This window comes from Anoplolepis gracilipes, chromosome 8, assembly GCF_047496725.1.
Source record: "Anoplolepis gracilipes chromosome 8, ASM4749672v1, whole genome shotgun sequence".
Lineage (NCBI taxonomy): Eukaryota > Metazoa > Arthropoda > Insecta > Hymenoptera > Formicidae > Anoplolepis > Anoplolepis gracilipes.
The window spans coordinates 5,060,926-5,176,159 of NC_132977.1; the positions used below are offsets into that span (position 1 = coordinate 5,060,926).

The 115,234-nt window shown below is 30.5% G+C and overlaps 13 protein-coding genes and 1 long non-coding RNA gene across 25 annotated transcripts; 12 read left to right on the forward strand and 2 right to left on the reverse strand.

Moving 5' to 3' along the window:
* Positions 1–621: 621 nt before the first annotated feature.
* LOC140668294 (uncharacterized) lies at positions 622–47,026 on the reverse strand. Of its 3 annotated transcripts, XM_072897184.1 has the most exons (6): positions 46,867–47,026; positions 46,011–46,158; positions 44,909–44,968; positions 19,901–20,130; positions 10,161–10,358; positions 7,611–9,614 (listed from the first exon to the last, which is right to left on the reverse strand). In XM_072897184.1, exons 2-6 carry the CDS (start codon positions 46,026–46,028, stop codon positions 9,428–9,430), a joined length of 693 nt encoding a protein of 230 aa, XP_072753285.1. In that variant the 5' UTR covers positions 46,029–46,158; positions 46,867–47,026; the 3' UTR covers positions 7,611–9,427. The 3 variants fall into 3 exon arrangements, with proteins under 3 accessions (XP_072753287.1, XP_072753286.1, XP_072753285.1); XM_072897186.1 differs by lacking the exons at positions 7,611–9,614; positions 44,909–44,968; positions 46,011–46,158; positions 46,867–47,026 and adding exons at positions 622–1,140; positions 27,635–27,916; positions 33,001–33,208 and having other exon boundaries at positions 19,856–20,130; XM_072897185.1 differs by lacking the exons at positions 7,611–9,614; positions 44,909–44,968; positions 46,011–46,158; positions 46,867–47,026 and adding exons at positions 622–1,155; positions 27,635–27,916; positions 33,001–33,208 and having other exon boundaries at positions 19,856–20,130.
* LOC140668289 (odorant receptor Or1-like) lies at positions 46,832–49,119 on the forward strand. Its single transcript, XM_072897178.1, has 5 exons — positions 46,832–47,193; positions 47,522–47,857; positions 48,017–48,218; positions 48,526–48,681; positions 48,991–49,119. Exons 1-5 carry the CDS (start codon positions 46,832–46,834, stop codon positions 49,036–49,038), a joined length of 1,104 nt encoding a protein of 367 aa, XP_072753279.1. The 3' UTR covers positions 49,039–49,119.
* Positions 49,120–50,147: 1,028 nt separating this feature from the next.
* LOC140668811 (uncharacterized) lies at positions 50,148–55,802 on the forward strand. Its single transcript, XM_072898126.1, has 10 exons — positions 50,148–50,767; positions 50,960–51,295; positions 51,558–51,753; positions 52,027–52,182; positions 52,346–52,409; positions 53,380–53,749; positions 54,112–54,450; positions 54,724–54,919; positions 55,233–55,388; positions 55,552–55,802. The coding sequence occupies exons 1-10, from the start codon at positions 50,406–50,408 to the stop codon at positions 55,612–55,614; spliced, it is 2,238 nt and encodes a 745-aa protein (XP_072754227.1). The 5' UTR covers positions 50,148–50,405; the 3' UTR covers positions 55,615–55,802.
* Positions 55,803–58,724: 2,922 nt separating this feature from the next.
* LOC140668281 (odorant receptor Or1-like) lies at positions 58,725–61,209 on the forward strand. 3 transcript variants are annotated; one of them, XM_072897159.1, is made up of 6 exons: positions 58,725–58,931; positions 59,015–59,449; positions 59,671–60,006; positions 60,258–60,462; positions 60,544–60,714; positions 61,055–61,209. In XM_072897159.1, exons 1-6 carry the CDS (start codon positions 58,924–58,926, stop codon positions 61,109–61,111), a joined length of 1,212 nt encoding a protein of 403 aa, XP_072753260.1. In that variant the 5' UTR covers positions 58,725–58,923; the 3' UTR covers positions 61,112–61,209. The 3 variants fall into 3 exon arrangements, with proteins under 3 accessions (XP_072753260.1, XP_072753262.1, XP_072753261.1); XM_072897161.1 differs by having other exon boundaries at positions 60,559–60,714; XM_072897160.1 differs by having other exon boundaries at positions 60,544–60,708; positions 61,055–61,195.
* Positions 61,210–62,153: 944 nt separating this feature from the next.
* Positions 62,154–64,154, forward strand: LOC140668291 (putative odorant receptor 85d). Its single transcript, XM_072897180.1, has 5 exons — positions 62,154–62,523; positions 62,691–63,026; positions 63,288–63,486; positions 63,677–63,832; positions 64,107–64,154. Exons 1-5 carry the CDS (start codon positions 62,162–62,164, stop codon positions 64,152–64,154), a joined length of 1,101 nt encoding a protein of 366 aa, XP_072753281.1. The 5' UTR covers positions 62,154–62,161.
* A 1,029-nt stretch (positions 64,155–65,183) lies between these two features.
* LOC140668290 (odorant receptor Or1-like) lies at positions 65,184–67,846 on the forward strand. Its single transcript, XM_072897179.1, has 5 exons — positions 65,184–65,638; positions 65,921–66,253; positions 66,862–67,063; positions 67,257–67,412; positions 67,759–67,846. The coding sequence occupies exons 1-5, from the start codon at positions 65,277–65,279 to the stop codon at positions 67,807–67,809; spliced, it is 1,104 nt and encodes a 367-aa protein (XP_072753280.1). The 5' UTR covers positions 65,184–65,276; the 3' UTR covers positions 67,810–67,846.
* Positions 67,847–69,015: 1,169 nt separating this feature from the next.
* LOC140668287 (odorant receptor 46a-like) lies at positions 69,016–71,961 on the forward strand. 3 transcript variants are annotated; one of them, XM_072897176.1, is made up of 7 exons: positions 69,016–69,197; positions 69,299–69,394; positions 69,494–69,674; positions 69,930–70,262; positions 70,615–70,816; positions 71,182–71,337; positions 71,693–71,961. In XM_072897176.1, the coding sequence occupies exons 2-7, from the start codon at positions 69,313–69,315 to the stop codon at positions 71,744–71,746; spliced, it is 1,008 nt and encodes a 335-aa protein (XP_072753277.1). In that variant the 5' UTR covers positions 69,016–69,197; positions 69,299–69,312; the 3' UTR covers positions 71,747–71,961. The 3 variants fall into 3 exon arrangements, with proteins under 3 accessions (XP_072753277.1, XP_072753278.1, XP_072753276.1); XM_072897177.1 differs by having other exon boundaries at positions 69,299–69,384; XM_072897175.1 differs by having other exon boundaries at positions 69,299–69,674.
* Positions 71,962–74,043: 2,082 nt separating this feature from the next.
* Positions 74,044–90,909, forward strand: LOC140668814 (uncharacterized). Its single transcript, XM_072898136.1, has 16 exons — positions 74,044–74,732; positions 75,122–75,457; positions 75,634–75,835; positions 76,236–76,391; positions 76,725–76,774; positions 81,911–82,294; positions 82,446–82,778; positions 82,984–83,185; positions 83,365–83,520; positions 83,828–83,872; positions 88,595–88,959; positions 89,107–89,442; positions 89,651–89,852; positions 90,044–90,199; positions 90,590–90,667; positions 90,820–90,909. Exons 1-16 carry the CDS (start codon positions 74,371–74,373, stop codon positions 90,823–90,825), a joined length of 3,369 nt encoding a protein of 1,122 aa, XP_072754237.1. The 5' UTR covers positions 74,044–74,370; the 3' UTR covers positions 90,826–90,909.
* LOC140668286 (odorant receptor 46a-like) lies at positions 77,455–79,997 on the forward strand. 4 transcript variants are annotated; one of them, XM_072897173.1, is made up of 6 exons: positions 77,455–77,639; positions 78,158–78,335; positions 78,653–78,991; positions 79,226–79,430; positions 79,587–79,742; positions 79,905–79,997. In XM_072897173.1, the coding sequence occupies exons 2-6, from the start codon at positions 78,211–78,213 to the stop codon at positions 79,950–79,952; spliced, it is 873 nt and encodes a 290-aa protein (XP_072753274.1). In that variant the 5' UTR covers positions 77,455–77,639; positions 78,158–78,210; the 3' UTR covers positions 79,953–79,997. The 4 variants fall into 4 exon arrangements, with proteins under 4 accessions (XP_072753274.1, XP_072753271.1, XP_072753272.1 ...); XM_072897170.1 differs by lacking the exon at positions 77,455–77,639 and having other exon boundaries at positions 77,974–78,335; XM_072897171.1 differs by lacking the exon at positions 77,455–77,639 and having other exon boundaries at positions 77,974–78,335; positions 79,226–79,280.
* A 734-nt stretch (positions 90,910–91,643) lies between the features above and the next one.
* On the forward strand, positions 91,644–94,825 carry LOC140668282 (odorant receptor Or1-like). 3 transcript variants are annotated; one of them, XM_072897162.1, is made up of 6 exons: positions 91,644–91,742; positions 92,071–92,477; positions 93,111–93,446; positions 93,891–94,092; positions 94,356–94,511; positions 94,595–94,825. In XM_072897162.1, exons 1-6 carry the CDS (start codon positions 91,695–91,697, stop codon positions 94,640–94,642), a joined length of 1,197 nt encoding a protein of 398 aa, XP_072753263.1. In that variant the 5' UTR covers positions 91,644–91,694; the 3' UTR covers positions 94,643–94,825. The 3 variants fall into 3 exon arrangements, with proteins under 3 accessions (XP_072753263.1, XP_072753264.1, XP_072753265.1); XM_072897163.1 differs by having other exon boundaries at positions 91,660–91,742; positions 92,092–92,477; XM_072897164.1 differs by having other exon boundaries at positions 91,664–91,738; positions 92,092–92,477.
* On the reverse strand, positions 94,043–97,745 carry LOC140668295 (uncharacterized). Its single transcript, XR_012047156.1, has 4 exons — positions 97,630–97,745; positions 95,325–95,505; positions 94,852–94,881; positions 94,043–94,400 (listed from the first exon to the last, which is right to left on the reverse strand). It is a non-coding gene; the product is annotated as an uncharacterized lncRNA (long non-coding RNA).
* On the forward strand, positions 96,003–98,157 carry LOC140668292 (odorant receptor 46a-like). Its single transcript, XM_072897181.1, has 5 exons — positions 96,003–96,313; positions 96,541–96,876; positions 97,274–97,475; positions 97,649–97,804; positions 98,029–98,157. The coding sequence occupies exons 1-5, from the start codon at positions 96,102–96,104 to the stop codon at positions 98,074–98,076; spliced, it is 954 nt and encodes a 317-aa protein (XP_072753282.1). The 5' UTR covers positions 96,003–96,101; the 3' UTR covers positions 98,077–98,157.
* A 420-nt stretch (positions 98,158–98,577) lies between these two features.
* LOC140668790 (uncharacterized) lies at positions 98,578–105,179 on the forward strand. The gene is made up of 11 exons (XM_072898107.1): positions 98,578–99,346; positions 100,154–100,489; positions 100,787–100,988; positions 101,103–101,258; positions 101,552–101,607; positions 101,672–101,693; positions 102,701–103,110; positions 103,471–103,806; positions 104,282–104,483; positions 104,542–104,697; positions 104,948–105,179. The coding sequence occupies exons 1-11, from the start codon at positions 98,985–98,987 to the stop codon at positions 104,993–104,995; spliced, it is 2,286 nt and encodes a 761-aa protein (XP_072754208.1). The 5' UTR covers positions 98,578–98,984; the 3' UTR covers positions 104,996–105,179.
* Positions 105,180–105,956: 777 nt separating this feature from the next.
* On the forward strand, positions 105,957–114,034 carry LOC140668791 (uncharacterized). The gene is made up of 10 exons (XM_072898108.1): positions 105,957–106,410; positions 106,771–107,106; positions 107,562–107,763; positions 107,822–107,977; positions 108,220–108,256; positions 109,693–110,095; positions 110,479–110,814; positions 111,243–111,444; positions 113,697–113,852; positions 113,945–114,034. The coding sequence occupies exons 1-10, from the start codon at positions 106,049–106,051 to the stop codon at positions 113,999–114,001; spliced, it is 2,247 nt and encodes a 748-aa protein (XP_072754209.1). The 5' UTR covers positions 105,957–106,048; the 3' UTR covers positions 114,002–114,034.
* The last annotated feature ends 1,200 nt before the right edge of the window (positions 114,035–115,234 follow it).

Sequence of the window (115,234 nt, forward strand, 5' to 3'; positions counted from 1 at the left end):
GTAATCAAAATACAGGTCTTAATTAATTATATGTTTTATATTACTTTATTTTAAATTTTATAAAATATTTTTAGACGAAAAAAATTCAGGTTAACTCCGTTTGAAACTGCCAACGTTCGTAATTATGAAAATAGAATGCACAGTTATAGCGCTCTTTTAAAGGAGTCGATGTTTCCGCACCAATTTTCTTGGAAAGAAGTTCCCGGAAAAATTGAGAGAAATCCTCGATCTTCCAGCTTCATGCAGAAAACTTCACGGGCTACTCAACGGGACGGAAAAAAGTAGTAATTTAGACCTAATATTTAACAATTTGCGCAAATATATGTATTTTACTGTCGCTGCTAATACAATAAGGTCATCGTCTCTTTTTGTTCTTAATGCTGCTACGTAACATTCAGTTGATAGAAGGAAAGAACGAAATTGGAAATAGTGATCTTTGACATTTCGTTTTTCGTATAAAAATATTTTCATTTCTTGCAATTATTTCCAATTAGAAGGTTTGCATTTTACATTAAAAGAAATAATTTAGTCACTTTTAAAATGGTTTATAATATTTAAATCAGAAAGCATTGATTAAAAAAAAAAACATTGTCAATATTTTCGGACAATATGAACGACCTTATTAGATTATAACAAATATTTCTTTTTGAAAAATTAAGAAAAATTGATACCAAGTTTCTATCTTGAAATATCCGACGGTTTTGACACATCTTCTTGGAAAGCTCAGTATGCACAATAAACGCTAACAATAAACTAAATACGAATCTGCTTTCGCAGCAAAACGTCGCGGATTAATCTACCGTTCTCCGTGACGTCCCATCGTCAGAATGATAAGCAAACAGCCACCGTGCGCGGATGTTGCCGTATCCTGGATATCAGCACCGCCGATGGCAGGAAGAAAGATCTCCGGAGCGTAGGCAATCGAATGATTAAAGGCTGCTTCGCCTCGGTTGCTCCGGTTCGATAGGGCAAAACTCCCGACGGAAATCAGAGTCGCCGGCCATCTCTGAGCGGATTTTCTCTTTCTAGATACCGCGAGATCGTTTTTTTCCCTCTCTTTCTTCGACTTAGGCCTCAACCCCAAGCTTCTTCTAAAATTCTCCGCATCCCTTTTGGCAAATAACGGGGCTGCTCTAAGCACTGGAACAGAAAATTCTGGGAAGATACGTATAATATATATATATATGCATATATGTAATATGTATATACATATATATATACATATATATATATAAAATCTTTACATATATGTGCTAAAAAACGAGCGCGTTACATGTGGATGTGCGATCGATTTATATATAAAAACTCGCTGGCAAATATGCAGATCGATATACAAACGTCATATTCGCCATTTGCATGATGCACGCGATGGAGATAATGATGATAATCAATAAGAATTATGTTACCAATGACACGTGACACACTTAATATAAAGGTTCTCTATTTTGTGACATATATAAGGATAGATTAAAGATATTATACGGTTGAAAAATAATTTGCTCGATTATATATAAGGCAATGAAAGTAACAAAGGATAAAATGTATTTTTGGAAAATTAATTACCGCGATCATTATCAGCAGAATTTTAAGTGTCATTTATATGTATATAAAATTACATATATGCTTTTCACATGTATGTGTGCGTGTTTTCGTGAACTTTGTCACTTATAATAGATGCATCAAACTTCAACGAGCTTCGGTTTTTATCTTTATTATTTGTTAAGAGTCGGCTGATTATGTTCGGTTATTGTAAATATTCTTGTGATAAGTACGCCGATAGCAAGAATGGTACGTCGATCTGTCCTCGTTTACGATCTACTTCGTACCGAGCAGCCACCCGATGGCTTTTCTGAAAAAGAGATTATGACGCACATCAGCGAGAAATATAACATCACGGCCGGCAAAACTCTTCAGAGAGACATCGCCGTCGCTCTGCGTCGTGGTCTGGACTTCGGTATACTCGCTAAGAAGAGAAATAAATTCAGGTACCTTTTTTACGCGAAAGTTCTACGGGCAAATAATTTGAGGGAAAAATTCACAAGAAGTTTATATAATTCCGTCTGCGAAAGTAACGGCTCTCCAATAAATTCTGTCACGTTGTAAATTCTTTACATTTATTTAAAGTATAAACTAAATTCGAATAATATGACTATATAAAAATTATGTCAATATATAACCTGAAAATGATTAGAGATCGTACGAAATAATTTTCACGGAGACAATAAATTATAAATTATTACTTTAATTGTAAAATTAAAATTGATTTCTAAAAAAAGTTTCAGTATATAAATTATTATAGAAATAGGCGTTATCTTACGTACGCGACAGATAATTTATTGCAATATTTAAATCTCAAAAGTTAAATCTCAAGTATTTAAATGATTCAATATCACTCTTTTTTTTTTAGCATTTCATATAAATGTATATATATTATTATTATTATTTGGATAGATTTGATCCTGATTTTCATCAGACCACAAACTTGAAACATAATATTGCTAGCAGAAACACGAGAACAAAGAAGAAAAAGAATAGTAAGAAAAAGACACCTAACAGGTCCACCGAAACTAAAGGACGACGACGACGACGAAAACGATCTTCGACCCGTGACAGAGATCGCAAACAATCAGATCCGGTACCGCGACCTAAATTACCCAAACCGACTTCGTGGTCGCCAAACAGGCGGTTTCTTGCCGACGAACCCATACCGAAAGTCATTAAGCATTCCTAAATTAGAAATATGAGAAGATTTCCTCGCCCCTTCACCCCACTCCATTTATATAATTCTTATTAAATTATTCAATATTTGTTTGCACAGCATATGATTTCAACAAACACTGAAATAAAATATAAACGAATGATGATATTACTTAAATCGACAAAAACGTTTTTATACGCTACTTTCATTTGTGATGTTTTGTATTTGTGAGTACATTTATTGCTGATATAAATTATAATACAAAATATGTTTGCGTATAATTTTTCTTCTATTTATTCTGGTCAGTTTTCATTCATCGTAAGGACACTCTGTCGGAATTAATGTCGCATGATATCGCTTTTAATCTTGAATTGTTCTTTATATTGTCACTCGAAAAAAAGGAAAGAAGAGTGAAGATGAACGAAGAAAGTAGAACCGAGACGCATAATTATAAAGCTGCGATAAAAACATCTGGTTTAAAAAATAATTCTTACTCCCACGCGATTAGTCACGCCAACTTCTTCTTCACGGTGAATCCAGTGCAACGTAATAGGTTGCGAAAGTGACCGGATAAAAGGCGAGTCGGTGCGAACAACCTCGGAAATCTTGCCCGGGGCTAGTTCACCAAAGTCTTTTAAAACCGAACCGATGCACCGGCCGTAGCTAATCGACGGACAAATCGGTCCGCGCGATACATACCTACCAACAAAGATTCTCGCAATACGCGGGTGCGGTTCCTCTCTGGATCATCCCCCACGAGATTACGAGATCCAGGATCGTGGATTTAGTCGCATCGTTTGAAGCAGTCTCGCCTTAACAGGATCGCGATCTCGGCCGGCCGGAAGGTTAATTTCATGGGAACAGATTTGTCGATCTCGAAAGTATCGGAATCGATGATTTCCCGTTAATTGTATCTAACGTTTTGATTTTATTCGCAGGTGGAGCGGAAGATTGGGATTTTACGCCGACATTCGGTCGTCGTTATAATTTTGATTGCAGAAATAAAAAATTTACAGTTTACAGATAGATTATTTTTGTTAAATTATAATTATCTTTTAACTAATATGCTTATGTTAATATCGCGTAATTATAGCTTTACAAATCAGTAATATTTATCTGATATATCTAATATTTTTATGTACTTTGGAAAAGTTCACATCATCGATCTTTAATCATTCTTTCGCTTGGTTCTTTAATTAATAATTACTCGCACTTTAATTTCTATTTATATACGGCTCGTGTTACGGGGTCCGATTCGTCAGTAAGTAATCAGCCACTGTAATTTCTCACGTTCGCCTAACACCGTCGGCTCATAGAATAGCAATCCCATTGGCGATGAATATTTCACCTAGCGTATACCCGGGCACTATACGGCAAGAGCCGAGCATTGTTGTCGCACAACAATGAGCTGGTATATCGTAAGCAGCGGCACAACAACGTATTCTTTTGTCCGTAAATTACACGTTACGTAATACAAAACGGTAGACGCGGTGAAGAAGAGGGGAGGTTTCTCTCGTTCGGACCCTGTACGGATTAAGGGCGGCGAAACGAGCTCGTATATAGAATCGTAAAGATGACCAACATATGTTCGACGACTATCCCAACTAATCAATTAGCGACAGGATAATCACCCGTTGCGTCTGACGTGCGTGAATCGTTTTCGACCGAACATATCGACGGGAAGGAAACGTATTCCCGTCGTAGTTGGCTAGCCTTGCGTGTGGTTTCGATCTTTTCAGGGATTAATTTCGTAATCTTTCATGAGGATTACGACTCCCCGAGAATTAAATTGGAATCCTGCAAAAGCTATTAACTACTTTGCCTTGGTAGAGAAAGGAATATCGTGGTGAACAGCTCGTCTTCGATTTTCCAACGAGAAAATAATTTCACGCGAGGGATACAAATTTTTAAAATTAATAATAATTAAGTTGGATTAACATGTTTACGATTAAAAGTTATCTATATATTGGATGGACAATTAATATGTGGAAATAAATAAAATTCAATAAGAGAGGCGCGTGTAATGAATAAATGAGGCTTGACACGACACCAAGTTCACCGGGGTTAACAACCCCGCACTTTATAATCTCGCGATCGACGCGAGAAAAGGTGTCCGCACACGGTGAAGCACAAAGGACGCGTGGATGTACGTCTCTGCCTTGCATTATCTCATCGTCGGCCTGTTATAAATATTTCAATGAACAAGTGGATCTCATGAATGGGACCGAACTCGAGACGACGAAAGAATGCGGCGCGTATTGTTCGCCAATCAGGCGCCATTTATTAAGGCCCACTTTACACCCTTCTTTCGTGAGGCTCTTTCGTCATCTGACCTCCTGCGTGCGTTCGGAATAATCATTCTTCTCCTTCGTCTCGATGCATTCCTGACGTCATCGCAACTGGGAAGAGAGGGTACAAGGTGAGAGGGGAGGGGCGATGCACGCATAGATGCGTCGCGTTGCGTTTTGAATGTCCGGGCGCGTGCCGCAGGTGTTTTCGATTCATATCAAGATGCTCGCGATCGTTCTTCATCGCCACGTTCGTGTGGGTCGATTCTTGACACGTGTCACGAGGCAACGATCACTTCCGGTGTGAGCGATAACGAGTGGTCGTCGTGAGATCTGTTTTTTATTTATTATTACACTCAACATTACGCTTTTACGTAAAACGGTCCTATGGGATAGAGAAATGTATAAAAGCAGAAGGAGAAAAGTATTTTTTTATTCGTTAATATTTAGTAAACTTAATTTGCGAAAATGATAGTTGATTCTAGAGAGACTGTACTGAATGATAGCGGAATAAATATTTATATAAAAAATGATTACATAACATAAGAATTTTGTAAAATCGCGTAGAGTTCTGCTAATTTAAAATTCACGATGAATGTCAAAGTTACCTTGTGGTGCTCCCGAAATTCCTCCATATTTTAATGTCCTGTTGAGAGCTTAACGAAACAACGGTGGTCGATCGTAAAGGCGGATAATTGTCACGCTAAAGTCATCGTATACGACACGTCGCAGTAGGTCAGTTGAAAACCGAACCGTTAAGGGTCGCACAACAAAGAGCAGGCCCACATCTCGAACCAATTAGGAGATGCATTGTTACGTATAGGAACCTATTGGTGTCGACATATGATATATATCGCAAGATATATAGCCGCGCTTCCTCCTTTTGGGACTTACCTGCGCGCACGTCGAATTCCGTGGAAGTTACATCTCGCCGCGTTTAACGGCCTCGTTAACGTGAATAAACGCTACGCGAGCTCTACGCAAACCCACGCAAACCTATCGGCATCGTTAGCATCCACGACGGGTAAATATCGAAGCGCCAGCCTGAAATCGGAATCAGAATGTGCGAATCGCCATCCGCGAGTTAAGAGCATCGGTGCGCGTCACGCATTCTGATGCATCAACGAATATATCGGCCGGTTGCTCGATGAACGATCATCGAGTTCATCCCTTAATTTTTCATATAACGGAGAGAATTGAAAATATAATAGGAAGCAATATAAATGATAATTCAGTAAGCGGTAAAAATGTAGAAATTTATAGTGTATTATATAATTTTATAGACTTAAGAGAAAAGAGAGAGAATTTATTCTAAAAATTCTGTTTTTATAGTAGTCAGCTAAAAAAATATTTTAACGGAAAATTGTATGTAAAGGCAGGTAATAAATCGCCTGAGATTATGTTTAGAAAGTAATAGGAAAAAAATGATTTAATAGGCAGGTAACAAACTGTCTGAGATTATTTTTTTTTGTCGAAATAATGACAGAGCTTAAGCTGTGACAAGTACAATATAATCTTGTTGGTCGATGGTCAGCGTGAATTCGGACAACATATTTCTCATAACTAGTCATGTCCGGACTAACGTTATCTCTTTGCGTTATCATACGGCTTCAAGATTAGACTTTGTAGTCACGTGTTTATTCTGTACCGTGATACTTTTTTCTGTCTAACCTTTGCGTCTCTCTCTCTCTCTCTTTCTTTCTTTGAGACCGTATCTTCTTTTCAAGAACTTTTACAACCTCTCAGAACCGCAAATAGCTTTTCACACATGCGAGTCAGCCTTCTTAGCAATCCTTTATTTTCTATATTATATTGATTTGATTGGCTTGATTGTTTTGATTTGTGATAATTTAAATTATTAATCAATCCTCTCTATTGTTCGTTTTAATTAAAGTTTAAAGATGTTTCGGTTGTTTAGGAAACGCGTTAAGTAATATAAGCACCGCTTATATTAGTAAAATATATCTCATTGTCAGATTAGGCTAACAGATTAGATAAACTTGATAGATCGTTTTGTTTGAAATATCTATTGTTATATCATTGAAAACATTGTTAAACGTTCATTCGAGTGTGAAGTAAGCCTAATGAAAGAAAGATACCGCAACATGCATAGTCACAACTGAAACCAAGGTTGAGGAAGACTATCTAGAAGATTTCTCGGCGTTGAGAAGGCGATAACGCGCGCCTAAATAAATAGTAACGCCTTTACTTACCTTAAGTTCTGGAATAACACCAATTAATGTTGAGTATGTATCTCTGGAATATTAGCTATGTGTTAGCAATATTAACCGCTTTAATATATCATGTATTCAACCGGTTATAAACGGTGGCGAGCATTATATATAACGTAGCATCCAACGATAAATATTATTACAGGTATTGTATAATCATTGTAATTATAATATATCGTATACAGTGAAAGATATCTTAATAAAGAAGCAAGTATTATAAGTTTTACTTGAGAGAAATTAGTAATTGATTAGTAAATAAATAAATAACAATGTTTTATCTATGTCGTCTTTTTAGATAAATATTCAAGACATAAATTTTAGACTTTTGTTTGAGATAAACTTTTAATTTGTTTCTTCTTCATTATTTCATTTTTATTCTCAAGAGTTAATTAAGCTATCGTTAATATAACATTATCGAAAAATCTTCAATTTCTTATCTGAACATGACTAATTATCCATATATACGCATTAATGAAGGGGTGTTTTTTTCCGTAAATATAAATTTATGAAATGTCCGAGGTAAAGTCACGAAAAATATTTGGTCGACGTCTCATTCTCAGATTATATTGGCGAGAACGATTGGCGGTGAAAGAGAGGGTGAAGTGCGCGGGGCCCGATGCGAGAATGAGAGAGAGAGAATGTACGCGTGGCCAGAAGAGCGAGATGACAAGGAGGTGTAGAGGAAGAGAAAGAGCGACACGGATCAAGGATAGTCTTTGCCAAATACCAATATTTGCGACCGCCCTGTTGGTACCTCTGCTCGACTCGACCTAACTCAACCGACTTAACTCAACCGATCCGGCCGCAACTCACCCCTCTCCTACCACCCCCTTTTCTTCCCTCTCCTCCCCCTTCTCTACCACGCCTCTTCACAAACTGTCCGCGGATTCGGAAACCGTGGTTGACACTCGACCTTCAAAAATTGCGCAGTCCTAATTCATTAGAAGGGAGAACTGAAGCAGAGTACAAGCTCACAATCGCAAAACGTAATCTTTATAAGTTACCTTTAATATTTCTATCCTTAAATCTCAGTCATTCTTTCTCCTTTAGCTCAATCTCAAAGCTTTTAGGTAGAAGCAAGAAAGAGAGAAAGAGAAAAGGAAAAATATGCAGAGTTTAAAAAAAAAAAAAAAGTTCAAATTATTGTTAGAAATGTCAAGTTATCATATCGAGGAAACTGATATTTCTTTTTGTTTTTCAATTATATAAATATTGAGATTTTTTTAGTCGAGTCAGTTGAAGAGAATGCTAGAAGAGTGGGTAACCAGATAGATGTAAATGATCGCGCAGACTTTGCAATCAGCTCTCTCTCTCTCTCCTAAACACCACGTAGCAAACGTGGAGCTGCGAAATTGTCCGCTCGTTCGTTGACAACCCAGATTGATTTCGGGCGTGTGCCGGATCGCGTACCCTGGCCCCGATTGGCTTTTCGCCCGAGGGCAACCAGGCGGAGAGTAGTGCCGGTCATATTACGTGGTGTGTCGCAACGGTCGGCATTGCGGCGTGGGCATCGGGGGTGGGGGGAGCAGGGGGGAGGCGGGCAGAGGGCAAAGGGGGAGAATGAGTCGCGGGTCCGATGCAATAAATAATAATTAGGCGCTAATTAGCGGCGGCCATGTTGGCCGCCGGCAGTTGTCGACGAGTGAGCGCGCGCCGCCGGGGAGAATAGGAGGAGGAGGACGAGGAGGTTGGTGGCCAGAGAGGGTGGTAGAGAGGAACCGGGGGACGGGGGGAGGGTGGTTGATGCGGCGAGAGCGGGCGAGGGTGGTTGCTCCCTGCGAGCGGAGGGTAGGAAGGACGAGGAAGGCGGGAGGGGGGTTGGGGGGAGGAGGAGGTAGAAACGGGCGGTTTAATCACGTCACACACCGACGCGGTACATTGCCGGGGCGATAGTGCTCTTGCGTACCCCGAAGCATACGCTATCACACACAATCATACGCGCCTTCGTGTCCGCGTGTACGTCGGCGGGGTGTGTATGTGTGTGGGATTGCGCTTGCTTGTTCCGGACATGTTGACGATGTAGGGGCTAGCCTGTGCGGCCGTACGATAATACAACGAGCACGAGGGTGGATAGTGGAATCGCAGGGAGGAACGGCGGCAGGAGGGAGCGGCGGGGAGGGAATCTCGCAGGACGGTGGTATGCGGAGGAAGAGGATGGAACGGGGCGATGAGGAGGGAGCGGGTGGAGGAGTAGTGCGAGGTGGTCGATTTCACGCGGTCGATTGCTGGACCTGCAGCTCCACCCCCGTGAAGGCCGCTTTTGGCCATTCGCCGGCATACGCTCCCAGCGTCGTCTTGCCGTTTCGCCAAGATTTCCGGATGGCCCGACTATATGCGCGCGCGCGCGCGCGCGTCCGCGCGATCGTGATATTGCGCATTTGTGGGATAAGCACGTGTCTGCGTAATAAAAAAAAGATTCATTAATTCTTACGGATTCTTCAGCAAATTTTAGTTTTTCATGAAACTGAAAAAAATTGCAATTTCCAAACGCTAATTGTAAAAAAGATTTGTAAATTAAAAAAAAAAAAAAAAAAAAAATGCGAGACACGTCTAAAAATAAGTACATATATTATATATATATATATATATATATATATATATATATATATATATAAAATATATAAAATATATGATGCTTATAATTTTTAAGCAAGAGCGTAATCGAGCGAGGAAATGTCAAACGAGAAGTGGAAGTGTTAAGAGAAACGTTATTCTCTCTCATCTTATGCGAAAGACAACTTTAAACAATTGACAAACTCTCTTCAACAGAATTTGTTTGAGTTTCATTATTTTCTATTCGCATTTGCAAGTAAGATATTGCACCAACAAGATGATCGAATATTAGGCATTATCTGCATACACATGTCACTTGCTACGCGTGGGGCCTATTCTCGCGGCGCGTTGAAGAAATCGTTAAATCAACGCGGACGTTTCTGCTTTTACCTGTAAATCGTGTGAAACTTTCGTCGCCAGAGTTTCTGTAAATATTGGAATTGGCCGTGATGCCCGATGCGTGCTGCATTTTTCTCGCAGGAAATGTTCGAGGTCTCACATACGAAGACGAGATGACGCCATTTGCGCGAATCCCTGTCCTCGCTTTTGCGTCGTTGTCGTGAAATGTCGATGCGACAACCCAAGGAACTATACAAAAATCAAACACTGTTTACGTACGTTTGTTTTGCTTATGCAAAATTATATGATATTACAAAGAGATTGACACGTGCGATTAAAAGATTAAATATTCGAGCTATTAAATATATATATATTTGAGCCATTTAAAAATTAAATTTAGTACAGAGCATTTGTAGTACAGAGAAATATTTTAATCAACTTAAAAAGTCATTCGCATTTGAAAGTAAATATCATGTAGAATTTCAATATCGTCATATTTTCAACATCAATATAAATACAAATATCATAATATTAACTTTATATCAAGACAATCGTCACGTTATTAGCAGTACAACTAGTTAACATGTTAATGAATTCCCAGTGTAAAAACATTATCGCCTTCTCATTATCGCTATCTCTTTTTTACACTTGTTGTAAATTTAGCTTTGAATAATTCAGCTCATCAGGAATTTAAAATCCATCGCACGCTCCAAAAGTCAACGGGTGCACATTTTTACGAGCGAAAAATGTTTATTAACGCGTCGGTGATGACAATACGATGAGAAGGGAGGGGGAAGCGGAGAGGTCGTGGATGAGTCGATGGACTAGGAGGGCTTCGAGGGCGAAGGGGGGAAGGGGAGGGACAACTACCGGCCGCGTATCGTAATTCTGTCGCATTACCATTTAGATTAGTTAGATTTGCAGGTAAACAGGACGCGAGCGGCGATCGCGAAGCACAAACAAGAGCGAGCTCGTCGTCCCCGTTGACATTTTAATTTCATCGCGATAATTACTTTCAAACGGATGGCTTTTTAAGTAGATTAAAATATTCCCGTACCACGCGCACGTCCACATTCGTATAATTAATGCACTTTCGGGTAGCGGGCGGGGTGCGGATCGGGCGACGGAGGGTGAGGGATGCGGGGAGGGGGACATATGAGAGTTCGGGTCAAACCAGGATCGGGGCGATATATCGTCATTCGTTGGACGAGTTTTAACGAACGCGCGAGTGATTTTAACTCGATTTTAATTCGGTGTCATATAGCCGGTCGCGCGAATTTCATTATCGTTTTTGTAGTCGCGAGATAAAATCCGAAACATACGCGCGCGCCACTGAACATTTCTGACATTTCTTCATATATAGTCACTAACAAATCTAGTTTCCAAAGGCTCAAAAGTGATTTTTTATATGCTAAATATAGATTGATATATTACTAGATTGGGATATATATATATATATATATATATATATATATTTATTAAATTTATATATATATTACCCATCCATACTTTAGGACGATTTAATATAACTATCACTCATCGATTACTAATTAACAATTTAAAGCTAAAATTATTATAAAACTCACTATTGGTTATCATAAATGTAAACATGTAGCAGAAAATTAAATATGTTTTAAGTATATTTTGGTATATTACATTCTTCAAAGAGAAGCATCATGAGGAATTCTTTGAAAAATTTAATCGACCGTTAAAGGACATTGTGTTTTCAGCGTGGAACATCCGATTGAGATAATGCTCGCAGCGAATATTAGACACTGAATCATGCGTGGCTCGGCTGCTAGGAAATATCAGACAATTATTGCGTTTACCGGTAAACAGTTTTGTTTATTCAATCGCTGCTGTTTCCGCACTCCAACGATCTCCATGCTCATCCACTGGGATTTGTATCTATTTTTTCACTGCCTTTTTTTGCTTTGATAACTATGCAATGAAATGGACTATTGCGAGAGAGAGAGAGAGAGAGAGAGAGAGAGAGAGAGAGAGAGAGAGAGAGAGAGAGAGAGAGAGAGAGAGAGAGAGAGAGAGAGAAAGAGAAAGAGAAAGAAAGAGAGATGGTTGATAAATATACACTTTTTATCATGCGATTCTGTTAATGAAGATTGTTCAGTCACCAGCAGAAATATTGCAGATTATACAGGGTATTATATATAAAAAAATATTGTTTCTACATATATTGTTTTCAACACTTTGATCACTAAGCTGTTTGAAAAAATAGTTATCAAAATATTTATTAATATTATAACGATAAATGATAATAATACGATCTGCCTGCTTTTCGTGAAAGACACTCGCACGCAAACTCGACAACTCGGCAATATCGTGGGCGATCAATTCGTCGCTAGCTATGATTCAAATCCGACAAATTGATGTCGTCGGTCGTGTGTCGGCGGCCGTTCAACAGGGGTGGTTTAAAGCCAGCTCCCTTTCCCACCTTCTTCCCCCTACGTTCTTCTCAACCCCAAGGGATATGGCGGAGGATGGTCGGAAGAGGTTTCGCGACAGACGGGCTGCAGCTCGTGTAAACAATGGTACCACCTCCTTCAGGGAAGCTAAGCGTAGGTGGACGAGCACGCGTGTGCACGCGCGCGCGTGTATGCGTGAGGTGCTTATTGGGTCCGTTCTGGGGGTGGGGTGCGCAGAAACAACCCTCTGGCCAAACATCGCAACATCAATCAGCACCAGTCACTCAAGCGCGGACCATTGGCGCCAACATTGCGATATTGCCTGCATTTACATTCAACATTTACGGGGAAAAAGATAATGACAGGGCCGATGATATTGCGTTGGCTGGCATCGGGGGATTCAAAGTTACGCTGGAAGCTGGAAACGGTCAGGCCCCGCCAATGGAACCTGATTACATATCGCGATTATATACGCGTGCACGCGCATGCGTATAAAAATGCGTGCGAGAAAAATGTCATTGAAGAAGAACCTAACTAACCCTGGTTTCGTCATTCGCGATCAGATTATATGGAAATTGCGAAACGAGACAAGCAGCTTGCGTGCGAGAATGTAATTTTCCGTTCGCTTGTTCGCTTAATGGAGGAATAATGTAATCGACGTATGATGTGCGGCTATGAAGAATGTAAATAATGTGTATTTACCAAATGCAGCGAAAATGATACAACAACTAATTACGGATCGCGCAGCATAAAGGACGTTATATGTAACGGTAACAAATTGATATTACGCGACACGCCTCCGTGTCGAGTTGACATTTACGACTCGAGACATAGTAACCGCGCCCCAGTTACGCCACTGGCATTTCAAATAGCCTAAGGACATCCTCTGGGTGCCGTACAGATATTCTCCGAGGAATATCCCCGAAACATTAAAAGAGCGAACAATAGCGTGTACTCCTCTGTGCGTTCAAGTGAAATAGATGAGATATCCTGAAATTGCCCGTAATATCCTGGAATATTCTCGCAGGGAAGATATATCGCACTTGAGAGAAAATATATGAAAAGTCGTTATAAGAGAGAGAAAGAGAGAGAGAGAGAGAGAGAGTACTTTAATATAACGGTTTATATAACGAAGGAAACCAGAAATTCTATTCTATATTTCTTTTGTTTTGTTTTTTTTTTTATTTTTATAACAGATGCAATTAGATTATTTCTTAAAAATCGAGGGATCCGCCGAAAGTTTGCATCGGGTGAAGAGAAACCGTGCGAAGGCTCTGTTTTGCATAGCATTAGCCCATATTATTGTAAGCCGACACACTTAATTCTCACCCTAACACGCGCCCTAACGATTTAAGCCCCTGCACACCCCTGCTTTGAGGATTCGACTGACACGCTACTCTACATGACACATCCTCGTAGGATTTTCGGAGAATCTTCCAAGAAATTTAAACAATGCCAAAGCATTGCTGTACATGTTTTTTTATATAAATTAAAAAATATTCTTTTGATAAAAATATTAAATAATAATCACCGCGATATATTTGGTAGTTAAGTTTTTTTCTCTTTTCTTTCCTTATTACATGCTTATGTCAGTTGATATACATTTCTTTGTCTCGCACGTGACAACAAATAACCAGCTGTTTTTTCTTTACGAACGATACCAGGCAATCAGCTGAGTTCAACCCCGCTGTTCATCGTTATGACGTAGATGAAGATAGTGGTAGTGATCTGTATCCACTGTTGTCGCAGTGAGTCAGTATTTGGACAAGAACCCCGTGCTCCTTGCCAATGTGCGATTCAACTTTCACCAGCTTACACCCCAGGACATCATCCTTTGCAACTGGCGTGCGCCAGATACGAGACGGTATCCGCCGCATAGATCAGTTGTGCTCAACTGAAAATGTCGGAATTCCCTGCAGAAATCTTCATAATATTGACTACATAATAAACCTCTTGAGATTATGCAATCATAATCAAAAGCTCAGAAGAGATGTATTAAAGAATAAATTGTCGAAGAGCTATCGAAGAGAGTTTGATACATTTGCAATCTGTTTGTATTGTTAACTTTGACGAAATGTTTTGTAATAAGACTTGTATATTCAAAAAGGGAGAAGTATTTTGAAGAAACATAAATTGAATTGCAGCATTTTAATCTGAAGAATTAATGCTCCGTCCATCCAGTATACTATGTCGAAGTCGATCGACAAGCGGCCGAATTAATATGTGCAACTACTTCCTTGCAAGCTTGCATCCATCGTCCTGATTCTCTCTTTCTCCCTCTGTCTTTCTCTCTCTTCATCATTGGATATCCTTCCTCATCCTTCCTCAGTGCTCCGATCAAAGACCCTCGGGCCACAGTATAGATGTTGCAGACCGGATCGCAAGCTAGAACGCGCGCGCGCGCGCAATCGCGCACAGTGTCGCACGTACGCACATATACGCGTACAGAAAATACACACATACGCATGCGCAATACACCTACCATCATCTCTCGCGTACCTGCTAGGAATAGATTAGCCGTGTGTTGGCGCATTGTCGTAGGGACACATGTAGGCTCTAAGTAGGTTGCGTGTGTTAGTTGCGCAAACATGTCTGCAGCGTTGTCAGGCGGGCAGGAAATTACGTCCGCCTTTAGCCGCTCTCTATATTACGCCACCCCCTGAGTACACCCGCTCATCCGCACACACGTAACCCTTGCCTGTCGTCATGCTATCGAGGTTTATGTATACGTCCACGTGTGTATGTGCGTGTATGCGCGCGCGTATGCACTACTACACCATCCGGTCTGAGGACGAGGCGGCCTCGTACGTAGGTACCTATCTCTACCCTACCTACCTACCTACCTGAGCCGGAGATACGTGTGTACACAAGCGGCATGTGTACCGCGCGGTATGGCAGAGATACCTCGGGCTAACAATAATGCGACTAGTTGCAAATGGGACGGATACCCGTATACCTGCCGACGTGACGACGTGTAAGATGACAGCGGCTGTGTGTGACGTCCGCCGCCTCGAGATCCCGCGAGATCGGACGCGTGGGCGTGAAGCGCCATTAGCGTTAGATATCATTCCGCGATAAGCGACTCGCTGTCATGACATCGAACGTTTCGCGAAACGTTTATAATCGTGTGGAAGGCGACTATGGCGCGAGATGCCGATAGCAAAATTAAACGACATCGTGACGATTAGATATGTCGACGTTAAACGAGAAATTAACGGAGAAATGGAGAACAAATGGAGAACGCGTTTTACAGTCTTCAAATAATGTAAAAATGCTAAAGAAATGTAAAGAATTGCGGTTTTTTTTCTTTTTTTTTTTTTTTTTTTTTGTATTTGTTCAGTTCAATATCGCGAATTATCTTCTTTATTTTATTCAAATTATATCACGGATGTTACGTCTACGAAGGGATATTAGACATGCATATGCGAATATTAGACAAATTATAAATATCATAAATATAAAAAATTATATAAATAATTTTAAATGTAAATATATCCGAAAAAGAATTTCAGACGTCAATGTTAACTCTTACTCCGTATTGTTATTTTTGGCACCTTCTAACTGTACAGGTGGGTCAGCATTAATATGTAAAAGTGTTTTAAAAAATCTGAAAAAATGTATATACCTTCTTTGAACATTCTAAATAAAGACTAAAATAATAAATTTTAAAAATAATTTACTTAAATATATTATTTTATGATTATTTGTTTTCGAGAAATTGACGTTGTTAGAAAAATCACAGACAAAAATGATCCATGAGTACGGAATAAGGGTTAATTTGCTATAATCCTCAAAAATGGCAATTTTTATTAACATTTTACGCCGTATTTTCAGTCTCATCGTGATATCACACACACGTAATTCAAACACACATATATTCTTTTTTAAGATTAATCAATGGAAGCCGATCAGAATAAGGTCGATTTAAATATTATTTCTCGCGACTGCAAATCACAGCGAATTTCCGCAGGTGCTTGAAAAAAATGGGCATTCTCTCTCTCTTTCCGTGGTTTCTTTATCCGCACCGCCGGTGCCACCATTGAATCATTGGACACTTATGCGAACGCGCACGGGCCCGTCCAAACATTTCGGACAGCCTAAGGAAACACATTTGCCTGCGGGCAAACACGCCGCGGCGAGTCGCGTCTTGTCGCAGCAGCCTCCGGTACCAAAGTGAAACGCGGAATGTGTCTGGGACTGTGTTTGCACTGCAGGACAATATTCCGCATCTTCCAAAGGGCACAAGAAGAGTGCGGTATTATTGCGTCTCACGATTGTGCGCGCGCGCGCGCGCAACTCTTTTTTCTTCCTTTCGCGGTGTTGCCTCTGCTTTATTTCTATCTCTGCGAATTTAAGCGCGTTAGATCCTCGTCTAGAATTAATGTGCACGCGGATTTTTTAGGCTCTACTTTGCAAGTAATGTTAGTGTGTAATTTATTAAAAGTGAAATACAAATTATTATTATTTCAAAGAATTCTCTCTCTTTCGATTCGACGAAATAATTTTCATCGTTTTCTCTTTCAGATATATGTATATTAAAAAACTGCTTGTTTGATTTTCCACTATATCATCAAATTCAATTGTATGAATACAAAGGCTCCAAAATTTTATAAATAAATTTTATAAATGACTGCGATTTCACCGAGAGCAGTGTTTTCATTTCCCACTACTACCTAATTTATTCTTGCTCACGTGTGACACCATGTACCACTTCGTTGGCAAGCGTACGAATCGCAACGAGCAGGAGAGGCGTATATGCAAAATTAAAGAGAAGGCGCGAGAAGGCGAGGGGAAAGGATGCAGTTTTAACCGACGGCGAGCTTTAACCGGTGACCTCTCTCTTTTCCTCGTGAATAATTCCCTTCTCGCCCTGCCCCCTCCCCTCTCTCTCTCTCTCTCTCTCTCTCCCTCTCTCCCTCTTTCCCCTTTATCCACCGACTACAACGAAATTCAGCGTGTGGCGGGAAGTCGTTAGGCGTTTTCCGACACGAGATAAAATTCTGGGAAGCACGTCGAAACGACTCTCCGCGCGCGCGAGCTACGGGTATTGTTTTAACGTGTTTGAGTCAAATATTGACGCAAGTTGGGCTCGCGAGGCGGCCCGGAACGAAACGCTCGCGGAACAAGATGAGACGGAACGACCCACATAGTGTCCACGTCTCGGAGAATCGAGAAAACGGAGAACGCGTCGTGTCATCTTCTTCGTGGTAACGAAGGAGGAAAGACGGAGAGACGTAACGAGGGAAAGAAAAATAGTCCCTCTTCATCCTTTTCCCTCTCCTTTTTTGGCTCTCTCTCTCTCTCTCTCTCTCTCTCTCTCTCTCTCTCTCTCTCTCTCTCTCTCTCTTTCGCTTTCTCTCGACGTTTTCTACTCTTCGTCATCGTGCGAAGTTACCGCCGTCGAGTGTCGTAATGCACACGTTTTCTCGATATCGCTTACGATCGTGTTTGACTTTCTGTAAGAGGTAGGGCTAAAGCTGAAGACTCTCTCGTGAGAGGAGCGATTTTTAATCTCTTATCGTTGTGACTTTCGTCTCGGCTTTGTCGAACCGTATTCGATTATCGGTTCTATGAAGAATCTTGGGATCAGTCAATTATTTCACATCCTTTTCCTTGCTCATATCCTGTCAAACAATTGCGACCCTCTTTCTCTCGCTCTCTCTCTCTCTCTCTCTCTCTCTCTCTCTCTCTCTCTCTCTCTCTCTCTCTGTTTCTATATCAAGAATACACTATGAACGGGAAATTACCACACCTAGACCGTCAAATCCCACGAATACATTGCACGTGTAGGTCTTTGGAAATTCCATGTGCAAATTTGTATGAGTGAGATCATCTTCGATTTTCAAGATTTTCCTTGAGTCACACATTTATGCAAGTTAATTTAGATTAATTAGAATTTCTTAGTAAATCAAGTTTTATAAACTTTAAAAAAGAAAAGCTTGGAATAGAAAATATATTTATATATATATATATATATAATAATTAGATAATTTTTTATTATTTTACATTATTTTATACTTCTCATTTTTCTATTACATTTTTTTGTGTTATATTTCTGCACAAATGTGTTTCAATGTTTTGATAATAAAATACGTGGCTTTAAATCGCTTTTAAATTTATTTTTTATGAAATATCGTTGTTATTCATACGTTCCTTTTCGAATAAACTTCTCAATCGTGTCGATATTATTAATTCTTCAAGTACTCTTGCAACAATCATTACAGTTGGGAGATGAAAAGAAAAGCAGATCGTAGGAGATTCAGCGCGCAGTAAACCGCTTTGGTTCTCATAAAATCTCATAACCCCGGGGCCTCGAGAGCAATGTGTGTAGCTTTAGATTCGAAATAGAAAAAGGGTCGATAGATACGATGAGGCATCCCCGGGAAGAAAGCCGGAGATGTAGGAGAGACCTCGCTCTCTATGGCGACGAAAGGGCAGTAGCGTCGACGTTGTTGTAGCCTGCGGTGAAACTTCAATGGTGCACCCCGTAAGGCCCTTCCGAGGGGGATATTTGTTTGGATTTTGGATCGTACTTTTTTGCCAGGATCTCGGGATTCCGTCGCGTGTACGCACGCGTGGAAATGCGTGTTTTCAGTGTTCCTGAACAAAAACGTACTACATGAATAAAGCTAAAAAAAATTAGATGAAAAAGGTACAATATTTTGCTTAAAATTACTTTGACTTTTAATATTTCACCAGATTTGGAAGAGATTAAAAACCACATTGGCTTTTCTAACTAAATCTAAAAATAGGAAAAAAATATTTTTCTATCAGATAATTTTAAATTATAGAAATATCGTATGTCAATATCATTATAAGGCAAGATAAATCGCGTGTGAAGAGGCAACATTTATGTTTTACTTTAACATTTTTTGTCCATTGTGATTAATTCTATAATCGTGACGCGGCGCGTCAATGAATATTATATCCCCGTCAAATGAGTAACAGTTTTTATGATGTTTGTTCGACGAGTGGCGCGACGGACAACCTTTGTGAATGAGATTCGGCTGTTGTGAGCATGGGATTCGGGCGCCAATGAAATCCCCGGTCCATTGAGCAATGAGTGTGACACTAGTCGGCGGTCATTCTCCTCGGCTATTTCTTGACCATTGCATGGCATTTAGGCACCGTTTACCAGCCCGGGCGTTTCCCGGCCTCTGAATGCCCGTGTAACGCATTGCAAACATTTTGCCGTTGGCAACGTGCAGTCGAGGAGAAGGAGAGGGGAAGGAGAACGTACAAGGGGAAAAGAGGGAAGGGGAAGGGGAAGGGAACCGGGGGTGAGTTTTCGATGCAATTCTAAACCGGTAAAGGACATTGTACCTAATGTTTGGACATGTGTTCCGCCCCGGTCACGCCTTTTGTTACCATTTTCCATGCACGTTTGTCCGTTTAAAATGTTGTTTTAGCGCTCGCGAGACGACGCAGTCATCGGGGTGGCTCGCAACACGAGCTTGACACGAGCCGTCAATGTGAGAGCCACCGTCTTGTCGTTGACGCAAGGAATCTCTCTTATCTGACTTTAATCTTCTTTCGTAGATTCGTTCTGGCAGTTCATGCTCTATTTCCCCGACGTGACTTGGCAAAAATTCAGTTTGCTGAAAAGAAAAACGTCTAAATCATCACCAAATATTATTATTATATCATATAAGTATTGCGTCAAAATTTTGAAATATATAGTAAAAAATTAAATTATTAAATGTATATTAAATACATATAATATACTTTTTTTTTTAAATATAGACAAGAGCTAGAATTACATTTTTGTTACTCTTTAATTTTACTTTTCTCTCTTTGAATTGCCTAAAACCTTAAAAAATTTGTGTTGAATAGATTACGTGTATATATATTTATATACAGAGTATCCAAAAAAACTACCGTACATCCTTTTAAGTACAGATTCTCTGACCGATTTGGAGGCGATTCTTTTCTTGGTAAAAAAGTTGAGGCATCAATAATTTTTGAGTTAAAAGCGATTGAAAAAGAAAGATTTTTCGTAAACTAAACTTTGTGAAGTCAAAAAGATTAACACAATTTTGAATTCTTAACTTGAAGTAGAGTTTATTTTAATAAAATTTTAATTTAAGGTTTAGTTACAAAAATATATAATAGCAAAAATTGAAAGTTTGCAAAAAATGACTTGTCTTGATATTTTCATTGCAGAAAAATCGTTTCCAAATTTATCAGAGAATCCGCCCTTGAAAGGATGTACCATGGTTTTAAGATTCTGTGTGTACAAGAGAATCTCTTCTATTTTTCGAGAGAAAATTTAATTATATGTGCTATATATAAAAAAATTAACGCATTTTATATGAAGCTGTGATAATATAATTACTTGCATAAATATTTTGCACACAGTTTGAGTTAATTATGTATGTGTGAAATATCTATTTATCTATCTGTCTAAATATTTTGCAAGTCGTTTAGGTCGAAAAAAACATTAAAAGAAAGTTAAATTAAAGTTGTACTCTCTATACGCGACATATAGCTTTTAAGAGAATTAAAAGCTTGCTCGGCAATGATCGAAAGTGCCGGACGGAATTCTCATAGGTTTGCTCATTTTCTGCGTACTATTGCAACTCGACATCGATATATCATTCCGTAACGTACACATCCTTTCAAGCACCACGCCCCAACGATATACGATCGACATTAGTCTCGTAAGAGCGCTGGCGACGAAATTGCACGATCAGGGGCTGGTAGAGGCGTTATGCTTTGAATACTGACATTTCCTGGGGGGCGATTTGGGCGGCGTAAGGGTATTCACCGAATAGCAGACGGCACCGACAAATTGGCTGGGAAAGACTTTATAGATCGATTTTCCGTAACAACGATTTCCCATCGCAATTTCTCATCGAACAAGCTGACAATCAAACCATATCGAGGATTTCTATAATTTGTGCCGAAACATTTTTATAATCGCCTATATATGTATGCAACGTGGTATGTATTATTTAATTATTATTTAATTATCTTTAATTATTATTATAATTTATGTATTATTTAATTATTTTATTCATGTCACAATAATGTTGATAAATTTTAGAACGTATATCTTTGTAATGATTAATTGTAGTTAAATATTATTTATTATAATTAATATTTTTTTTTACATTAATTGTAAGGTATATACATAATATTTTTTGAAGTAAACACATTAATACTTGTGAAATTTGATTTGTGATTTTTAATAGTCAAGACATAATTCAATCTTCCGGGAAAAATATAAGTATATATTCTTTATTCTTATGTAACGTTCTCTTTCATCACAAAGTTGTTAATTGCCGATCAAATTTGTTCAAGGAATCTTTTCCAAGTCTCAGGCTCCTTAGATGGAACGTGGTATTCTTCGTCGAGAATAAATATTTTCTGCACAGGTACGATCACGTGGTTTCTCACAATCGATCACCGATTTCATACAAATCTCATACAAGATTTACTCCCTCTTTAAAGGTCACCTTCTCCCTCGTTTATCTCGCGAAGAAGGTCCGAGTCCGAGGAGACGCGCCCAGCCACATTTATTGAAAGAAAATATGTCAAAGGAATTTACGAAAAAGGCACAACATGTATTTCATTCGGCGTTTCAATCGCACACAATACGGTCCTGTATCCGGACGTTTGACTTTTGTCCGAGTTTCGACTATTAAGGTTTCCGCCGCTCTTTTCGCCCCGTGCGTCTTACGTTCAGGACGTTCACATCGCTGGACGATATTCACGATCCTGATCTCGAAGATGCTTCCTATTTGCCATTCATGGTGGAAAGTCGACCGGAAAATTCAACGTGTCCCAGAAGAGCTTTACATCGACAACGGAAATTGTCAAGTGGATTACGAAGGATAGTAAGTCTTAAAGCATTATTATTTCAACGTTTACGTTTTTATATAATTTAATTTGGGATAAAAAATTTGCACTTTTTAATTATGATAATTAGTTATTATATTGAAAGTGACACAACATTTCACAGTTTCTCTTTGAAACAGTAGAATAATTTTTTATAAAATTTTTAAAAAATTTACTTTGTTAATTTATTGATTTATAAATTTTATTTAATTTTTGACTTATTATTATTTATCTACATCTCTTGAATTTTTTCAAGACATATATTATTGTTATATATTGCGTTAGAAATGTAGACTCTGCAACATGTATATATAAACGCATATTATCTTATCGTTTTCATATATAAATTTCAAATATAAATATAAAGTATAATCTCAAGTATATTTCTGCAAAAATTTATTTCGCGGGGCATCTCCGACGAATCGCGAGGTCGGGATCAACGGATGTGAGCTTGATCGATAAATCTCGACCTAGTGGCTGCACAAGAATCTCGGTTTCTAATCCTATCGTTAAATGTATCTCGTAACCTTAGTTGGTTTGCGCGTGTATGTTCGTGTATCGGGATGTATGAAGGTTTCACCCTAAAGTTTTCGGCTCCGCAGAAAGGGCAGAAAAGGGGCCGCCTGCCTCAGAGTGCGGATTGGATTGGATCAGCTTAACGTTGATTTAAGCCAATCAGCAAACAGCCAGTCACCAGTGCCCGAGACTCAGCATTGATCTCGTTAGCTCTTACAACTTCAATGTTGCGTTCCACGCACCGGTAGACATCGCCATTCAATTCGCAACGCTGCGCGCACCGTTCCTCCTTTGGCCCTTCCTGCCTTCGTCTGCCGTTTCCTCGGGGCAACTACACTTCACCTTAATTGCAAAACCTCGGAGCTACCAACCCTTTGTAGCTTTCAGTTACTTTTCTAAGATTGGAAAGCGCGAGATTATAGTAGTCGAGCGAAACTTTTTGCTCTCTTAATGAAAAATTATGAGAATAATTATAAATTGTTATGAAATTTAAGATGATTATAAACTAAGAGATGAGCATATCATTTTTTAATAATTAGAAAATGTGATCACACGGTAAGATTTTATCTGTACAATTAAATAATATTGGCTCTATCTGTAATTACGATGTCCAAAATATAAAGAGCATACTCTATATTTTTTGTTTTAATAAAACAAACAGATTTATGTATATATCGGTTTACTTATCAGTAAATTGCTGTTGAGTTTTCTTAAGCAAAGATGTAAACAAAAATGAGTACACGACTTACTTAAGTGGTTGCGGGGGCGGTCGTATAATTCGGACGAGTATTTCCACACTAGAGCGACGTAAGGATACGCACTCTTATAAAGTCGCACATATCGCGCGGATAATTCACACAGTGACGGAGGAGGCGAGATGGATGTTAGTATTTTAAGCCTATTTAAGTGTGTTTGTCGTATAATATTGACATCGTACACACAAGCAAAGAGAGCACGCGTACACCCTTGTTCGCGCGAGCGCCATTTCGCTCCCTCTTTCTCACTCTATCTGCCTCTATTTATTCCTCTCTCGCTTCTTCCTCATGCTCGTGACACTACGACCCGTATTACTCACATACATATAGACGTATATGCATAGCGCGCGCACGCGCGCGCATACATACACACACAACATTCATATATATATATATATATATATATATATATATATATATATGTACACACACACACACACACACATACACACACACAAATACTCGTGCGAAAATGGGAAGAAGCCGAGGGAGCGAGTGAATCAAATCGCGTTGTATGCTTGGCAAACGACGCTCGGCGTCGCGACGCTTTTCTTCCAGAAACGAAGAATGAACGCAAAAGTTTCTTACTGTAGAAGTTCGTGAACTCGTCGACTCGCTGACTGGCTCGTCGCGATCGCGAATTTGCATGCAGAACTGTTTTGCCCATTAGACACAGTGCTTAGTACGAAAGTTTTTGACATCCGACAGAAAGATTCAAGAATACGTAATGCACTTTTTTTTTTCCTCTTAGATTTTTGAAAATATAAAATTTGATTTTATCAATTTATGTTTTATACATAAAAAAAAGTTTTCAATCGTAAGACAGTGCTAATAATTAATCTCTAAACATATTAGAGCAACGAATTTCTTGTGTATAAATTATCCGTTACTATACAATTTTTAAAATTATTTTAATATTTTTGTAGCAGAAATTGTCACATATTTTCCAGCATGTTATTAATTTTGAAGTAAACTTTAAATTTTATTAATTACACATTTTAAAACTAAAATGTTAATTGCACATATATTCTTAACAAAAAAAATTATTATCAAAATATCTGATTTTTAGAAAAAGAATTATATGATTATATAATTAGCCGAAACCCAATATAATATGTAATAAGTGCGCATCTAAAGTAATTACTCGGAATGAAACACTGTCAGAATAGCGTGATGATTTTAAACTATTTTAATCTATTTTAAACATTTTAAATATTTCAAATCTATCACGTTTGTTAAACTCGGTAATTAAACGTCAAAACGTCACCCATATTCCACCGTCTTTGCAATAAGTCAAGTTTCGGCTCTTCGTCGGCCCGCTATCCGCAGTGAGAGATGATCAGCGTGACATCCCTTTAATGTGTCGCAAGATTACGGACTTATTTGAAAGGGAGGAGTAGCAGCCGCGCTTGTAAACGGTAGCCAAAAGGCTGTCAACGACACCGATAATCTCCGGATAGTCATGACAAATTATGGACAAAGTTATGGGCCCGGCACGATCCTGCGCTAGGACCAGCCGGGATAAATGGGCGACCTGGTGCCAGGTGGGGCGTGCCCGTCTCATGCTGTGAGATGAACAATTACATAACACCATGAAACGCACCACGAACACAGCGGGGATTCCCTTGAAAGAGAGTCTTGGGTCGATTCACACCGGAAGATATCTGTGCAGTTGGTAAATTACAATCATTTTGTACACATAAGTATATCAAAAATTGTATGAGAACTAGAATAAAGACATTTAAAAAAGACAAATATTTGAATTTAGATATTATTCTATTGTATTATTTACAAGATAATTTTATATCGCGTTATTAATATTTTCCAGTAGCCAAGAGAGATTAGAAGAGTAAAAACTAATAATCCGACGCAATAACATTTTTATTAAAGTACGATAATATTTATATAATATGTATCCTACGTATAATGACAATAATAAAATCGGAATTGAAGTTTAGTTTTATTCGGCCGAGTGACGTACACACGCACTTGGCGTAATGTTTTAAATAAATCTCTGAGTGAAAATTTCTGGACCATGCTGATGCGATTTGATACGTCGAGCTTGCTTTTTGTTTGACACAAATATTTGCGCGCTGCAAAATCGCATGGCAAAAATCGCCATCCGATTTCTCCGGTCCGGATCGAATCGGATCGGAAATCATGCTCGTTCGTTTGTACCCGGGGTCTGAAACTGCGCGTCGCGCGGCGGGTCGCAAACTACCGTCGCCCGTCACCGATGTTTAGGTAAGATATTCGTCCTCGCAAATATTTGGAGATTGTCTACAGCCTCTAACCACCGCGCACCACTCTATCGGCTCTTACATTTAATTAATGACGTGCACTAACGTCCGGGGCGTTAATGCGCCTTAACGCAAACGTCACTTTAGCCGCGCTGTTTACGCTCCGCGGGCATCGCTGACTTTATTACGATTATTCTTCCGATAAACCGCGAGGTAAAACGTCAATTTGCCCCTGTGTAAATTGCGCATTTCAATATTGTGACGATTTGTGGTTTGCATTATAATAAATCACTATTAAAGTGTCGATAACGTATAATAAATATATCCTATAAAATACAGATATTACAACTTGACTAGTATACTTTTCTGCTAAATGTGAGTTATATTAACGGAGAAAAAAATAATGCAACTGTAACATTTACATAAATGATAAATGCAAGAAAATTAATACGTTAAATTAATACGTTATTTGAAAAATCAATTTATAATGAATATTTTTCCATTTAAACAAATATTTTTAATTTTCGTAAAGGATTAAGAAAAGTGATTTTTTTTCAATGAATTATATTAAATATCGAGAATTGAATTATTTTAACCAACAAGACACAAAGGCGATTTTAGTTGTCGGGTTAACCATGCATGATCGTAAACCGCAATCCTTTCGGGTAGGTAGAGGCTTCATAAAAAGCCGCAAGTCCTTTCGTGGTTAACCATTAACCGGTTGTTAGGACTCTATCGAGAGCTATTATATGTATATTTCTACGTCGATTGTCAATGTATAATTTAATCATGTAATAGCATACAATACGTAATTACAATAGCAATTATATATTTATTTTATTATTAAATATATCTGAGACAAAATCATCATAGAAAATCAATAATTAAAAAAAAAAGAGAGAACTAGGAGAAGTCAATACACGTATACTGATTTCTTCTTTAATCCATATCGGTTATTTTGTTTTATCCTTTCAATTTATTCCACAATCAATTTCTTTATTTTTTCATTTATAAAATGGTGTTTATCCGTGTCCATATACGTATACTTTAGATTTTTATCGCACAATGTTGCGTTGATCGATCACATAGCTCTTTGAGACATATATATGAGAATACGCGAGATCATGATTAATCCAAATTCACGCGCGGTCGCACAGCATGTCGCGAAACGTCAATCCAAACCAGTACGACCAGGTAGATATATAGGGTTTTCCATTTCAGCGTGACTGATCACGGTTTTTGCTGAAAACGTTGGTTGGATGGAGATTGTCGACGAAAGTAAACGGACGCATGGTAGATGAACATGCGAGCATGAAGGATAAGCGTATCAATTACATTAACCCTCTGATGCATTAGTTGTGGAAAGCAATGTATAAATATAAACGCAGAAATTTTTGATACCTCTATACAAAGAATACATAATTGAAATTTTTGTTTCCGAAAAGAAGAGAGATGAAAAGTGAAAATATCGGTTTTAAAAGCTGAAATGCACATATAAATTATATTAACCCCCTAATATATTAGTTGTGGAGAGAAAGCTAAAGAGAGTGAGAATGTCAGATGTGAAATTTGAAATGCATCTGGAATGTACATTTAAAATATCATGCATGTAATTCGTGGGAGAAGAAATCGTTGATTAAAACGATCGGATTTATTGGAGCTTATTCCCCAAGTTTACTGCGGAGGGTCGTTATTGGAATCGAGCGAGGAGGTAACGGCAGAAATAAATAGTTGATTAGCGCGTTACGTACGTGGTGGCCGCGACGCGGGCCGACGCACCCCGGTATCCGGCAGCTTATAATGTATCGCCCAGTCAGGTTTGGCGTGGTCCAGTAGGGGGTTCGGTTGACAAATCATTAACTATGCATCGAGCAGGCCTGCAAATACTCGTTACTAGTGCTTCTCCGTACTGGCCTGATCCCTCGCGCCCCTTTCCACGATACACCGTCGTCCTATTCCTGCCCGTCGAGCCCTTGCTACCGCCCCCTCTCCCTGATCGTTTCGCCACCGTGAGTGACCTCCGGGTGATATCCCTAATTAATAACAGTATTGTGTAGAAGGTTATAACAAAAATGTGATCTTTACTTTTACAAGAATTTATTACGTGATAAAATGTTAACTTTAATTTGAGCAATGACAATTTTTATAATCGCGGCGATGTCAGAGTGGCCTCTTCTTCTATTCCTCCTTTTCGCCCTTTTCCACAGATTTTTAATGAAAACAAACGAAAAAAATTTGGGTTTTTCTAAGCCAGTATTATCAAGTTACGGATTTGCGAAAAAAAGAAACTCTCTTTATAGCTCTAACTTATTTATTTTTTAGTAAAATGCAAATTGACATATTAAAATTGATCAATATGAGTCTGAAACAGAATGTTTACAGATCCATCAATAATTCGTAAATAATGTTGATGGTATTTCTGATCATGGAAGTGATTTTGTATACATTTTATAAATTTTATTGACTTTATATATATATATATATATATATATTATATAGACTTTATAAATATTATTTTGCGATACTAAGATAGAGTTCACTTTAGATGATTTATATAAATTTATATAAAAATTTGTGACGCAATTTTGTTTAGGATTAAAATATTTAAAAAATTAATTTATAATATATATGTATACATATGTATATACATACATAAAATTATAATATTAAAATATATATTCAAAAGCGCAGCATATAAAATAATAAAAAGAATATCATCTTTTGTCGTGAAAAAATCGTTTAAAGTGATTTTAAATCTTTCTTTCTTTTTTCTAAATAAAAAAGAAACTTTAGTAAATTGGTCCTTCGTTCTAAAGCTGCTTTGTGTGTAAAGCTTCCTCTCTTCCATTTTTTTTTAATCAAGTCCCAATATATACGAGAAATCAGCGTCGCGACGAATCGACGCAGTCACGATTAATGGGGATGCATCGCGGGCTTTCATCTCGCTAATGACGCGCTGCAATTTGTCGGCCAAAAGCACAATCGTGGTCAGGTCTCACGAAAAAAAAAAAAAAAAAAAAAGCGTTAAAAGCGTACCGCGTTTGACTGCGATCGGTACAGGTCGATTAGCGCGGCGGTGAGAGATTAACGGGAATAAACAGGGATAAAATAGAATCCGCGGGGGATGCAGCGGGGTAGGACGCGAAGCCGTGGGGCTCGCACGAGGACGACTGATGATGCGGTTTGAAGCCACGTGTATACGGGAATTTGTTGTACGGTTATGCGGCCCTTCCAGGTATCGGGCGGCCCCGGGGTGGCAGGGGGAGGGGGAGCGGGAGGGGGAGGGAGAGGGAGACGAAGGGACAGAGCGGTGGAAGGAAGAATCGGTGGAGGACGAGACCGGGCCGGGGGTTTAGAGTCGGCAGCAGGGTTGCTCCGCGCGCTCGGATACCGGAGGGAGCGCCGCGGGAACGAGGGTGGCGAAACCCCCCTCGGCGAGGGTGAGAGCGAATTCGTGGCATTAAACATGGTGGACTCGCGCATTGGTTGCGCAGTAGCTGGGCGTTACGGGCCGCACCATCGACCAGCAGGGCGCACTATACCGGTCCGCTGTATACCAACCATCCCACGGTATGTTTATCCCCTCTCGTTCCAGAGAGAAAGAGAGATAGAGAGAAAGAGAGAAAGAGAGAGAGAGAGGGAGAGAGAAATAGATAGAGTCGATTCTTCGTCTCCTTCGTAGCTCTTAAGGTGAATTTGCGCGGTGCGCTTTTGGCGATCAATCCCCGATACATCTCTTGGCAGATGCAGGGGTAGGGCGAGACAAGTGTAGTAATTTTACACATTTATACTTGTAAGAATAGTCTTACAACTGTAATAAAAATAAATTATACATTAAAGGAAAGAAAATTAAAATTGCAAAGAGATAAATTACTGTAAATTATAAAAATAAATTGAAGAGCACATTTCAACGAGAGAGAGAGAGAGAGAGAGAGAGAGAGAGAGAGAGAGAGAGAGAGAGAGAGAGAGAGAGAGAGAGAGAGAGAGAGAGAGAGAATGTTTAGATAGTAAAATATAAAATGTATTAAAAAATGTGGGATTTTCTCTACTTTCTTAAACAGTTTGTTTCTTATAAAATAAAATTAACATAAATAACATAAATATTGTACGTAAAAAATATCGTGGTATTGTATTGTACAACAAATATCATAATATGGATACTGTACATATATTGTTGGAGGAGAAGGCATCTCCTCATCTTAAATTCCTTTAATGAATGTTTAAAGAGAAATGCATTTAAATATAGTATTTGTTTTACTTCTGATATGAAATTTAAATGACTTTTCAAGTGACGTTAAGGATACACAGTGGAAATTCGCTTTTGCCTCGCGCAAATGATGCCTTTACTGCATTTGTGCACAAGATAAACGAGAATATGTATAAATCTCCTTCAAGATGTATCCTTTATTCCAGAATTGGTGCTAATAAAATTTTGAGAAATTTTATTAACTCCAATTATTCAAGCCAGTTTGGCTGGCTTGAATTTGAAGCACCGCAATAAACTTAACCCGGTTCGATAATACTCGAAATCGATCGTAATCGGTTTTGGAGGGCATCTAATTGTGCGATACATATTAATAGGATCGCGTGCCTCGAATAAGACGGTTATTGGCCACTTAAGAAATACTGCTCGTTAAGAAATTAATGTCAGGCATTAAATTGTGAATAATGTATGCATATGCGTGGCTGTAATTTTCTTTTGTCATTAGTTTTTACAAAGGAAATGTAAACTATAAATGAAGCTTATGTCTCACACACACACACACATACACATACACACACACACAAAATTACATACTGAAATTGGGATTTACATGTGTGCACGCGTATTTTCTCACCGAAGGTACGTCGTAGGCAACGGGGCGAGCAGCAGTATATTTTAAACGTAATTCAAACAATATTTCGCGTACAATTGATATAGCTAAGCGCGATATTCAATAAAGCGTGTAACTGGAAATATTTACTTTAGAAAGAGCTAGGAAATCGAATAAATGGCCAAAAATTAACTTGCAAATTTGCTTTGCAGTCTAGATACCTGTGCTATACAATGGTTAACATATAATAAATTAAAGACATTATCACAGAACATGTATAACATTGAAAAAGATGTGTTTTGTGAGAAAACCTGATTGTTTAATATTGGGATAATCAAATTTGAAGTTGTTAGTTTATGACACAGTAAGACTGAATTAATTTTTTTAACGCGTTATTTATTAAAGATATATTTTTTTTGTGTCCATAGAGAGAGATGTATAAAATTCATATTATATTTTACATTAAAAGTTGGCTTATTTTCTTAGCAAAAAAAAAAAAAGTTTACTACAAGATTTACAAAATTGTTTAAAAATTCATTTATTTAAAAATTCACAAAATATCTATAATTGCCTATAAATAACCTTATGAAAAATTTTAAAATTTTCTGGAATAAATGAGAACTTGATAACAAAAGGGTTGATATGAGAAATGTTTCAGTTCCGTTTACATAAGATACAGTCTTTGCGGAAGAGCGGCGTAAAAGTTATAATGAGAACAGAAAGATGATAAAATGTGCATGGAAAAATTTTCGACCGACAAGAGAGAGAACGAGTGAGATTTAAAGGCGACTCAAAAGGGTTCGATAGTCCGATCGAAGTGAACGAAGGCTCGGAGGAGAGAGAAGAGATGCGCAGGTATAATAAAGGGTAAACACATTCACCGGAGCAGCGGAGGGTCCTTCGCGATTTCGTGAGATTTTCAGTTAATTTTCTGGTTCCTCTCTCTCTCTCTCTTTCTCTCTCTCTGTCTCACGGACCACTCCATCAAGCGCCTCCCCCTTCCAGACTTCCTGGGCTATCTCCCGTCCACCATTCGGATCCTCGGCCCGCCGAGCCCTACCCTTCCGTAAGAGTTTCCAACCCTTCCAGCGAGGTAGCCTGGTATAATATTCAATTACATAGCTGCAAGTAAAGTCAAACAAGCCCACGGGGCCTGCAAATCTTTCTCTCTCCCTCTCTCTCTCTCTCTCTCTCTCTTTCTCTTCTTGTCTTCCTCTCTTGCCTCTTTCTGGGTTGAACGAGAGCCCGCGGGGAGTAGGAGGATGTATACATCCACCCGGTGTATATACGCCGCGTTATTCCACGTTACTTTATCGCAGCGTTCGCGCAGTTTGCAGAGACGCCTGGTCGACGTAACGAAGAGAGTGCAAATTCTTGTTTGGAAAAGGAGGGACTACAGGCTACTCTCGTCCTCGTTCGTTTCATCCCGTCGCGACGCGGAGGAGAAACGCAATCCTCGGTCTCGTGCTGTTCGCGAGAGCCGCATCGTCTCGAACGTTAATTATAAGGCGGCATCCCTTTTCCCAAGTGCGTGCTAATGCGACTGAACGATTGCAAAGTTGAAGAAGAAAAAATATTAAGTTTTTCTGATTTATCTAATATTATGTGATTGCGTGTTTGTGTGAATGCCAAGGTACATCTACAATTCTACTCGCTCATCTTTTATTCGTTAAAATAAATATATAATCCTATTATAATTGTTCCTATAGAATTATATACATGTATCGTGTATTGATTAAGTCTTTATTAGCTACAAATTCGATTTTTAGTGTCTTTTGGAATGAACAAATTCTCGTAATATCTCTGGATTTTTTAAGAGAGATAGTTGAATTTCTTTAATTGATTAAAAAAAAATTGGATAAAATTATAATATCATTTCAGCAAATAATGTATAAAATTAAAAAGTTTCTTTATTTAAAATAATTATTAAAAAAATTTTTTTACGTATTAATTTGATGAAAATGTGTTTACTTTTTTCAGGGAGAGAAAAACTTGTGTCATAAAAAATCGATAATTATATTCAATATTAAATGGATTAAATAGCGATATGGCAATACGTTTAAATATGAGGGAAGATTTAGAAGATCAATACTACAATCTACTTGAACAAGTAAAACACGTAAGTCTCGCGTTATACTAATTCGCAAACGAGAAGGGTGGTTTACCTCGCTTCTGCCCTTCAATTATCGACAATGATGCGACAACAATGGAGCGAAGTCGCCCGGAAACGTGGTATAATATCTCACGTTTAACCGTGGCAAACCCCTACGCGATCGACGCCCGTAACTACCCCCTTGACGTACCGAGTGAATAAAATATGAATAGGCAGAACCGCCGACCGAGCGATTCTCATGGCTCGTCTGACCGATGAGACAAATGGTCATTTAATGGCGCTCGTATGAGGTAATTGCAAGAGAATCATCGTGCTCGTCTGCGTGATGCGTTTTACGACGCACCTGTAATTCGATCCTGTAATGAGATGGATAAAACAATCATTCGACGTAATATAAAAAGACATAAGTACAATGTATGCAATATGCAAAGTTCGATTAAAAATTCATATTGATATTAATATAGTATATTTTCAAATAACAATAATAACTATATATATGTAATTATCTATTATTTATAATAATAACTAGTTATCTATTTTGTTGATAATTAATTGTTAGGAATCAGACTAGTAATGATACGACACTTCTTCATTCAAGGTGTGCGAATGGAATTATTTCGATGATAAGATGCATATGTTAATAATCATCTCTTATGCTGTTTCGATCAAAAGAAATTATTTAAAAAAAATCACAATTATATCTCGAATATCGAGACGATCGATCAGTCGGAGATTATCGAGAAATAAAGGTTGTCTCGATTTCTTGTTTTCGCGTCTCTTCTCTTTCTCTTTTCGCCTTGATGAGAAATTCTCGCTAGCATTCACGAACCAGCCGCCGCTTAATTCCAGCTAATTAATAAACTTTTATCATCTCCGTGTTTGTGCCCACCCCCGCGCGCACACTTGCCCACTTTCCCTCTTCCCTCTTTCCGTATACTCTTCTGTAAAGAGAGAGAGAGAGAGAGAACGGGGGGGGGGGGGGAGGAAGGAAGATAGAGAGAAAGGGAGAGAGCGAAAGCGTTCGAATTCATCTACTAACCAGTCCCTTCAAAGGGTGGCTTTACTGTTCGTTCGCTCGGCCCTTTCTATCACAGTACCACCATCCTTTTCCTTTTCCTCCTCCTCCTCCTCGTCTCTTTCTCTTTTACTCCTCTTCTCTCTCAACTTCACCCTTTCGAGAGCGAATTCAATCCGCTTCAAAGACACCGTATAATCATCCGCCTTCTGGTATCCGACATTCAACCTCGAGATTTTCCACTCCTTCCCCGGGCCCTTCGCGTCTCGCCATGAAAGAACCGGCTATTGTAGCCGCAACGTCTCCAATTCGTTCGTCGAGTGTTTTCAACTATGTATCATAGAGATGATCCTCGCACACACATACACATACATGCCGCACGTAATTGTTTCCGGAGATGTAAAATAGTTGTGGAATTATGGAAAGTAATATCAATAAAAACAAACGAAAATATATCTAAATATATGTATATATAAATTGCTATTTTAATCTTCTTTAATCTTTAGCATTTTGCGTTAGCATAACGTTGATGATTATATTCATATAGGTGTAGACAAGTGTGTTTATAATATTATAGATTTTATATTTTATTTATACTTTTATATTTATTTATACTTAAAAGAATGTAATTTTGTATTTTTTTTATTTATTATTCATTTATTTTTTGTTATAATAAATAAAAATTAATTATTATAAATTATTATACGGAGATTTCTGAGAAATCTTAGTCTGGAGTTAGGCAATACAAGCGCAAAGAATTAATATAAAAACTATATCCATCGTATAAATTGTTATATATAAATTGAATCAATTTTTTAACTAAAATTTATATATATATATATATATATATACATAACTTACATATAGATTATATATCTCAATAATAATATAATTATTTAAGATTAAAACGCGGTGAAAAGAATGGCAGTTAGTTATTTTCGTTAATGGAAAAGTTAAGCAATTGAATGTAAGACAAGCAAAAGTGGAATATATTACTTAGTAACTGATGTAAGCTCTGTGCCTTTCATCCACACTCGCGATATCATTAGGCGAGCAAGAGCGGAGGACGGATCCTGCGGTATAAACGTGCTTTATCTGCCGACCAAGCACAACGAAGGTTCCTCGGAGAGGCCTTTATTGGGGCATAATTTCTCTCGACACACAGCGTGACAGTTATTGCAGGGCGGCATAGGCGAGACTTTCGGGAGGAGGGAAGAGGGTAGGAGAATCTTTAAGTCGCCGTTTCTGCCATGTGCCCTGGTTCCTTCGCTCATCTCGCGCCCCTTCCTTCTTCTACTCCCGTCTTTCGTACATCGTCCTATTGTAGGATAAACATTGCCAGTGCGCTGGATCGCTAATAAACCCGGCTTTGGGCGACGTGATTTACACCATCGTCGCTGTGAGAGAAGGAGAAAGAGAGGGAGAGAGATTGTACTCACACGGTGCAAATTACATGCGTTTACGATCCGCTCAGACTGCCGCTGTGTATGCACGTGCGTACGTATGTGTGTACTCTGTTATACTGAGAGCGGTGCGAAAAAGTATTGCGCAGCCGCTATTTGTTTTTCGGTTCAATCGAGCCGCCGGTTATGATTATCGGCGCAATGTAATTATCCGCGTGTTAGCTTAGAGTTTGTTTACGAATACGGTATACCTTAGCAAGGTCTGTGGTCGCAATGTTTCTTGATTCTCGATGCTCGAAATGCACTCGCACGTGATCTTGATTGGCCGTAAGAATAAGGGAGATATAATTATCGTAATTTTCGAATTTTTAATTAGAATGAATAGAGGTGCAATTTTAACTCAGATAAAAATTGGACAGATTTTAATCCTTAATGTTTATTCGTTATAAACAGGGTAAACTCATAAATCGCCGTCCTCTCTCGTCCATTTCCCCTTTCACCTCGTTCACTTGGTGCCTTACACGTGACTGCGATGTCCTCGATGTTCGTCGTTTCGCTTCCGGTCACGTGGCCACCGCGGGAAAAAAGAGGGTCAAATGAGTGAAGGACCACCCTCATTAGGCGCCGTATATCAGGACATTGGCGCGTGGCGGCGACGCGTAATTACGCGCCTCACCTGAAGCTACCCAGGCAGACCCTGGTACATGGCATTCGTGTCACTCGTGTGTTATAGGCGTTACTTGGTCGGCCGACGTGGACGACGGACGACGGACGTGTCGTTCGCGAGCATTAATTGCGCGGGACCGGGCCGCTTAATTTATTTGCCTCTTCGTGTCTCCCCCTCCCTCACCGACGTGTGTAAACCGCTCGCGACGGAATCTTTTGAGTTCCCACGCGACACGGTCCTGCTTCATTTGCCCAGCGCAAATATTTTGCTCGACCGGCATCTCCCAGGTTACGCCGCGACGCCACCCTTACGTGAACGACGTAAAAAAAAAAAAAAAAAAAAAAAAAAAAGTACAGAGCAGTACAGCAAAGCGTCTCTATACGAGATTGTTGGGGGATATACCCTTCCACTCGAGGCAATAAATGACGGTTGATCGAATTATAAAATTGTAAATTATATAATGTTAATGTAAACTTGATAAATGAAATTATTATATTAATATATATTTCATAATAATTTGTATATATGAGCAAAGCGTCGACCGGTACTTAATATTGAATGAGAGTATATTCCGCTAATGTCATGGTGTAGTAATAATTACAAACTCTACATTAACATATAAACAATCAGATAATTATAATGTAAAGTTATTTTCACACATTTTCTTTAAAATATATTTTGTATTATACGATGATTACGCACAGTTGTGATCTATATAGATCTACAAATATATAATGAAGATAATCGATAATTCTAATGATAAATTTTATTAATACAATTAATAAATTATTGCAATAATAAAAAGAAGAAAGAGCAATTAAAACACGTCTGAAATATAAAATATATCGATATTCTTTTTTAACGCTATGCAATTTTCATTTCGTTATATTTTGCTTATCTTTCATTGATATCTATCAAGATTACTGTAAAATAAACGGCAAACTCACAAAAGTCCGCAAAAGTTTTTTTCCTCGTAAAATTTGTCAACTCTCTCAATCGGCCAATATATTATTCAATTCCATCTTCAAACACCATAATTAACCGGAGTATCTTTGCGGAGGGCAACAACGACGACGGCACCGGTGGACCAGTTACATGAGTGAAAAAATAAAAACAAAAAAAAAAAAACGAAAGAGCGAAAAGTGAAGCTCGCTCGCCAATGTCTCGCTTTAAATCGACGCGTGGATGTCTATGTATATCTAACGCGACAACTATGTATATTTGCCAGACATAAACGGAATGGCGCGGCGGAGGCACCATGGGGTTGCCGCAACGGGTATCTATGCCGCGCCACTACCCTGTAATAATAGGCACTCAAATATTTCCCGATTAAATATTTGATCTCGTTTTTATGCCATTTATTAAAAGCCACAAGAGTGAAACGCGAGCGCGCGTGCGACCAAAATTCGCGACCGCGACATCATTCCTTGATTACTAGAATTCAGATTAGGCCAGTGGCGTGATACAAAGGGCCCGAATTTCGTACCGCTCGATTGTATGTATCTGATTTATTCGGGCCGTTCTCTTCCCTCTTTTCCTTGCCATTTTCCATCTCGTATAATGAAGCACAATTACATACGTATGCAAAATTATTTTCTACGAAACTCAATCGCAAACGCAAAAAATTAAACAGAAAATGCACACAAAATATATTTGCTAAGGTTAAAGATGCTGCTGACAAATGTTTTCAGTGTTTTTTTTTTTTTTTACAGCTTCCGATGACAGCGTGCGTTTATCAATATTTTTAATACCGCGCCAATGCATTTTTCATATGGTCCACTAATTCGCGATTAATCAAAACCACGATCGGTTGATCGGCTACGGTTCTTTTTTCTTTCCCCTCCACTGCAGTCGATATATACGGTGATTTCTCGATAAGTGACCTCGGTGTATTACCTAGATTACCATTGAATTCTCTGCTCTCTGTCTTTCTTTCTCTCTCTCTCTCTCTTTCTCTCTCTCTTTTCTCTCTCTTTTCTTTCTATCGCGCTCTCCGCGCGGAGATTCTCGATGGTCAGAGTCAGTCAATATATTCGGGACGATAAAGAAGGGGATGAGAGAGATTCTCGGTAAAGGGATGACAGAGAAGGGTGCAAAACGGTCGCAAGGGGAGGGCGAATGGCGAAGGGAATAGGAAGTGGCGGCTGGAGGCCCGAAGGTGGAGAAAGAGGAAGAACAGGAGAGAGATGGGTTGTACGATCGAGGGGGAGTGGCGCAAACATTTGCCTGCCGCCCGGTAAATTAAAAGCACACAGAGAGGAGAGAGAATAGAAACGAGAGAGGAGAGTGAGTAAGTGAATGAACGAGCGAGCGAGGAACGGATCGTAGGTGGCCATCGTTTTCACTGCTCTCCCTCACATCTTTCCCTCTACCTCTTCTTCCTCATCCGTATCACTCGCTCTTCTCTTCACCCAAAAAGATCTACGTGAATGAAGAGACTCTGCTCTCTTCCTACCTACGCGAACACTTTTCATTCCCGCCAATAGACTGAGCCTGAACGTGCGGCTTGTTTTTGGACACCGAGTTCGTCATGTATCTTTGATTAAGAGTTTTTCTATGCTGTTATAATTATTATGTTAATAATGAAACTTTTGAAATATATATATATATATATATATATAATTATTGATAAATAGTATTAAAAAAGTATATTTTTACTATGGAGATATTTTATAAAATGCTGAATAAGAGAAAATTAAAGGGTAAATAGATGAGTAAAAAAAAGTGTGTTTGACTTTAAATTGAACAAAGAATGAAAACACAATAAAAAAAAAAGAAATATTTGCAACTGTTGTAAATATCTCGCATCGATTTTGTCCACGATTGATTATTTCATCTACGTGATATATTATCTATATTTATTTATATTTTGCAGAGCACAAGTACGTTAACTCTGAAGTACTCTGTACAGCGTAACATGATTGATAATGTAATCTAACTCTCTCACGATTTCTTATCGTCTCCGCAATGTTCGGTTCTTGCTACTCAGCGATCGGCAACGCAAACACCTCCGAGATCCCGCTTATCGCGACGCTTTAGTGCGCTGATAAACCGTCGCGATCGGGTCGAAACGTCGAGAATCGAGTTCTCCGTCTTCTTATCTCCCGTCCTTCCTTCTTCACCCTTTAGTACCGCTTTGTCTCTCAATCGGGCCCTTTTATGATTCGTTTGGCCGTCCTCCCGCACCCCTCCCTTCAAACGTTCCTCCCTCGGCTATGCATGTCGTTTGCGGCGCGCACAAGGGATAGAGCGGGATGGTAGCGCGAGCCTCTCTGTGTTGACAGGCAAATATTTGTCGCGGCATACACCACCACCGTCAACCACCTCCGCCGCCGTCGCCTCCGTCTCGTCAACGCATCCATCCCGTTCGCCAACCCTTTTCCCGCTCCTCCTGCTTACAAGTCGCGTTTTCGCACGACGACCCTGAAGATGTTATGCTCCGAAGACGCGCTGAAAATTCCCCGGTAATGCAACGATGACGTTCCGCTTTGAGAATCTTGGGTCTCTCGCTTCTGCCAGTACACACAGCTAGGTCAAAAGTATTTCAGAGACCTTGCATATTTTATTACACGCTTTTGAACATCTGAAGAGGAAGGGTTAAAATGATTCGTCTCATAAAAATGTTGACAATAAAAAAAAGACCTGTTATATTTCTTCGGGGGTACTTTTTGCAAATTGAAAATTTAATACTGTATTATTGAAGAGAACGAAACGTCTCGGATCGATATTCACTTTCTCAGATTAATTAAAATTGTTTATTTTTATTCCAGATTCCACAAATTTGCAGAACTTAGAATATTTGAAATAATTTAAAAGTGACGTCAAGCTTGCATGAGATTCCGCAATAATACAATGGATGTTGAATATATATACAGAACCCTTCTCAGAAGGAGACGCAGTGAATGAGATCAAAGCGACTAAGCACAATCACTTTAAGCAGAAGGTTAAGCACCGTTTTAGGCTGCCAGATATGCTCTGTATATTTATATCTATCTACTTGAACCATAAGAAGAGAAGGACTGGCGCCATATGTAAATTTCAACGCATTATACGAAGTCTATTAACATATAAAAATAATATTTTTTCTATATGATATATACATACACACACACAAACACACACACATACACACATATATATATGTAACAATTTTTATATTTATGACAAATTACATGTCTTTCATAAAATTTTTTATAATATAAACTCAGGGCGAAAAAACATAAAAATCTATCTTTTATATTTATTTAAAAAAATATTTTAAATGTTTTATGAAAGTATAATATTGTGTTTTCGTTAAATTTTGTACAAAGAAATTTTATACATGAAATTATATAATCTTATGTCAATCACTTATAAAAGTTAAAGCTTCTATGAGAGAAATAAAATAGAAAAACTATTTTCTGTTACTTTATCTTTGGTTTTTCTAGTAGAATGGTTACGACATATTTCGGGGTAACATGTATAACGTAGATTGAGATGAGAAATCGAGTGTTTGAGATCCATTATGACACTCCCGTGCAGCCGATAACAATATTGTGATAGCGTAAAGTAATTTGATAGATAAACGTGTCCGAAATAAGAATTAACAGAACTTACGATGACGATTATTCATCGAATGTATTATTACGAATGATTAATTATTTGACAGAAATAAATTATAATATTAATTAAATTATAATGTTAAATTAAAATTTGATTTCCTAAAATGCCCTGTTAATGAAAAATAGTTTAATGATTTAATGAAAAAATTAATAAATGTAATATAATTTTGAGCAAATTATTATTAAGATTTTATACTTAAATAAATATTAATATTAAATAAAATAAAATTAGCATTATACGTGTGTTTTTGATATATAATTCATTTATTACATATAAATTATATTCTGAATATTGAAATTCTTTGAAGTCAAATAAAATTTTTTACGATCACATCTTACGCAAATCTGCGAAAGTTCGGAAATTGGATCAGAACGATCAGTCGGCGACGTTCAATAGCGCTTTATCATTCGATTAGCGACGTACGACCAAGAGGGGGAAGGAGAAAACTGGGCCAGAAAAAAGAGAATTCCAGGCGTACGGGTGGGAACGAAATGCAATTGAGTCTTTGTTGCGCTTTTGACCCCGAAGTCGACTAGACCGGCTAGTGTCTGCCCGTGTTTGTCCCGCGCAAACTTTGTTTTTGCAAATAGAACCACGTGTTCCTCCGTTCACCCTCTATCCTCTCTTCCTCTTCTCCCGTGCACTTCTACCCCCACCTTCTCGCTTCGTTCTCTCTGTGTCTCTTCTCTACCCCTTTCCTTCTCTCTTCCTCTTCTTCTCTCTTACATTCTCCATCTCTAAATCCACACCCCTTTGCGCACACATGCGACAGGTGCCCGACCGGTAAACTATAACAAAAAAGCAAGCTCATTCAGACGATTTGCGCACGATTGGCTTCGCTGTTTGATTAAAGAGTTTATCCGGCATCGGAATCCACGGCGATTTCGCCACCTTCGATGTTCATTCTCGTTCGGGATGTTCTCGCGCGTGCGAATTGGAGTTAATAAAATTCTCTTGTACTGCCTACTAATTTGTATGAACATTTATGAAAGAATTAATAATCTCAATAATTTAAGCGATCTTCACACTTGCAAAATTACAAAAGCATTGTTACTACAATTTATAAACAAAATATTATAATAAAATATATTGAATTTTTCAAGTTATATTTTATGCTTTATTATAAAGATAAAATATCCAAAGATATATCCAGTCAGATCTAACAGCTTTATCTCAGCATAACTATTGTATATTTTCAACTTTCTCTTTTTTTAAACATTTATTGTAAAATTATATGTCTGATGAAACATAAAAGTGTATGCCTGATGAGACTGAGATGCTGTTATATGTGATTCGAAAAACATGTGTGGCACGTACTAATTGAAGGGCCGGTCAAAAGCAACACGGTAGCGAGCCAGGCGATTAACACCTCCTGAAGACCACACGCATTTTGGGTTCTGCGTATTAGAAAGCCGTTTCTGCTTGAGAAAAAGTTGGATCCGGTTGGAACAGATTGAGTATGAAACGTATATTATCACATATTGTCGCTTATTAACAAAAAATCGCGATACGCGTAATAACAAATATATACCAATAATGCATTCAAAGTTTTATTATTTTACGTCAAATCACATATGTATTAAAAATTTATATTATTTTATCTCATTTAAAAATATTTCATTTAAAGATTCACATCATTGGATTTATCAAAGTAAGTTTTCGGCTTTTAGGCAAGACTCTCTCGTTTATTGCCTACGTGAATTTATAAACTTTTACTGATATTGTTACTTGTACAAACTGTGCACGTTTCGCGAGAACGCATGAAAAGATCGTCAAGCATGGGAACGACAGAGAAGATGTGAAAAAGCGACGACTTTCGGAAGTTCATGAAAGTTCGTTTACACAACTCTTTCCCTCGCTGCAATGCATTATGCTCTCGAGACGTAGTGACCTGAAATCTTCGACCTCTGCCGCTCTTCTCGAAGGAACAGCAGTGCGTCTCGTTATTCAGGTGTACTTTCTACAGGTTTGCATTATACAACGTGTTTCAAAAATCATGTACAGAGAACGATGGGATTCTTCATGTTCGCAAGCGTTTCCAGAAAGTGTTTCTATTTTTAGCGAAAGTAATGTTTTTGACGCATCTAAAAATTTATACTTGAAATATCGTAAACTCGATAACTTACTGATATAGATATATGAACAATTTTGTAATCATCGTCATTACACGTTTGATAATATTTAAAAACTATAGGTATTAGATTTAAAATTAACAAGAAAGAATGACTGTATTTGTCGGGATCTTTTTCGAGATGTAAGTAATTTCTAAGATTAAATTATATTTATATATGTATATGTGTTTAGATAGCAAAGTATGTACATATAATTATATAATGCTGCTTAATTGAAAAGAGATCTAAAAGAAATACACTTGCAATTTATGCATACTTTTTTCTTATCATTATATATGTATTCCATCGCAATATACTATTATTTTGTCAAACATTGTAAATAAAATCTTTGTCAAATGCAGGTCAAAATCAACGCTCGTCGTTTACAAATGGAAAATATATATTATTGCAAAAATGCGAAAAGGGAAAACGCGGTTCAAGAAAAATTCAAGAGTTCGATCCGACTGATACGAAACGTGCATCTCGAGACTGGTGTCATTTTCTACCCGGTATGCTGTCCGGCCGACTACTTCTTCTGATGGAGTGCTTCGTCCGCGCGCGCAACCCCGGAGAGCACTCGAGGCCGAGTCGAGAGAGAGACCTCTCTACATGGGTGGTCCATTCTTCTTACGCATGCATTATATAAGTCTTGTAAAGTTCACACTAAGGACAACAGGAGCCGGCCAGACGGTAGGATTCGTTAATTGTACCCGGTGGCCGACCCGCGAGGAATGCGGCGAACGAATCGCGAAGAAAAAACGCGAGATAAGAATTGAGGTTTCCTTCTCGATCTAACATTCGATTAAATATTAATACGATCCGCTGAATGAACAAGGCAAGTGACAAAAAATTTATTTATTTATTTTTTTTCAGATTCCATCACGATTGCATTCACGAATAAGATTCGAATAAATTGTATAATCTGAATTACGAAAAAGGGAAATTGTTCAGAGAAGAGTACGATTAAATGTAGAAATAAAATAAAAACGCGATACTTTTGAAACACTCTGTATATACTGTGCAACGCAGACGAATATGAAATCCGTTGGTCATAACTGATGCTAAAGCATGACTTGAGAATATAAAAGATACATATTCTTAGAGAATCGGTTTCCATGTGGTTGTCATGTTCATATTACTGATAAGGTGATTTGTCGTTTTCTTACGGTGAGAATCGTAGGCAATAATATTAAAATCATACGTTGCACAATTTTATCTTGTAAAACTTGAAAGCTATATATTAAAAGAGATATTTTGAGTGTAATTGCAATGTAATTTTATGATAACACACACATTAATATTTATAATCAGTCTTTTTCCGAATTTTAATCTAACAATAAGTTTTACTTTCGAGCTTCAATAATATACTCGATTAAAATTACTCAATTTTTCTTTTAAATAGTTATTGTACATATAAAGTATAAATAATTTAAAGAAGCAGAAGTTAAAAAGATGGACAGAATTTTCGAAAATTATTTAATTATCTTGATCTAATATAAAATCTGATTATTAAATAAACAATAAGATATTTTATTGTTAAATTTACTATGAGATCTTTCCATCCACCAAAAAGAAGAAACTATGTGAATATATGTGACAAAATAACAGTGAACAAGCAAGATTAACCCTCTTTCGAGAAACGGTCCAGGGCAATATGGCCGATTCATCATGGCGTATCCTGTTCGCTCTCCTGTTCTGGACTTAGGACAACCAACACAAGGGACATCGAGTATCAGAAGAGAGCGGGGAGACATTGCCTGTATTTCGCAGATAAGGACAGACCCTATATCGTAACGCTGACAACCCCGACTCTTTCGGTGCGATCAGATTCACCCCGCTTCGCCCTTGGGTTTTCGCCTTGTCTTCGCTCTCTCGTTGGAATTTCACACGACAAGGGTCCATCCCGTGCAGATGTGATATATGAGACGCTTATGTGGTCGATAACAAATCTCGATTTAACCAGGCCACACTTGACTTAGTCTACATTCCATGGATTATTAACTTTCAAGGATATAGCTGTTACAATATCGACTATTAATTTGTGAAAATTATATAATTAACATAGTTTTTTGGCTTATAATCTGCATAAGTGGATCTTTATGGCAAATAATTTTATTTTTTATTTTATTTTACTTTAGAGAAATATATATATATATATATATATATGTATATTAATTCTGCATAAGTTAAAAATAATTAACGTATAAAATATTAGTTCACGCAAATTAATCTGTATTAAAAAATTAATTTCTTATGTTGATTAATGATTGTAACTGTAGTAAGAATATGTATAAGAATACCTGAATAATATACATAAACTGTGACCATTTGAAAATAGCAGAGTCATCTGTTGGCAGATCCTATAAAAAATAGTGTAGTAAGACATATAGTAGATTTTATAAACACATACACACATTAATGATTTTATACATATATATATATATATATATATATATATATATATATATATATATTTTAACAATTTGTATAAAAATAATTATAAATATATAATTATAAAAAAAATTATAGAAGATATTATGAATATATAAAAATATAAAATGTATTATCTTTTAGCAAATTAACACTATAATAATTATGTAAATATATTCAGTAATTACAAAGAATCAGCAAAAATTTCTAAAATAATATTTTATTATTATTATCGATAAAACAAGTTATTATCAGTCGGCAAATTTATCAGGTGTTCCTCAAATGTTACGTGAGTTCATATTTTGTCACCGACGACGAGTATTGGATCAATAATGTTACCTTCAGTCGACGAATAATCGGCTATTTGATATCATAAATTGATAAGAAATGAGACGAAATATTGATGTATTAGATTTGAAATTAAAATAACAATAATTAAAATTAATAAATTTCATTTGGTAGACTTATTCCAATTTGCAATTTTTTTGTAAAAATTTATATAATAAAGAATTTTAAAAAAATTTTAATGTACCATATATATATGCATGTACACTCAAATTATATGTGCTATTACTAAATGTATTAAAATTTTTTAACACACATACACACACGCATATATATATATATATAATTATAATTATTATATATAATTATATGATGTATTTGATATAGTGTTTTTTCTTTTTTTGATAGATACTCTCTATAATAAATTTTATTATACCTTAATACATTCAATTTTAAAATTTACAGTAATACTATCTAAAATATATTAATCCAATACGTTAATTTAATATTATATACTGCTGTTACATACTGAAATTTACCTTGTTTTTTATAACGTGCAAATTTCCTCTAATCTCTTTTGATATGCGTTTTGTTAATAAAATTATATAAATGATTATTGTGTATATGTATTTTTTCTTTAACTTCTGCAATCAGAATAGATGATGTAAGAATTGAATATATAAATACCAGAATGCGATGAAACATTCAACTGCATCTTTGTATGGTAGCAGCTTAAATGTAATTTAAAAGCTACGTATATAAAGCCATCTGCATCAAGATTTCATATGGCTAAATGACCATAATTGATAGTTTGCTTCTATGACATAACGTTGAGCTGTAAGACACAGACGGATGGACATAAATGCAGTATTACTAGTATTATTTCATGTATAAAATATACATTTCATGTATAAGATATGTATTTCAAAACGGTCGCAAAAATACATCGTTCCACGATGTAAAAGTTTTATATCATCGTAATAACATAGTGTATTCATGAATGCATAAGCGAAAGTTGCAACTAAAAAATCGAATTGCAAAACTATAAACTCTTTACGACTCTTTAACAATGAAATTTTCTTGTCATCGCGCTGCAAAGAATAATTGTCGTATATTATGCGTTTAATATATAATTTTCAAGTTAATAATAATAATTATAATTATAATAATAGTACACTGCGTTAAAAATTGATTTTGTTTTACAAATTTTTCGATGTGTGCAATATTTGATGCGTACAATTCCTTAATCCAAAATTTAATTATTATACATAATTATTTTACAATTATATACTTTATTTATTATTTACCTTACAAACTAAAAATTAAGTTTTTGTAAATTATAAAAATGTGAAAAATGAGATAAGTGGAATGAAATAATCAGACTTTTTGAAAAAGACATTAAAATAAAGAAATATAAGTCCTAAGTAATGTAAAAGCGTTTTGTGGTGTTTTCGCATAATCAGATTTTTTTCTGTAATATTATCGGACAAGTAAAAAAAAAGAAAAAAATGAGCATTCTCACGTTCACATTTCAAATTCTTACCATTTGCGGATGTTGGCCACCGAATTCGTGGACATCAGGATACAAACGTATTATATATAATGTATACACAGTTTGCATAGTTTTGTTAACAAGTACATTTATGTTGTCGCAATTGATGGATATAATTCTGAACGTCAACAACACCGATGATTTCGCCGAGAATTTTTACGTGACACTTGCCATGATTGTATCCTGTTGCAAGATGTTTAGTTTATTGAGAAATCGCAGTAATATTGCGATGCTGATCGATATTTTGATAAAGAAACCATGTAAGCCCGTCGAACTCGATGAAATAGAAATTCGGCAGAAATTCGACAGACTTGTACAGTAGGTGTTTCTAAACGATTAGTAATTATGAAACATAATTATATAGAATATATCGAATTTCGAGACCCTATATTATATAAAAAAATATATAAAAATACATACACATAGGAAATATTAAATCAAATTTTATATAATTAAATTTTTTATAAAATCTATATATAGTGCAACCTTTTTAAAAATAAATTTCAAGATTCATTTTTTGTAAGTTAAAATCGGATTATCAACCTTATGTCTATGAATTAAAAAATGTTTATGAGTTAAAAAATTAAAAACATTAAAAACATTAAATAATGAAATTTAAAAATACACATCTACAACTATTTTACAGGACAAACACGCTTTTTTATGCAACTCTAGTCGAATTGACGTGCGCGTTTGCAATAGTAACATCACTGTTCAAAGATTACAGAAAGGCTAGACTACCTTTCAGAACATGGTTACCATTCAATTATTCTTCGCCGATATTATTTCAAATAGTTTATATGCATCAATCGATAAGTTTGACAATTGGATCAGTCCTCCAAATCGCTTGCGACAGTCTCATTTGCGGATTATTGCTGCATATCTGTTCTCAAATAGAGATAATCGAGTGTCATATGAGGAAAATCGTAAACAAGTCGCATTTTCTTCGCGAGTGCGTCCTGCAGCATATATGTATTTCTAAGTTAGTTTTCTTATTAATAATCATTTTCTTTTTCTAATATAAATACAAATATATATGTATATGTATATATATATATATATATATATATATGTGTGTGTGTGTGTGTGTGTGTGTTTAAATTAATTTTAAAGATGATTCAAAAGTTATGATTAATTCTAGATTTGCATTAATGGTGAACGAAAAGTTTAAATTTATCATCACTGTTCAATTTATAGCGAGTATGTTGGTAGTGTGTTTCAATCTGCATCAACTGACACGGATGAACATAAATGCGAAATATATTCAAATAATATTATATATGTGTTGCATGTTGACACAAATCTCGTTTTATTGCTGGTACGGAAATGAAGTCAAGCTTAAGGTATGCACTTCTAAAATACATTTCTTTTATATGCATTGTGTTCTATCTTTTCTTATATTTTATTTCTTCTTGGCATATTGAATTTGTTTATATTATTATGCGTGTATGTTTTAATATTTTGTGTAATATTTTGTTATTGCATCAGCGATATGCCAAAGCTACTTTACGAGAATTAATTTTTATTTAAAATCAAATTAAATGTTTTTATCTTATTTTTTATGTCTACAACCAATCTACAAAATGCGTACGATTGAATATTTATCTTATAACTGAAATTAAATAAATTTTCTCATATTTTTAACTACAGAGTCAACAACTGGCCAGTAATATGTTCCAAATGGAATGGCTTGTCTTAGATCATAATGTGCAAAAGAGTTTGTTAATAATTATGACACGTAGTATAATACCTATTGAATTCACTAGCGCCTATGTTATCTCTATGAATCTTGAATCATTCGTTGGTGTTAGTATAAAAATTTATTTTTACTTTACTAGATCAATTTTATATATATAAATACGATTTTTACTTATATCTCGACATAGATATAACAGCAATAAAAATCCATTTAAAATAAAGTTTACATTTAAATTAAAATTATACTTTATTAACGCTTTTATTTAATACATAAATTATAAATAGTTTGTAAATTTAAGATTCAAAATTTTTATTTATATTACATGTTATTGTTTAAGTTGTTAGGTTTTATGTTTTAAGAAATAGATTAATTTATTATAGAAATGTTTAATAAACGAATAACTTTGCTTATTGTAGTTGCTCAAGACATCGTATTCTGCTTTCAATATACTTAAACAGATTTAAGATTAAAGTGGCAACGACACAAAATGAAATAAAAAAACAATATATAATTATATTTTATATTTATACAAATCTTTAGATGTGCAAGAAAATGAGTTAAACTATTATAATTAATGCTCTTCTGTGTTGAATAATGATAATATATAAATATAACAGAAATGTTCTAAATGTTATTAATTACACAATTGACATCGAGATTATTTTATACAGGATGAGGCAATATTTGTATAATCGCCATATAATAGCCACTTTTGTACTGTGCAATTTTGATTAACAAATTTTCCTGTAGACCTTACAAATTTAAAAATTTTTCAGTTGATAATAGTTATTGTCTTATCCTGTATATATAAAAAATATGCTTATTTTAATGTTTGAAGAATTGTTTGATCATTTATATTAATATATTAAAAATATTTTAAATTGATTACAAATAACGAAAAAAATTAATATGAAGAATTTATTACCATCAACGAGCCTCAATATGATAAAAGCACTTTTCAAATAATTTTATAGATAATTTCTCGTAGATATAAATTATAGTGTGTTTTTTAATGGTCCATATTGTGAATACGAGCTTAGCAAACGTACCGTAACAAGGTATCCATGCTACAAACTATTAATATTACACAACTGAGAGATTGGTAGCTGCTAATAAATTTTTGTGTAAAAAGAGAGTTTAAATATAGTCATATCGAGAAGAAGACATTCTCGAAAAATAAGGAAATATAAATACTTTTTTACTGCTAGCAATCACTAACTGATATATAGATAAATTCTTAGGAAGCTCAAGTTGCCATAAAAAATAAAGAGAGATATTCTATAATCTTATATAAATAATGCAATTATTTAAAATGATCAACTATTTTTCTTCTTCGATTCTACAATAAGATTTTATATGATTTTATTTTCATAAAATTTATCATAATATAAAACTAGAATCTAAGAGAGACTTTGCTTTTATAATTGATGTATGAGGCTATTATATCTGAGAAATACAATTGCAGCTTGAATAATGAAAGTCGTTTTCAAAGAAGGGGAAAGTTAAATGAAGAATATCTTTGTTAAGAAATCGTGAGACTATAGACATTTGTCAGTCTCTTAGAAGATCTATAACGAGTTATAACCCTTATAAAAACGATTTTAATACAGCAATTATAGCCGTGTTAAATAAAATTGTTAACTAATAGCTAACTGTTTTAATAAAATGGGACATAATTTGTTTATAAAATTTATTTATAATAAATAATTATAAAGCGTACATATTTTATAATCTTCTCTAATCTAAGAGAAGGAGACTGTTGTAAGTTGAATAATTTACTTTTCGTCAAATTTGAAAAATAGAAAGCAAGATTAGCTCAAAGTTATGTACAATGCGTGTACTAGAATTTACATTTAAAATTTTAACAATCTGTGGTTGTTGGACACCGAATTCTTGGACATCTTCCTACAGATGTCTCCTGTATCATGTATATACAATTTTTATATTTGTATTAATAAGTACGTTTACACTATCGCAATTCCTGGATCTAATACTAATCGTGGACAATCCGGATGACTTTACCGACAATTTCTATATGCTTCTTGCCATGATCGTTTCCTGCTTTAAAATGTCTAGTTTGTTACTAAATCGTAGCAATATCGCGATGCTAACAGATACCCTTATGAAAAAACCGTGTATACCAATCGAGCCAGATGAGATGAAAATTCGACGGAAATTCGATAGAATTATCGAGTAAGTATATATCATGATATACTTTTTTGTAATGCTAATACATACTCTTTGATCTAAAAATTTTGTTAATTTTCTTTTAAACAAGATTATTAGAAAAAAAGATTATATAATAATAAAAAGAATAATAAATAAATAACGATTGTATAAAAGTAAATAAATAGCGAATGTAAAACGGCCAATAGTTAATTACAGATTGAACACGCTGCATTATGCGATTCTAGTTGAATTTTCAAGCTCATACTCGGTGATACAATCATTATTCACGGACTATTGGGAAAGGAAATTAACGTTCAGAGCCTGGTTACCATTCGATTACTCATCGACAATACTTTTTCACATTATGTACTTTCATCAGTTGATAGCCTTACTTGTTGGGGCTCTTCTACATGTTGCTTGTGACAGTCTGATATGTGGATTAATATTGCACATATGCTGTCAAATAGAGATACTGTCTTCTCGCTTGAAAAGAATCATACGTAATCCAAAAATTCTTCGTGATTACGTTGTTCAACATAATCTTATGATCAAGTTTGTTTTATATAATTACTATGATTTTAATACACATAGTAATATTTTTATTAGCAGAGTATGAAAGTCAAATTGTGAAGGTTCTTAATAATTGTGATTAACATGTTTTTTTTTCGATATTAATTTTTATTTATAATTTTGAAGAATAAAAAATTGTTTTTTAATTACTGTAAAAAACATATTTATGCTGATAGAGAATTAATTAAATAACATAAATCTCTAAAATTTATTCTAGATCTTTAATTTCTAAAATTTATTTTAGATTTGCCTTTACGGTGAATGAGAAGTTCAGATTGATCATTACCTTTCAGTTTATAGTAAGTACATTAGTAGTGTGCGTTACTTTATATCAACTGACCAAAACAAATGCGAAAGTCATTCAATTAGCATTGTATATGTCATGCATGCTAACACAAATCTTTTTATATTGTTGGTACGGGAACGAAGTTAAACTAAAGGTATGCTATTAAAATAAATTCTGCTTTCCATATTTTGTTTGAATATTTTTTCATTTTTTTTGTATCATATAAATTCATTAATATCTCTATTTTAGAATATATATAATTAATACATGTTATATAATACAAAGCTTTTCGAGTAATACTTACATGCTCTGATATGTCAAATAATGTACAAAAGGAATTAAAACTAATTTGTTCTAGATTAATTTCTTTTTTTTTCTCTTGTATTTGAGATCAATATAAAAAAATATTTTGCACTTTTTGTTGTAGAGTATGCAGTTGATCAATAACCTATTTGAAATAGAATGGGTTACGCTGGGCGAAGATGTAAAGAAAGATTTATTGACGATCACAAGATGCGGTACTGTTCCCATCGAATTTACGAGCGCCTATATTTTCCCCATGAATCTTGATTCATTTGTGGGCGTTAGTATATAATTTATTTTTACAGTGCAATTTTTACAGCTTCTTATGATACAATTATTATTGTGATTATTATATATGTATAACAGAGTTCTAAAATATAAAAATTATAAACTTGATAAAGTTTTAAATTTATTAAAAATAATGTATAACTTGTTTATTTTAGTTACTCAAGACATCATATTCGACTTATAACATTCTTAAACAAATGCGAGAGGAAAATGCCGAAGGTAAATAGAAGATTATTATTCAATATTGTTATATCTCATGTTATAAAAATAATGCGATGTAAAAAGTCAGAGATTAAAGTAATATTTTCTCAACATTGTAATAATGCTATGTAATTAATATCCTACGTCATATAATATTATGTATATAATATAATAAAAGAACGATTTAAATAACGATATTAGTTGCATTATAAATATGTTTTTGTATATTATCTTGACTTACATTTATTTTATAGCACATCCATATCTAAATTGATTTGATTAATATACACACATGTACAGGATTCTACATAATTTATTTTGACGTGACGGTGTTAAAACATTTGTTTAAAAAATAACCAAGTGCGATACGACTATAAATTCTATATTTTTTTCTGAGAATGGAACAGGAAGAAAGAAAAAGAGATATAGTACTGCATTATTGACGTTTGTGAATGATTTATGTTTCTTACTTTTTCAGGTTTTTCTAATTTTACAAAGTATTTTTTTGTGAGATATTATGTTATGATATATATTGTATCAAGTCTCCATTTAACGATTTTATTACTTAGTTGGTGCATAAAAATATTATTATGCGAAAGACACATTTGTAATTTGAATAATAAAAATCATTGTGTACGAAGGGGAGAAAGCTGAACGAAGTCGGAGGATCGCGAGGCTATAGACAAGATCGTTAGTCTCTCTCAAGATTTCACTGTGTATTATATTGATATAAAATTGACTGTTTCATTACACTAGTTAAAGCTATTTTCAAAGTAATTGTTGAATTAATTTCAATTTGCAGCAGGAATAACGTGGGAGACGCGTAATTTTGCAAATTAATATACATAATAAGTAATTATGTAAAGTATAGCTGCATTATCTTATTCGTTCGAAATCAAGAAAACAGATTACGCTATATGTCCGATAATTTATTTTCCGTGGATATTTATTTATTATTTTTGTGTAAAAAATAGATAAGAAAATAAAGTTAAAATGCACTTATTGGGATTTACGTTCAAAATTTTAATCAGTTGCGGTTGTTGGATACCGAAATCCTGGACCGTTTCATTCTACAGACGCTTTATTTATCATATATATACAATTTTTATACTTTTATTGATAAATACATTTACGTTGTCGCAATTTTTGGATATAATTTTAATTGTCGACAATCCGGAAGACTTTATGGATAATTTCTACATGTTGCTTGCCATGATCGTTTCTTGCTTTAAAATGTATAGTCTATTAATAAATCGCAACAACATTGCAATGCTGATAGACATTCTAATGAGTGGACCGTGCAAACCACTGGAACCAGCGGAGATAGAAATACGACAGAAATTCGATAAGCTCATTGAGTAAATATTCCGAAATAATAGAGTTTTAATCGTTACGTATTTATAAAAATTAAATTATTCATATTCTTTATAATTTAAATTAACATAATTTTTTTTCAATAGAGCATTATAACTTCTGATGATCAAATTTTTGAAAAAATCTTGCAATTTATTTTAATAAGTGATAATATTTCTTTGCAATGCGTTAATGTTTAATATACTTTCTTTCCTGGAATTATGTTCTAAAAAGATAAAATTAAGGAGTATTATTATAGGAAAGCAACTTGTTTTTTAATTTAAACTGTTTTATGTTGGAAAAAATTAACATTGAAAAAATATTGAATTGTTAATGAAACGCAAAACCGCCTGCAGTCATTTTACAGGACAAATACCTTGCATTATATGATTCTGGTCGAATTGACATGTGTATCTACAGCGGTAGCGTCATTACTCACGGACTACAAGAAGGAAAAATTAACTTTTAGAGCGTGGTTACCATTTGACTACTACTCCTCGGCAACGCTTTTTCATTTTACTTATTTTCATCAATTAATAAGCTTGACAGTTGGATCTGTCTTACACGTTGCTTGCGACGGTATTATTTGCGGACTATTGTTGCATATATGCTGTCAAATAGAAATATTAAGTTATCGTTTGAAGAACATCATGCGCAATCCAAGAACACTTCGTGACTGCGTTATTCAGCACAACCTTATAATTAAGTTTGTTTTTACTAATATTGATAAAAAATTATTCTTTTATATTTTCCTGTATAATTATATTATACATACTTTTTAGTTAAATCTTTTAGAAATAAGTTGAGGAGATGTGTTTATGTGCAAATGATTACTTGTAGTTTAAATGTACTGTATCTTTCATTAACTTTTTTATTTTCTACATAAATATGAATCAGAAATGCTTATTTAATTTTTTATATATTTATTTAATATTTTTACCAATAATTAAATATATTAAAAGTGTTTATTTGATTTTAGATTTGCCTATCTATTGAACAAAAAATTCAGGTTTACTATCAGCTTTCAGTTTCTTGTAAGTACGTTGGTGGTGTGTTTCACTTTATATCAATTAACTAAGACAAGTGAAAAATTCGTCGAATTAGGAATGTATATGTCGTGCATGCTGACACAAATTTTTTTATATTGTTGGTACGGGAATGAAGTTAAACTGAAGGTATGTGCTTTTGAGATAAATATTTTTTTCTAATGTCATATTTTATGTGTTTAGTTATATCATTCACGTATAATTAAATATTCTAAAAATATTTCATTTCGCATAAAATATTTTTTTTTACATTATACGCAGATAAAACGTTAAGCGTAAACATTAAATATGTAATTTTTTTATACAGAGGTACGAAATCTTAGATCAATATTAATATTAATTCTTGCATCAAAAATAATGAATATGTAATCTTAAAATTAATCTTTATATTTTTTTATACAATTAAAAGATTAATAAATGGATCTTCCATCTTTGAACATAGAGTCTACAACTAATCAATGATCTATATGAAATAAAATCGTTTACGCTGGGACGAAACATACAAAAGGATTTATTAACAATCACAATACGCAGTCAAGTGCCCATTGAATTTAGCAGCGCCTACGTTATACCTATGAATGTGGATTCGTTTATGAGTGTTAGTATAAAAAATATATTTTTTATATTATTATGATTAACTCGACACTATATAATAGCGGTTGTTATTTAAAAAAATATACATGTATATATATTTCTTATGCTATAATTATATTTTATAAACACCATTAAAATAAAAAGTAAGACAATTTTATTTATTACAGTTGCTCAAAACATCATATTCAACTTATAACATACTTCAACAAATGCAAGATCCGAATAAGTAAAACAAATACAAAGATGTTGCCCTATGATTCTTTTTACAATATGTACGTGAAGCTGAGAAAGTTAAAATAAACTAATTTTTCTCGTCTACATCTCTTTAGAGGGGTAAAGAGGGGTTATAGAATTTTCAAAAATGAGAATCTATTTCTTGGTAAAATACACCAAGTAAAATATGTACACGATTTAAATTCGCGGAAAGAATTAATTTCTATTAAAATCCACGCATTAACATTCGCGTATGGCTCTCATTGCCAAGTTAATAGTTGCGTGTTTTAAAATAAACTGTTTTATTAATATTAATATTACATATATTATTTATATATATTATATATTGTATATAACTCATAGATAAAAAAAACTTATTAAGTGTAATTTAGTATGTATGCAAAAATTTCTTTATTTATATTTTCCATTTATGTTTATATATTATTTCTATTTCTTTTATCATATATACATATATTTATGTTTATATTATTTTTATGTAATATATGTATATATGCAAGATTCTGTGTGCATTCAATGCGACTATATGAGAATATTGGATTAAAAACTGACATTGCAAAAATAAATAGAAAGAAGCAGTAAATTAAATATTTTTATATTAGTAGAGATTATCGAAACTTTTCTAAAGATTTCTATTTTTATTCTTTATACAGTTTTATACAGTTTTTTAATATTTAATTTGATAAAGTTTCTGACAACGTCATTATGTCATGACGTCGTAGTCTATGATTGAGTCCATATTTAATATTTGCAAAGTATTGTTGTATAAAAAAGATGTATAGATTGCAATTTGAATAAAAAAATTTTTAAATATGAAGGGAAAAGTTATATCAACGTATTGTGGGACAATATTATAAAATGATTTGCACAACTATAGATATTCTATGGTTGTCAGTCTTTTTCAAGATTTTTTAATAATATTTTTTAGAAAAACATTTTTATTATTTTATTTCATTTGAGCTCGAGGGAGTGAGAAAAAATCGCGGATTGAGATTGAATTTAATTATCGGCTCTCACATATTCATATATATAATTTTAAAGTACTTTTCTAATTTATTCTTTGAATAATTATTGTATTATAAATACTGTAAAATCTTACATTTAGTTATTTAAAACAAGGAAAATCAGAGAATGCATCTTTGAAATAATTATTCATAATTATTGCTTTTTCTGGAGGACGGATATTGAAAATCTCGGCAAGTAAATTAGAAATTAAATATACGCGTATTAGATTTTACGTTTAAGGTATTAATAATTTGTAAATGTTGGATACCAGGGATTCCTTGACAACACTGTAACAAATAGTTAGTTTACAGTGCGTACACAATTTTCATAAGACTAATGTACGTACGTTTATGCTATTGTAATTAATGGATGTTAATCATGGACAATGTCAATGATTTTATCGATAATTTCGACATGTTTTTTGTCCTTACTGTCTCCTGCTGTTCACCTTGAGAAATCGCAATAATATCGAGATGCTAATATTCGATATTCTTGTAAAGAAACTATGTAGACTGGATCAGTTTGACGAAATCGAGATTCAGTAGAAATTTGATAGACTTATATATAGTGAGTAAATGTAGTATAGTTATATAATGAGATTTAATTATATATGTAATATACAATAGCTATAATAATTTGTAATAATTAATAATATTTATGGCGTATTTATAAATATGTGAAATAAATTATTATATTTTAGAAATTTATTGATACTATATGAAGCTCTCTTTAATATAACAAGCATTTGATTGAAGAGAGATATAAGTCGCAAAGCTAACGTCGAAGCAAAGTTGAATGAAAATTGAAACAGAAAAATCTTTACAGTCATCTTGCAGGATAAACATACTTTACTATGCAAACCTGGTCGAGACAACGTGTGTATGCATTGCCATGACATTGTTGCTGACAGAATTCAGTAAAGGAAGATTGAGATTCAGAGCATGGTTACTATTCAACTACATATTGGCATCACTGTTTCGTATTGTATATATATACCAGTTGATGTGTTTAACAGCTGTAACTCTCCATGTGGCTGTTTGATATGTAGTCTGCATGTTTGCTGTTAAATTAAAATAATGCCGTTTGAGAAAAATTATATGCAACCGAGATATCCTTCGCGAATATATTTTTTAATAAACAATATGTATTTAATTAGGTGTTTTTTTGGCACAGATAATATTACATGTATATATAAATATTTCGTAATTTTTTCGTAATCAATACAACATCGTAACAATTGTGTACTAATTCTTCTGTTTGTATTATTCAGAAGGAAAAAGGACCCAGAAAACAATTTTGATAATATCAAAAGTAAAAATACATTCTACTTGATAATTTTCGATTAACTATAGAACTTTTGTTTAATTTATTTATTCATGAATTTGTCGCATTTATTTAAGCGTAATATATTATTCATATAATTTTAATTAATAAATTATTATGAATTTTGAAATATTTTAAATATTTAAATATTTTCAAACTTTTGACTTTTTAATTTTATAATTCTAGACTCGCTCGCTTGGTAAATAAAAAATTTAGATTGACTATTGTATGTAATACATTAAGTCAACTATTGTTGTGATATTTTTACTTACATATTTTACATACTGGTTCAATTATATTTGCATCATTTTGTCTATCTCCCTTTAGATACGTATATATGTATTGGATCATATAAACTAGAATTTATAGTGACTAATAGTTAAAGATCAATATTAAAAAGAAGTAAACCTTCATGGTTTGCAATAGAAATTTTACGCTTACATAAATTAAGATCTTTTTAGTTGAAGTATAACTCTTTTTAGTTGAAGTATAAGTTATCGACATTAATATTTTAATAGTAAGTACATAGATCCCGATTTGATATTCGTAAGACATGTAATTCCATAAAGCAGAATTCTAGTGAAGCATTATTATGTCATGATGTCAAGTTTGTGTTTAGACGATTGCATAAAAATAATACTATCGAAGGAACATAATTGCACAATCTGAATAATAAAAGATGTCAAAGGGGGAAGTTAAAAATAGTGTATTATTATCCCGGAAGATATCGAAGCTATAGACAGTCCATGGTCAGTTTGTCATAAGATTTTATCCAAGTGCATTAAATTACTTTTTACGAAAAAAAAACTTTTATTTTTATAATACTACTATTTAATACAGTAATTTCAGAAAATTGTCAGTTGAGATGTAATTTGAGTATCAACTAAAATCATCGTATAGATTTTTGAAAAATTGATTAAATAATGATGCTTTATTAAACGAAAGCTTGAAATGTTCTCTAATTAATTTAAAAAATATATATGTGCATGTATGTATAAATTTAAAAAATTTTTTTAAATTTTGAGTAGAGACTGCTGTGCATTGTATGTATATAACATGTATATAACACAGTATAGAACCTGGCATAATTTTTCTCGAAAGAGAAGCACTAACAGATAACATCGAGAAAGATACGTATATAAAGATGCGTACATTGGATTTTACATTAAAAATATTGACGATCTGCGGCTGCGGGCGACCAGATTCCTGGACAATGCCGTGCAAACGGTTAGTCTACTACGTCTACACAATTTTCATATTGCTATTAATACACACGTTTATGCTGTCGCAATTGATGGATTTGATTATGACTGTGGACAATTCCGACGATTTCACCGATAATTTCTACATACTACTCGCTATGATTGTTTCTTGCTGTAAGATGTTTGCTCTGTTAGTGAATCGCAGTAACATTGAGATGTTAATCGATACTCTTACGAGAAAACCGCTTCAGCCGATTGAATCCGATGAAATGGAGATTCGACAGAAATACGAGAGATTAATACAGTACGTATCGCGAACTAATCTTAATTACTGTTTTATTTGATAATCTTCGCATAATTTTAATATGTAGATTTAGATCAAAATTATGTACCAAAATAATTCAATTTCTTTTTACATTAAGCTGTCTTTTTATTTATGTAAATACATATAATGTTCTACAACTTTTTCGAAGAAAAACATTAAATGAAAAGTGAAACACGAAAATGTCCATAGTCGTTTTACAGATCCAATACACTTCATTACGTTATTCTGGTCGAGACAACGTGTCTATGCGTTACCGTAACGTCGTTATTGACGGAATTCAGAAAAGGCAATTTGACGTTTCGGGGATGGCTGCCATTCGACTATTCGTCGCCGCTACTATTTCTTTTTGTATACGCTCATCAATTGATAAGTTTTACAGTCGGATCTGTTCATCATGTAGCATGCGACAGTCTCATATGCGGATTATTAATGCATATTTGTTGTCAACTAGAGATATTGGAATGCCGTATAAGAAAAGGCACACGTAATCCGAAAATTCTTCGCGAATGTGCTATTCAGCACAAACATATATTCAAGTTCGTTTCTATTAACATTGCGAATAAAAATAATTTTCATCATTAATATTTACGTAATAGATTTATAGCACGGTTCTTTTCTATATGATAGGAAAAAGTAAATTCGTATGTTATTTTTTCAAACAATATAAAATTATTCCTGTTAAATATTTTCTACTGATATACATTATTTTTCATATACATTTATATTTTTTTATCTATATCTTTCCAATATTCGAGAGTTATAATATTACGTTTACAATTAATTCTAGATTCGCTTATATGGTGAATGATAAATTCAGACTAACTATATTTATTCAATTTGTTGTAAGTACGCTGGTAGTGTGTTTCAATCTGTATCAATTTACCAAGTCAACTGCATTAAGAGCAAAGTACATACAACTAATACTGTATATGTCCTGCATGCTATCGCAAATCTTTTTTTATTGCTGGTGCGGGAATGAAGTTAAATTGAGGGTACGTGCTTTTAAAATAATTATCTCTTTTATATGAACATTTAGTATATTTTATACGTAGACTAAATAAATAAAAAACCAGAGTTATTATATACAGAGTCGGCAATTGGTGGATAATGTGTTTGACATGGAGTGGTTTGAACTGAATGAAGATCACAAAAAAGCTCTATTACTAATCATGAAACGCAGCACTGTACCAATCGAATTTACCAGTGCCTCTGTTATTTCTATGAACCTCGATTCATTTGTAGGTGTTAGTATCGAAATTTATTGTCGTTGTATAACTAATAATTGTATGGAAAATTGTAGTGTCAAAATTGTTTTAATTCAGCTTTGTTCAACAAAAAAAAAAAGTAATCAAACTAAATTAAATTTTCTTTATATTAAGAGTAAATAAACTTAAATATTTAATATATTTAATAAAGAGAAATTTATTTATACTTACATAATCGCGTATTTCAACTTTGCTTTTAAGATTAAGAAACTTTTTTTATGAAATTTTTGAATATTTTGTTATATTGCCTAATCAATTTAATCGTATACATACCTGTATAATTGATTTTAAATTACAATATTAATAATTTTAATTGCAGTTACTTAAAACATCGTATTCTGCTTACAATATACTTCAGCGAACGCAAGATTCATAACATGAAACACAATTTAAAAAAAAGTTACATACCATTTTTACCATTGACAATGTAAATCTATGTTATGAACATCTTATCACAGAGTAAAATATTATATCAGTATTTATTTTATACCATATATTATAATACTGGTAATTTGCTATATTGTGTATATCACTAATGCTATGCAAATAAAAATATTATAATTAAAAAATTGTTATATGTGTCATATGCTTTACTGTTAAAATATATAGGTTTTACTTACATTGCACGCTAATAGTACTATTATGATTATATCATTTGGAGATTGCATACATGTGAGTGTTGAACTAGAAATTATAGATATGAATCAATACACAGGAAGGAAAATCTGTCATCATTCAATATGATAAATTTACAACGTTATTAAATATTTCCAAAGAAGGGACAGACAGAAGCATGGGAGTTACCAATATTAATATTTTATGCAACATAAATATGTATGTACAGACCGTGTATACGCGACATTTGAGAGTTCTTTTCTTTTCTTTGACAATTTTTTGCGAACGTATAATTTATTTTAAATTTGTATTGAGATGCACATCCTCTCTCTCCCCTTCTAATAAGACAAAATTTGTGTCGAATGTCCGTGTTATATTATTATTTCATGAAAATATTATTTCATGCAAGAAACATAGTCGCAATTTTAATAATAAAAATGGTCATGTACGGAGAGAGAAGTTATTCATAGAAATCAAAGAGTATCTGCTAAGAAATCGTGGATCTATAGACATTTGTTCCTTTAGAGAGTTTATACATTTGATTATTGTTCGTGCTAGTAATTTGATTGTAACGTCGCAATTTAAAGTTGCATTTGAAAAAATTGTACCGGTAACTTTTCTTATATATCTTAGCAGAGATCTCTGAGAAAATTAATTAAGCAAATTATATATACATATATATTTATTTGATTATAAAAAAGAATTAGAAAAAAATACCGGTTAGAGAATCTTTACATAAATTTTTAGATTCATGTAATTTTTGTGCTGTCTAACTGTATACATGGAATATCGAAAGACATAAATTCAAAACATGCGCATATTAAATTCCACTTTTAAATTCTTAATTATTTGCGGTTGCTGGCGACCGACTTCTTGGACTTCGCCATGCAAACGCGTAATGTATCATATGCATACAGTTTTCATATTTGTGTTAATAAACACATTCACCTTATCGCAATTACTGGATATTATTCTTATCGTGGATAATGCCGACGACTTTACTGATAATTTTTATATGTTACTTGCAATGATTGTTTCTTGCTGTAAAATGCTTAGTATGTTGATGAATCGCAAAAATATTGCAATATTAGCCAACATTCTCACGGAAAAACCATGTAAGCCATTGGAACCAAGTGAAATGGAAATATACAACAGATTTGATAAGGGTGCGCAGTAAGTATTTTGCAAATCGATAATTTTTGTAATAAATGCTATATTAAAATTAATGTCCGGTTACGCAAAAAATTAATTTAAAAAATTTAAAAAAAGAAAAACAAATTAACATTAAGCAAAACACTGATAACAAATGATATGCAACAATGTCTGCAGTTATTTTTCAGGGCAAATATGATACATTATGCTATTATGGTTGAGACAACTTGTGTATGCATCACGTTAACATCGTTGTTAACAGACTTCAGAAAACGGACATTGACATTCAGAGCCTGGTTGCCATATGATTATTCAGTGCCATTTTTATATTATATTACATATGCTCACCAATTGATAAGTTTGACAATTGGATCCGTTCTTCATGTCGCTTGCGATGGTCTTATTTGTGGACTATTGGTGCATATTTGTTGTCAGATTAAGATATTAGAATCTCGTTTGAAAAGGATAACACGTGAGCCTGATATTTTGCACGATTGTATTCTGCAACATAATCGTATTTTTGAGTTTGTATAAATATTTATATATGTATAGTATAATTAATAACAAATAATTAATATTATATATAAATCAATATTAATAATAATAAATCAATCAAATAATCAATTTATTATAATAATTAATTTTACAAGTTATTACAAAAACATTAATATTGTTGCTTTGATAAAAATAATGCAAGTGCTATAAATAAATAAATAAATTAATTAATTAAAAATATATATATCAAAATTTAGATATTGAAAAAAACTGATTTCATTTAATTGCAGTCTTGCTTTTACGATTAATGAGAAGTTCAGATATACTATTACTATTCAATTTATAGTAAGCACATTGGTGGTGTGCTTTAATCTATATCAATTAACCAGAACGGTCAATGTAAAGTACATTCAATTGACATTGTATATGTGCTCCATGTTAACGCAAATCTTTTTTTATTGTTGGTATGGAAATGAAGTAAAGATAAAGGTATGCGATTGTTAAAATAATCATATAAAAAGAATTATTAAAATAAATTGCAATAATTGTAATAAATAAGTAGTTAGATTTACAAATTTATAAAATGCATATCTTTACATATTTCAATATTATTTAAATATTAAAATAATATACAAATAATATGTGAATAAAAACTATTGTTATATTATAATAAAAATAGAGCCGACAACTCGTTCATAATATTTTCGAAATAGAATGGTACATGTTGGATCAGAATGTAAAAAAAGCTTTATTAATGATTATGAAACGTAGTACAATGCCAATCGAATTCACCAGCGCCTACATCATCTCTATGAATCTTGACTCTTTCGTAGGTGTTAGTATAAAATGTTTTTTTATTATCATGCAAGATTAATGGGCAAGTTTAATAACATCTATATTTAATATTAAATGCATATATAAATTTAAAGAAAAAAAACAAATTTTTTTGGCACTAAATAAATAAATATATACATATATAATCAGAAAATTGCATTACATATTAATATAATAGATTATTATATATAAAGTATTTTTATTGGTTTCTTCTTAATAATTCGAATTTTATAATTCTTTATTTATAATACATGTATAATATTTGTTTATTGCAGTTGCTTAAAACCTCATATTCAGCTTACAACATATTGCAGCAAGTATAAAAATGATACAATGTACTTGATAACTACATAAATTTAGTATTACATTATTTACATTTAAATAACGATAAATTTTTAATATTAAGAGATAATAGAATATTACAATTAATGATAATCTTTGTATCAATCTTGATGGATAAAAGAATAAAAATAGGAATTAAATACATTTCTTTAATCTCTCTCTCTCTCTCTCTCTCTCTCTCTCTCTCTCTCTCTCTCTCTCTCTCTCTCTCTCTCTCTCATTCTTTTTTTATTACATGTCATATACTTTAAACGCATTCTTTATTTATGTAATATGTAATCGGGAATAGTTTAATATTTTGCAAAATTATTTTTTTACGTTGTATAGGCCTAATTATTAAAACTTATACAATCGATATTGATTATATCTAGATATTTTCAATTCTTTTATTAGAAATTGTAAGATCAATATATTAAAAGGAAGATTTAATACAATGTGGCATTTGGGCGTAATAAAATGTTTTCTTTCAAAAGAGAGAGTATATTTTACCTACATAATTATATTACGTTAGAATAACTTGTAAGTGGCTATTTAATATTTAAACGTTTCCTCTTTTATTTCCTCTGCGCTCCGCCTTCAAGAGACATGCGTTCAGAAATTGTTATAGGAACATTGCAGCTGTAGGTTGTATTTTCGATTCATGAGAATACTATACAAGAGACATTATTGCAAAATGAATATTAAAGCTATTGATTACGAGGGGAAAGCTAAGTGAACATACCACCTGCGAAAAAAGTAGCAAAGTTACAAACTTTCGTCAGTCGTTCTATGTTGGTTATGCTGCGCGTTATTTTTATTTAAATCTGTGTCCAAATAATTTTAACTATAATATCATTTATATTATTTTTTATTTAATTATTATTTAATATCCTTTTGATAAAAATTAATATGTATACATTCTGTATACATTATATCATGTACATAGTTTATGATTAATTAAAAATATAAAATATAAAAAAAAATCTTTATTAGTATAATATTATAACACGTGTAGACTATTAATTTACTTATTGTATTTTCGCAAGTAAATTATATTGTTTCATTTAATATAATTAATAACAATACACTGGAGTGCAATCGATTATTTTACGAAGAATTTCGTAATGCAAGTGTTGGAATTTACTTTTAAGGTGTTAACAATATGCGGTTGTTGGAGACCGGAGTCGTGGACATCGATGTATAAACGCATAATATATCGAGTGTACACAGTTTTAGTAATTTTGTTAGTAAATAGTTTTGCACTGTCGCAATTTATGGATGCAATTTTTATCGCAGAAAATCCCGACGATCTATCTGATAATTTTTGCATAATGCTCCCTATGATTATTTCTTCTTATAAAATGCTTAGTCTATTGGTAAATCATGAAAGTATTGTTAAATTGACTAACATTTTGACAAAGGAACCATGCAGACCGTCGAGACCGAATGAAATAAAAATTCACTATAAATTCGACAAAGGCATACAGTAAGTATTATTATCAGCAAACAATAATAATTATATTAGTAGTATTGACTGTTGACTAAAAATTATCATTGTAACATATTACTTAATTTTAAATATTAACTTTTATATTTATATTTATTAGTCTTCTTTCTTTAGTTTATTAATAAAGTTTTCTCTTTTGGTTTAATCTTTAATATTTTTTTCTTAATATTGTAAAAATAAATGCTAAGACACTGTACTGAAATTGTTGCACTTTTCGAACAAAAAAGTACGAAGAAACATAAATGTGCAGCCATTTTACAGAGTTAACACTTTCCATTATGCAACTTTGGGCTTAGTGACATGTGCTAGTATTACGTTCATATCTTTATTGACGGATTTCGGTGAAAGAAAATTAACATACAGAGCATGGGTGCCATTCGAATATTCATCTACAATTATATTTTACATGTTATATGCTCATCAGTTGATATGTTTATTTATGGGTGCTCTGTTGAATGTTGCTTGCGACGGTCTCATCTGCGGATTATTAGTGCACATTTGCTGTCAATTTGAAATTTTGGCGTGTCGTTTGAGAAAAATTATGTTTTCAGGCACTCTTCGCAATTGCGTACGACAACATTGCAATATTTTCAGGTCAGTATAATACAATGTTTGTAATACATTTTATAAATTTGACAATTTTTTTATTTATAGCATGAATATTCCAAGGTATATAGAGAAAATAATAATAATTAATTCTAGAGTGTAATATAATAAAAAGAGAATTATAATAAATTAATGAAAAAAATAATAGTAAGAAAGTATAATTGAAAAATATTTTGTTTCAAATAATTTCTAAAATAAACAAGACACTGTTTACTTCTTAGAAAAAATGAATTATGTTATTATATATATAATTAATATATGATTAAATTTGACGCGATCTAGTTATTGTTTAATATATTTGTCCATATATAACTAAATCCGGAATTTGACGTAATATAATGTGGCTATGTATAATAATATTCAAAATTTGGCGTCATATGATCTTAACTTTATATATGTATATAATCATATTTTATATAATAATTTTATATATAATTTATATAATCATATTTGGCTAACTCTAGTTTTATATATATTCAGACTGAATATAATAATATAAAGATATGATTAGATATGTAAGATCATATTGCGCCAAATTTCAGATATTGTTACATATGATCAAAAGTATAAAAATCCTTTATCAATTTTATCTTTAGATTTGCTTTTATTGTGAATGCGACGTTTAGAATGGTTATTACTATTCAATTTTTAATGAGTATGCTAGTGGTATGCTTCAATCTCTATCAATTAACTCAATTGAAAATAGGTGCAAGATATATTCGATTAGCAATGTTCATGTGTTGCATGCTGACACAAATTTTCGTTTTCTGCTGGTACGGCAACGAAGTCAAATTAAAGGTGCAAGCATTTAATTATTAATGTATTTTCTATAATTAGTGTAACATTTTAATATTAAAATAGTTATTTATTTTTTATATATCTTTATGTTACTATTTATATTTATATATTTATGTTAACATATTGAATTTACATATACATATATGTTTATAAATAAATATTTATAAACAAGATGTTTTACATATTCAAGTAGAGTCGTCAATTTGTCGATAACATTTTTCAAATTCAATGGTTAGAGATGGACGAAAATTTAAAAAAATCTTTAATAATAATAATGAAGCGTACAGCGATGCCTATCGAAATTACAAGCGCTTACACCATCTCTATGAATCTTGATTCTTTTATGGGTGTAAGTACAAAAGTATTACATGTATAATTGAAGCTGATTTTGTCAACGCACTTTAGATTCAATTTTGCATAAAATTGATGTTCAATATTGAAATAAAAGATGTTAATCAATTTGAAAGAAAAACATTTATTGTATTCAAAATAAGAAAATTAATTGAGTTAAATCTAATAAAATCTAATTAATTGAAATTTATAATTTTATTATACTAAATCAATAAAAATTGAAATATATTGCATAAAAATATCGCGTTTTATATTCGTCTTTACTATATTTCATTATTAGCTAAATCATCAAATATATTAATGTAAATATAAATTGAGATTACGAACATCTGTATTTGTTGTAGATACTTAAAACATCATATTCGGCTTACAATTTGCTTCAAAAAATGGAGTGAAAGATAGAGTAAAAATTGACCTATGCTATATAATACATCAATATTATTGTTTTATTCAGTTGTTATGAATGTCATGAATAACAGCCAGTATTATAAATGATGGATAATACATAGTATTAAATAAATAAATAAAAAACTGGATTAAACAATCTAAAATTGCTATATTTTTCATTACATTAAACTATTCCATTACAAAATGTAATCATAATTGTTAAAATTTGCTTTAGTGTCTGTATACATGTATAATTTACACACATATGACATTGTGATATATAAAATTAATGTAACAGTATATTTTTTATAGAAATATATAAGTCCATTTCACACGATATTTTATAGATAAATTTTTGTTAGTTGTGCAATGTTTAACGATTTTGTTTTATATTTTTTATTCGTTAAAAATATACTTTATATGAAAATATCATCATGTATTATTTTTGTACAAAATTTACGTTGTTATTCAATAACATAAATAGAAAAATATTAACGTTGATTCTTCTGTCACAAACTTTTAGATTAATAAAAGAAATCTAAGTAAAGTACATTTTTTATATTTACTTATTTTTATTTTTGCACACACAAACGCACATATATTTTAATATATTTTCTATTTATGTTATGCTATTTACGATAGTAAACTCATATGATGGTTAAATTTAGTATCCTGTTAATATTCTGTAAAACTATTTTCTCATCTATGCCTCACTCAAGTCGATATTATTGATGTTATACTTTAGAGATTTTCATTGTACCGACGAGAATCAACGTATGTATATATATGAAAGAAAGATTTAACGTGATACTCCTTTAGAACTACTACGTATAGTAAGAAATAAAATATTTGCAGAGAAGAATATGTAAAATAACTATAGACATATATTATAAGTGACTATTTCCAACTATTTTTTTTTTATTTCTCCTGCCTTCCGTCTTTAGAAGATGCTCTATACATATGTGTGCTGCATATTAAATTCATAAATATATTATGTCTACATATGTCGCAAAGAGCATTATTGCAGAAATAAATAATAAAATAAGCAGTCGAGAGAGGAAATTTACTGAGAAATGCCATCATCTCGAAAAAGAATGACAAAGTTATATACTTTTGTCAGTCGTTGTAAGAATTGTATTGAACATCTTTTATATCCGTGTATCTATAAAGAATTTCATCATAATATTATTCAATCTCCTGTTCTTTATTTTAATTACAATTTTAATTTGTCTCTTTGTTAAAAATTCATTTAAAGTGTCGCGTAAATAGTTGATATAATTCAGTAAAAATATATTTCCAGTTGTAACATATACAATATGTAGCATTCATTAAGAGAGCGAGATATATTACTAGAAACGATATTAATTAATAAAAGCAGATTAGTATAATTAATCAGGTAATATTTATATTAAAATATAAGTAAAAGTAAATTTAAAAAGCATTATGATATTCGACTATTTTATATTATTATTCTCATATAATGGATAATGTCTGAAGCAAGGAAATTGAAGATGCGTATACTGGAAGTTACTTTCAAAGTGTTAACAATATGCGGTTGCTGGCAACCGGAATCTTGGACATCGGTATATAAACGTATAATATATCGAATATATACAGTCCTAGTAATTTTATTAGTAAATAGTTTCGTACTGTCGCAATTTATGGATATAATTCTAATCGTGGACAATACAGACGATTTCTGCGATAACTTTTGCGTACTACTTCCTATGATGATAGCTTGCTTCAAATTGTTTAGTCTATTGGGAAGTCACAAAAACATTACTAAATTAACCGATATTCTGATCAATAAACCGTGTAAACCAGTGGAACCAAATGAAATAAAGATTAATTATAAATTTGATAAAAGCATGCAGTAAGTATTAGCAATCAATAATTATCATTATATTTTTATATTAATAATAATCATCATTTTAATATATTAGGCTTGTTAAAATTCTTTGGATGTATTTAACTTAAATTCATAACTTAGCTTTACATTATTTCAATTTTATTATTTGTTAAGTTTGTTTTTACCTATTTTTAAAACAAAAAATATCGAGGAAAAAAATAAATACTAAGAAAACGTTAAAAATAAATACTAAGAAATACGTTTATAATATTTTTATAGGAATAACACTTTACATTATGCAGCTATGTGTATGGTAACGTGCGCCATTATTGTCGTTACGTCTTTTTTGACAAATTTTAGCGAAAAAAAGTTAACGTACAGAGCGTGGGTGCCATTCGAATATTCGTCTATGATCTCATTTTGTCTGTTATATGTTCATCAATTGGTAGGTTTGGCCACGGGTGCTCTAATAAACGTCGCTTGCGACTCTCTAATCTGTGGATTATTGGCGCACGTTTGCTGTCAATATGAAATCTTGACATATCGTTTGAACAGAATGCTTGATTCCGATAGTCTTCGTAATTGTGTGCAACAACATTGTAAAATTTTTAGGTTGGTTATAACTCATTGTATGAATCAATTTTCTATTTAAATAAAATATGTTTAGAGAGAGTTTGAATATACATATTTAGAAAATAACATATATTTACTTTTACTTTCTATTAGTATTTTGATGTAATATTAAAACTCGTTTTTTATTTTCATATTTTTTATGTTTTTTATTTATCTTTTTAATAAAGAATATTACATTTTTTATTGAAATGATTATGTGATCATTTTTTTATACAAAAAAAAATTTTGATTGTTTTTTTTATATATGTATAATAAAAAATATAAGATATTTTCTTTTTTTTTGCATGTGTTATGTATTATAGATATCTATTGCTCATTTGTTTTGTTTCAGATTGGCTTTTCTTGTTAATACGAATTTTAGAATGATTATTAGTGTTCAATTTCTGATGAGTATGTTTGTTGTATGCTTTAATCTTTATGTAATAAGTCTATCAAAATTGGATGCAAGATGTATTCGATTAGCATTATTCATGGGTTGTATGCTAACACAAATTTTCGTTTATTGTTGGTACGGTAACCAAGTCAGACTAAAGGTATATTAATATTCATTATTAGCATAATAATTTTAAATATTAAAGTTTTTTTATGTTTTAACTTTAATTTTTTTGTTATATTTTCTTATATTGAATATAACAAAATATTTTTAAGCTTTAAGTGTTAGTTTTTTAAAATTAAAATTAGAATAACTATAAAATATCATAGTATTTATTTTTAATTTAAATATATTATTATTTAATATATTAAACTTTCTTAGAGTAGACCTTTTTAATTGTAAGAATTATTATAATTTTTATTATATGTGTAGACATATAAAATTAAAAATTTCTTTAAAATATAAATAAAAATATAAATAAGACTGTTTAAAAGTAACATTTATATGACTTGCATATTCGAATAGAGTCGCCAATTTGTAGATAACATTTTCGAAATAAAATGGTTGACTTTAAACAAAAATTTGAAAAAATCTTTAATAATAATGATGGAACGTACAGTAATGCCTATTGAAATTACCAGTGCCTATACTTTCTCTGTAAATCTTGATTCTTTTATGACTGTAAGTATAAAAATATTAGATATAATGAAGATGATGATTGAAACTGATTTTTATATCGAAATGTTAATTTTTAGTTTATATAAACTTGATTTTGTATCTTAATAAAAATGTGTGTTAATCAATTCTGAAAGATGTATTCATTATATTCAAAATAATTGCATTAATAATATCAAAATTAATAAAATCTTCAGTAAATTTTTAATTTAATTGTATTAAAATAAGAGTCATTAAAAATTAAAACACTACAAAAAAAGTTGTTACATTTTATATGCTTTTGCTACATTTTATCATTTACGAGATTGTCGAATATATCAGTTCATAAATGTAAGAGATTATATGTCTGTATTTGTTGTAGATTCTTAAGACATCATACTCGACTTATAACTTGCTTCAACAAATGAAGGAATGATAGAGTAAAAGTTAAAGTATATTTATATTGTAATTTATCATATTATTATCTTCTTAGAAAAAGAGAGAGAATATTACAAAGCGCGCGTTATCACGCATGCTAATTTATTTCCTTACGTCATATATTATTTAATAAACTGCAATTAAAAAATCCTAAATTTAAAAAAAAGAAATTCTCTTCTTGGAACTTGAAAAGTTTGTGTAAAATGATAATAAATTAATTTATATATAAATATTTTCTTAAATAAATATATATGAATTAGGGGACCTCTTGCCAACGATCTTATCCTTAGTATTGTCAAAATCATGACTTTAACATCTAAAACATTTTAGATGTAGTTCATTGTTTGTTAAAAATAAAAAAAAGCAAAATATTCAAGTTAAATATATATATTAAAATATATTTAAATATATTTTAAGCAATGCTGAATATTTTGAGACACTAATAAATAATAAATTATTTATTAATTAATTTGAAATTAAAAAGGCAAAGTATTTTTTGAATAAATTTATTCTGTATTGCCTTGTAATATTTTGCGATAATGAAATAATTTACTTTATGTTTAGTTCATTTTTTATAGTATATATTGTTATTTATATAAGTCTAACTTGATCACAATCTGCCATGTAAACGATCAGAAAATTTAATTATATTCTCGAATATTGTAATCCATGAATATTTATCTTTATTTTTAACTTATATATTTATTCACTTAAATATTGATAAACTGCGATGAGATATAGATATGATATATGTTTAAATTTTTTTTCTTTCTTTATAAAATAATTTGCAATTATTTATATAATTGCAATTTATTTTATTAATTGCAATATAATTATATATTATATTATGTTTTTACAAAAATTATATAACATATAACTCTCCCAAAACACCTTGACGTTGATAGAAGGATGATACTACTTGAAAGATTGATGCTAAAAAGGAAGTTAAGTATCCCAGCGATTTGTGACATATAATAGACTGGTAATAGATTTTAATAACTTTTTAGAGTAAAGAAATAAACAGGATATACGTGATACTTGTATTTTTTTGTTTTAATATCTTTCATATATTATTATATTATATTATATTTTAATATAATCTATTTTTATATCTTTTACAGGTATTATTAAACAATGTGACAGTTTATATAGAATTTTTTATCGTATTGTATATACATATTCCGCTCATATAGATATAATTGATATTATAAATATCCATGTACTTTGAAGAATCACTTCATTAGAAATTGTAGCGATTGAGATCCATAATACATTCTAAATAAAATTTTAGAAGAGTAAACTTTCTTTATAAAAATATAAGCAAAAGAATTTACAGATTATATATTTTGCATATTCGAAAGTAGTTTTTAATTTGTTGAAATAAAATTTTTGAGTTGGAATTATTGACTTTGAACAAAAATTTGAAAAGGTATTTAATAATAATGACATGCACAATAATGTCTATTGAAATCAACGACTATACTATCTCTATATATTGTGATTTCTGTGTAAAAATAAAACATCGAATGTGACACAGATTTGCGTTAACGTAATTCTAATTTCAAATTTGCATATATAAAATTGATTTTAAATTCTGAAAAGATATATTAAATTAATTAAAGACAAAAAATACACAACATTGATTGCATTTGATATGTAATTATTAAATTAATTAAATCCAGTATCAAATTTAATAAGATTTAATTTAAATATACTTACATTGTGATAAAAATTAAAACATTACAAATTCTACATATCTTTACATGTCACTATGGGCGATAGATATCAATATATCAGTATTCATTAGCGTTTTTTTTTATTATATATCAATACACTATATTTAAACTATAGGATTAATTTTTTCGATTTATTGCAGATACTTAAGAACATCATGTTCGACTTATAACTTACTTCAACAAATGAATGAGTGACACAGAATAAAAGCTGCATTATGTGAAATTAAATATTATAGAAGTATAATTTGTATCAATATTTTAAAGGTAGGTTATAGCTGATTATTTAATATTTGATGATTTTACCCCATATTTTTTTTGCTTCGGTTCTATTTAGACATTGTTAAAGATATAATTACGCTATGTAAATTTTGCTTCTGTGTTGCATACTCGATTCATGAAAAAATTATTCACGAGAACTACATATTGCGAGGAATACGTTGCAAAATGAATAATAAAATTACCAACTATGATGGGCGGAAATGTGGGCAAAGAATATCCACATCTAATAAATTCGATCCGTAAAGCTATAGACTACGGACACTCATCAGTGTCCCTAAAGATTCTAATACATACTGTGCTTATCGATTATTATCTTGTGAAGTATTCCTTGGTTATAATCTAGTTAGACTTATATAACAAAAATATTTATTTATAATTAATTAGAAATTTTTTAGTTAACATGGAATTTAAGTGATTTTTATATGTATATATGTCTATATAAAAATAAAAGTAGAAGCAATTTATAATTAACAAAAGTTAATCTTTTTTGAAATAGTTATAATTAATGCTATTTCTATTTAATTACAAAACTTACAAAAATTTTCAATATTCGATGACATATGTTGTGTGCTTCACAAAACAATATCGAAAAATATAATCTCTTAAAATGCGTATACTTGATTTTACTTTTAAACTCCTTACGATATTTGGATGCTGGCGACCAGATTCTTGGACGTCATTATATAAACGCATAATATATTATATATATTCAAGTCTAATAGTGTTATTACTATATACGTTTATGCTATCGCAATTAATGGACATAATTCTGATTGTGGATAATGCCGACGATTTTTCTGATAATTTTTTTTTATTTGCCCCTATGGTTACTACTTGCAGTAAATTGTTAATTTTACTACTTAATCGCAAAACCATTCTTATACTGATTACTATACTGATGGAAAAACCATGTAGACCATTGACATCGAATGAAACGAAGATTCTTTATAAATTTGATAAAAGCATACAGTAAGTATTAGTAAAGAATAATTATCTACATAGAATAATTACTGTGGTATTTTGTCTCATTAACTATAAATTATAATATAAAATTTCTCTGAATTGTTTAAACATCAATTTTTAGATTTTTATTATAATTAAAATTGTTCTAGAAATAATAAATTGATCAATAAGATTGTTTTATGGTTTAAATAAATTTCGTATTTGTAATGTTTTTTTCTAATTTTTTGTATGAAAAATAAAAACATTCAAAAACCATAAAAAATTGTTAAAAATTAATAAAATTAATAAAATAATAAAATTAAAAAATTTATATATAAAATTGTAATATTTATTTTATAAAATTATTTGGAGATTATTGAGAAATGATGCTTTTATTATCTGCACGTATTTTACAGAACTAATACTCGACGTTATACATATCTTTCAATGATGACAGCCTTATTTATAGTGTTGACATCTTTATCTACAAATTTAAAAAAAAGAAAATTAACGTATAGAGCATGGCTACCATTTGATTACTCATCAACGACATTATATTTAATTACATACATTCATCAACTAATAAGCTTAGTAGCCGCAGGTTTATTAAATATTGCTTGCGATACTCTCATTTGTGGATTATTGGTCCATATTTGCTGCCAAATCGAGATTTTGTCTTATCGTTTGAGCAAAATCATGTTTTATTCAGATATTTTACGCTATTGTATACATCAACATCAATATATCTTCAGGTTAGTTTTAATAATTTCGTAAATTTTTTTGGTGTTTTATTCAATATTTTCTTAAAAATTAGAATATATTACTACAAAAAGATACGCAATAATTATTTTAATATATATAATGCAATATTTGTGTATCAGATTTACTTAAAATAAGTTTTTATAAAAGCAAGAGTGTTAAATTTTAGACTTGCTTTTATTATAAATGCGAAATTTAGGCTAACTTTTACCATTCAAATTATAATAAGTATGTTGGTGGTATGCTTCACTCTTTATCAATTAAGTAATACAACAGCCAAAGCCAAATACATTGAAATGATATTGTTCATGACTTGCATGTTAACACAAATCTTTTTCTACTGCTGGTATGGAAACGAAGTAAAATTAAAGGTATAAGGCTTCCATTTTTATATAAGATAATATTTTCAATATATTTAAAGATTTCTTAAATATTTTTGATATGTGTGTGTGTGTGTGTGTGTGTAGGTATACTTATATAATATTTATTATAATTATATAAACATAACGCAAAATATAAATATTTAAGTTTTTAGTTTTGGCTGTATAATAAATAATTATAATACAAGTATTATAAATGTTAATGTTTTTAAATGTTATAACTCGAATTTATTTAATAGATTTTCTCAACAGTTCGTGAATTCTAATAAAGTATTTATACTTAAAATATAATAAAATATAATAGAATATAATAAAATATTATATAATAAAAATATCTTTTGTTTCATGTATAAGTAACGTCTCGATAAATATGTTTTGTGTATTTTAGTAGAGCCGTCAGTTGATTGATGACATTTTCGATATGGAATGGTTGACATTAGACAACAATATAAAGAAGTCTTTAATAATGATGATGAAGCGAGCAGTTTTACCTATTCAGATTACCAGTGCCTACATTATTCCCATGAATCTTGATGCTTTTATGAGTGTTAGTAAAGAAAATTCAATTATTTAATAATAATTAAAGCTAATTTTACCAATAAGTTAATTTTGTCAATTACTATCGTGCTTAAATTAACTTTGCATTTTAACGAGAATTTATAATATATTCATTAGAAATATTTTATCAAGTCTAACAAAATTTTATTAACGATTAGATTTATATTATGTGCTCCTTTATACGAAATCAAAATATTACACAACACTAATATTATATATATATATATATATATATATATATATATATATATATATATACACTTTAAGAAAGTTTATTATAATATATATCCACACAAATATATAAATTTTATATTAATTTTAGTTACTTAAAATGTCGTACTCCACTTACAATTTACTTCAACGAATGCGGACGTAACAACGTAAAAGGCAGACATAATCAAGTTCTATCCACATCACAAAATGAACTTAGAAAAATGCGCAAAGGAAGAGGAAGTCATTAAAAACTATTTGATGCAATTGATATTGATAAATAATGTTTATATCTCACGTAGCATTATTAGAAAAACAAAGAAAGATTATTTATGAAAACAATACATGCGCGTTATTTATTTTACTGTATATTTTTGCTTTATTATTTTATATTTATTAACATTTATTTTATTAATGTTTTAATACGTTAGAAGTACTTATAAAAGTTTTTACATATCCTGTCCTTTATGACACTTTGTACTTGTATTGTACTCAAATTATCTCTTACATGTCAGGAGTCGCAATGTCTGAAATCGATACGGAGAAGAAAAACTGCAACGATCACTCAATAACAGGCGAAACAGCAACGATAAATAAAACATTTTAAGGGAAGTAAGAACTAGTTAGCTGCTTAAGATTTCATGAAGGTAAAATAACTAATGACATTCACTTTCTTCTAGTTTTTGTCGTGATCGTATCTGGAAACAGTATTATAGAAATAAAAGTTGAGTTTTCATAGACTTACAATAATGTACAATGAAAGTATTTTTAAGGAATCAATAATGCAAGTTTGATATTGTGGTAATAACGTAATAATATAGTTGAAGGAATGCAAGAAGAATATTAGAGAAAAAAGAAAATTTCAAGCTTTACAAACATTCTACGTGATTGTCAATCATTCGTAAATCATCTTCTTGTCGTTTCTCAGTTTATTTAAAAGATTGTGTTCTATATCCCTAGAAACATTACAACAAATAAATATTTGTGGAAAGTTTTCTTCTGGTGATTTATAAATAGAGAAATTTAGGTAAAATTGTAGACATGAAAATCATGAATTTAAAATTTGAATATAATAATAAATGATATAAGACATGCATACATATAATAATATAAAACTAAATTAATATAATGATCTATTTTAGCCAATATAGTTTATTGTCAATATTTTTAATGGAATCTAATTGTAAATGTATTATCAAAAGTAAAATGTGTAAATTAATTAATTATATACTTATATTTTAATAATATTGTGATTTTCTATAATTTACAGATCATTATAATCATATCTATATATTTCTTTTTTTTTCGTGTATAATCAATATACATTTCTCGTTTATAAATGTATTTAATATATTTAAAAGATGCGTATTCTACAATGTACTTTTAAAATTTTGACGTTTATTGGATGTTGGCGACCGGAGTCATGGTCATCATTGTATATGCGCATATTTTATGATGCGTACACAGTTTTCATGATTATATTATTGTATACATTTTTGGTATCGCAATTTTTCGATATTATTTGGAATGTCGACAATGCCGAAGAATTCACTGAAAATTTCTACGCTACATTGGCGTCAGTCGTTTCATGCTCCAAAATGCTCAGTCTACTCGTAAATCGGAATAACATCCATACATTAACTAATATACTTGTTGAAAAACCATATAAACCGTTAGACATCAATGAAATGAAAATTCGTTATAAATTTGACAAACTCATATAGTAAGTGTTACTGCATAAGAATATAGATTAATTTAAAAAAAAACTAATTGTTTTAATATAAAAAAATATTTCCGTAAAATATTTTTAAATTAAAATCTCTAATGTTGGAAAAAACAAATATATATATATATATATATATATATATATATATATATATATATATATTTGATGTAACAAAATAAACTTCTTCAGCAAAGGATATAATTATAAGTAATTTTATATTTATAAAGAAACTTTTCTTCGATAATATTTTATTGAATATTAAGAGCTTAATTATTCAAGTAAGCGTTACACATCTCCACAGCATCATTTTACAGTACCAACACATTCATCTATATAACTTTGGTAGAAACAACGTGCATATGCATCACCATGACATCTTTAGTCACAGAATTTAGAAAAAGAAACTTGACGTTTAGAGCATGGTTACCATACGATTACAATTCGTCTACCATCGTATTTTGCTTTACATACGCTCATCAACTTATTAGTCTAACAGCCGGATCGCTCGTCAATGTGGCCTGTGACAGTCTCATTTGCGGATTATTGGTGCATATTTGTTGTCAGATTGAGATTTTAGAATACCGACTCAGTAAAGTATCTAATGATCATAATAATCTTCGCGACTGTGTATGTCACCATGATGGTATATTTAAGTTAGTTATCTTATTATTTAGAAAATATATCTTGCAATTCATTAAAAAATTTATTCTCTCTTTATTTTTTGCATATTCTGATTCAAAACATCATAAAATGTATTTTGTTTTGTATATTTTATGTATATATATATATATATATATTGCTATTATATATTTTTAAATATGATTTTTTTTTATAAAAAAAATAATTAGTAAGAATGCCAGCATAGTTTAACGTTTACTTTATTACAGATATGCACTCAGATTAAACCACAATTTCAATATGACTATCGCTATGCAATTCATCGTAAGTACAATGGTGGTATGCTCCAATTTATATCAGTTGACTAAATCATCAACTATAAATGCGAGTTATCTTCCCTTACTGCTGTATATGTCTTGCATGTTAACACAAATATTTATTTATTGTTGGTATGGAAACGAAGTAAGATTAAAGGTGCGAATAATCTAGTGCATCGTTTTGTACGTTTGCTTCAAAATCGCAGATTAGTGCTTAATATAATTATAATAATATAATAAACGTTTTTATGAAAAATTTGATTGAAAAAAATTAAATAATTTTAATGAAATTTTTTTATCATTTTAAAAATAGAGCACTCAATTAATAAACAATATTTTTGGAATGAATTGGCTAACAATGGACAAAGATCTTAAAGGAGGCTTATTAATAATTATGAATCGCGCAATAATACCAATAGAGTTTACTAGCGCTTATGTTCTTTCTATGAATCTTGACTCTTTCGTTGGGGTTAGTAAACAAAATAATTTATAATTTTTTAATTTGTCTTCTATAACAAAATATTTTCATTCTTTTTGAGGTAAAATATATCTAACATTGAAAAATAAGAAACTATACAAAATTTTTAAGATTATGATAACCAATAAGATATAACGCATAATTTTGTTGTAGATACTTAAGACGTCATACTCAGTTTATAATTTATTAAAGCAAGTGTAGAAATTATAAACAAAAGATAAATAAAATAGAGATAAATTACCGCAATGTTTTGCAATGTGTCTTTTTTACTATTTACTTAGATTTTGCTAATTAATTAGATATACCGAGAACAATTAATAATATTTGTAAAAATATGCAATATCACACACAATTGTCTATAGACAAAATGACAATTATATTTTTTTTGCAAATATATATTTAACTGTCCAGTGAATTAATTACGGCTTATAGAAGCCGTAATTAAAAACCTTTTATTAGATAAAACAAATCAATGAATCATTTTGATAAAAATCTTATTCAATCTGACACATTTTTAAATTATTCGCAAACAAGAACATAGATTATAGAAAATATATCTGCCTCAACTTCTGACATTTTTTTTTATTTATATTATATAAATATATTATGAAATATATAAATATCTAAAATAAAATTAGATATTAAATAAATTCTAACTTTCTTACATTTTTTTCAAAAAATATAAAATTTTGAAATTATATATTTTAATGATATGTAAAATACAGTGTGTCTATAATGTATAGAATGAGTCAACTTAGCGATTTTTAAAATAAATAAGTAAAATGTAATTTAAATATTTATTTCTTGTTAGATAACAGGAAGATATAGAATTAATTTGAGTATATTCTTAATCTTATTTGCTTTTTAAACTTAAAAAAATTTTTTCACATTTGTTAAATATTGTCCGCATTTATCCTAAATTATTTTAGTTTATTATGCAAATTTCGCGTTATTGTTTGCATGTTGTCTAGTCAGCAATTTTTTCCTGCATATTAACGAACTCAAGATCATAATACAAAGGAAAAAATTACTGCCATACCAAACAACATGTAATTAGTTATATTTAATTTATTTTTCATTTTGAAAATCATCAGGATTTCGTGACTCACCCTATATATGTAATAATTACATACATGTAATGAATTTTTATGTATTTTATATTTTATTAGAAACTACATTTAACTATATATTCAAATCAATACCACAGACACGAAATTGACAAGAATATAGAGGAAAATGATAAAGTTACAGCTGGATAAAAAATACAGTTACAGCAATGCTAAATATTTACTAATCGAATAAATTCATAGATTCTTACGTACACATACATTGCAATTTTATGGAAGTAAAACATAAATTATAGTTATAGCACGACTTTAGTTTTCTGTATTTTTTCCGCTACAATATTTAAATGTATCGTAGTATTAAATTATTGTCGCATAAAATTTGCATTTAAAAACGGTCTTGTACACTGTAACATGAAAGAGTAGGGAAACGACATTGTGAGTTTGACATGATGATAATTATATAGCTACCGAACTCGAAGGGGAAACTAGACGAACAATAGTCGTTAGAAAGTCGTGACATGTGGCTATAGATATTCTGAGGTTGGTCGGGGTTTCGCGAAATCGGTGTTATTGATAGAACCCCGACATAGGGGACAGAATGTTTTATATATTTTACATCTGACAAAATAGAGTTTTTAAATCCTAATAGTAACGGCATTATAATTATGACTCAATGTTGTTTACGTGGAATCTTTTATTTATTTATTCTGTTTTATATTATTTATATATTATATTTCGTATCTATGTATGTGCATTAAAAAATAGTAATAGACATTTAAAATTAATTAAATATTATACCAATCATAAACAATTAATATTCAATGATGATAATTTTTTTTGCTAATTTTTGCTAGTCTTTTTTTATAATATTACTAATTAAGAAAAAAATTTTAGATTAACATAATAAGATATGATATAATAAAGATTATGTATAATTGATAATATAATTGATAATGATAATTAATTATTTATTAAATTATAACAAAAAAATAGTTTAAAATGTATAATATATAATATTTAACACTATCAAATATATATTAATATATATAATATTTAATATATATTATCAGCGTTTCATTTGATATAATCAAGGATGCAATTAAGAACTCAGAAGATGCAGGTTCTTGAATTTACATTAAAAATTCTTATGTTTGTGGGATGCTGGCCACCAAGTTCTTGGACATCATTATGTAAACGCACTGTGTATAACGTATATACAATTTTTATAACATTGTTGTTATTTACCTTTATGATGCCTCAAATTATGGATATTATCTTGAACGTTGATAATACCGACGATTTTGCGGATACTTTCTACATCATGCTTGCCATGGTCATTTCTTTTTGTAAAATGACTGGTCTCTTGATAAATCGTAAGAATATTGGGACATTAACTAAAACACTTATTCAGGAACCGTTTATTCCACTGGAAGCCGACGAAATAGAAATTCGACATAGATTCGAGAAAACAATACAGTGAGTATAAAAAATATCACTTTTGCAAAATATAAATAAAATGTTTGAAAAATTCTTCGTGTTGATAATTAACTTATAAATCAGAAAATACGATAACGTCAAGAAAAATGTTCGTAAAAAATATTGTAAAACACTTAGTTTTTCGTTTTAGAACAAACACTTTATGCTACACAATTTTGGTAGAGACGACGTGCGTGTGCGTCGCGCTGACGTCATTATTCACGAACTTTCGAAAAGGCAATCTAACGTACAGAGAGTGGACTCCGTACAACTACTCCGAAGTGGTGTTTTGTGTGATATATGCTCGTCAGTTAATAAGCACGGTGTTTGGCTCTATGGTGAACGTAGCCTGTGATACTCTGATCTGCGGTCTACTATTGCACGTGTGTTGTCAAATCGAGATACTCGAGTGCAGACTGAAAAAAATTTCGTCCGGCCGAAACAATTTGCGTGAATGTATACGTCAGCACGATAGTATATTTAAGTTAGTTTTTTTTATAAATACAATCTTGCAAATTATATATTAAAAAAAGAAATATTATAAAGAATAAAACTTATGTTCATTTAAATGATATTGCGTACAATTGTATTAAGCATGTCACTTTAATTAACTTCATATCTTTAAGATAAAAATTTACGCAAATATTTTTACACAAACATATTTTTCTCAAGATACTTTCCTGTTGCAGGTTTGCATTTATGATAAATAAAAAATTCCAGATAATTATTGGCATTCAGTTTATAGTGAGCACATTAGTGGTTTGCTCCAACTTATATCAATTGGCGAAGATAACGTTGAACGCGCAAGCTTTTACATTGATATTGTATACATGCTCGATGTTGACGCAGATTCTTATCTATTGTTGGTACGGGAACGAAGTTAAGCTAAAGGTGCGACTTATATGTGCATATTTCTGAAAGCTTAAATGTGACGTATCACACAAGATATTTACAACAACTATTAATATACTTAACAAACTCGAATGTAAAATAAAAAGAAATATTTGTAATTTTTTTCTGCAGAGATCGTATATAATATTTCAATTTATGCATATGTCAAATATTTATAGAGTATTGAACTAATCACTAATATCTTCAAAATGGAATGGTTTACACTGGATCAAAGCGGAAAAACGAACTTATTAATTATTATGAATCGCTCGCTAATACCTATTGAATTTTCTAGCGCGTATATCCTCACGATGAATCTCGACTCTTTCGTAAGCGTTAGTATTTCAAATTGTCATTATATTATATATATGTATAGAGATCACATTCATGATTGTTTTTTATAAAATTTATATATATTTATATAATAATATATTAATAAAATCTCTTTTTGATACATATTTTTTTGTTCTCACATTAAACTTATTCTTATATTAAACTATTGTTTTGTATATAAAAATTAATTTTTATAAAATCTTTTATTTTTTTGTTAAGTAATAATTATAATCAGTCAATATTTTATGTGAAAGAGAGAAAAAGTAATATGAAAATTTGATTAAAAATGTTCACACTTTTGTATTGCAGTTACTTAAGACATCATATTCGGCCTATAATTTACTGCAACAAACAACATAACTTAGTCAGAAAATAGTAGAGGTTAGTCTTAATGTTTTCTAAATTAAATTGTGTATCGCTAATTAATAATAATTAAATATTTGTTAACATATAACATTAGAATATTTGTAAATAATAATTAATTGTATTTCTTTCTTCTTTTATTAGATTAATTTACGATCTTTATAATTAATGGGCCTTAGAATATATTAACATTGTGATAATAAAACAAAGAAGTCTTACCTAAAAAAATCATGAGAGAAAATTAATATTTTTCGTAATATTTGTTTTTAGAATAATTAATACACTAAATAATTTATGTAATGTAATTATGTATATAAAAATATAATTTTAATATAATAGATTTTATTTCAAACGCGCATTTCATATTTAAAAAGTATAAATAATTACACATATATAATCTAGTGTTTTTAGTTTTTACAATGACACTAATAAAAATTATATACAAATTTGAATGTGATTCTATTAACAATAAGGTAATAAATAAAATGCATTTTAATGTACTAATAATTTAAATCAATATTAATTAATTTTATTACATGTAAATTTATTAAATATTTATATATATATATATATATTTCTTTTTTAATATGATTATTTTGTGTATAATGGATTTGCACTTGATTTCGAGTTATTAGAAAGATTTACAATTAAATAAAAAATTTGAGGATAAGACAATTCAATCTATTATCAACTATCATAACTGAATTCGTCTTTTTTAAGATCAATCAGATTATATAGTTAAATCATTTATATGTATTATTATGTAAAAGTCCTTATTTTTTAAACTTTTGTTTTTGCATTTGTATCACTTTGGCTACTATTTTCGTAACTTTGTCACTACTACTACTGTAATGCTGCCGCAACTCATTGACATCATCCTGAATATCGACAATTCTGACAATTTCACGGATACTCTTACATAATGATGGCTATGATCATTTGCGAGATGCTCAGTCTGGTAATAAATTTCAAAAACGAGATATTTATTCAAATGTTAAACAAAACTATTAATTAACTATGAACTATTAACTTAGGCCATTAGAATCAGATAAAATCGAGATTCGACACAAATTTGGCAACGTCATACAGTAAGCAATTGAAACATTTGCATATTGTAGTAAATTACGTTATTGTTTTATCAAAAAAACATCTATAAATTAAATTTTTATTGTGTTCCATGTAACTACATTAATTTCGTAATATATTTAATATTATATCTGTTAATATTATTTAATATTATATGTATTTAATATTATTAATATTACTTACAATCGATAAGTATAAATATATACGAATTATGATATTTTAATTAAAGAAAAATAAATAAAATATTTCTTTTTTTTGTCATCTGAATAGAAAAAGTATATTTTTTTCTTTTATTAATTAAAAGAAAGAAATTCAAAGTAAATTCATCACAAATTACTCCAACCCTATCATTTTGGATTAATACTATATGATATACTATCATGTTTCAGACAACATGTGTGACTAATATTATTGGTCACAAACTTCTACAAAGGAGATTTAGCATACAGAGAATGAATACCGTATGAGTATTTTAGTAATATATTATATTATTTACTTTCATCATTTAACAAAACTGATGGCTGCATCCGTCATGAATATTGCTTGCGATATGCCTGGCTAATCTACGAATTGCTGCTGCATATTTATTACCAAATCAAGATTTTGGAATATCGGTTCTTTGCACAACAATTTAGATGAATGTGAATATTTATTTACACGATTGTATCTGTAAGTCAGTTTTTTTATACTATATTTTACGCGCATAAATTAAATACTTAATTTAATTGATTATTTAATTGATTTAAAATATAATATTAAAAGATATTTATAACATTTTTTCAAATTGTTACATTGTTATTTAATATAATATACATTTCTAAAGAAAGTACGTTGAGTCAGAATTGAAGAAGACTATAAAATTAAAATATAAACTATATAACAATTTATTAATATATTTCTAAATATATTTATTTTTTTATTAATATATTTCTAATAAATAATAATAAATTTGCTACGATATTTTTTAAAGTTAAATTGTACATGCTTTGATTTATTATATATTTGGTTTTGAAGTATTAATTTATATATCACTCTCAAAAAAATAAGATTATCTAATTTAATCGGTTATTACTTATATCTTTTTTGACGTAAGTTTTGTAATGATATAATTTCGAAAATTAACTAACAATATTTTTCTTTCACAGATTTACATACATGGTAAACGAAAAGTACAGGATTATAATTGCCATGCAGTTCACGGTGAGCGTTAGTGTTCCAATTTATATCAGTTTGGGAAGATAACGTTAATACGTTCCATTAATGATATGCACATTTTGTATGGCTTTACAAATTCTTATTTATATTATTGATGCACGATGAAGTAAAACTAAAGATATTAAGTGCATACAAACAGTGTAAACATAGAGCATATTTTATCAAGATACTTAATGTATACGTGTAATAGCAAAATTCTAAAAGATTAGAGATTAATGATAAAAATAACGAAGTAATTTCTAAAATGTTATGTATTAATATTATACATAGTATATTCATATTAAATATTATATTACTTTTTATGAATATAATAAGAAACATTATATACTGTGTGCCGATTTTTTTTTAAATACTTTTAACTCGTAGAGTTATCTCGCACACATTTACATCTAGACTTTTCTTTTAAAAAATATAACTCTTCTACGTAGTGTTATAATTAAATGTTTCAGTGTATATGGATCGTTAAACCCCAACTTTTGTACACATCAAAAGTCCCCTGTGGTATGCCGATTTATATTTGTCTAATAACTTCCATTGCAGAGCATTTTTAATTGCTCGATGAAATTTTCAAAATGAATAAAACGAGATAAGAAAGTGAAATAGAATATTAAAATAGTTATGAATCGTTCTCTAAGACCAAAGTTTTTAGCCTAAATATTTTGATAGTGAATCTAAATTTTTGTAAAGATGTCAGAAATAATATTTCAATTTTTAATATATTCTTAATATAAAAATACAATTTTATTTTTTTTGGAATAAAATATATCTTATTTAACATTAAAAAATAAAAAATTGCAAATTTTAAAATAAGATGAAATATAATACATGCATATATTTTTGTTACAATTAACCCGTCATACTCGGTTTATAATTTAATAAAATAAGTTGTAAACAAAAGATACTAAAAATAGAGACAAATTTTTACAATATTTTTCAATGTATACACATTTTTTGCTAATTATTAGATTTACTGATAATATTATATAATAATTAATATTTTTAATTTGTGAAAGTATGCATAACACACGCAATTATCCACGGACAAAACGGTAATTAGCTTTTTTTATTAACGATAATTACATTTTTTATTAACAACTATTACATTTGTAACTGTTAATGTTAATGATTAAGTGAATTAATCACAATTAATAGAAAACATTAAAAAACTTTTATTAAATAAGAAAATCATTTAAAAAAAAATCTTCTCCTATCTGATTTTTAAATTTATATTATCAAATAAGAATATGTCAATTATAAAAAATATCTTTGCTTCAACTTCTGATTTATATTGTGTTATATAAATGTTTAAAATAAAATAAGATATTAAGTGAATTCTAACTTTCTTACAATTTTTGAAAAATGTAAAATTCTAAACGGATATATCCAGTGATATGTAAAATACATCTTCGTGATACATACGTGTAGCGAATTTTTATTATATTATTTTGTACTTTATCAGAAACGATATATATAACCATATATTCAAAGCAATATCAGAGAAAGAAAATTAACTAAAATATAGAGACAAATGACAAAGTTAAATAAAAGCTAGATAAAAATTACAGTTACAGCAGTACTAAATATTTACTAATCGATTAAATTGATGGATTATCTATATACACAACACATTGCAATGTTACAGAAGTATAACATATAGTTACATAACTTATAGTTTCAGCGCGACTTTATTTTTCTGCATTTTTCCCGCTACGATATTTGATTGTATCGTAATATTAAATAATGTCGCATAAAATTTGCATTTGAAAATGGCCTTATATGCTGTAGCATGAAAAAAATGGAAAAGCAACACTGCGAGTTTGATATAATGATAATTATATAGCAATTGAACGAGGGGAATCTAGACGAATAATAATAAAAAGTCGTGACATATGGCTATAGATATTCTGAGGTTGATCGGAGTTTCGCGAAATCCGTTTAATAGCAGAGTGACAAAGAAGACAGAATATTTATATATCTATATATGGCAAACTACAGAGTTTTTTAAACCTGGTACTCACAGCATTATAATTATAATTCAATACTGCTTATCACCCATTAGATCTCTTATTTATCTATTCTATTTTAGAGATTAGATTTTAGATTTACTTATATATTATATTTTGTATATCTATCTGTATGTGTGTATGTGTGTGTACATTAAAAAACAGATTTAAATTCATTAGATATTGTATTAATCATGAAGCAATTAATATTCTGCGACGTGCTAATTTTTTATAGTCCATTTTTATAATATCATTAATAAAATTTAGATTAATATAATTATGTATAATTATTTATTTATTAAATTATATTATTTATTATATTATATTAAATTATATAAAGTAAAACAGTTCATTATATATATTATCAGCGTTTTATTTGATATAATCGAGGATGGAATTAAAAACTCAGAAGATGCATGTTCTTAAATTTACATTAAAAATTCTTCTGGTTGTGGGATGTTGGCCACCAAGGTCTTGGACATCATTGTATAAACGTACTGTGTATAACGCATACACAGTTTTTATAACCTTGGTGTTATTGTCCTTTGCGTTCTCTCAACTTATGGATATTATTTTGAACATCGATAATACTGACGATTTTACGGATACTCTGGGCGTCATGCTCACCATGATTATTTCATTTTGCAAAATGACCGGCCTCTTGATAAATCGTAAAAATATTGGAACATTAACCAATACCCTTATTCAGGAACCGTTTATTCCGCTGGAAGCCGACGAAGTGGCAATTCGACACAGATTCGAGAAAACAATACGGTGAGTATCAAAAAAAGACTTCACTTTTTGCAAATATAAATAAAATGTTCAAGAAAATTCTTATTGACGATAATAATTAAATTATAAGTCAGAGAACACGATAGTATAAAAAAAATGCTTGTTACAAAATGTTCAGTCATTTTATAGAACCAACACTTTATGCTACACAATCCTGGTAGAGACGACGTGTCTGTGCATCGCGCTAACGTCATTTTTCACGAACTTTCGAAAAGGCAATTTAACGTACAGAGAGTGGACTCCGAAATATAACTACTCCGAAGTGGTGTTTTGCGTGATATACATTCGTCAGATATTAAGCACGGTGTTTGGCTCTATGGTGAACGTAGCCTGTGATACTTTGATCTGCGGTTTGCTGTTGCACGTGTGTTGTCAAATCGAGATACTCGAGTGCAGACTGAAAAAAATTTCGTCCGGCCGAAATAATCTGCGTAAATGTGTACGTCAGCACAACAGTATATTTAAGTTAGTTATTTTTATAAATACAATCTTGCAAATTGTAAATTAAGAAAAGAAATATTGTAAAGAATAAGACTTATGTTCATTTAAATGCTGCATACTAATGTACTATTGGGCTTGTCAGATTAATTATCTTCATATTTCCAAAATAAGAATTTATACAAATACTTTCAGATTAAGCATGTTTCTTTTTCAAGATACTTTCCTGTTGCAGATTTGCGTTTATGATAAATGAAAAATTCCAGATAATTATTGGCATTCAGTTTATAGTGAGCACGTTAGTGGTTTGCTCTCATTTATATCAATTAGCAAAGATGACCATTAGCCCGCAAGCTTTCCCATTGATATTATACACATGCTCCATGTTGACGCAGATCCTTATCTATTGTTGGTACGGTAACGAAGTTAAATTAAAGGTATGCGTATATTTCTGAAACATAACGTATCACATTCACAAAATATTTAGAAAAATATATTAAATAAAAAAACTTTTAATATACTTAATAAGCTTGACTATAATTTGAAATAAAAAGAGGAATCTGTAATTTTTTTCTGCAAAAATTGTATGTAATATTTTAATTTATACATGTGTCACACTTTTATATAGAGCATTAAACTAGCCGCTAATATCTTCAAAATGGAATGGATAACACTGGATCAAAGTAGGAAAAAGAGTTTATTAATTATTATGAATCGCTCGTTAATACCTATTGAATTTTCTAGCGCGTATATCCTCACAATGAATCTCGACTCTTTCGTAAGCGTTAGTATCTCATATCATTATCGTAGAAGTCATAAATATCATAGTTTTTAAAAAATTATATATATATATATATATATAATATTCTGATTGATATAATTATTACTGCCCATATAAACAAATAAAATGTTCTTTTTATAAAAATCAATTTTTATGTATAAAACAATAATTTTATATAATATTATTAAAGAAAGATATATCAAATCAATTTTATATGTATATTATAATGTGCATATATATATATATATATATTTTATTTGTTTATATGAACAGTAATAATTATATCAATCAGGATATTTTATAAAAGTAAGAAAAAAAGAGAAAGAACAATCTAAAAATTGAAATAAAAAAAGAGATCTAAAAATAAAAAATGTTCATATTTTTATGTTGCAGTTACTTAAGACATCATATTCGGCTTATAACTTACTGCAGCAAATGCAAACAACAGTTAAACCGGAAAACAGTGTAGAGGTTAGTTATAATGTTTTTCAATTAAACTGTATATTAGCCCTAATATATAATAATAATAGGGCTAATTAATATTACTTAAATATATTTACCATATAATATTAGGTTACTATTAAAATAATAATTGATTAATACATTTTGTTTCTTTTTTTTAGATATAATTTGCGATCCGTAATTAATTAGAGTCTTCTGTAATTTAGCATTGTGATAGTGAAACAAGGAAGTCTTACCTAAATAACCGCGAGAGAGAGTTAATATTTTCACAATATTTTTGTTTCTAGAATAATTAACACATATATAATTTATGTAATGTAATTGTGCATTCAAAAATATAATTCTAATAGTGAGTTTTATTTTAAACATGCATTCCATGTCTAAGAAATATAAACAATTATACATAATATAGAGTTTTTATTTTAAAATTAACAAAAATTATAATATATATAAATTTGAATGTAATTCTCTAAAGGTAATAAATTAAAAAATGTATTTTTACGCAATATGATACCTTGTTAACACTGGACTAGTGACTAAATTTGTATCACTGTATATAACGCACTAGATTCACTCTACCTATATATGTATATTTAATGAATTCTGAAAGTCGCATGTTTCCTTTTAGAATTGCGAGTAAATCGATATAAAAGATAGAATTAACAATGACAGTCGAACATGAGGCGGAGTTAGTAACAATAAATTCCGTATTTTCTATAAGTAAATAATGGATTACTTACATTAAGATTTCATAGCGATCGTAATGCATGGTCTATGAAGACTTTGGTTGTGTCCATAGATTTCTCTTGCATTATTTCTCTTTCTTACGTTTTAATATAACATCGCATTTATCATTGTGTGCCATGTAAAAAAAGAAAACGCATATTATTTTATAAAAGTATTATATTATTGATCGAAATATATTGCAAGAGTTCCGTATTACTATAATTACACGTCTACCGAATACAAAGAACAAAGTTAAACGGACAATTGAGTGAAGATAAAGAAAGTCACGTCGCTTGGCTATAGACATTGTATGATTCTTCGGAATTTTGTAAAATTGTTTCAAAAAATATCATTGTGTGTAAGATCAACAAGACTATTTGATATCTTTTATACGAATCAGTTATTTACATGCAAGAGTGATTTTAATTTATTAGAATATCTTTTTTTTTATTTATAAAATTTCATTTATTATAGAGTTGAAATAGATGTAAAGTAAAAAATTGTGAAGTGTAGTATTTTTATATAACATAAAAATTATATTTTTTAATATGATTTTTTTTAAAGCAATTCATTTATATAGGCACAAGATTTTAATTTTATATATTGTTTTTTCTTTTATAAAATTTTCTTAATAATTTTATATCACGTAGGATACGAATTGTAGGAATATAGTTAATACATTATAGGCATTTAATTTAATACAAAAGGAATCGAGTAATAAATTTCAAGAAATGCGAGTTATGCAAATTCCACTGAAAATTCTTACGGTGGCGGGATGTCGGCCACCAGTTTCCTGGTCCTCGTTCTGCAAACAAACAGTGTACAACGCATACACAATTTTCGTAAGTTTACTGTTGTTCACCTTTATGCTACCGCAATTCATGGACATCATCCTGAATGTCGCCAATCCTAACGAATTCACGGATACTCTTTACGTAATGCTGGCAATGATAATGGCTTGCTGCAAAATGTTCAGTCTGGTAATTAATCGTAAAAACATCGAGATATTAACCAATGCGTTAATCGAAAAACCATTTAAGCCAGTGGAATTAGATGAGATTAAGATTCGACAGAAATTCGACAGCATCATACAGTAAGCAATTGAAACATTTGCGTGTTACAGTAAATGTTATGTGTTTATATGTTCAAAGAAACATCTATACAGCATGTCCTAAAACACCTTCATATTCTTCACAGTCGGATTCTTTGAGCAATGAGTTTTTTGCAAACTTTGTGGAGTTAAAAGATTAACACAATTACATTTTCAGTTAATTTTATAGGTGGAGTTTACTTTAATAAAATTTTAATTTTAGGCATTTTTAGTTACAAAGGTATGTATGTAATGGGAAAAATTGAAAGTTTGCAAAAAAAATGATGACCTTTCTCGATATTTTCACTGAAGAAAAATCGTCTCCAAGCAATGGAATCAGAGAATCCGTTCTTAAAAAGATATATGGTGGTTTTAAGATAGCCTGTATTTAATTTTTATTGAGTTCTATAATTGCATAATACACTCAATATTATGTTTATTCAGAATCGACAAATATAGCAAGAAAATACAAAATACGATATTTTTAATTCAAGAAAAATAAATAAATAAAATATTTTTTTTTGTTATTTAAATAGAAAAAGTATATTCTTTTTTTTTAATGAAAGGAAGAAAATACAAAGTAAAGTACCACGTAAAGTATCGTAAATTACCCCAGTCCCCATAGTCATTTTGCAGGACCAATACTATAATATATACGGTTATGATCGAAGGCACGTGTGGGTGCATGACTCTAACATCCTTGTTCACGGACTTACGGAAAGGCGATTTAGCATACAGAGAGTGGATACCGTATGAGTATTCGTCCAATATAATGTATTATATCATTTACTTTCGTCAATTAATAAGCTTGACGGCTGCATCCGTTGTGAACGTTGCTTGCGACTGTCTGATCTGCGGATTGCTGCTGCATATTTATTGCCAGATCGAAATCTTGGAATGTCGGTTAAAGAAATGCTTACGCGATCAAGGCAATTTAAGCGAATGTGTATATCAACACAATCATATTTATAAGTCAGTTTTTCTATAGTATTATTTTATACACGAATATTTTACGCACGAATTAAATACACTTTTTTAATTAATCTAAAATATTATAATATTTAAAAATATTTAACTGTTCTATAGTATTTTTTCAAATTATTACATTATTATTTATCCATTTCTAAGACAAAGTATATCGAGAATTGATTAAGACTATGAAATTAAAACATAAACTATATGACAATAATTTATTAATATATGTATTTCTAAAATACTTTTTCTAATTGTAAATTAAAGTGCATGCTTTGATTTATAATCAAGCAACGCGATAGTATTGACACTAAGTGCATTAAAAAGACTGGATTTTAAAATATTAATTAAAATGAGATTATCTAGCTTAATCGGTTATTACTCATATCGTAAGTTTTGTAATGATAATTAAAAAAATTAACTAACAATATTTTTTTTTCATAGATTTGCGTACATGGTAAACGATAAGTTTAAGTTTATAATTGCTGTCCAGTTTATGGTAAGCACGCTAGTAGTGTGTTCGAATTTGTATCAACTGGCGAAGATAACAATAAGCGCGGAATATATTCCACTGATATTATATACATTCTGTATGACTTTTCAAATTCTTATTTATTGTTGGTATGGCAACGAAATAAAACTAAAGGTATTGATTAAATGCATAATTGCGTAAGCATTGAGCTTATCTTATCAAGGTATTTATGTGTGTAATAGCAAAATTATAGAAGATTGGAAGTTAATAATAAAATTACATATGCAAAATGTACAAATTAATTTCTAAAATGTTACATAATATTATATTATATACATTAATTATATATATTATATAACATTATTTTTTATTGCCATAATAAGAAACATTATACTATATTATCCCGATTTATGTTTATCTAACAACTTCCATTGCAGAGTAATCAATTATCAGCTGAGATTTTCGGAATGGACTGGATAAACCTAGACAAGAAAGTGAAAGAGAATCTTATAATGATTATGAATCGCTCTCTTAAACCCATCGAATTTTCTAGCGCACATATTCTTACGGTGAATCTAGAATCTTTTACAAAGGTCAGAAATAAATTTATTTCTATGACTATGACTGAAATAAACTGTATTCAATAACTTTATTTAAGAATTGACATCTTTTCTAGTTGCTTAAGACATCGTATTCAGCATATAGTATACTTCGTAGTATGTGAAAAAAGTAATATCTTTAAAAATAGAGAAAAGAAGAAAAATATTATAGTACTCCAAAGCACGCGGTGCGTGTCAAAGAATACTAAAAACAAGTGTAAAAAACTTGCAATGGTTGAGTTGTAGTCTCTTGCGCGATTGCATATCTTATATTATATATTGTATAAATAAAAAAAAATATTATTATATTTTTCTGTATTATATTTTTACTTACGTTTTTTTAGTAAAACGCTGCCTTTGATCGCTTAAAAATTTAAATATAATAACTGCGATTAAATGTATGTTGATCATAGTTAAATTTTATATTTATATTCAATATTAGTGTGACATACATTTCCAAAGAAATTGATAATTAGGATAATTTATAAATAAAACATAATTCTGTAGAGTATATATATATAGCGAAATTTTTATATGTAAATAAATACCAGAAAATAAAATATTCTTTTCATCATGGCAGTTGTAAATGTAAATACATTTTTCTAAAAGTATGCTTTATTAAACATGCATTATATATATAAATGCACATTTGTATATGTACTTATCTTCTTTCAGTAAATGTAAATATAGAAATACAGATATGAGGAGTAGACTAACTTGTAACTTGGTAACAGCACAAGACAATACTGAGAAAATATTGCCAGTAATAGTGAAATAAAATAATTTTTAGCAAATGTCATAAATTACCTTCATCAAGATTGCATGAAGACAAATGATCGACGATTAGTCTATAAGCCAAACAGAACTTATCCGTCTTCTCTTTTATATCTCGCTATATATATTTTGCGTTTTTGCCAGAACAAATATCGCATCATATTATTGTTGCATAAAATTTACATTCAACAAAAATTTCCGCCAACGATTCAATCTGAAATAAAAATGTTCTGTCGATAAATACAATATTACTAATTTCTATATTACGATAATTACATAACAATCAAATAGGGAATCATAAGAACGGAAAAATGTCATCTATAGACAGTGTCTATAGAAATCATAAGGAGTGGCTAGTCTTGCAGAAAATACTGTTCGCTATTACTTTTTACGCGACTAGAATTTATTTATATTTTCTATAAAACCTTTCTAAGTTTATATGTGCATTTTCAATGTCAAATAAGTTATAGCAAATTCTCGTTCTTTTTTATAGTTTTTAAATAATCTCTGATAAAAATAAATCTTCTCATAATTTAAAAGATTTTCTTCCGCTATATCTGGAATAATAGTTATTTTAAACAAATGTTAATTTTCGATAATTCTAGTGTTCAGAAGAAACTTGATATTGTTCGGCACGATAAAGTCGAAGATAGAGCTAAAAAGGACTTGTTAAAATTGACGCTCACACTTTTGACTTTGGCCGGATGTTGGCAGCCAGCATCATGGACATCTTTGTACAAGTACAGGCTTTACAACATTTATACGATAATTCTGATTTTTCTATTGTACACATTCACAATTTCTCAATTCATGGCCATTGTTCTAATTGTCGACAACCCTGAGGAATTTACTAACGTTCTGTACATGATGATGACTATGTTCGTCGCATCCTTTAAGATAGCCAGTATGTTAATAAACCGTAAGAACGTAGCGGACATTATTAATACTCTTACCGATAAACCGTTTAAACCAATAGTAACGAGCGAATTAAAAATTCGCCAAAATTTCGACAAAATGATACGGTAAATATTATTTAATTATTATTTTATTTTATTTTATTATTATTTTTAATAATATTTTTATTTTACTTTATTATTATTCATTTATATTTTTTAATATAAAAAGTTATTCAAAAACGTGTCAGCAAACTGTGTTCTCGAAATAAATCGATTACGTTCTTGGAAGAAAACGCAAAGAAAGTGATCGGGGATCAAAAGTTTCCTAAGAAATTTCAAAATTTATTTTATAGAAACAACACGTTCTACTGCTTCGTCCTGGTCGAGTCGACGTGCGTATGTATGGCCCTGACTTCTCTATTCACAAGCTTCAGAAGAGGGAATCTAACATACAAGGCATGGTTACCGTTCAATTATTCGTCCCCCGTGTTATTCTACCTCACGTACGCTCATCAATTGACAAGCATGGCAACGGGGGCCTTGGTCAACCTCGCTTGCGACTGCTTCATTTGCGGGCTCCTGATGCACGTTTGCTGCCAAATCGAGATATTGGAACACCGATTGAACAATAAGTCACATACTCGGGAAACCTTGCGCGATTGCGTATGTCACCACGACCTTATATTTGAGTTAGTTTTGTAATTTCGTAGTTTTATCTTTACGAATCATGAGCAAAGATCATGCAAATTCCTATAGAAACTATTCTAATTTATAATTCTTTCAATATTTAAAATTATCTCATATTAACTATTACGTTTTTGATATTATTTTTAATTTAATTTTTTTAATACATATTTTTTTGTGCAATTAACGTATTAATTCTTGAGATCAATTTCTTTGGAATACAGATTTTCTATTTCTAGTGTATTGTGAGAATTATAAGCTATACAAAAATAGAGTGCTTAACAGATAAATGTATAGTTTTGACAAAAAAATGAAAATTATTTTGATATATATGTATATCATGGAACATATGAATATCCTAATCATTTCTTACAAAGTATAGCTTATTTACTGAAATTGCAGCTTCGCCTCTGTGGTAAACGAAAGATTCGCAAAAATAATTGCTATTCAATTCATAACAAGCACGCTAGTGGTATGCTCTAATTTGTATCAACTGGCCCAGACAACACTGAGCGCAGAATATCTTCCACTATTATTATATACAATCTGCATGCTGATAGAAATTTTCATCTTCTGTTGGTTTGGAAATGAAGTTAAAATAAAGGTACACGCACACACATACATGTATATTTATATGTATTATCGAGATAATTAATATTTTACAAAAAATATTTTAATAATTTTTTGAAGATCTTGATTAATTACGACAATATAGTGCATAATTAATATTGCAATAATTAATATAAGTATTGTCTCACCATTGCTTCATATTTGTAGAGTCTCCAATTGACCGATCGTATTTTTGAAATGAATTGGCCAAAACTAAATAATAACTTCAAGAAAACTCTTCTAATGATTATGAATCGAGCAACGATACCCATTGAGTTTACTAGTGCCTATCTCTTTTCTATGAATCTCGAATCTTTTGTAGGGGTTAGTATTAAAAATTTATAATATTTGCGGCCAATTTAAACATTGCTCCGCGTGAGTTGTGTGCGTGTATGTGTTATTTCTTCGTTTTCTGTAACAATTTAATTATATGTAAAATAATTTTAAGTCATCACATTTGCATTATTACTAAAAACATTGATTATTTGATTTTGTAACTTATCAAAAATGTGTTTTAAAACAATTCTAAGTATACTTTACTATTGCAGTTACTTAGAACGTCATATTCTGCATATACGTTGTTGCAACGGATGTAAAACCAATGCAAAAAATAGCATATATGTGTGCAATATATGTTGAATATATAAATAGTATTTAATGTGTACAAATAACTGGCAAATTAAAATGAATAATAAAGTATGTAAAAAAAATAATTTGTTACAAAAGTGTACAGAACTACAATATAATAAAATATTAAATATCATATTTTTTAAATATTTCACGTATTAGTAAAGAAGTATTATATATCATGAAATAAGAAAGATACGTATATGCATAAAACAAGCTACTCATCATATTTATCCGTTCCAACATTATTTATTTTATTATGTATATGTAATATATGCCACATTTTGTAGAAACATAAATTGTAAATTAAAGTTAGCTTGCGTTTTCCGAGTTTATATTCAATTAAAAATACATACAGATTCCTAGAAAAAAAAAAACCTGATATAAGATCGAAGTGAAGTCACAGCGACAGTAATGAATAAAATATTTTGTAATGAATGTGCGTGTGTATGTACGCGGCTATATATCAAGATTTTATTATATATTTAAAATTTCCTTGAATTCTGTTTACAACCTACATCATAATATGTAGATACAGGATTGGACTTTTACGAGATGTTAGTTCGCGGAAAATATCGCTCCAAGTTTGCTATTACGATAATAATAATGTTTTATCGAAAAAAATGTAGAGTTGCAGAGGCTATAGATACTCCGTAGTTCTCGTGAAATTTCAACTAACTCATGATTAATGACAATTTTATTCCTCAATAGAGATCAAGAAATATTGAATATCAAAGAAAGTACAAAACTTTACAGCATTTTATCCGTTACTTAGTTGGCTATGGTTTGTAGAACTTATTTAAATAGTTAAAGTGATAGTGTACTTTTTGGCCAGAAAAGTCTCCATTTATTGGGAGATTATTTAAGGATTCTAAAAATGAGTGTGATGAAATTTACACTCGCGATTCTCACAATTGCTGGATGTTGGCGACCGTTCTCATGGACATCACTGATTAAGCACGCACTGTATAACGCTTACACATTATTGATAATAAGCTTCTTATATAGCTTTACGTTCACGCAATTTATGGATCTTATTCTAAATGTCACCAATCCTGACGATTTCGCCAGCACTTTATACACGATGTCGGCAATGTGCGTTGCATGCTACAAGATGTTCTGTTTGTGGGTGAATCACGAAAGTCTCGCAATATTAATTCAAGATCTTACTGCGGGTTTGTTTAAACCTTTCGTACCTGCCGAAATTGAAATTCGACGAAAATTCGACAAAATGATACAGTAAGCATATAAACATGTTGCTTGATCTCTAACAAATGTGTGTTAAAGTATAATGACATTCTGTAAGTGTAATAATAATAGATAATTAATAGATTTTTTAATAGATAATTTTGAATAAAATGTATAGTATATTAAAATCGTCAAAGCATTTTCTTCTAAAAATTCCTTGATAGATTCGATGTATTCTAAATATAATAAACTTTGTTAGTTTATTAGATATTTTTTGTGTTTACAAAATCGAACTATTTATATTTTATTATGTTCAGCAATTAATAATATTAATATTTATATTTAATATACAGAGTGTCTGGTAATTGGTGAAAAACCTGTTAATGGCAGATTGTTGAAATCATTTAAAGTCGATTTTTCCTCAGCGAAAATATCAAGAGACGTCATCATTTTTTGCAAGTTTCCAATTTTTATCATTATATATTTTTGTAATTAAGCCTTAAATTAAAATTCTATTACAATAAACTCTATCTGAAATTAACTGAAGAATGTAGTTTTGATAATTTTTCAACTTCAAAAAGTTTAGTTTGCGAAAAGTACCTTTTTTTCAATCGCTTATAATTCAGAAATTATTGATGCCTCGACATTTTCGCTGAGGAAAAATCGTCTCCAAATGACTCCAAGAATCTGCTATTAGCAGGATTTTCACAAATTACCGGACACGCTGTATATCATGTATTTAAAATATAAAAACTTTATATAATGAACTTCGTTCTTATACTGCAGTAAAACTTTGTCGTGTGAGCTGAAAAATGAAATAAGAGAGTGAAATAAAATTATATTCCTTACTATTTTCAGGACCTACGCAATGATCTATATAACCATGATCCTAATAACGTTCTTAAGTAATATCTTGCTATCATTACTGACAGACTTTAAGGAGAGAAAATTAACATTCAGGGAATGGATACCGTACAATTATTCATCGTACATGATATTTTGTCTCACATATACTCATCAATACTTGGGTATAGTCGCTTCGTGTATCGTTAATACGTCTTGTGATAGTCTTATTATTGGCCTGTTACTACATATATGCTGTCAGATAACTATCTTAAAAAGTCGCTTGAAAAATATCAGAAATGATCAAAGTATTTTACGCGACTGTGTACGTCATCATCGTCATATAATCAAGTTAGTCCTCTTAAGAATTTTATAAAACTTATATAATCATAAGATATTCTAATAATTAATCTTAATAATATATTTTAAAATAGACATTTTTTCGTTTACTTGAGATATCTTTTTAAATTTTAAGAGCTGTATAAAATTCCTGTTATATCTATATATCGAATTTTCATAATTTATTATTTATTACAATTTCAAATTTTTTATCTTGACTTCATTTTTTACTTTTAGAATTAAATGCAATAATTACTTTAACTTTCTACCTTTTAGATGCAACTAATTTTTAAACAATTTTGTCTGCAGATACGCACAGGCAACTAATGCGAGATTTACCAAGATAATTGCATTTCAATTTATAGTTAGTACATTCGTAATGTGTTCGACTTTGTATCAATTGACCACAATGGCATTAGGCTCATATTATATTTCAATAATTGCATATATGGTTTGCGTACTTGTACAAATTTTTATTTACTGTTGGTTTGGAAATAAACTCAAACTGACGGTACGTACGTGTAATATTACTAACTGTGTTACGGATAATTAAATCTTTATACACAAATATGGTATGGAATTAAAATTTCTCACTGTGTTAAAAGTTATTTTAATAAATTTATAGAGCCTTCAGCTGGTTGATAGTATCTTCGAACTCGAATGGATAACACTAGACAATAAAATAAAAAAAGGTCTCTTAATAATTATGAATCGCGCGATGATACCTATTGAATTTATCGCTGCAAATGTTTTTAATTTGAATCTAGAGTCTTTTGTAGGGGTTAGTATTAAATAAAACATCTAATTTTTCTAGCTATTAAGTTCTTTTTAATTTTTGTTTTGTCAATTTTTTCACTAATGTTTTTTTCTGAGAAACAAGAAAAATTAAGGAAGATTCATAGCTTGTATTAAATAAAATTAAAAATGCCATAATAAATTAATTTTCACATTACATTATCATGAGTAACATTTAGCATAGTCAAAATTATAGATCACAATAACTTAGGAATTCTGTTTATGAACTTTTATAAAGATTTTACGTGAATTTTGATATATTTACAATTATTTTTGCAGTTGCTTAAAACGTCATATTCTGCTTATAACTTGTTAGTACACATGCAGAAACAATAGCGTAAACTGTAAATTGTTTTCAGTGTAATGATATGATTATGTATAATCTGTTAAACCTATTAGTACATGTATAGAGATGTACCGCGTGAAATTTTAATAAATATTTGAAAAAATATATTGTTAAAGTTCTATATACAAAATCAAATATAAGTTTTTTGGCACAGTATTAAATTATAAGAATTGTATGCGCTTATTTTTTATTTTATGCACACAAGTATGTCAAAATACGAAATAACACTCTATTCTTTTTTCGACAATTTACTTTTTATTTTTAAATGTAGAATAATTAGAAGAAACTATAAAGAAGTCATATAGATAAAAAACAAAAATGTTGTTAAATCACTGTACCTACGGAAAATATAACGTCATATGAAGTTGGGTATTATTAATAATAAGTATTTCCACTTTTTTCCTTATTTTTCTTTTAATAGTTTATCATAACAGAAATATAACTTTTATTTGTATTATATAGAGCGTGAATTATCCTGCACAATTAATTATAATTTTATATATATGTATCTTTCATATGATTTTCCTTCGTCTCTTTATTTTACATAAAAACTTCTCTTGAAGTTGACTTCTAGATAGAATAATAATAAATAATATATTTTGCCATCGATATACCTTAATATGTGGAATATATTGTGGAGATAAATCGCATCTTGTGCTTTATTGATATTTTCCTTTGCAGAATTTATTTTCTTCCCTTTCTATTCTATAACTCCATTCTTTATATAAATGTTATATCAATAAAATACAAAAGTTATATATCAAGACCTTTAAGTTAATTGACATCAAAATTATCTTAGAGACAATTATCGTAGATATTAGGTAGATAGATAAATATGCAGGAGGGGAAAAAAAAATATTGCTGATGAAAGAACTGCCTTCACAGTTGAGGAATAGCATCACCAGTCTATAGACGATTCTATAAGTACATATACCCTCTTTCGAGATTATGCTTAGTGATCTCACTTTTCATGTAATAAAATTTCTATCAATTTAAAATTTTATTTTAAAGTCAATAAATATATTGCTTACAGATTACCAAAATAATATAAATACTATCAGAATTTAAAGCACACATTTTAAAGTTATATACAATTGTGTGTATATTTCTTAATTAAATTAAGAGTGGAAATGGAAGTTCTGAAATTGACATGTGTAATTGTTATGATCGCTGGATGTTTCCGACCGCTATCGTGGACATCTTTGTTTAAACGAACAGTTTATAATATCTACAGATTATACGTAATTAGTATGCTATTTTTTTTTTCACTGGCGCAATTTTTAGACATTATTAATAATGCTGATAATGCTGATGATATGACTAACACTTTGAATATGATGTTAACATCATCCGCTGCATGCTGTAAAATATTTATTATGTGGTTTCTTTATGAAAGAATTTTAAATTTAATTAATTGTCTTACTGAAGAACCGTTCGCACCATTGGACCCGGGTGAAATGGAAATTCGACAGCAATTTGATAGAATAACACGGTAAATATATCTTAATGAAAAAGTAATGATTAATTTCTATTTCACATGTTTTGATATTTTAGATTATTTCGTCTTAATTGATAGCTTTAAAAATACATTTAAGATTACAGCTCGATTTTTTTTTCAAGATTTGTTTTATCAAATTAAATCTGAAATATAAGAGAAATTATTTAAAAAATTGATATTTTAAATAACAAATAAATTATATCTTCTCTTATAGTTTATAAAATTTAATTGACACTACTGTGTTAATAGTGCATATTACCTATTTCATAACTTAAAAAAATTGTTCTAAGAGCTTTACACGAAAACTCTTACTAAAAGTAATACTAATATAAAAGTTTCTTTTTACCTTTCTAGTAATAATACATTACGTTACACACTCTTGATTGAAACGACAGTCTCATTCATCGCTTTGAGATCATTGTTGACTGATTTTAAACATAGAAGGTTAACATATAGGGAATGGGTACCGTATGATTATTCATCTTTTTTGCTATTTTGCTTTACATACGCTCAGCAAATGACAACTACTTTCCACGCCGCTATTGTGAACATTGCTTGCGATACTCTCTTATGTGGTTTCTTAGTGCATGTATGTTGCCAAATCGCAATATTAGAATATCGCCTGAACAAACTGACGAGAAATGAAATTACTCTGAGCTATTGCGTACGCCATCACGACTGGATTTATAAGTTAGTTACATTAAAGTCCGGAAAGATTGTTTATCAATTAGCATTGATATTATGTAAATTATTGATATATTGTAATAAAATTATATTTTTTTTCTTATTTTAATTTATTTATTATTTATTACATTCTTTGTACCATAAATTATGTACGTGTAAAAGAAAAAATAATATTTTAAGTAATATTAAAATATAATTAGATATAAATTTTTTTTAAATATGAATTATCGACTTCTATCATTATTACTTACATAATTTACTAAGTTAATATATAAATATATTAATCTTTCCATTAATCTCTCTTAGATATTTTATAATTTATTTGTATATAGTTATATGTATATTTGTTTGTAATTTGAAAAATTAAAATAAATAATAATAAGTAATAAAATAAATAATAAATTCACTTATCAATTATAGCACAAATTTTAGTGGTTTCATAAAGGTAACATGATATTTTAAAAGGGAAAATGAATTACAGGTTTGCGCGATTGGTGAATATAAGGTTTACATATATAATTGGATTTCAGTTCATGGCGAGTATGATAGTAATTTGCTCCAATTTCTATCAACTGACCAAGTCGCCTTTGAACGCAGACAGTATTTCATTAATTATGTACACGTCCAACATATTGACACAGATATTTATCTATTGCTGGTTTGGAAATAAAGTCAAAGTAAAGGTATGTCTAGTAAAATAAAGATCGTTAAATACAAATGTTTTATATCTTTTATCTATAGAGTATCCAAATCGCGGATAAAATATTTGAAATAAATTGGCCAATCTTGAATAATAATGCTAAAAAGGGCCTTTTGATAATGATGAAACGTTCGACAATACCCATCGAAATTTGTACCGCACATATCTTCACTTTGAATTTGGAATCCTTCGTAGGGGTTAGTATAGAAAAACTAATCTTTATGTACAATCTAATTGATTAATAACACCATACTATAGTTATTTCTGATTTAATTACTTTTAATTAAAGAAAATTGTGTTTATAAATAAATTTTACTTAAATTTAAAGAAAATAATTTTTGTAAGTGTGCTACGTATATAAATATATTATTATTATTATTATTACTTATACTTATTTATAAATATGAATATATTTATAATGGCCTCAAATATTTTTTATTATTTCAGTTGATTAAAACATCGTATTCCGCTTGTAATTTATTAATAAAAACATAAAAAGAAGAATAAGAATAGCGACACAAAATAAAATAAAACGTGCTTTTTATTTGGTAACCTATTTACAAAAAAAATACTGTAGTGTTTCAGTAATAATAATCATAAAAATTTATTGTGTTTAATATACACGTATATATATCTATCTAGTAATATATATGTATGTAATAAATATTAAAATATATATGTACGTATAGTTTTTACGATTTCTTTATATCATAAAAGTATTTTATATATACACATATTAAGTTTTTTTTAATAAAGTCGGGCGCCGAGTTCACATCAGTGCTAAATCACTGTACCTGCGGAAAATGTAACGTCAAATGAAATTGGGTATAACTAACAATAAGTGCTTTCTACTTTTTTTTTAGTTATTTTAGTAGTTTATTGTAAGAGAGATATAACTTTTATTTATATTATATAAAGCGTAAATTATCCTGCACATTTAATTGATTTTTCTTCGTGTCTTTATTTTGCGTAAAAACTTCTCTAAGTTGATTTCTAGATAGAATAATAATAAATAAGTTACTTTGTCATCGATATATCTTGAAGTGAAATATATTATGGAGATAAATCGCATCTTGTGCTTTATTGATATTTTCCTTTGAAAAATTTATTTTCTTCCCTTTCTATTCTATAATTTCATTCTTTATGTAAATGTTATATCAATAATATACTAAAGTTATATGTCAAAGTAGTCCTTTAAGCTAATTGACATCAAAATTATCTTAGAGACAGTTACCGTAGATATAGGTAGATAGATAAATATACAGGAGGGGAAAAAAAAAATATTGCTGATGAAAGAACTGCCTTCACAGTTAAGGAATAGCATCATCAGTCTACAGACTATATAAGTATACTCTCTTTCGAGATTATGCTACGTGATCTCACTTTTCATGCAATAGAGTTTCTATCAATTTAGAATTTTATTTTAAAGTCAATAAATATATTGTTTACAGATTACCAAAATAATATAAATACTATCAGAATTTAAAGCACACATTTCAAAATTATATACAATTGTGTGTATATCTCTTAATTAAATTAAGAGTGGAAATGCAAGTTCTGAAATTGACATGTGCAATTGTTATGATCGCTGGATGTTTCCGACCGCTATCGTGGACATCTTTGTTTAAACGAACAGTTTATAATATCTACAGATTATACGTAATTAGTATGCTATTTTTTTTTTCAATGGCGCAATTTTTAGACATTATTCTAAATGCTGATAATGCTGATGATATGACTGACACTTTGAATATGCTGTTAACATCATCTGCTGCATGCTATAAAGTATTTATCATGTGGTTCAATTATGAAAGAGTTTCAATTTTAATTAATTGTCTTACTAAAGAACCGTTCGCACCAATGGATCCAGGTGAAATGGAAATTCGACAGCAATTTGATAAAATGATACGGTAAATATATCTTAATGAAAAAGTAATGTCTAATTTCTATTTCACATATTTTGGTATTTTAGATTATTTTGTCTTAATTGATAGCTTTAAAAATACATTTAAGATTACAGCTCGATTTTTTTTTCAAGATTTGTTTTATCAATTAAAATCTGCGATATAAGAGAAATTATTTAAAAAATTGATATTTTAAATAACAAATAAATTATATCTTCTCTTATAGTTTATAAAATTTAATTGACACTACTGTGTTAATAGTGCATATTACCTATTTCATAACTTAAAAAAATTGTTCTAAGAGCTTTACACGAAAACTCTTACTAAAAGTAATACTAATATAAAAGTTTCTTTTTACCTTTCTAGTAATAATACATTACGTTACACACTCTTGATCGAAACGACATGCTCATTCATCGCTTCGACATCATTGTTGACTGATTTTAGACATAGAAGGTTAACGTATAGAGAATGGGTACCGTATGATTATTCATCTTTTTTGACATTTTGCTTTACATATGCTCAGCAAATGTCAACTACTTTCCACACCGCTACCGTGAACGTTGCTTGCGATACTCTCCTATGCGGTTTCTTAATGCATGTATGTTGCCAAATCGCGATATTAGAACATCGCCTAAACAAACTCACGAGAAATGAAATTACTCTGAGCTATTGCGTACGCCATCACGACTGGATTTATGAGTTAGTTATATTAAAATCCGGAAAAGTTATTTATCAATTAGCATTGATATTATGTGATTTATTGAACAATATTATAATAAAATTATATTTTTTTTCTTCTTTTAATTTATTTATTATTTATTATATTCTTTGTGCCATAAATTATGTACGTGTAAAAGGAAAAAAAATATTTTATGTAATATTAAAATATAATTAGATATAAATTTTTTTTAAATATGATTTATCGACTTCTATCATTATTACTTACATAATTTACTAAGTTAACAATATTAATATATTAATCTTTTCATTAATCTCTCTTAGATATTTTATAATTTTGTTTATAATTTAAAAAATTAAAATAAATAATATAATAAATAATAAAATAAATAATAAATTTACTTATCAATTATAGCACAAATTTTAGTGGTTTTATAAAGGTAACATGATATTTTAAAAGCAAAAATGAATTACAGGTTTGCGCGATTGGTGAATACAAGGTTTACATATATAATTGGATTTCAGTTTATGGCGAGTATGATGGTAATTTGCTCCAATTTGTATCAACTGACCAAGTCGCCTTTGAACGCAGACAGTATTCCATTAGTTATGTACACATCCTGCATGTTGACGCAGATATTTATCTATTGCTGGTTTGGAAATAAAGTCAAAGTAAAGGTATGTCAAGTAAAATAAAGATCGTTAAATATAAATGTTTTATATTATTTATCTATAGAGTATCCAACTCACGGATAAAATGTTTGAAATAAATTGGCCAATCTTGAATAATAATGCTAAAAAGGGCCTTTTGATAATGATGAAACGTTCGACAATACCCATCGAAATTTGTACCGCACATATCATCACTTTGAATTTGGAATCCTTCGTAGGGGTTAGTACAGAAAAACTAATCTTAATGTACAATCCAACTGATTAATAACACCATACTAATTATTTCTGATTTAATTACTTTTAATTAAAGAAAATTGTTTTTATAAATAGATTTTACTTAAATTTAAAGAAAATAATTTTTGTAAGTGTGCTACGTATATAAACATATTATTATTATCACTTATACTTATTTATAAATATAAACATATTTATAATGGCCTCAAATATTTTTTATTATTTCAGTTGATTAAAACATCGTATTCCGCTTGTAATTTATTAATAAAAACATAAAAAGAAGAATAAGAATAGCGACATAAGTGAAATAAAACGCGCTTTTTATTTAGTAACCTAATTACAAAAAAAATACTATTATGTTTCAGTAATAATAATCATAAAATTATTATTGATAATAATCTTATTGTGTTTAACATATATAGATATCTATCTATTATGTATAGTTTTTAATATTTGTTTATATTATAAAAGTATTTTTATATATAATAATAAATATATTAACTTTAATGTCAGCGTTTTATTGCCAATATATGTGTAGTATATATTATATACAAAATATATACATATATATATATATATATATAAAGTATCCGGTAATAATCGCCCCAACTCTCTAGGGCTGATAGAGCAAACTGAACATAAAAGTCCTCTACCAATTTGCAATTTTCGCAGTAATTATTAAAATATTAATTAAAACGTTCAGCATTTGCTGAGCGCTCATACGCTGAGCGTTTTTAATTAATAGTTTTTATTAATATATATATATATATATATATATTTTATATTCTCTGTATATAATATACCATAATTTCTCTGATGCAAAGCATAAAATATTTCAAATAACATATTCACGATTTTACTTAACACTTTTATAAATAAAATGATAAAAAAAATGTTGTGGAAAAAGAAGTCATACAATACTGTTTTTATATAAAAAAAAATACAATTGTTTAATTTCGTTATTCTGTGCATGCTTGTAATGTAATACCGAAAAGAATTAGAGATTATTATGTCTTCTAACTATTCTTTTCCCTACTTGTATAGTAATTTTATAAGTACATACGTACGTTTGATACGATTCTTTATCTTGCTTATGTTACGTAAATATCAGTACTGGGCAATATATTTACTTTTAGGTAATAGCAAAAATAAATAAAAATTTTGTCGTCGATATATCAAAAAGTGATGTACAATACATATCAAGAAATTATGAATATTCACATCTCATATTTTATTGATAACCCATGATAAATTTTATTGCTTTCTGTCTTTGATATTTTATATTGCTCTCGATTTGAGAGTCAATAATAGTAGAGCATACAAGACATTACATGTTCGATATGTAATAAAAATTGCATGTATAATATAGTCCTCCAGCTAATTCGTAAGAATTGGCTCGGAGATAATTACTAGGTATATCATAAAGATAGAAATACTAAATATGTAGAAGAGAAAAATTGAAATATTAACGAAAAATGCCGTCATTATCGGAGAACTTTCTAAGATTGTTGTGATTCCGTAGACAATAATTCCAAGTGAATTTTAAGTGCAGTCTCTCTTGTGAAATAATACTATTTGATCTCACTTTACGATAAAGATTCTATCAAACTATAGTGATCTCGTGAACAGTAAATATTATTTAAAAATGTTTTAAATTACTCAAACAGTACCAAAGTTTATAACACGCTACATAAACAAAAGCAATTGTATGTATCTTTTCTTTAATTAAAAAAGATTTAAAAATGCATGTTTTAAACTTGACATTTTTTATTGTTACATTTGTGGGATGCTTTCGACCGTTATCATGGACTTCATTGTTTAAACGTGCTGTTTACAATCTCTACAGATTATTTATAATTATCATTTTATATACTTTTGCATTTTTACAATTTATGGACATCGTTCTGAACGTTGACAATCCTGACGACTTCACTAACAATCTCTACATGATGTTAAATGTATCCGTTTCGGGATATAAGTTGCTGATCATGTGGATTAATTATACAAATATTGCAACATTAATTAAGAAACTTAACGAAGAGCCATTTAAACCACTGGATACAGGCGAACTGGAAATTCGTCAAAAATTTGATAAACTAATACGGTTTGATCTTAATTAAATATAATAATATTCAAATTTTTATTTAACAATAATTTTTTATATATCTGTATTTTGATTAAGTTGCAAATGGTATTATATATATATTTTTTTTTAAAGTATTTTTAAAATATTCATGAATGTATAATCATAGGTGAAAATTGTTTTATAAAAGCATGTGCTATTCAATTTATAATTAAATAAATTATATATTAATAAATAAAAAATATAATATTTAATTAGTATAGTTCTATCTATTATCACACTATCTATTATCTACCATCTACTATCATAGGAAAAATTTCTGACAAAAAAAGAGATATATTAAAAATGCTCCATATCAAAGTTTATTTTAAGATAATGAAAATATATCTTTAATTATTTTTTAGACTGAACACATTACGTTATACGATCCTGATCGAGACATCATGGTCATGTTCTGGTTTGACGTCATTGCTTGTCGATTTCAGGAGTAGAAGGTTAACATATAGAGAATGGGTACCATACGATTATTCGTCTTATATAGTATTTTGTATTACATATGCTCATCAATTTCTAAGCACATTCTACTGCGCTACTGTAAATGTCGCTTGCGATACTCTTATATGTGGCCTCTTAATGCATGTGTGCTGCCAAATCGAGATTTTGGAATATCGCATAAAAAACCTCATAAACAAGCAAGATACTTTGAGTTACTGTGTACATCATCACAACAGTATATTTCAGTTAGTTATTCCAATAATAATTGTTGAAAAAGACATTCATTATTTTATTCAAGATTTTCTGATATATTTAATAGTTGATGGCGAACAGTAATATAAGTTAAATTTTAAATTTTAATTGCGAATTTAAGGCTCTTAATATTTACAAACAAGTAACTAGAAACTTGGCGAATAAGAGCCAAATGTGGATGTTGATGAGTCGATTTCTCAGAAAATAATTTTTCTGCGAAATTGATAAGTATTTAAATTTTAAATCACAAGTTAAATTTTGTTTCTCAGCTATTGTGAAAAGTAAAAAAAATGTATAATTTATTATCAACTTATATCATTGTTCTTCTAAATAACTTCTTCTTTTATATGATAGAACGTGCATGGTTTTTGATTCAATATACAACTATTATGATATTATAAGAATATAAATTTAATTGTAGGTTTGCGAATTTAGTAAATACAAGATTCTCGCAAATTATCGGATTCCAGTTTATAACGAGTACATTGATAATATGTTCTAATTTGTTCCAACTGAGCAAATCGTCAATGAGTGCAGACAATATTGCGTTAATCATATATACATGCTGCATGTTGACACAAATATTTATTTATTGCTGGTTCGGAAACAAAGTCAAAGTAAAGGTATATATCTAATAAAATTGATTATTTTAAAATTTTGTGTGTAAAAAAGAAAAGAAATACGAAAAAATTTAATCAGCATTTGTACATAATATTCTTTTAGTATGTCCATTATTAAGTCATATTAAGCCATTATTAAGTATATTATAAATAAGTAAATTACATACATATAATAACGGCATTGTTAATCAGGGTGTCTACTCAAATCTAGTAAAAAATTTCCTGATTTTCCAGGTATTTTTTCAAAATTCCAAATAAAGAAAATATTCTCAAGATTTTTTAATATAACTTTCTCTAAAATACATTTTTTATTACATGCATTATTTAAGGTTTTTCATTCGTATGAAGGAAAAACACAGATCTTTTCAAATTTTAAGTGCTAGATTTGTAAATGTACTGAAAAACTGAATAACTTTCATAAGATGTATTTTTTACTTGCATAGAATTTTAATTTTTTTTATTAAAAATTTTCATTAAAAATTACAAAGAATATTCAATATTATTAAGATTTTACATTCAATTCATATTCATATTTAATATCACAGTTTATTCTAATTTTTTCCCGAGCCACTCTTTTAATAACCGGTATTATTTGTTTTATCAAAAATTTTAGAATTAATAAAAATAAAGCAAAAACTCTCAACAATTAATTAGTTTTCATGAAGTGACGCCAGCTTCACACACACTCAAATAGAATTGCACGAAATATATTATGCGACAATCGCGACACAAAATTAATTTCTGCTCATTTTCTCCTAATTCTTCATTAATACATCACTTCCCTCCCGCTCTCCTCACGTAATTCGATCACCGTTTCCGACGAATTCGCGATTATTATATACATTCTTGATACTCGCGGGTATCCGGTGACACGTAAATACTCCTCGAAATGTTACAAAATTCAAGACATTTGTCGATCGAGCAAATAGCCGAAAAAAAATACGCGTAAAAGGAACGGCGTATAAGATGGCGGCGAAACGACGAAGTTGTTGATCTCAAGGATCGTGAAACGCCGATTGCGACAAATGCTGCGGAACAAATCTATCTTGAGATTATGACTTCTAAATTTCGATCTACTCCCGATGTACGCTTGTCCGCGATGTTTGCCCATAATTGACGAAAACGATGACGCAGGACAACCTTGACTCGACTCGGCTCGGCTCGACCGACCTGCTCCGCAAACATTGTAAGAATGTGACTTTGAGACTGTCACGCGCCGAGTCGACCTTTGCAGCGATCATATGGTGAAGATGGCCTACGTGTTTACGGTATTACTGCGCGAGTGTGTTGCGTGTAGCAATGTTTTTTTTGGACGATGGTTTTTGCTCCGTAATACGCTTCGGGTTGTGTAGTACTTGTTACTTTCCTGTATTCTTTATTCCGCGACGAAATAATATAATAATTTTCCTCTATACAGAGAATATACATATAATAATAAAAATTAGAATATATATAATATTTATATCGTGTAGTATACCGACATATATATATATATATACAAGAAATTATATGATATTTTTATTCAATAATATTATATAATATGAATATTATATTTTTTTGAAGGAATATCTTCATTTAAATATTTCAATGCACAAACAAATACTTAATCGTTAAGAAATAATAGAACAAATCATTTTTATAGTATGTACATACATATATGCACAATTAATTTATTATAAGACAAGCAGAGATACGAGCATCTCATCTTGGTATATGTCCTGAATCTCGAAGATTTAATTTGTTTAATTAATATTCTAATAATTTTTACGCATAGAACTTTTTGTAGAACTATTATAAAATTTTTAAGCGCTTAAAATCTGATAAAAAATGCTAAAAAAATCGTCGTACAAAGTAAATGTAAACTTGGCGTCTCAGTTTGAGATCAATTTTTTTTATTTAATAGCTAGAATTATTTAATCCATCAAGAATCGAAAATTATTAAAAATAAAGCCAGAACTTTCAACAATTAATGAGTTTCCACGAAGTGAGATGCCAGTTTCACACACGGTTGATTTTACATATGAGAGTAAAATTATCCAAAAGAGAATTTTCGAAGAGACTCTTTGAATCCCATAAAATTTTATGACTTTCCTGATTTTTCCAGATACAAAAAAAATCCCTAAAAATTCCATGTTTTGCATGTTTTTCCAGGGGAGTAGACACCCTGTTAGTATAATATAAATATTTTTAACATATATATTTTACACAATCATAATACCCACAACAAAGAAAAAAAAATTTATATTGATTTATAGAGCATTCAATTAGCAGATAGTGTTTTTCAAGCGGATTGGCCGATGCTAAATAATAACATTAAAAAAGAGCTTCTTATAATTATGCAACGTGCGATAGTACCTATTGAATTTACTACTGCACATATCATTAGTTTGAATTTAGACTCTTTTGTAGCGGTTGGTATAAAAAATCTATCATATTATGTATTTGCACAGTTGACCTAATTAATGAAATCTCCACTTATTTTTATCATGTTTTATTATTCTAGTTACTTAAAACATCATACTCTGCTTATAATTTATTAGTACGAGTACAAGAAGAATAATATACGTAATCCGTCTACTGTTTCGAATGTAATTAATATTTTTGTAAATAAGTGCAATAAACTTATTGTTAATAACAATTTTAATATCTATTGAAGTTTTATATCCATAGTGTTCTTTAATATTACCAATTAAATACATAGTAATTTATTAACAAAAACATCAATACTTGCAGAAAAATACAATCTGTATAATGATGTTTATTTATAAACAATATTTCTAAAATAATAAGATAATATATATGTATATTCTAAGAAAAAGATAATTATAAATATATTTTTATCATTACAAAAAGATTATGAAAAAAATGTCCAGTAGTTGAGAGATACTCCGTCCGTCAATTTTTATTTTAATTCATATATAAAAAAAATTGATAATGTCTGAGTATATCGAGTGTGAGGTCTTGTATAAAACTACACATATATGCTTGATTAAATAAATTATATTATAACAATACTATAATATAAAAAAATATTATGTCAAATGCGATCCCTTTCTCCGGTATTTCAATATATGTTAGTAGTTTACTTGAATAGTCTACATATAAGGGATAACATAATTCCTTCTTTACATTCGATGTAAAATAGTGACTATAGAAAAATCAATATAGAACGAAGTGTACGATACCTTATCGAGTCAGAAAGATTGTATGATTGAAAAAAAATGAAGAATCTTATAGTGTATATATTTTTATCAAGATTTGATGAGAATATCTTTATTATACAATTCGAAGTAGACGAAAGAAGAATACCATTTCTCTATGTGTGCGCGTTATTAAGTTTGGACAATAATAAATATTTTGTAATTAAGTATAATCAAGTGTATAATAAAGAAGCTATTTAAAACTTTGAAAATAATAATGTATCGATAACATGCATCGGTCGAAAGACTATATCGTATCGTTGCTGTTTCTTGCGACAATAATATATTGTTGTCTTGCAGTAAATTCTAGATAAAATGTTTTTCTCTGGAAATCAAGAGACAGTATAGTTTTAGAATAAATTTATCCGACGTGAAAAAGTTATATCTTTCAAAGCACTAAATAAGAGTTGATTAAAAAATTTTCGTAAATTTAATGTAAGTTGTGTAGCAATATATTTTATATTTTAAAACGCGGTATTGCGATAATAATATTGCAATGAAATAATTGTTTTATTATTGTAAAGTCTTTTTCTTCATATTTTGTGTGATATTTGACATCGTAAATAATTTTAATAAACCGTTATCTGATTTTA

What these genes read in the sequence shown, in the direction of transcription:
- LOC140668294 (XM_072897184.1), bottom strand. An exon ending in ACAAACGTGCATGGAAAATG is followed by an intron (nt 10,359 to 19,900) that starts GTAACAAAAGGC and finishes ATTTTTGTATAG; the next exon opens with TTCCTTGGGTTGTCGCATCG. An exon ending in AAGTTTCACACGATTTACAG is followed by an intron (nt 9,615 to 10,160) that starts GTAAAAGCAGAA and finishes TTTATTACGCAG; the next exon opens with ACACGTGCTTATCCCACAAA.
- LOC140668289 (XM_072897178.1), top strand. Translation starts at nt 46,832, where the DNA reads ATGAGCATTCTCACGTTCACATTTCAAATTCTTACCATTTGCGGATGT. An exon ending in CAGCATATATGTATTTCTAA is followed by an intron (nt 47,858 to 48,016) that starts GTTAGTTTTCTT and finishes GATTAATTCTAG; the next exon opens with ATTTGCATTAATGGTGAACG. An exon ending in GAAATGAAGTCAAGCTTAAG is followed by an intron (nt 48,219 to 48,525) that starts GTATGCACTTCT and finishes TTTTAACTACAG; the next exon opens with AGTCAACAACTGGCCAGTAA.
- LOC140668811 (XM_072898126.1), top strand. Translation starts at nt 50,406, where the DNA reads ATGCGTGTACTAGAATTTACATTTAAAATTTTAACAATCTGTGGTTGT. An exon ending in AAATTCGATAGAATTATCGA is followed by an intron (nt 50,768 to 50,959) that starts GTAAGTATATAT and finishes AGTTAATTACAG; the next exon opens with ATTGAACACGCTGCATTATG. An exon ending in ATCTTGATTCATTTGTGGGC is followed by an intron (nt 52,183 to 52,345) that starts GTTAGTATATAA and finishes TGTTTATTTTAG; the next exon opens with TTACTCAAGACATCATATTC.
- LOC140668281 (XM_072897159.1), top strand. An exon ending in AAATACGAGAGATTAATACA is followed by an intron (nt 59,450 to 59,670) that starts GTACGTATCGCG and finishes GTCGTTTTACAG; the next exon opens with ATCCAATACACTTCATTACG. An exon ending in ACCTCGATTCATTTGTAGGT is followed by an intron (nt 60,715 to 61,054) that starts GTTAGTATCGAA and finishes TTTTAATTGCAG; the next exon opens with TTACTTAAAACATCGTATTC.
- LOC140668291 (XM_072897180.1), top strand. Translation starts at nt 62,162, where the DNA reads ATGCGCATATTAAATTCCACTTTTAAATTCTTAATTATTTGCGGTTGC. An exon ending in CAACATAATCGTATTTTTGA is followed by an intron (nt 63,027 to 63,287) that starts GTTTGTATAAAT and finishes ATTTAATTGCAG; the next exon opens with TCTTGCTTTTACGATTAATG. An exon ending in GAAATGAAGTAAAGATAAAG is followed by an intron (nt 63,487 to 63,676) that starts GTATGCGATTGT and finishes TAATAAAAATAG; the next exon opens with AGCCGACAACTCGTTCATAA.
- LOC140668290 (XM_072897179.1), top strand. Translation starts at nt 65,277, where the DNA reads ATGCAAGTGTTGGAATTTACTTTTAAGGTGTTAACAATATGCGGTTGT. An exon ending in GCAACGAAGTCAAATTAAAG is followed by an intron (nt 67,064 to 67,256) that starts GTGCAAGCATTT and finishes ATATTCAAGTAG; the next exon opens with AGTCGTCAATTTGTCGATAA. An exon ending in ATCTTGATTCTTTTATGGGT is followed by an intron (nt 67,413 to 67,758) that starts GTAAGTACAAAA and finishes TATTTGTTGTAG; the next exon opens with ATACTTAAAACATCATATTC.
- LOC140668287 (XM_072897175.1), top strand. Translation starts at nt 69,313, where the DNA reads ATGCGTATACTGGAAGTTACTTTCAAAGTGTTAACAATATGCGGTTGC. An exon ending in GTAACCAAGTCAGACTAAAG is followed by an intron (nt 70,817 to 71,181) that starts GTATATTAATAT and finishes ATATTCGAATAG; the next exon opens with AGTCGCCAATTTGTAGATAA. An exon ending in ATCTTGATTCTTTTATGACT is followed by an intron (nt 71,338 to 71,692) that starts GTAAGTATAAAA and finishes TATTTGTTGTAG; the next exon opens with ATTCTTAAGACATCATACTC.
- LOC140668814 (XM_072898136.1), top strand. Translation starts at nt 74,371, where the DNA reads ATGCGTATACTTGATTTTACTTTTAAACTCCTTACGATATTTGGATGC. An exon ending in ATCTTGATGCTTTTATGAGT is followed by an intron (nt 76,392 to 76,724) that starts GTTAGTAAAGAA and finishes TATTAATTTTAG; the next exon opens with TTACTTAAAATGTCGTACTC. An exon ending in GGAACGAAGTTAAGCTAAAG is followed by an intron (nt 83,186 to 83,364) that starts GTGCGACTTATA and finishes AAATATTTATAG; the next exon opens with AGTATTGAACTAATCACTAA.
- LOC140668286 (XM_072897170.1), top strand. Translation starts at nt 77,974, where the DNA reads ATGCGTATTCTACAATGTACTTTTAAAATTTTGACGTTTATTGGATGT. An exon ending in AAATTTGACAAACTCATATA is followed by an intron (nt 78,336 to 78,652) that starts GTAAGTGTTACT and finishes ATCATTTTACAG; the next exon opens with TACCAACACATTCATCTATA. An exon ending in GAAACGAAGTAAGATTAAAG is followed by an intron (nt 79,431 to 79,586) that starts GTGCGAATAATC and finishes TTTTAAAAATAG; the next exon opens with AGCACTCAATTAATAAACAA.
- LOC140668282 (XM_072897162.1), top strand. Translation starts at nt 91,695, where the DNA reads ATGATTCTTCGGAATTTTGTAAAATTGTTTCAAAAAATATCATTGTGT. An exon ending in TTCAAAAAATATCATTGTGT is followed by an intron (nt 91,743 to 92,070) that starts GTAAGATCAACA and finishes AATACATTATAG; the next exon opens with GCATTTAATTTAATACAAAA. An exon ending in GCAACGAAATAAAACTAAAG is followed by an intron (nt 94,093 to 94,355) that starts GTATTGATTAAA and finishes CTTCCATTGCAG; the next exon opens with AGTAATCAATTATCAGCTGA.
- LOC140668292 (XM_072897181.1), top strand. Translation starts at nt 96,102, where the DNA reads ATGGCCATTGTTCTAATTGTCGACAACCCTGAGGAATTTACTAACGTT. An exon ending in AATTTCGACAAAATGATACG is followed by an intron (nt 96,314 to 96,540) that starts GTAAATATTATT and finishes TTTATTTTATAG; the next exon opens with AAACAACACGTTCTACTGCT. An exon ending in CACCACGACCTTATATTTGA is followed by an intron (nt 96,877 to 97,273) that starts GTTAGTTTTGTA and finishes CTGAAATTGCAG; the next exon opens with CTTCGCCTCTGTGGTAAACG.
- LOC140668790 (XM_072898107.1), top strand. Translation starts at nt 98,985, where the DNA reads ATGAGTGTGATGAAATTTACACTCGCGATTCTCACAATTGCTGGATGT. An exon ending in GAAATAAACTCAAACTGACG is followed by an intron (nt 100,989 to 101,102) that starts GTACGTACGTGT and finishes ATAAATTTATAG; the next exon opens with AGCCTTCAGCTGGTTGATAG. An exon ending in CAATTTGATAGAATAACACG is followed by an intron (nt 103,111 to 103,470) that starts GTAAATATATCT and finishes TTACCTTTCTAG; the next exon opens with TAATAATACATTACGTTACA.
- LOC140668791 (XM_072898108.1), top strand. Translation starts at nt 106,049, where the DNA reads ATGCAAGTTCTGAAATTGACATGTGCAATTGTTATGATCGCTGGATGT. An exon ending in GAAATAAAGTCAAAGTAAAG is followed by an intron (nt 107,764 to 107,821) that starts GTATGTCAAGTA and finishes ATTTATCTATAG; the next exon opens with AGTATCCAACTCACGGATAA. An exon ending in TTCCGCTTGTAATTTATTAA is followed by an intron (nt 108,257 to 109,692) that starts TAAAAACATAAA and finishes CATAAACAAAAG; the next exon opens with CAATTGTATGTATCTTTTCT.